We start from the raw sequence: 137,599 nt of genomic DNA on the forward strand, positions 1-137,599 counted from the left end.
TTACCTTGGCTGAATCCAAAGAAATTAAATGTTTAACGTAAATGCTGTAGAGAAGAAAAATAACTCATATATATGAGTGGAAGTATCCCTAAGAAGGGAGTTTGGAGTACAGATAGGAAGCTTTATGCCACCAGTGAAATGGTTCCTGAGGCAAAGCTGTAAAGATACAAAGAAACTTTTCCCTCTATTATGAGGGAAAGCAAACTTAAACAGAAACTAGGATGACTTCAAATGAGTACAAACAGATTTGGGTAGTAGTCTCATCCACAGAGAACTAAAAATACTGTCAAATGTTATAGATTGAATTACTGGCCCCAATTTCTTACCCTTACCTGAATCTGCACTATCTCCACAGCTTCATGAAAGGCTAAGGGTATTTCTCTGACCCTTAGCTTAGCCTCATCCATGTGACTTTCAGTGGCCAATGAAATATAGGTAGAAATAGAATTGTGTTAATTCTGAACCTAGATCTTAAGAAGCTTCACATATTATCTCTCACTGTCTTGTACTTCTGTGACTGCCACAAGAACATACTCTGGATAGCCAGCTATGTTGTAAGGTAGAGCTAGCCCTGAAATAGAGCTGCCCTGTAAACTTTGAGTGAGAAGTTAACGCCTTCTGTTTTATGCCACTGAGATTTTGAGATTATTATAGAGCAATAGCTGACTGATACAAATGAAAAACAAGAAAAAAGGTCTAGGAAGAACTCAGGATGTTCTGAGGGAGATGGAGAAGCCTCAGCTCATTGCAATTTACAAAGTCTGCGTTCATAACTATTACACTATTTTGTCTCCAAATTTTCCATTGTGTGGATGTACCATACATTATTCCACCAACTACTCTTCATGCAGGTTATTTCTAATATTTTACTGTTAGGACCAGTACAGCAATGACAAGTCTTAGAATTATCTTTAAAACAGTCAACTTGTTATTTCCAAAGAGCACATTTCTAGAATCAGCATTGCTCGATCAAAGAAAATGTAGCTTTGCCCCCCACCCCTTGATAGATTCTGATCTGCTATTATTATCATCATCATTGCATATATTTGTAGAGTGCTTATATGCCAGGCAAATATGCCTGGTATGTGTTTTCTCATTTAATCCTCACAGTAAACCATGAGAAGACACTATTGTTATCTCCATTTTACAAATGAGGAAACTAGTCAAAGAGGAAATTGGTAACTTAACCAAGGTTATAAAAAGAAGAAGGATTCAAAACCAGACAGTTTGATTTCTTCTACATTCCCACCAGTAGATTATAACAGTACTTTCCTCATTTCTCACAATTCCTGCTTTATAATAAAAGAGCTGCTGCTTTGAAAAAGAGTGAATGTGTTTCACTAACCAGGAATAAATGGGGGAATGAGCATTTTTGTAGAAGAGGAAGGAAAGAGATCTATGACCTGGAAGAATGAAATACTTTTCTTTTTTTCTTTCTTTTTTTTTTTTCTTTTGTCTTTTTAGGGCCGCACTCACAGCATATGGAAGTTCCCTCAAATCAGAGCTGCAGCTACACCACAACCACAGCAATATAGGGTCCAAGCCTACATCACAGACCTATGTTCTCATGGATACTAGTCAGGTTTGTTGTCACTGAGCCACTATGGGAATACCTTTTTTTTTTCTAATAAGCATCTGTAGTTTTAAAAATTCAAAGATGTATGTTTGAATCTACGTAAAAAAGAACTAAGATAATGGAACACACTTGTTAACTAAGGCAGATAAAGTAGTCTTCAGTATTTAATGATTAATGAATATCATGATGCTCACAAGAGCCATTAGAATTTACATATGTGACATTTATATTACCATATATTGATATTTTATAATGCCATCATACTCACAGGCTTCATACTTTTTAAATCACTTCACAAACACACTTTTCTCAAAAGTAGATGGAGTCTTATTTTTTTAGTGTTCAAATTCTTTAATTGAAATACAGTTGACTTACAGTGTTAATTTCAGCTGTATAGCAAAGTGATTCAGTTATAATAATAGTAATATTATATATATAATTCTTTTTCATACTCTTTTCCATTATACTTTATTATTAAATATTGAATAGCACTCTTATTTGTCTCTTTAAATTTTTTTCTAGTAAATCAACTATAATAAAAAATTTTTTAAATAAATAAAATGAAAATAAAAATTTTTTCTCCTCTAACATACAAAATAATTTGTGAACAATTTTATATTATATATATATATATTTTTTTTTTTTCCTGCACTGTGGCATGTGGAAGCTCCCGGGCCAGGGATTGAATATTTTATATATTTTTTAAAAGGTAAGATAATTTTAATGTGATAAATGATGAAAAATTTATTTTATTTTTGCATTCTTTATGAGTAAAAAGCAGTCAGTAATCCTTTATTCCCTATTCAATTCCTTCTTTAAAGACCGTGTGTTTTAGGAACTATTGAAATCTATCAACTAAATTTTAGGTAAATAATTGCATATAATTGTCTTCAGCACAATTTTGCTTAATATGTTTTGTATGCTGTTGTAACATCTCTTGAATAGCTATAATGTACCACCTTTACATATTTTCTAACACTGGAAGTGTTTTTTCAGATGATTCATATAAACTTTACTTGATTTTTTTTGCAAAAAGTTCCCCATTGGTTTAATTTCAAGTTTCCATTATAAATTCAAGAGATTTTTCATTCTTATTCATTCTTTCTACTTATCTATCAAATCTTTCTCTGGTTCCTATATCCTAAAAGTGATTTCATCAACTTAAAAACTATCCTCATCTATGACTTTATACCATCTAACTTTTATGGTTAGTTTCTGATGATGTTATAATTTATCTTTTATAGGTCTTTTTAATTTGGGATGAACGTGTCCATTTCCTCTTCCTCTAAACCTCACGTTTTGTTTTTTTTTTTTTTGACATCATGCATGTATTCATCAAGCCCTTTCCTTAATTTTCTTTTTTTTTCCTTTTATTGTAATGATTTTAATTTTTTCCATTATAGCTGGTTTACAGTGTTCTGTCAATTTTCTACTGTATAGCAAGGTGACCCAGTTACACATAGAAGTATACATTCTCTTTTCTCACATTATTGTGCTCCATCTAAGTGACTAGATATAGTTCCCAGTGCTATACAGCAGGATCTCATTGCTTATCCATTTCTATGGCAATAGTTTGCCTCTATTAACCCCAAATTTCCAATCCATTTCACCCTTTCTTTAATTTTCTTGTGTGCCCTTGAGGTTCCTTCACAAGCTTTTTAGTTATAATCATAAATCTGTCTGCTTTTGTAGTAAGTTTCCATCATTCCCAAGTTAACAAAGTCAGTCTGGCGCAGTGGCTAACGAATTCGACTAGGAACCATGAGGTTGCGGATTCGATCCCTGGCCTCGCTCAGTGGGTTAAGGATCCGGCATTGCCCTGAGCTGTGGTGAAGGTTGCAGACGTGGCTCGGATCCCGCATTGCTGTGGTTCTGGCATAGGCTGGCGGCTACAGCGCCAATTAGACCCCTAGCCTGGGAACCTCCATATGCCGCAGGAGCGGCCCTAGGAAAGGCAAAAAGACAAAAAAAAAAAGAAAAAGAAAAAGAAAAATTGTTGCTTGTAGATTTTCTACTGTCAGAAACTCTTAAATTCCTGAGTAAATCTAATTTTATCACAATTTATTATATATTTTTAGATACGGGTAGATTCGGCTTTTTTTTTTTTTTTTTTTTTGATAGGCAAGAAAGACTTATTAAGAGGCTTGTGAGAGAGGCAAGTGGGCAGGCACGGAGGCTCTGCCTGGATTTGGCTTCCTAATGTGACAACATAGCCCAGAATTTCTAAGGCCTTTACTATTGGTGATACAATTCTGTCCCTCAATATTGTGAGAGATTAATGATGAATAATGATGGTAATATTTCCCTTGTAATAGCCTATGGCACAGTGGTAAGGAAACCTCGCTGAAAGTAAAACTGACAGTTTGAAGAGCATTTTACAATACAATACTATTTCAGCTAGGAGCTTATACCCTAAAGACTCTGCTAATGCTTCTGCCTACAGCTCCTCCAGCACACAGTCCAGACAATTAAGTTACCTGTATTTTGTGGTCAAGGTTGGTGGGAGTCAGGCCAGTTTTGCTCTCAGCTCACAGAACTACTAGCAATGGGTAGGTGTGGACTGATGGATTCAGCAAGATTTTGTCGTGGGAGAAAATTATTTGAATGAAAATCTTGTACTTTTGAAGATCAGAAGAAGCATATACAGCGATCTTAATCCTTAAATGTCTGTACAATGACTTTGTTTCTTAGGGTTTTAGACAGTCTACCTAGATAAGGCTGACCCTTAACTCATAGTCTAACTTGTTCCTTGTCACCACGACTTAGTTTCTCTTTCTCCAATAGCCCCTAGGCTGATGCAGGAAATGAAACCACAACTTACTGGGAAGGCAGAGTAACAAATTAAAGTAGATTAATCTATCTAAACAAGGCTAGAACACTCCAACATTTTACTTGGATGAGAACATCTTACTATTATCTCAATTCTGTGCATGAGAAATAAAGCTAAAAGAGGTCAAGTAACTTGCTGGTGGTCAAAAAGTTAATAAATGGAGCAGTGAGACATAAACTAGCTCCAAGTCTGGTTTTGTGCAGTAGTAACATAATAATTATAAAATTTAACATAAACATAATTATTACTGATTAACTGCAGGTATGCTTTCTCCTACACTGTAACTCAATATCTTTTCTCAATTAACCAACTATATCCTGTGGAAGGAAAAGGGGTTGAAAGTCTGTCAAAGCTAGGTCTTCTTTAGGGAAAAATTAGTCCTTTGCAGTAGAGATGTGGTGAGAGTCAAGAAATAGATCATTACATCAAGAAATACTACATTACCCTCTCTCAATTCCTCTGCTTTATTTCCTCTCTCAAGTATCTAGATAAAAGTATCTGAAGCACATTTCCTGAGTTGTTTTACAGATGGTAAAACCCCCGCCAAATGGAAGAAATTAACTACTTGATGACCATGAGCATGTAGCTCCCAGACCTACTGGAGCCTGAGGATTGATAATATTAAGCCCTGGGATGTTGCTCTGTTACCTCACCATCAACCAATCAGAGAACCGTGCCTGAGGTGATCACACAGCCTGAGACTCCACTCGTTCACTTTGCCTTTAAAAATGCCTTCCTGAAGCCCACTGAGGAGTTCAGATTTTTTGAGCATCATTTATCCACAGTTTCTTGTCTGATGGCTTACAATAAACCTGTACTTTCCTTTACCTCAAACCAGTGTCAGCAGATTGGCTTTACGGTGCATGGGTGAGCAGACCCAAGTTTGGTTCAGTAACAGTAAACATTGTATTCTTTTGACTTTTCAGAGAGTGAGCACAGCCTTCTTGTAGTCAAAAGGGACAAAGGGACAAAAGTCAAAATGTGATTTGTATGCCATCTTGTGGCTTAGCAACTTAGGTTTAAGCCAGAGCCATAGCATGACCTTATTTTTGAGCATTCAGTATATTTCAAAATTGACGACACATTTCTGGTAATAGCGGCTAGAGTATTTAAGTTAACCCTTCTGAAAACAAGTAACTGTTGAATAAAATATAGAAACTGTATTCCTAAACGAATTACGGTAATGATTAGACAGTAAAGAGTCATCAGGTCTAAAATAAAGAAAAAACTAGAACCCAGAGACATAGAACAAACAAACAAATATAGAAACCACTTTTTTTTTTTTCCTAAGGGCATTTTCTGATCCTACAAATTTGGTATGACAGCCTCCTATGGCTAATGAAGAAATGGAGAAGAAGTAAAAGACCAAGCTCTGCACAAGTTGGGGAAATCTACCGAAAAGCATTCCCACAAAAAGCTAGGACCCAGGAGTTCCCGTCATGGCGCAGTGGTTAAGGAATCCGACTAGGAACGATGAGGTTGCGGGTTTGATCCCTGGCTCCTCAGTGGGTTAAGGATCTGGCGTTGCCGTGAGCTATGGTGTAGGTCGCAGAGGCTCCTCAGTGGGTTAAGGATCTGGCGTTGCCGTGAGCTATGGTGTAGGTCGCAGACAAGGCTCGGATCCCACGTTGCTGTGGCTCTGGCGTAGGCCAGCGGCTACAGCTCTGATTAGACCCCCAGCCTGGGAATCTCCATATGCCGCAAGAGCGGCCCTAGAAAAGGCAAAAAGACAGGAAAAAAAAAAAAAAAATCTAGGACCCAAATGACCATACATTTAGGATGAAGGTGAACTAGAAACAAAACATCCCCTGTGTAATGCAGTTAATTTTAGAGCCTCTTTCACACCTTTTACTTGGTTCAAAGTTTTTCTAGGCTGGGAGTACTCCCAGGTATCTTTGTTGTAAATCTCAAACTATTCCAAACTGTTTTTTTTTTCCAAATACAACGTGTAGCACATATTCAAAGATAATGAATGCAAAGAAACTAGATCCATGCATGAGAATCAGCAGACACATCAGGCAACAGAAACTGACCTTCAAAATATTAGAAAGATTGGCGTTATCATAAAGACTGTTAAGTGATGATGTCTACATTGTTCATGAAACAAGTGAAAAATCTGAAAACACTAAACTCAAACAGACAATGCACCCCTGTGTTCACTGCAGCATTACTTAGCATTATTTACAATAGCCAAGACATGGTAATAACCTAAGTGTCTATCAACAAATGAATAGATAAAGAAAAATATAATTCAGCCATAAAAAAAAGAAGGAAATCTTGCCATTTGCAACAACATGGATGGACCTTGAGGACATTATTCTAGGTGAAATAAGTCAGACAGAGAAAGACAATACCCTGTGATCTCACTTGTATATGTAATCTTAAAAGAAAAAAAAAAAAAAGGAGCTTATAGAAGGATTTGGTTGCCAGAGGTGGAGAGTGGGGAGATGGGCAAAATAGGTAAAGGGAGCCAAAAGGCACAAACTTCCAATTATAAAACAAGTCATAGGGATACAGCATGGCATCTATAGTCAATTATACTGTATAACATATTTGAAAATTGCTAAGAAAGTAAATCTTAAAAGTTCCCATCACAAGAAAAAAAAATCTGTAACCATGTACCGTGATCAATTAACTAGACTTATTGTGGTGATTATTTTGCAATATAGCCAAATATTGAGTCATTATATTGAATACCTGAAACTAATATAATGTTAAATGTCAATTATACCTCAATAAACCAATTTTTTTTTCTTTTTTTTTTTAAGGCTGCACCCGTGACATAAGGAAGTTCTCAGGCTAGGGGTCGAATCAGAGCTGTAGCTGCCGGCCTATGCCATAGCCACAGCAACTTGGGATCTGAGCCACAATAATCCTAAACCACTGAGCAGGGCAAGGGATCCGAACCTGCATCCTCACAGATACTACTTGGGTTCGTTACCCCCGAGGCATGATAGGAACTCCCAAATTTTTGTTTTATTTGAAAATTTGGAAGAATTTTGTCCGTTGGGGAGTTTTCTTAGTTTCAACTAAACATTCAGAATCACAAGATGTTCACTGACCACACAAGGCTCCAGTCTATTCAGAAAGATAAAAGATAAGAACTACAGCCCCCTAGCAGGGCAGCCTCAGGCATTATTCTTCTGTGGGAGTAATCCTTGAAGCAGTCTACACTATCACCCAGGAGATATTATCTTGGTTCTCCGCCCCTCACTTTTTACTCCTAGACTGATGAGTGAGGTGCAAGAGAACAAGACACATGGAGCCACCCTGTCTTTGACACTCCACATCCCAGGAGCCAGTATCGCTTGCAAAAACTTCACAGCCTAAGCAGGTAGGGTAGGGGGTCCCTGGAGAAAGAAAAACCAGGCATGGCTCTCTGGACACAAGTGAAGTCATTTTTGGCCTAAGCCATTTTGTGATCTAAGCCTGTCCACAATGCTTGCCCTTGTTCTTCCCTAAGAAGAGCCTGTTCTTAATGGAACAAAAGAACAAACGGTTATCAAGCAAGAGAAGTAACAACAGCACAGGTAATAAATCAGTTGTAAAGATACTTGGTTCTGTTTCAATGGTAAAGACTAGCCTGGAGCACTTTCTTGAGATGTTTTGCAGAATTTCACTACCCCTCTCCCCCAACACCTCACCTCAGCTCTACTAGCAAATCAGCAGGAACCTAAGGGATGATGATATTGGTCTTTTTGACCCTTGACTTCAATTAGCTAAAGCCTGGATTCTGTTAACTGCCCAACCCCCTTCATGAATATGCATGTACCCTTTGCGTAAAATTTCCTCAATTTTGCTATCCTGTGAGATACTTTGGGAAAGATCCCCAGTGTTCTCTTTACTGCAAGTCATAAATCCTTCTTTCTCCCAATCTTTGGCTTAGTTGTGTCTTTTGGACTTGACGCCACAAGAGGCGAAACCGGTTTTGGGGTAACAACAGCATAGTGTCCAATGTGCATGCAAAATTTATGCAAGTTACAAGAGTCACTGCACTCCAGGAAGCTCAAAGTATAGATTCTCACCAGGTACTTGTTATTTTTTCATGTCCAGATGTAGTCTATTAATTTTTTTAAATCATATAATGTTTTTAGTAATATAGTTAATATTTCACCCTTATAAGATTCCAGGAAAACAGAGCTAGTGGTTTAATTAAAGGTCAAATTGTCATGCAAGAGGGGAAGTTTTGTTTGCTCATTTGTAAACACCTTCCCACTAAATGCAAACTGTACAAAGTGAGAGAACAGACTTAGAGGAGAGTCAAATAGAAATTCTAAAATGGTAAGCCCATCCAAATGAGAACAAGCAAAGGCTATTTATACAGAACTTGCTGCAGCAAAGGAGTTGGCCATCATCCTTTGGGTTTAGTAGAGACTCAAAGGCAGGCAGAAACCTGGTAACACATTATGGAAAAAAGGGAAGGCTGCAGGTATGCCTGGATTGGAGGCTATTGGCATGGGGAAGCTGTAGACAGGCTAACTAGAAGCAGGATGTTCTACATGATTGGTTAGAGGTACATATTTGGCCTTCTCTGGTTGGGCCAAAATTGGAAGCAGGAACAAAAATTAAAGAAGTTGTCAGTTATCAGTCAAGTGTTAGCCATTTTGGAACTATTACAAGTGTTTTTGTTTGGTTTCATGGACTGTTTGCTGAGACCATGGTTGACTTTCTACAACTCTAACTTACAGGTTGACTTCCTGGGATGGTTAGTGTAGACAACAGGTTAGTTTTCTAGGCTGGTTGCTGCAGATTGCGGATCAGAATTCTATTTTTATTTGTGATCTGGCCTTTGACTTTTTGCATATTCAGACTCTCTTCTGGAACCCACTAAAATGCTTTTATCCTCATTACTCCCCTGAAATTGCTCTTGTCAATGTCATCAATGACAAATTTTGCTAAGCCAAATGGTCGATTCTTACATTCATTCATATATCTATCAACATTTATCTAATCTATCAACAACAATTGATCCTTCCATCTTGCTGGAAATGTTTTCTTCACTCGAAAGGAAAAAAAAAAAAAAGGAAATTCTGAAATAAAAATAACTAAAAAACTCAGTGGAAAAATTTAACAGGAAAGCAATCACAGCTGAAAAGAGAATTAGTAAAGTAAAAAATTGGGAAGAAAAAAATTCAAAATGTAGAACAAAGACAAAACAAGTAAAATTAAACACAATTTTAAAAATAGCAAATAGGAGTTCCCGTCGTGGCTCAGTGGTTAATGAATCCGACTAGGAACCATGAGGTTGGGTTCGAGCCCTGGCCTTGCTCAGTGGATTAAGGATCTGGCGTTGCCCTGAGCTGTGGTGTAGGTCACAATCAAGGCTCGGATCCCGTGCTGCCGTGGCTCTGGCATAGGCCGGCGGCTACAGCTCCAATTCGACCCCTAGCCTGGGCACCTCCATATGCTGCAGCAACAGTCCAAGAAACGGCAAAAAGACAAAAATAAAATAAAATAAAATCTTTATTTAAAAAAATAGCAAATAGATTGAGAAGGTATACCTTATTTTTTATTTAGAATCTCACAAGAGAGAGAAAATAGGATAAAGACAACATTTAATGCTTCAGATTTTTCCAGACAACATAAAAGACAAACAGATTCTAGAGGGCTAACCAATTCCATAAAAGATAAATAAAGGGATATCAATATTAGAGAAATCACAGTAAAACTGCAGAAAATCAGAAAAAAGACAAACATTGTAAAAAAAATGCCCAGAGGAAAAAAGAGGTTACATTAAAATCAGTAGCAGTTAGACTATTGACTGACTTCTGAAAAGCAAAAATCAAAAGCAAATATCTCCAATGTTCTAAAACACAGTAACTGCCTCCAGACTCCTATACTTAATAAAAATTGTCTTTGATAATTAAAGAAAAATACTCTTTTGGAGAAAAAAAAAAAAGCTGAAAGAGTTCTTCATCAGGAACCAACACAAAAGCAAGAAGCATGACTTCAGAGTATGTCTCTTGTGGAATATAACCATCTTCAGGCAGAAGAAAAATGATTCTACATGGAAAGACAGACAGAAAAAAAAATAGAAAGGTAATAGTAAACACATGGATAAATATAACGTTAGCCACATAAAAATATACAACTAGTCTTCTGGGGTTTATAGTAAATGATAACAGCATATATGCAGAGTGAGACAAAATGGAATAAAAGTATTCCAAGACCTTTACACTGTTCAACATGAGGGTCAGGGTAATAGTTATTACTATGCTCAATAAATTAAGGATTAAGATTGCAATTTTAAAATTAATCACAAAGAGACTAGAAGCAAAGTGAATTCCAGTAAATTAGATGAGAATATAGGGCTCAGTTTTAGGTCTTAGAGGTTTTTCCTCTGTCTAAGCACAAACAACCCTTACCAAACTTCTCCACATGGATCTGATAGTGCAAAAGGAGAAGGCCAGAAAGAAGGAAGATGGAATGAAGATGTCAGGTTGGAAGCTCTCCTTGACACCAGTTGGGTTGGAATTTTTGATGAAAGGAGGCAGTAATAACCACACCTCTCTGTATGATGTTTCACTGTACTGTGTCCTCAGCAATTAGAAAAGGAAGCTCAATATCTGTCCTGGATTGTAAAGAATGGGGAGTGTTTGCTCCCCCTCTGGGTATTAAGAGTTAGGGAAGAGGAAAAGCAGAGAATTTCCCTTTGCTGCATAAATATTTCCCTTTGATTTTCTCATGTCTAAGTAATGATAAGAGAGAGAGATTAAGTAAGTCCAGCAAAAGGCCATTTTCTTCCCATTGTCACTCCTCCTGTGTTTCATGCTGGGACAGGAAATGGACAACACAACTGAGCAAGGAATGCCATTTTAATATAATAGTTTTCTAAAGTATGTAAGAACATGGCATAAATTAATTTCAGAGCTACACTATCTAAGGGTTACCAACACCTTCCCAATATACTTCCTTTCTTGAATTATAAATAGTTGCATTGCATTACTGCATCACCTTGCTGTACAGAAGAAAACTGACAGAACACTGTAAACCAACTATAATGGAAAAAATTAAAATCATTTAAAATTTAAAAAAATAAATAAATAGTTGCAGTATCCATCCATCTATCTATCTGTAAAATATATACAAAATGGCAGTATTACTACATATTTGAACATACTCATCAGGTAATGTTATATAGTGGGCAAAACATGACAGCATAAGCCAGCTACATCAATGTGAGTAATGTAAGATGTGGAATTTTATTATTAAATTTTATTATTATTATCATTATCATTAATAATTTTATTGTTTCCTTTAGAGCAATAAAAATGTAGAAAAATTAATGATCCAATAAAGAAATTTCCCTTCACTAAATGTCCTCATCAAAACATAAAGTGGCCGTTAAAATGGAAACTAAATAAAATTATGAAAACTCCTCTTTGGTTTAAAAAAATATGCATATGCTGTGGATTCAAACTAATATATATAAAATAACAAAGTCCTACTGTACAGCACAGGGAACTATATTCAATATCCTGTGATAAACCATAATGGAGAAGAGTATGAAATAGAATATGTGTACATACATATAACTGAATCACTGTAGTGTACCCCAAAAGCTAATACAACACTGTAAATCAACTATACTTCAATTTTTAAAAAAATCTGCTGTGGTCAAACCAACCAGACTTTGGTCTTGAGAAGCTGTTACTTTTATTTTTGGTGCTTATATATTTATTTCTACCAACACTTTCAATGACAGGTTTAAGGATCCTCCTGTGTACCACGTTTCTGAAGTTCCTAAATATCAAGTATACCCACGAAACTATCCAAGCAACAGCTCCATAACAAAATTTAGAACCAGTGACCTCTGAAAGCAAAAACGGCAGGATTACAATTTTAGTGCAATTTATCTTACCCGGAAGAAAAAGGTGAACACCAAAACAGAAGAGAACAGAGAAAGTCTTGAATTCAAGTTTACTGAAATACTAGGCACATTTTCTGGTTTGTCTCTTGTGGACTCAAAAGGCTATGGGGAAATTGACTACAAAGAGATCGGTTGATGGTAAATAAAGCTCAAAATTATACCTAAAAAAGCTGATAATTTCTAGTGTTGGTTTTAAATGTGGGGGAGAAAATTTAGTCTCATATAGTTTGGGGCATGTAATTGGTACTTATAAATTGGTGGGAAGTGCATATGGGAGTTTTAAATTCACACTATATTTCACCTAGTAGTTTCGCTTTCTGGAATGTATCCTTTATAAAGTTAACTCCATTTCTCCACCAGTTATGGGAAAAAATGAACGACAGCAGTTAAAGAATGCCACACCTAACACTGAAACAGGAAAAAGATACCGTTGCTTTCTTAGTCGGGGATCGAACCCAGGCCGCAGCAGTGAAAGCGCCGCCTCCTAACCACTAGGCCACCAGGGACCTGACACCCGAGTTTCTTTCTTCTTGCTTCTAATTAGAATGACATTTTCCCTTCACTCTCGGCAGCTTTAAACCTTCGGAAGGGTCACCCGTTGCTCCAGAAACCTCCTCCTAAGGAAATTCCCTCCCTGCTTTCTCCAAAAAAGGAGCCCGCAGGTGACCCTCCGAGCGCCCGCGAAGCATCCCCGGTCTGCAAGTCCCGAGCGAGTTGCCTCTTTCCGCACCGCCTGGTGAGGCGCCTTTGGAGAGAAGGTTGGGGAGCGGACGATGTGCCAGAAGGAGGTGGGAAGCGAGAGAGCCCCAATGTCATGAAGGCCTCGGGCGGATGCAGGACTAGAGACAGCACGGGTGGAAAATGCATTAAGTTTAACCTGGGGGGCTGGGGGGGTTCTGAACTAGAGTCTGGGGCCTCCTCCTACAAACTTCTGCACCTGCAGTTTTCTTACCTTAGATGACGGCATCCTTAGTAAAGCCAAAAAAGCTGGTCTTTTCTCTCACAATCCACAGCCTTACCCGTCAAGAAACCGTTTTTCCTCTCCAGTTAACTCCACTTTTGATCCACACAATCTTTTCCTTGGTCTCTGATTTTGGCTCACGACTCTCCGGATAAAGGGGTGGAGATTGATTTAACTCTCAATCTCTGTCCGCTAGGACTTCATAGAGTTTGAGACCTTTAACCTTGGCAGCGTGGGTTCGGGCCGCCCTTGAGACTTTTCTTGGCTCTGCGGGTCAAAATCGGCCTGTTCTGGGCTTGTCCTCGAAGGCCTCAGGCAGGGCTGGGCCCCTGTCGCCGGGTCAAAAGCCCCGTACCACCCACAGCACCCGCAGAGAGGCTTCTGGCGGCGTTGAGTCAATTTGCTGGAGCCCGCCAGGCGCAAGTGCGCGGTGTGCGCAGACGCACGCGGCCCGTGCGTGGTCGCCCAGCACCCGCTGTCTTCCCAGCTCCTCTCGCTCTCCCCCGCGGGCGGTAACGTCCAGGTAGAGACTGGTAGGAAAAGGGTGGTCTCTCCTCTAAGTCCTGTGCAGTCAGGAGCCAAAAAAAAAAAAAAAAAAAGAGAGAGAGAGAGAGAGAGAGACACAGGGAGAGGTGGAAATAGATTAAGGGAAAAAAAGAAATTCTACACGATTTCCTCTAAATCTAAAAGCACCATGAAATCGGCGTCCGCAGGAACCCCGTCCACCCGGCGCTGGCAAAGGTGAGTTGAGTTCCCATCAACAGTTGAAACCGAAGCAGACAACCTTAGCCGGGAGACCCTTCTCCCTCCTCAACAGGGTAGTACTTGAATGTCTCTTGGCTTTTTATGCATTCCAAGGTAACAACAGATAGGTCTATTTTTAATGTCCTTATTCGGGAGTAAGAGTACTTTGAAACGTTTTAGCAAAGGAAACGGTTTATGATCGGTTTTGAACGACGACTTTCAGGTGTGGGGGAAATACGAAAACCAATACACTAGGGAAAGCAATTACTGTTAATGACACACAACCAGGAATAACACTTCAGCCAGGCAGGTTTGTCCCTTAGCCAGGCCCATTTTAAGTACACTGTTGGTGAAACCTAAGATAAATTTAGGACGTTTACTATGAATATTTTAATTTTAATAGTTTTAAGTGGAAATATACATTCCAAAAGTTATGTAAAAAACATGAGGCCCACTTTATGCCAATTCTACAATAATAAAAAAACAGATGATAAATAAATAAGGCCAGGGAGTTCCCACTGCGGCTCAGTGGTAATGAACCCGTGTTGGACCTGGATTTGATCCCTGGCCTTGCTCAGTGGGTTAAGGATCCAGCGTTGTGGTAAACTGGGGTGTAGGCCACAGACATGGCTGGGATCTGGCATGGCTGTGGCTGTGGAATAGGCCTGCAGCTGCAGCTCTGATTCCAAGGCTAGGGGAACTTCCACATACCCCCCCCCCGGGGGGGTGCAGCCCTAAAAACAAAACAAAAAAATGACAAGCCTAAGTCAATATTATATTTTTCCAACTTTTTTTTTTTTCATTCTACAAAAATCTGATAATCATTGCAAGATCCTAAAAGCAACTTTCTAATTTCGGCTTACTCTTCCCTGAGGCTTTCCTCAACATCACCCCCCATCATATTTTCTATACAATAAAAATAAATTCTTTAGCCTCTAATTTGCAACTCTAACTCAACAGTCAGCCTAGTAAGTTAGGGTAGGGGCCCTCCAGGAGACTGTCTCCCTACAAAGAACAGAAAATTGCAGATCAGACATTGTATTCATGGTCATGAGTCATGGTTGCTGTGGCTCTGGTGTAGGCCTGCAGCTGCGGTTCCAATTTGACCCCTAGCCTGGGAACCTCCATATGCTGCAGGTGTGGCCCTAAAAAACAAACAAAAAAAAAATCAAATGGAAATTTTAGAACTGAAATATATAAACATATAATTTTAAAAAGCAGTAATTGGCTTTAACAGCAGTATGAACATGGTTGAAAAAGAATTAGTCACTGAAAAGTAAATAAGTATAAAATATGCAGTTGAAATATAAAGAGCTAAAAAGAAGGACACTTCAGAGAGGCGAATAAAAGAAAGTATAGATCATGTTATAAAGGGCTATTATACATATATTTGAAGTCCCACATCATAGGAGATAGAAATTGGATTGAAAACAATTTTGTAAAATGTACTGGCCAATTGAAAAATAACTGATGAGCTAGCAATGTACAAGAAATTCTGTCAGCTCCAAACAGGATAAAAATAAGAGAACCACATCTAGACACATGGTTGTAAAACAGCTGAAAATCAAAGGCAAACAAACATAGGAACATTGAGAAGAAAAAAAAAATTCACATTATAGTCATGATTAAAGGACTAAGACACTATAATTTTCAATCTACAGTTTAGTCCCTGACAAAATCCCTTCCAAAGGGAAGATATTAAAACTGGCTGGTAAGACAGGTGATTGTTATTGATAGAGACATGCAGAGAGAAACAGGTAGCCTTGTGTTGGGTACAGCAGGCCATCACAAGGCAGGGCTTCCTCAGGTTCTGTAGCTCCCTCCACATTCTAATTCTGCAATTTCAACTTGAGACCAGACACCCTGAGTCCTTCCATGTCACTGTAGTTGATGTCCCAGTGACTTGGGATTTGAACTCTACCATCTCAGATTTTGTTTTTGCCTATGTGACTATCAAAACTTAGAGATGATAAAAAGCCTTTCTGATTTCTAAAGGGACACTACCAAGGAACTTTATCTCAACTGTAAGAATTAAAAATACTCATCCTTTAGCCCAGTTTAAATAAATCCTATTTGTTTTCATTTGTTTACTTCGTTGTTTGCTTGGTTTTTTTCTTCTAAAACTTCCCTGGACCCTCTTTTTCCTCCTCCTAGTAGCATCTCCCCCTACTTGCTGCATCTTTCCTCCAACCCACTGGTGATCCAAGGTCCTGATAGCTGAGGAAGAACTCTTGTAGTCTTTATTGTTTACTTCTCCGTAAATTCTGCTCCTGTGATTTTTATGCTCCTAGGGGATCCTTAGTAATCCAACTTCTTTAAACCGTTCTTTTGTTTTGATTCCTCTAGGTAGCTTTGGAGGAAAGTCTAGCCATTGTGGAGACCCAGGTGCATTTCTTTTCTATCTTTCCTTTTAAAGGATGTAGGAAGAGGGTTCTTCGTGAGAAAATGCTCCAGTTGAAGACTGGGATGCATCAGCCCTTAGAGAGGAAGGGATCTGCTGAGAGGGGAGTGAATGAGCAGAAGACACAGCCTGAGGAAGCAGGATTTTCCTCTGTGTTCCACAGTGGGTAAGAGACTTTTTGTTCAGAGACTTCTACTGTTAGAATTGTCTTCGCTATCATAGCAGCTTTCAGGGGCTGCATCTGTACCTTAACTGTACGACTTTCTCTTAAGACATTCCTGGAAATCTTTTAGAGAAAAGTCTATAGTATTTTTCTTATTAAAGTAATTATTATTACTTTATATTATTCAGAGTTATTTGGGTTTATTCTAACAATGTATATATTCACCAAATATATGCTCTTCATGGGTGCTTGAGATTTCATGGAAATCTTCCAGTCATTTGAGTAGTGTCTCTTTCCTGCACTGATGGGAGCACATAAGAACTGCCTATTACCTCAGGCGTGAAAACTGACCCATCTCAGTGCCTGAGGAGATAGACTTGTAAGAGGCTTCTCCATCCCCACCAAATTCTCTACTGAAGTTCATGCCCATGGCTTCTACAGTGGTAATTTTGATAAGCTCAAGTTTAAAAAATTATTTTTAATTAAGGTAATATTGGTTAATAACATTATATAAGCTTCATGTGTTCACTATTATATTTCTGCTTCTGTATACACTACAGAATGATAAGCTCAATTTTTAAAATAAGCTTATAAATTTGCCAAAAAATGGCCTATTGGCTAGATTTGTCAGTCTGTCTCTAATGGCTATTTTCCTATAACTTTGCAAAGGCATTCAAATAATATGAGGTTAATCCATTACACAATTACCTGTAAGCACCAGTTACAGACTTGTCACTAACTTGCTTAGTGGTTGGAGCACAACTGTAGAGGTGATTAAAATTCTGCTTCATGCTCCATTAGGTCACTGTCAGTATGTACCATCTAAATTTCACTGACCCAGAGAATAATGTGAGAGCTAAAATAACTTGAGAGTTATCTTAACATTGAGAACACTCAGGCCCAAAGATATAGTCGCTTGATCAAAGTTGCACAGCAGCTTTTGGCAGAAATAATATTAAAGTCCTGGGCTCTCAATCCACAAAGCCTACACCCACTTTGTCAAATATATTTTTTAAACATATATTCTCATTATTTTTTAAAAAGATAGACTTTATTTTTAGAGCAATATTACGTTCAGAGCAAAACTGAGAGCAAAGTACAGAGTTTCCATATACCCTCTGCCCCCACACATGCATAGCCTCCTCCCCAATCAGCAACATCCTGCACCAGGGTGGTATATTTGTTATAATCTATGAACATCATTATCACTCAAAATCCATAGTTTACATTAGGATTCATTCTTGGTGTTGTATATTCTATGACTTTTGACAAAAGTTTAATGACATGCATCCCCCATTGTAGTATCATATAGAATGACTGTTCACAACCCTATCAATAAGTGGTGCTGGACAACTGGACATCCACATTCAAAAAAAATGAATCTAGATACAGGCCTTATACCCTTCACAAAATTAACTCAAAATAGATAGCAAACCTAAATGTTAAAACACAAAATTATGAAACTCCTAGAATATAACGCAGCAGAAAATCTAGATTATTCTGAATTTGATGATGTCTCTCTAGATACAACAGAAAAGGCATAATCTGCAAAAGGAATAATTGATAATCTGAACTTGATTAAAAAAAAATTTTTTTTTTTTTTTGGTCTGTTCTAGGGCCCCTCTTGCGGCATATGGAGGTTACCAGGCTAGGGGTCTAATCAGAACTGTAGCCACCACCTACACCAGGGCCACAGCAACTCGGGATCCGAGCCGAGTCTGCAACCTACACCACAGCTCACGGCAATGCCAGATCCTTAACCCACCGAGCAAGGCCGGGGTGGAACCCGCAACCTCATGGTTCCTAGCCAGATTTCGTTAACCACTGCGCCACGACGGGAACTCCTGAACTTGATTAAAATTGAAAACTTTTGCTTTGCAAAGACACAGTCAAAAGAGTAAGAAGACAAAATACTCTCTAAACCTAAAAAATACTCTGTGCTCCACTTATTCATCCTCTCTCTTTTAATCCTTGACAGCCGCTGATCTTTTTACTGTTGCCATAATTTTGCCTTTTTCCAGAATGTCATATAGTTGCAGTCATACACATACTACATAGCTTTTTCAAATTGGCTTCTTTCACTTAGTAATAAGCATTCAAGATTCCTCTATGTCTTTCAGTAGCTTGATCGCTCATTTTTTAAAGAACTGAATAATATTCCATTTTCTGGATGTACCGCAGTTTATTTATCCATTCACCTGCTGCATCTTGGGTGCTTCCAAGTTTTGGCAATTATGAATTAAGCTGCTGTACACATTGTTTGCAGATTTTTATGTGAATACAAGTTTTCAACTCATTTGGATAAATAGTGAGGAGTGGGATTGCTAATTCATATGGTAAGAATATGCTTAGTTTTGTAAGAAACTGCCAATCTGCCTTCAAAAGTGGCTATAGCTTTTTTCACTCCCACCAGCAATGAATGAGAGTATCTGTTGCTCCACATTGTTACCAGCATTTAGCATCGTCAATGTTCTGGATTTTTACCATTCTAACTGATGCATAGTGGTTTCTCATTGTTGGTTTTTTAAAAAAAATTTATTGAAGTATAGTTGATTTACAATGTTGTGTTAATTTCGGCTATATGGCAAAAGTGATTCAGTTAACGTATACACATATTTATTCCCATATAGGTTATCACAGTGGGTAGAGTTCCCTGTGCTATACTGTAGGTCCCTGTTGACCATCTCTTCCATGCACCATAGTGTGCATATGTCATCCCAAGCTCCCAATCCATCCCTCTCCCCTTTGGTAACCATAGGTATTTTTCTGAAAACTGAGTCTGTTTCTGTTTCGTAAATAAATTCATTTGTATCATTTTTTAGGATTCCACGTATAAGTAATATCATGTGATATTTGTCATTCCCTGTCTTACTTCACTTAGTATGATATTTAATTGGCAATTTCATGATGACCTGGATATTAAGCATCTTTTCATATGTTATATGCCCTCTGTATATCTTCTTTGGTGTCTGTTCAGGTCTTTCTGCCTATTGTTTAATTAGATTGTTCATTTTCTTATTGTTGAATTTTGAGAAGTCTTTGTGTATTTTGGGTGGATAAGATGGAAAAGAGTCCTCTATTAATGTATATTTTGCAAATATTTTCTCCATGTGTGTGATTTTTTTTTTTTTGTCTTTTTGCCATTTCTTGGGCCGCTCCTACAGCATATGGAGTTTCCCAGGCTAGGGGTCTATTTGAGCTGTAGCCACTGGCCGACGCCAGAGCCACAGCAACTTGGGATCCAAGCCACGTCTGCAACCTACACCACAGCTCACAGCAATGCCGGATCCTTAAATGCCGCATCCTTAACCCACTGAGCAAGGCCAGGGACCAAACCCGCAACCTCATGGTTCCTAGTCGGATTCATTAACCACTGCGCCATGACGGGGACTCCTCCATGTGTGTGGTTTGACTTCTTATTCTCGACTATATCTTTTGCAAAGAAAGTTTTTAATTTTAATCAAGTTCAGATTACCAATTATTCCTTTTATGGACCATGCCTTTTGTGTTATATCTAGAGAGTCATCAACAAACTCAAAATGAGAATCATGTTCTGTGGTCTTGGGTGTAAGCTGCCTACCTTATGCTGTCATCTGCTTAGAGGGAAGATTTTTTTTTTCCTGGAAGTCTTTCGTTTTTAAGTCAGCCATAGTCTGACTCAAAGTCCGAGAGTCCCAAGAGTCCAGTGCTGTGGGTGAGGGTGGGGTCTCTCTGAATTGAGAGGCATGGACCCAAGTGTCACAATACCATAATTTAACTGTGAGAGAAATTTAAAAAAGCTGTTAGGGCCCTTTCCACTGAGGATCAGGTGCTGTTTTTGTTGATGTATTTTCCAGAATACCAATTTCTAGGTTCTAGTGTATGGGATACTAAGTCCTCATTTTTTTAATTCAATAAATGTTGTTATATTTATAGTTATATAACCATCATCACAATCTCATTTTACAACATTTCCACCCCAAATCTCCAGCCCATCCCTACCCTTCAGAACCTGTCTCCTTTGGCAACCATAAGTTTTTCAGACTGTGAGTCAGTTTCTGTTATGCAAATAAGTTCACTGTATCTTTTTTTTAGATTCCACATATAATCAGTTCTGCAAGTTGGCTGATTAAATTGAAGAAGGGACTCTTCTTTCTAATAATTCATGTTGAGTGGCTAGAGCATATCCATATTTCCCTCCAGAATTTTTGGCATAGGAACCACCAACCTAGAATACTAAATCTGGATTGGCTAATAGGGGTTGTTGTAAATCTAATCTAGAAGTTAAACTTGGGGAACTCAATCCAGCACAGTTATAAGCCTCTCTCCATCAGGTAAGAGTAGGATGGTATCAAGGTTTAAAGAATTGCAGTGAAGAATGCTCGGATTAGGAGATAGTGGAATCTCATAAGTGATTTTAACATTTGTTGGCTAACAAATGGTGTGTATGCTCAGTGTTTAGCAAATTTTCTACAATGTGAGGAACTTGTAAATTTAATTTGCTTACCTGAACAAGTTTCAAGGAGGTGCTATACTTTTAGAGGCTGTAGCTATTGCCTTTAAACAATTAGGCTATGCCCTAGCTACTGGACCCATTTGCAAACTGTTAATAGATTCTAGGTCTATTTTTTTTCTCCATGTTTTTGCATAAGTACTCCCAAAGCTTATTACATTTCTAAACAATAATAAAAGGTTTAGTATGATTGGGGAGTCCCAGAGCAGGAGAATTTTGTAAAGCCTATTAGTTTCATTAAAGCTGTCCTCATTTTTTGTTTCCCAAGGAAGAGTTTCTTGAGTGTTATTTTTGTTTGTTTTTTGTTTTGTCTTTTCTAGGGCCACACCTGCGGCATATGGAGGTTCCCAGGCTAGGTATCTAATCAGAGCTATAGCCACCTGCCTACGCCAAAGCCACAGCAACGTGGGATCCGAGCCATGTCTGCAACCTACACCACAGCTTATGGCAACGATGGATCCTTAACCCACTGAGCAAGGCCAGGGATCGAACCTGCAACCTCATGCTTCCTAGTTGGATTTGTTAACCGCTGAGCCACGATGGCAACTCCTTGAGTGTTATTTTTAATCAGCTCATACATAGAGTGGAGAATCTAACAAGGAAAAGTCAGGGACCCTGCCTTGGCAATATCCTGCATGTTTGAGGAAGCTTCTAAATTGTTTCCTAATCATAGGCTAGGATTACTTTGTGGTGGTACTTATTCTTTCTGAAGACAGAAAGATTCCTTTTACAGATAAATCATGACCTAGTTAATGTGCCTTTCCTTGTGAAAACTGAAGTTTATCTCGAGAGGCTTTATGGCCTTTGTAAGCCAGTTGTTGTAACAGATATTTTGAATTAGCTTCATGAGTTCCCTCTAGATGGAGAACAAAGGAGTAAGTCATCTGTATATTGAATCAAAGTAGAATTTCTGAGATTTTGCAGTGTGCTTAAATCCTAATGCTTCTGAGGCAGCAGTAATAATAATGTTTTTCTGTACTTACATTACTTTTGAGAAAGGTATGAGATATACATAGTATCTCATAAATGTTGACCGAATGTATCATTGTCTATAGATACCATGTTAGGCATCTGGAATCCATAAGATCTTGTCTCTTCCATGGAGAAACCCAAACTGGTGGGGAAGAAAATTATACTAATAGACTCAATGAAACAGCCTAATTGTTCAAACCTCTGGCTGTTTTGGAAGCCCAAATTAAAAAAAAAAAAAAAAAGTGTAGGGAAAGGCCATCTCTTCCTAAGATGTCTTGCATTGAGTTGAATTACTGAGGACATTTCCATTTCTCAGACCTCCCCAGAGGTGAGGGCAGGGTCCTTCTTAGGGGAAGGGTTTTCTGCATCAGTGGAGAATCCATAGGCTCCCTGAGAGGACACTTAGGACAAGAACACAGTGAGAGATGAGTGGAGGTTTGCAAGTACTTCTCTTTTCCAATACTGAGGAACTGTTTCCTGGGAGCCTCCTCTGTGTTGGCTATGTGCATAAGATGAATAAAACACTCCCAGCACTGAAAGAACTCTTAGTATTGTAACCAGTAGCTACCTAACGACATGAGAAATGTTGGACAGAAATGTGAATAAAGTGCAGGGTGGTTGAAAAAGTTCAAAGGGAATTTTACGCTACATGGGATATGACTTGCCCTGATCCCCATTCTGGCCCCTTCCACCACCTGGATTACCTGTTCCAGACTAGCAATTCTGGGCCTCAGACACATTTCAGCTTCTCAGAAAACAAATAGCACCTGTGCTCCCTGCTGGCACAATGTGGACAATATTGCCAAGGTCTCCAAGAGAAACTGATGAAATCAGAAGTCATTGGTTCTGCTCTGGCACACCTGCAGAAGCAGGGAATGTCAAGCTGGTCTTATAAATTCATCATTACCGAAGTAATGAATGATAATCTGGTTTCTTTTTTTATAAATCAAATGCTTTATAGGCTTTGCTCTACTCATCCCAACATTTAAAATAAGTTTCAATCCTGACCCTATTTCTATAAAAGGCAAAGGAGCTTTACTGCTTTCACTTTGCAGACATAAAAACTGAGGCACAAAGTAGTAAATCGACTTCCCAAGTTTTCAGTGGGAAGGTAGAGTGCACTGGGGCTAGAATCCAGGCATGCTGAGTCCTGCTCTTACATCTAACTGCTTCGCCTCCCTCAGCAACAAGATAAACTAAAACCTTCTCTTCTACTTTTCTCTACAACAAATAGTAGTTATGTTGGGCAGGATATCATGGGGTTCTAAATTAGTTCAGATCATTTTATAGAGATCCTTCTTTTTTCAGATCATTGTTTTGAACCCTTGTGGGCAAAACACTATAGTAGTAACCATGGAGAATATAGAAGTCATAATATACATGGTTAAAGGCTTAAAGATGTCTTGCCAGTTGAGCCTTGGCTATCTACAGAAAAGCCTCGGATAGGTCCCTCCTAGCAAAAAGAGAATCCCACTGCCTAGAACAAGTTTTCTTTTCTCTCACATGATGATTTTCCTTTCAACTTTTCAGTTAACACTGACTTTGTTTACTATGTTAAAATGGATTGTAAGCTGAAGAGAAGGACATGGAACAGATGTTAAAGTAGAACTTGAGAAGAAATCCTGGTTCCATTTTCAGAAGTATGGTGCAGATCTTAGGAGGCATCTTTTTACATAGAGGAATTTTGTTTTCTTCCCTTTATTCCCTTTACCATATTCAAGTCACTAAACATGTGCTAGAATTCACTGTGGGAGCTTTTAGTGAAATTCACATCTTCTACTAAAGCACCGTAACCTATCAGTCACCCCTATCCACCCTTACGATTTCTTTCCCACTTTAGGAAATATTCCTTGATCCAGGATCAGCTTCAAGAGTTGACCCATCTGCAGCAAAAGATAAGGATTGGGAGAGCTGTCTCTTTCGTTCTCATCCAGCATGTCATGAACACAGTGAAGACCTTCCAGGAACTCCTCAGCAGGAATAAGTTTGATGACTACATGCAGGAGCATTTCTGTGAGCAGCTGGCCAAGGCCAGCCAGCTAGCAGAGAGCCTCGTCAGCAAATTCAGCATGGGTGAGCTGGCCCTGGGGCTCGAGAGGGCCTTCAGTCCCTCCCCAGGACCTAGTTTCACACAGGCCCACACCCATCCACAAGTGACTTTTCAATCTGGTGTCCTGTTTTGTAACCACCTTCTTGGGGCCATGACAAAGTTATGGAGATTGTCATGGCCAGCCTTGGGGACTGGTTGGTGAGGAGCAACAAGGAGAGGCGCACAGGGTTGAGGATGCCATGATGATCACCAGCTCCTCCATCCCTCATGGAATATGGCTGCTACAGCAGGAGGCATCACTAGGGGTTGACAGCATTTCTCTGAAACTAACTGGCAGAAAGAGAGCTAGAACAGGGGCAGCTGGTTGTTGTGAAAAAGAGCCCTAAACTGGGCATCTGAAGACCCTTCCTCTAGCCTGGATATGTTCGTTACTAGCTCTGACATGTTAATATTTCTTTGGATATCCATTTCCTCACCTAAAAAATTAGGTCAAATGATACCAGCCCCTAAGTGGTGCATGACTGTTCTTAGGATCAAGTAAACAATCTTAATCGGTGCACTTCCAGAAAATGATAAGAGAATCATGCTGATTTGGGAATGGTTTAGGCACTGTATTTACTAGTACCTTTTGTGGGAGTATTTGTTATTTCAGGAACTGTTACATAGAATATTCCCTAAAGACCTAAGGACACATGGTAAGACCTGCCATAGTGAGCTCCTCATGGGAGATGCAGAGGTGAGACAGAGATGTCTGTCACCTCTACAAAAATAGGGGGTGGGTTCTGCATGAAAGCTGTGATGGGACACACAGACTTGGGACTAGGGGCCAGCCTTGTGGCAGAACTTGGAGGCTCTGGCTGGAGTGGTCAGAGGTCAGCTGGACAAGTAGCCCATGCTCTATGGGAAAAGAGACATTTTCAGCTTTTTACTCTGAGTCAGGGCAGAGCAAGTAGAGATGATGATCTTCATGGTGAGTTCAGGAAAGTCAGCCAGACAAGCTCTCTAAAGACTCAACCCAGGAGTTCCTGTTGTGGCTCAGTGGTTAGCGAATCCAATTAGGAACCATGAGGTTGCAGCTTCAATCCCCGGTCTTGCTCAGTGGGTTAAGGATCCAGCCTTGCCATGAGCTGTGGTGTAGGTTGCAGACGTGGCTCGGATCCCGCGTTGCTGTGGCCCTGGCATAGGCCGGCGGCTAACAGCTCCGATTGGACCCCTAGCCTGGGAACCTCCATATGCTGTGGGAGTGGCCCAAGAAATGGCAAAAAGACAAAAAAAAAAAAAAAAGACTCAACCCAGCCAGCGTCTCCTGAGAAAATTCAGAGTATCCAGTGTCAAGCAGTTGTGTGTCTCTGATCCCAGAAGGAGAACCCAGTGTTTGTTTGTATTTCAGGAAATGAGAGCTTCCTAACTTACAACTGGTCCTTTTTCAAATTTGTTTTCAGATGATTGTATAAGTAAGAAGTATCAAAGAGAACAGATGCTGCGGAACCTCAGGTAACTCCAGATTTTCAGGGGCTATTTAAGATATAATCTGGTGAAGGATCCAGAAGCAAAGGCCAGAAGATCAAAGGAACAGGAGCTCTCATAACCCATAAGAAAACAAAGAGCTGATTTATACCATCAAACCATTATATATCCTTAGTGACAAAGTGGCCTCATTTCCTATTTTTTAATTTAGTATTCTTTTGGTTCCCAATCTCATATGAATTCACTAATTTAGAATACAGAGCTGCTCTAACCTAACTTTCCAGTCTTAGGAGTCTCCTTTACTCCTGTGGCTCACCTCTGATTTCCCATAGATCTTTAAAGACTGGAATGAGATTATATCTAATATCTTCAAGGGTGACCCAGCAGGTGCTAAGAGATGTTAAATGGCTACAAATTTTCTTTGGAAAGAAAATTTATACTATATGACTATACTTAGGGAAGGACATGTAGAAACTGCAAGACTCCAGAAGGCAACATTGCTTCAGAAAGTGGTTTCAGATGGGCCACGGTAAATAGTATTTAGTAGATTATGTTTTGAACTCTTATGGGTCCCTAGGTGTCTTGTGAAGGAACCATAAGTGTTATTTAAAGAGCTTGATGGGTCTTCTCTCTTTCTCAAGGTGTTGGTGGCCAAGGTACTGGATACTGTTGTTCTCCCCTTTCCCCCTACCCTCTACCACCAAAAGGAAAGGAATTGTTTGGCTTCTTCTCTAAAGAAACACTTTCCTTAACTTCTGGGGCCTCTCCTGTGAGCTCCAGATCAATACAGCTGTGGTGTTTGATCTTCATTTTTCCTTCTGCCTATCTTACCCACCAGTGTCTTAAGAAAGATGCGCAAAATGGATAAAGTGACAGATGTCGTAGAGACCTGCCCCCGGATCTGCTCCAGCAGCCATGCCCAGTCTGCTGCCCATTGCTTCCTCAACAGCACCTCCTTACTACTTGATGAGCAGGAAATGCGCCCTGCAATGGACGTGGCCAGTGAGTACCCAGAGAGCCTCCGGTTTCTGGGTGCTCACTCATTTGTCTAGACCCGGCTAATCCCCTGTGAGGTACCTAGTTGAGCACAAGCCTGGAATTCAGGGCTAAGCACAGGCTCCAAGGTTATCAGGTAGCTTTTCTCCATTCCTAATCCCACACATCATCAGCCACCAGACCCCCTCCTACACATACATGGTGTTGGACTTGAGGGGAGGGGTCATGAGGTGAGGAAAGTGAGTAGACAAATGCTCTCTCATCACTGCAACACACACAGTCATGTCGTCTTTCAGACCACAGATGTGAACGTTATTAACATTGGGCCTCTGATCTTGGAATCCTTTGGGTAAACAGCCACAGTTCCTATTTTCTATTCACCACTAAAGATTCTTTGTCATTTGTGTATTTACAGATCCCACCCATCATTCTAATAATTCATCTGTAATATCCTCTAAACCTTCAGTATCTGGGACTGGCTGAATCCATCAGCAGCAGGCCCGTCTCCAGAATTCCCCAAGGAGGGCCCTTGGGTAGCCTTGGTGAGGGTGGAAAAGGAGGATTTCTCCTGCTAAGCTTTCTCTTTATTTTCCCTCCTGAGAAAAGTTATTTGAATTTTTAGGCAACTGTATGAATCAAATTCTTGTGTGAACAACCAAGGGACCAGGAAACCATCCTTAGTCCCTGGATATATGGTTTTTTTTTTTTTTTCCTGGCCACCCCTGTGGCATATGGAAGTTTCCTGGGCAGGTATGGGATCCTTTAACCCACTGTGCCAGGCCAGGGAGTAAACCCATGCCTTTGCAGTGACCTGAGTTGCTGCAGTTGGATTCTTAACCCACTGTGCCAGGCCAGGGAGTAAACCCATGCCTTTGCAGTGACCTGAGTTGCTGCAGTTGGATTCTTAACCCACTGTGCCAAAGCGGGAATGCCATAGGTTTTTGCTTGCTTTCTTTCTTTCTTTCTTTTTTTTTTTTTTGGTGATTTTTAAAATTTATATATGCGTTTTTTGAATCGACTCTTTCAGGCATGAGTAAGCCATAGTGGGTTTTGACTTGGTACTATTCCTGTTTCTCATTTTACCCTGAGAAGCAAAGCAACATGTTTCCCTCACAAGTATAGCAGCCAAGGAAAGACAGGAAATTCACATTTATTGAGCACCTATTATGCTTATATTATTGACCACTACACTTATGTTGCCTCCTTTAATGAGGACAGCAATCCTCTCAAGGACACTCAGGTGCAGTGAAGTCAGGGAACTTACTGAAGACGACTGACCTTGAAATAATATTCACCTCTAGTTGTCTCTAAAGCTTAGACTGCTCACTGCACTGCAGCCTGAGCAGTCAGGGACCAAGCAGGGAGGGCATCACCCCTTCACACTCCTCTCTCTTTAGGCTTCTGGAGCGTTTTCCCCATTCCAGTTTTTCTGCCCCTATTCCCAGCACAAATGTCTAGCCTTTGCAAATGAGGCAAGACCCCATGCACACTGCACTTCCACCCATGAATTTATAAACAGATGGGCTGCCCTTGATGTGTATGTGACATCTTCCAAGAGGACGGATGAGGATTTTGTGTGCATCCTTGAACTCAGTTCCCCAGAGGCACTTGCTTCCACCTCAACACTGCCCTGAGAGACAGCAGGAGAAGGGCAAACACACCTTCCCCTCACCTGCAATTCCTGCCACCACTTGTAAGAATAGCCACACTTGAGATGTAGCCTCTGGAGAGGCATTCCCAGAAAGCATCAGCCTTGTCTTCTGCTACCTCTATCTTTTCTGAGGGAGACCGAAGCCCTTCTTTTTCCCATCTGAAATCACTGTTCTCTCAGAGGGGCAATGACTTATCACTACTCCTCCTATTCTTTGGGGGCCAAAATTTCTAGGGTCATTAAGAAATGGTGTGTGATAGATGTAGCAGCTTTACTGCGAAGCTAACTTCCCCTCCTAGGAGGCTGTTCTCTGCTCCTGTCCATGTGTGGCATGGGGCATGTTCCCTGTGTTGTGTGGCCAGGGGAGAATGGGACAAGAAAGTGCTGATCGCTGTTGCTGACAGATCTGAAAGCCCCTATACCTTTGGCTAGGATTAAGCTGATTTTCTGGAGGAAGGGATAAAGAAGCTTTGAAGGGAGTTGGGAATCACATTTCGACTGAGTTCCTACTTTTAAGTGAGGCTTTGAACTAAAGGCTTAACATAGTTTACTCTTTTTCACAATGATGTTAATCACATCTGGCTTTCTGTAAATTGTGGAAGGAGAGACCTACTGGATACTGATTTAAGTAAGCAATTCCCTAGAGGAACTTGGCTTAGTTGAGGGAAATGGGACCTTACTCCTGCCTGCTCAGGAAGAGACCTGAGTACTGTGTGGCCCCTTGAAAGGGGGCAGACAGGATTTCCCATTGTGGCACAGTGGTTAATGAATCCGACTAGGAACCATGAGGTTGCAGGTTCAAACCCTGGCCTTGCTCAGTGGGTTAAGGATCCGGCATTGCCGTGAGCTGTGGTGTAGGTTGCAGATGTGGCACGGATCCCATGTTGCTGTGGCTCTGGCGTAGGCCGGCAGCTACAGTTCCAATTGGACCCCTAGCCTGGGAACCTCCATATGCCACGGGAGCGGCCCAAGAAATGAAAAAAAAAAAAAAAAGAAAAGAAAGAAAAGAAAAAAGAAAGGGGGCAGACTCTTAAACTCTTCTATGAATTATGGCCCTGCCACCCAGCTGGATTTTTCTTTAAAGGGAACCAGCACAGGACATGACCATATTTTCATAGCATCATTGAGCTGTAAGATACTGTATATTTTTTGATTCTACATTCTCCTGTGCAGAAATATCCCAGTCATTCTTTGGACAGGAGCCAGACAATCTGAGCTGTATTTAAGAATTATTTTTACAGACTCATGAGCCATTCTGGGTGGAATAGAAATCACCATTCACCTTCCTCAGACACTTGCTCAGCATCAAAAGACGTCCAGAGTCTGCTTAGGCAGGAAGAGTAGGTGCCACCAGCAGTTAGCCACCCTGACTGGGTTTTCTGCCTGTTGGGCGAGAAGTGGAGGCCACTTTCTCTTCCTCCTCCTTGACTAACAACCCCAATACAGAACAATCTCGGGAGGGATTAGCTGCTGTGTTGCTGGCAAGGGCATAGACTGTTGGGATCATTCCAGCATTGGGGATTATAGAGGAAGCTACGAGAGGGGCCCCTGTACCCCTGCTGTGTGTGCACTGTGACCCTCAGACACTACATCTAATGACTGCTTCTCGATATCATAGGCCAGGAAGTCCAGTTACCTTGGATGGAAATTTATAGTCCTTGGGAAATGAGTTTTTAGCTGATATTCAGCAATAGGCCGGGGGTTGCTGATATCCACCTTAGTCTGCCTTCCATGAATTATTACTATATTAGTTTTCTAAGGCTGCTTAAATAAAGTATCACAAGCTGGATGTTTTAAAACAACAGAAATTTGTTCTTTCACAGTTCTAGAGGCTAGGAGTCTGAAATCAGGATGTCAGCAGGGCCTTCCCATGTGGCTCACAAGATGTCAGCAGGCCATGCCCCCTTTTCTTTGCCTCTTACTGACCTCTTTTTTTTTTTTAAGTATATTCTTTTTTCTTTTTTTTTTTTTCCTAGGGCCGCACCCGCAGCATATGGAGTTTCCCAGGCTAGGGGTCTAACTGGAGCTGTAGCTCCTGGCCTGCGCCAGAGCCACAGCAACGCCAGATCTGAGCCATGTCTGCAACCTACACAACAGCTCACGGCAATTCCAGATCCTTAACTCACTGAGTGAGGCCAGGGATCGAACCCACAACCTCATGGTTCCTAGTTGGATTCGTTTCCACTGCACCACTATGGGAACTCTGCTTCCTGACTTCTGGTGGTTGCGGGGAGCACTCGTCTTGTAGATGCCTCACTCCAGCTTCTGCCTCTGTTGTCACATGGTCTTCTCCCCTGTGTGTCTCTTTATCTCTGTCTTCTCTCCTTTTCTTATAAGAACATCATTCAAGTTGGATTTAGGGTCCACCCAAATCCAGTATCATCTCATCTTAACTAATTAAATCTACAAAGACCCTATTTTCAAATAAGATCATAATCTGAGGTTCCAGGGAGACATGAGTTTTTGGAGGACACTATTCAAACAAGTATAATTATTTTTAAAGCACTTCATTTCTGACTTCCCCATTTGTTTCTCACTCATATTCCTTTCTGGACAGATGTCCTTGTAGCCACTCCTGCTGATTCAGCTTCATTGCCCAGTAACCATTCAGAAGCCATGTCTGCCCAGCCCTTCTATCCTTGGAGTGGCACTGCACAGCTGAACTGGACACCAGACCCTGAGCATCGTGGCAGCAGTAGCCCATGGGACAAGATGAGCCTTCAGAGAAGGAATGCATCTGAGAACCTATCCTCTTCCTCTTTGTACCTGCCCAACTCCAAGCCCTCTGGTAAAATACAAAGGAGCAGTTGGTGAAATAGGGCCTATTGATACATTCCTTTCCTGGCTAGAAGTTCGTTTGTTTCTCTCTTAGACCCTGGCTCACAGAAGTGGGTGAGAATATAAAGGAGCAGTATCCTGTGAGTCCACCAGAGAATGAGGGTCCAGCTCAGAGCTGGTCCTTTCTATGTTCCTCTCTTATTTCCCTTACCTAGGGACTCACCCTGGGCAGGAGAATAAAGGAAGTCAGGGCATTCTGAGTCACTCTCTAGGGAGGATGAGTTGCCTCATATTTGTGTTTCCTTTTCTCTATGCTACAACCTTCCTAGGCCTAGATTTAGACTGTTCTAGAATTCCAAGCTCAGGCTTCCATGGGGAAGGTCTTCCTTAGGTCAAGAGCTGTTTGCAGGATTGGAGACTATTTCTGCCCATGTGTGTGTACACATGCATGCATGCGTGCGCACACACACGAACACACACACTCACTTTGAATACAACTAAGCTAATCCTGCCTCTCAGACTTTGCCATTGAGTTTGGAGCCAGGCATCCTGACACCCAGTGGCTAGGGATACAGCCATGTAGAGAGAGGAGTGGCTTGAAGCATCTCAGTTTCTGGGATGCAGACAATGTAAAAATACAACAGTTGAAATTCTCAGAGAGAAACCTGACCCTAAGCAAGATATTCTGAAGGATGATGCCCATTTTTGGTCTCTTTCCCCTTCCCTTTAGGTATCTTTTTCCTTCCTTGAAGGTGTTCCCTTCTCTCTTGTTCCTTCTTCAGGTCATTACACCTCCCCAGGCTCTTTCTTGTCAGTTCACCAAAGAAAAACATTCAGTATCACTCATTATTCATAGCCTGATCTAATTTCATATGCATTTACCTTATTCTTTCTGTTAGTGGGTTAAAGGTTTTTCCATCATGGATCATTGAGTCAGAGAGGTCTGAGGTAGAGAGGAGGGCCCTCTGGATTGCTGCCAAAGGAGGTAGACACGCTTTCTCCTTGTTAGGCCAGTCCTACCTAGAGGACTTTAGCAGTTTCTCACCCTTGTTCTCAGGCCAGTGTCCATCCCCCCCAGGTATACTCAGCCACTGTCTGGGAGGAGGCTTTGTGAAGTTTCCTTACAGAGAGCTGTCTTGTGTTTGAAAGCCCAAGAGCTCTTTAAACAAAATTACGTGGTACTTCCTAGGTACTTAGATGAGAGGAGGAATTTGGCAGAAATATAGATTTGGGCAGGGGTCTTGCAGAAAGTCCCTGGGCAGGGCCCCCACCTGCCCGTGAGTGATCAGCTTTCCCCATTTCCTACCTCTCCCATGTCTTTGTGATATGCAACAGGGGCTGACCTGCTGGAAAAGAATCTTGTTGAAATCCAGAACCTGCGCCAACGCCTGGAGGCATCTGTATTTATCAGTGACCGCCTGCGGGAAAGGCTGGAATATGTGCTCAGCAGTGCTAACCAAGGAAGAAGTAAGAAAGGCACCAAAACCTCCTGGTTCTGTCTCCATCTAGGGAGTCTCAAAAGGGATTAGAGTTACGAAGCACATGGGTGTGCACCACACCATGCCTCCTCGCACTCAGCCCAGAGAGGGAACCAGAACGGTTCCCCACTTTATAAATAAGGACCAGGGCTAGTTCTCATTCTCAGGGCTGTCTGATGTGATGCCCATTCTTGTAACTCCCTATACTAGCCAGTGCAGCCCCTGGCCTTATGGCCTGGCAAGTGGCAGAGCCAAGGCTCCCATGGTGCCCACTTCAGCAGAGGGAAGACCACATCCCACCTTCACGTTACTACTACAAGTGCTGGACACCACCTGCCACTTCCCTATATGAATGGCCCATATTCCCACCCCGCTCACCCAGATGCTCTCCCTTAGAGACCAGTACTTCCATAGTTCTTCTCCCTTGTCAAGATTAGTAAAGTGGTAACCAGGGCACCTACAACATCACAGCAGCAGCCAATTAGGGAGAAAGACCCTGTCCCACAACTGTTGTCATTGCACTTGAGTGTGTCACCCACATGGTGTGAATCAGCCACATCACAGTGTTGTCCCAGTGCATGACGTTCCTGGGTTTTCTGTTTTGCTGGGGCTGAAACTTTGGTGGGTGCAGGAAAGTATAGCTTTGAAAGCATCTATTACCCAAATATGTGACTTATCTAGATCATTTTTATTCCCTAAGACAGTATCCACCTTTGGTTTCCATGGATAGAACTCAGAATCCATAGCTCAGCTCTACAACAAGAAAAGGGCCTTCAGGGAAGCAAGCTGGGGTTTTCAGGGTTCCAGAGGGCAAAACCCAAGCTTGGTCACTTTCATACTCTTCTTTTACACAGCAGTACCCAGCTGCAGAATCAAAAAAAGAGGGTGGAAAGTACAAAAATTGCCCAGATCCACATGGCCCAATCCGAATAAGCTTGCTTCTTATGAGGTCCCACCTATAAGACCCTAGACTCCAAGCTTTAGGAGTGAATAACACTGGAAAATTCAGATTTAATGTGTATACATCCCTTTGCAGATAACCAGAGGGTCACTAGCTGTGAACTGAATACCAGTTTGGTGTCTTTCTCTCTGCCTTTCCCACTTCCAACTGAGTGTGAATAAAGAGAGGAAAGAATTTCTGTTTGGAGCAATCAGTGAAAAGAGTTTCCTGTCCTTCCAGACTTCGTTGCAATTCTATCTCTCCCTCCCTAGGCACTTCACAGTCAGCTCCAGATGTCTCCCTTGCAACCTGTCATTTATACACTCAGAGTCACTCTTCGGGCTCTGGTTGGGACATCTTGTGACATGACACCAGGAGGGTCTAGAGGAATGTTCTCCATATTTTCCAGCCCTGTCCAACAGCATTCATGGGTATAAACTTGGAGGCATCAGACATTACCCTTAAATGAATGGATAAAATTAATAAAGAATTATTAAAAATTGTTTACATATATTTTTTGAATGTCTATAAAAAGTAAAATCTTTGCAGGAAAGAATAAAACCCAGAATGGCCTGAAATTCATAGAAAAGGGGAAAAGTGGAGGGGACAAGGAAAAATGAGTAAAGGGAGTCAAATGAATGGCAAGGGATGGAAAGTAAACCTTTGATGGTGAGCACTCTGTACTGTATACAGAAGTCATAATATTGCACACATTAAAATGTAATATTATAACCAAAATAAATAAATAAAATATCCTAGCAGGGCACAAAGAGCCAGGCAAGAGCCAAGGGGCCAGCTGCACTTCCATGAAGGACCTCTCCTGAGGTAGGGAGTTACAGTTGATTCAAGAGCTCGCTAGCCACCAAGGTACCTAGCGGTGCAGGCACGACAACCTTGTCCTGTTCCCACAAGCACAGGGTGTTACCTGGCCGGCACTATCAGGGAGAGTTGAATAGATTTCCTTCTGAAGCTTCTTAGAGCCTGAAGAGAACCAGATGAGAGGGAGCTCCTGGCCTTAGAGGACAGGTCTCGCAGAAGCTGGTTCTGAGAGTCACGCCAAAGGAAAAGAGCAGCAGCAGCTCAACCAGTGATTTTAGTTGATGTCTGCAAATTATTCTCAAATAGTGTAGCAAATCGTGTATATAGAGAGAGAATGAGAAGGCAAATGTAAAATGTTAACTGGTGCATTTAGGTGAAGAATATACCTTGTTACTATTCTTGCCAATGTCTGTTTCAGTTTTTCCCAAGTTCTCTTTGGCTGGGCAGGAAAAGTGAGACATTAGGTTTCAGAGATGAAGGAGTGGAGGAGAGGGACTGCTCAGGCTGGCATCACATCTCACATCTCTCAACCTTGGAGATGCCTCAGATGCTGGGGCAGAACCTCATCTGCTTAAGGATTCCATGCAAAGACTTCTGCATCTGGACCTTGGGGCACATCATCCTGAGATGAGTATCTGGACCTTGGGGCACAGCATGCTGCTCAAATGGTGCAAAAGCTGAAGATTCCCTGACCGGGAATCGAACCCGGGCCGCGGCGGTGAAAGCGCCGAATCCTAGCCACTAGACCACCAGGGAATTGTAATTGTAGTGTTCTGAAGCAGCAGAAGGAAGAGTGCAATGAGTATATGGCCTCTCTTGCCTTGAGGGCTGCGCAGCCCTTTAAGGGATCGTACCGAAAAAAATTATCCCTCCCTGATTTCTCCAAAGCGCCAGCGCTCTAAGGGACAGCGGACGCGCGGTGAGGCCAGTCAGATTGCCTGGTCCTGGCTGCACCTCACAGCTGCCCTTGCCCATGCGCCTTTGCAGGGCAGCCGCTTGTGGAGAGGGGGTCATCAGGCTGGGGCAGTAGAGGTGGGAGGGGAGATGCCTTGGGTGAGGCCTTGGGATCCTCAGCGTCGCAAGCACGGCGGCGGGTGCCAGAACGGGGACCGCTGGGCGGAAAAAGCTTTCAGACAAGACTACGCTCCAGCCAGATCTTCCCCTTAAGACCTGCTCTTCCTGCTCTTTCCCGCCTTCCCTACGCTCAGACCCAGCGTCGTCTCCCGACACGGCGTTTTCCTCAGACCCCACATCCAGTTAGGACTTCGTGTTTGCTTCTCGGTTAAAGGCGGGCTTTTGCCTACACAACGCCTCCTTTTCGCGACTCTGCATTTGGGCAAATGACTCTCCCGATCAAGGAGGGGGACTCAGTGTAACGCTCGGCTTCTGCACCCCGAACCTCGGCGGCAGGCGGGGGGCGGGGAGGGGGTGGCTGTGGCCGTTGCTCTTTTCCCAGGGCTCCGTCCTGCCTCCGCCTCTTAGAGGGGCGGCGTCCACACCACTGAGCGGCGGGGTCTCTTGGAGCACAGATGCACCCAGGCTTCCGGGAACTCACGAGTCAGCTGAGGCGACCCCTTTACTCTTGCGCTTAGCTTTAGATCTGGAGACCCTGTGTTAGATGCGGGACCCGGAAGCTAGACTTGGGGGGAACCCATGGTCTTCGCTTCGAGGGAGGCTAGGTACTCCAAGCCAGGGTACTCTTCTTGTCGGAGGGATCGTCTGTCCTCCCAGGTGCTTTTCCTTTCAAAAATGTTTGTCGTCAGTTGCGAAGGACGAAAGCTTTGTTCATGAATGTTCCAATCAGCCCCTCACCCGCCTTTGCGCGGGGTTTCCGTAGTGTAGTGGTTATCACATTCGCCTAACACGCGAAAGGTCCCTGGTTCGAAACCGGGCGGAAACACAGCATTCAGGACTTCTTTCTTCCCCCCCCCCCCCTTTTCTTTTCTTGGTTTGTGGGTTTTTGTTTTTGTTTTTGTTTTTCCTGAAATTTACAATCACCTCCAAAAACCAAAAAGTGGCCAGCGGGATGCAACATGTGTAGCTGCGTTTTTATTCCCCCCCCTCCAAAAAAAACACAGGGGAGTTCCCTTACTACCTGAAAGCCTACTCCTCACTAGGAACCAGGCCTCCTTTCTCCTCTCCCAGTCACATTGGAGACCAGGCCACACAGACAGTCCAAGGTGGCAAACTACAACCCCCACTTCGGTTACTTTTACACCCAGAAAACCCTTCACCTTCTCTTCAGGAACTTAAGTCTCCTCCACACGCTGACACGCATTATGTCTCTGACCCTGTGCTGGATGCGGGATCCGGAAGCTAAGCTGTCTAGACTGTAGGGGGCCCTACGGTCCTCGCTTTGGGGGAGGCAAGGAACCCTAAAGCCAAGGCCTCTCCGGAGCTGCCGACTCTTCGTCTGAGAAATCGTAGGTACTCTCCGGATCCTTTTCCTCTTAAAATATTTGGGTACTGGTTGAGATAGGACACAGAGTTTTCTCTCAGCTGTGCCGTTAGAGAGAAGTAGTTGTGATGTTTCCGTGGTGTAGTGGTTATCACGTTCGCCTAACACGCGAAAGGTCCTCGGCTCGAAACCGAGCGGAAACAATAAGCACCCACGGATAAGGTGCTGGGTTTTGGTTTTTCCTTTTGTGCCCTCAAGGATTGACAACCGGCCCTCCTTTCTCTGCCCTGAGCTGCATTAGAGATCAGGCCACGGACAGTTCAAGGGGACAAAAGACAGGGCTGGCTTCAGATATCTTTACATCCGGGAAATCCTTTCACCTTCTCTGGGCGCCTGAATATCCTCCACACGCTGACACGTCTGATGTCTCTGAAAACCAAGCAATTCATCCCTGTAAACCTCACTTGACTTGCCCTCTCCCCAGACACTTGCAGAACGATTTGATTTGCGTGACACAACAAAAGAGAAAGAATTCAGCAGAATTCAACTCTTCACCGGGTGCTGGAGCCAAAGACGAGTAGGTGAAGAATTTCAGGCTTCAAGAGTCGAGCTGGTCGCGACGAAAAGGAGCTGTTCCCTTGCTATTATTACCAGGAGACTCCCTGGAGTTGGGTTAGAGATCAGGAAGTAGATAGACTCAGCTCTTCTCTCACTGAGAACCAAGTCTGCTCCTGATTAATAAAGAAATCGAGGTTCAGAAAGAGGGCGTGACCTTGGCCCTGCTGCCCACAGCTCTAAAGCTGGAGTAGGATGAAACCCAGGCCAGTTACCTAGTGGTCTGGCCTCAGACACCACATCTTCACCCAGGCCAGGCCGGGGGAGGTGAAAGATGATGAGCAGCGGGGCAAGGGCTTGGAGATTTGCACAGCCTCACTCAGCCATGGGCCGCTGGGAATCTATCCTTTTCTGCTCTGCCTTTAGAAATCTAACCCTTACTGTCAAAGTTTTCACCTAGAGAGGACAAATTTGGTGAGAGTGGGGGCACTGCTGTGCTGTGCATAGATCTAGTGGCTAGGTTTCTGCCCTTTTACTTTGGTGACCTGGGTTGGATTCCCAGTCAGGGAAAGCTCTAATCGCATCACTGGAAATCCTCACTGGAGGCAGATGGTAGAAAGGTCCACAGAAGATGTTCTGTGCACAGTTCCTATTGTCAGGTGCCCTTCAGGTAAGGGAGGGGAGATGTGATGAATCTCTGGGGCTTCTACCTTCCACTTTTTCTTCCTTTATCTCAGAAACTTAGTCTCTTGTGAGACTCCAAACTGTCTCACATTTGTAGTATTTATCCACAAGAACCTGGGACTGGACTTCTAAAAACTCATTAAAAGAACAAAAACAGGAGTTCCCACTATGGCTCAGTGGTAACAAACCCAGCTAGTACCCATGAGGGTGCAGGTTCCATCCCTTAGTTCCCCCCACCCCCCCACCCCCAGCTCAGTGGGTTAAGGATTCCACCCTGTACTTACGTCGAAGCAGTTCGGATCCTGCTATGACCTGCAGTGTAGGCCAGCAGCTGGAGCTCCTTTTCTAGGACCCCCCACACCCACATCCACACCCACCTGGGAACAACAACAACAAAACAGGAGTTCTGGTTGTGGCTCAAAACCCGGCAACATCCCCCCTCAAGGATGTCCTCAGACTTTACCTGACTGCGTGGTTTTTCCCACCTTGTTTTCACACTTATCCTCATACATATGAACTGGGACAACACTTGGAGGAACTTGCAGACATCTCAACCCAAGATCACTGCTTGGGCCGCTGTTACTCCTTTCCTTTGGCTTCTCCCCCAAACCAGCTCCTGTGGCCTTGTCCTCCAAAGCCAAGGGAAAGCTTTGTCCTCACTAGGAGGCCCTTCTTGCCCCCTTCAGGAACCTGGAATCCATTCTCTTCAGTAACAAAGCTTCAGGCAGTGTTGTATTCAGCTCTCCCCAAGTGTATGCCAGGCGAGCTCTGTGCTCCTAGGAACACAGCTAGGCTGTAATCCCCCCAGCACCAGCTGTCCCACCATTTCCCTTGGTGGGAGGTGGGATCTGGGGTCAGCCTGAACACTGGATCCACCTACTTTGGGGAGAGAGGCTTCGGGAATGTACAGCTGCCCCATTGGTTTTTGCTTGTCTTTCCAAGCCCTTGAGGGTTTCGACCTGACAGAAATGGGAATGATCTTTCCTGTGGTGGGAGGATGAGGAGAGCAGATGGGAAATGCTTTAAACTGAGGAAGAAAGTACTCAAGAGCTTTCCGGAATTGTCTGCGTCAGCACTGTCATGAATGTGGCTGCCCTGTGATAACTGTATTTAGTCTTGACATGTCCTGGCCTTGATCTGGGTCCAGTCTAAGTCCAAGAAGACAAAGGCATCCTGGTTTGCAGTACATAGTCCATTACTCTTCTCTTGAAAGTGGGGTAGTTACTGAACTTCTAGTTCCAGAATCCCAGCAGAGAGCTTGAAATTTTTTCTTGGTGGCATGTAATTCCAGGGGAAAGAAAAAAAAAAAACAGTTAAGATCCAGATAAAATTAGTGGTCTTTGGTGGTAGATAAGAGAAAAAATACTTTTAAAGATTTTAAAGAATTCTAATAATGGGCATATAATGGCATGAGCAATATTTGTGTCATGTCATGCTTCAAAAGATGTCTCCATGTATACATCACATTACTTTAATATTTTCAGTCTAAAAGCTATTTTACGTTATCCTCTGACTAAGGCCATATCCTTGAAAGTGGATAAATGAGCATCTGTGGAGAGCAAGGTGGCTGGAGTCCATAGAACAAAGATCCAGTGTTGGGAGAAATGGAAGAGAGAGTCCAGGCATATGGAAAATGTCTCCTTCAAACAGTCAGCAGAGTTCTGATCAGGACATACTTGCAGAGAAACTGCATGAGTATAAGAAAAGAAAATTTGCAAAAGATCATGGAACTATGCCTGGTGCTTGCACAGGGCAGAAAATCTTACTCCCATCAGCCATACTGGACTGCTTATCACACATTGACCATTGGCAAGGGCCCTCAGGAAGTTTGTCTGAATAGTTGAAACACTCAGTCCTAGACTGACCTACCAAAAAAATCATAAAGGCAAGATCCAAAGACATTAAACTGATTACAAGTCACTTAACTGTTCCCCAGAATAAATTGCAAGACGATTCATAAGAATGCCAAAATAGCCAGTTTCCCAAACAGGAAAATTTGACAATGTCTGCCATCCAATCAAAGAATGGCAAGTATACAAAGAACCAGGAAAAATGTCACATAAGGAGGAGAATAATCCATCAATCAAAACTGAACCAGAGCTTATATAATTTAAAATTATGAGAGAGGACATTAAAAGTTATTATGTGTTACATATGTCCAAACAGTTAAGTAGAGACATAGAACATACACAAAAGGCCAGAATCAAATGTCAGAGATGAGGTAGTTCCCACTGTGGCCCATTGGAAACAAATCCATGAGGATGCCTATTTGATCCCTGACCTCAGTCAGTAGGTTGGAGATCTGGCATGCCATGAGCTCTGGTGTAAGTCACAGATGTGGCTTGGATCGCATATTGCTATGGCTGTGGCATAGGCCAGCAGCTGCAGCTCCAATTAGACCCTAAGCCTGGAAACTTCCATATGCCAGCCACAGGTGCAGCCTTAAAAAGCAAAAAAAAAAAAAAAAGCAAAAAAAAAGTCAGAGATGAAAAATATAACATCTGAGATAAGATTATGGAACATAAACCCACAATCAATTTTAAAAATACCCAAAATGAAACTCATAGTCAAAGAAAAACTTTAATGAGTATGATGAGTATGCATAAGTGAAGGGTAGGGCAACCTTAAAAGGCCTAATATAGTTAGAGACCCTAAAAACACTGGGGGGGGGAATTCTAGTGAAGAAAATATTTTTGAAGAAATAATGACAGGAAACATTCCAATCATAATTAAAATTATAAACCCACCAATGCAAGGAATCAAATGAACCCTAGCACAAGGGATATGAAGAAAAACACACCTACCACATTATAATTAAACTGCTGAAATCCATTGAAAAAGAAAGAATCTCAAAAGAAGCCAGAGGATTGGGAATGTATCCGGACAAAACTTTCCTTGAAAAAGACACATGAACCCGCATGTTCATTTCAGCACTATTCACAATAGTCAAGACTTGGAAACAACCTAAATGTCCATGATGGATGATTAGATTAAAAAGATGTGGTATATATAAACAATGGAATACTACTCAGCCATAAAAAAGAACAAAATAATGCCATTTGCAGAACATGGATGGAACTAGAGACTCTCATATTAAGTGAAGTAAGTCAGAAAGAGAACGACACCTACTGTATGATATCACTTATATCTGGAATCTGATATATAGCACAAATGAACCTTTCCACAGAAAAGAAACTCATGGACTTGGAGAACAGACTTGTTATTGCCAAGGGAGAGGGGGAGGGAGTGAGATGGACTAGTAATTTGGGTTACTAGATGCAAACTATTGCCTTTGGAATGGATAAGCAATGAAATCCTGCTGTATAGCACTGGGAACTATATCTAGTCACTTGTGATGGAGCATGATGGAGGAAAATATGAGAAAAAAGTATGTATACATGTATGTGTGACCAGGTAACCTTGCCGTACAGTAGAAAACTGACAGAACACTATGAACCAGCTATAATGGAAAAAATAAAAATAATAGTTAAAAAAAAAAGAAGCCAGAGGAAAAGACATGCTGCATACAGAAAACAAAAATTAAGATTATATCAGACTTCTCATCAGAAGCCAAGCATATAAGAAGATAGTGAAGCAACATCTTTAAAGGACTGAGGGGTGCAGGGGTGGGGGTGGGGTGAGGTGGTACTTAGAATGCTATGCCTCCTCCTCCTAAAAAAAAAGTCTTTGAAAAATAAAGGCAAAAAATAACATTTACACATATACAAAATGCTGAAAGACTTCCTCACCTGCAGACCCACGTTATGAGAAATGTTAAAGGAGTCTCTAGGAAGAAGGAAATTCACACCAGGTGGAAATCTGGAGGTACACAAATTGATGAAAGAAAACAAAAATGGCATCTGCAGGGAAAACACACACCCTTTTTTATTTTTTTGCTCCACAGCGTCAATGGAAATTTCCCAGGCCAGGAACTGAACCCAAACTACAGCAGTGATAATGCCAGGTCCTTCACCCACTGAGCCACCAAAAAACTCTGAAAATACCCAATATTTATTATAACTATTACCATTATTGCTTAAATGTCTTTTAAAAGCATGGGGCAGGTTGAAGAAAAGCAACAACGATGGATTGTGGGGTTTATAACATATGCGAAATAAAATGCGTGACAACAACAGCACAAAGGAGAAGGGGAGAAATGTGAAGAGCTATGACTGCACTTGAAGGCAGACAGTGGTAAGTTACTGACGTGAGCTCTGAAGGGCAAAGTGATTGCTGAAATAACAATAGAAAGAGGTATAGATAACAAGCTAACAAGCGTGAGAGAATAGGTACACATACAAAACCGGGTAAACACTGTGGTGGAGCAGTTGCTCTTCCAGAACTCCATCCCACAGGCTTGTGCCCAAGGATGATGCCTGCAGTGTTATTTGTCGTAGTAAATGCATGGAACCAAATCAGTTTCAAAAGTATATGGAAAAGGTTCAATAAATACTAGTACAAGGGAAGACACTTCACTGCAAAACAGAGCGCAGAGGATAAGGACGAGAGGACCCTGGTTCCAAGCTACCTGTTTGTTTTTCTCCAGAGGTCTGTGTGGTGTTCTTGGAGTAGGTCCGCTTGCTGTGCACTAAGATTCCAAGAAGAGGACGTAGCGGAAAGTGCAGAGCAGAAACGGAAAGTGCGGGGTAGAAACGACCGCAAGCCTCTTACTTGCTAAAACGGAGGCACGTCCCTGGGTGGGCTCGAACCACCAACCTTTCGGTTAACAGCCGAACGCGCTAACCGATTGCGCCACAGAGACGGCCGAGGTTGGGGTTCTCTCCGCCCTCTCAGATTTCATTCCCACAGAGAGCAACTACACCTCCGGGCTAGGCAGAGCCACCCACCTGCAGCAGGATGCAGCTCTACCGGCTCCAAAGCATTGGAAAACCGGAGCAACCCGTGGGGAACCGCGCGTGAAGCAGTGCGTCGAGCCCTAGGGAAGGCAGAAGGGCACCCGAGCCTCCCCGCCGCGCCTCGCCCCACAGCCTCCGCAAACGCCAGCGAGCTGGAGACGCCTCGGGCCGCGACCCTCCCGGCCTGAGCCGAGCGGAACCCACGAGAAGCTGAACGCCTGGTCTGGCTGGGGTTGGGCTCTGTGATGGCTCCCTCTTTGCCCCGCATTCCGCCGACCGTAAGCGAGGCGGGCGCTGCCCTCCCTCTGCTCCGCCGCGGGAGCGGGAAGGAAGGGTTTGGGATGATTGACCAAAAGAGGAAACAAAAAGGGGCGGGAATGAAGCAGAGGAGGCAAGGACAGAGCAAAGAAAATTTCCTGGAGCCTGTGCAGAGGCAAAGGCTGGATGCAGGGGAGACGAGAAATGCATCAGAATGGGGAGGGAAGACGTGAAGGAAAATCAGAAGTGCGTGCAGTTGTTAAGCGACAAAGCAGCTCAGGCATTAGACTGGATTTATGGCAAAGGCAGTACAACAACAACAACAAAGGCTGGGCGCTGTCCGTCTGGTGGCGCGCCGTGATCGTATAGTGGTTAGTACTCTGCGTTGTGGCCGCAGCAACCTCGGTTCGAATCCGAGTCACGGCACCTTTCCCCTTTTCTTACCGCGCCGACCGAGGAAAGTCTGGAGAACGGAGGTCAAACAAATAGTGCCTTAGGCTGTACCGCTTTGGACTTGCCCTACCAGTCTCCGCTTAAGAGAAAATATCTAAAGATACTATACTATAAAGATAGAAACGTTCAAGGTCTAAATGAGCATTGCGTATAGTGGCTTTCACGAAGGAAATGGTCCAGTCACATGAGGACTGTCTAATTGGGTTTGGGGTTGGTGGTGGAAATATTTAAAATACCACTCATGCTTTTCTACACAATGCAAAACAAACTTTAAAGAGTTACAACATATCGCAAACCCGGCATGGTCCAAGCTGTATTTTCTAATATCCAACTGCAAATTTTTATCCAAAAAGAAAATTATTAAGATGTATTCACAGAACGAAATGCACAAATCATTAATGAGCAGCTATGTGAATACTGAAATGTGTGATCATGACCCAGATCACGGAATAGAATTTTTTTTTTTTTTAATCATCCAAGCAGACCCCAGGATACACTTTCCAGGTAATGCCTATCCATCGCCTGCTGCTTATAAACCATCCTGACGTGTACCCCCTCAGATTAGGTTTGCCCTTTCTTCAAGTTCTTGCATGTCACTGAATATGCAATTTTCTGTCTCTCTATCATCAAACAACAGTATGTTTTGATATATATGTATGCATTTGTGTTTCTCACACCTTAATCTTGGTGTTAACGATAAGCATCACACAAACGTAAAACTATGTCACATATGAGGAACACTGGGGTCGTTTCAAACTACAGCGTAGGGAAAGGTTCATATGAATACCTTTCTACTATGATTGGCGGATGTGAGAATAAATGTTCATTAAAGGTAAGGGAGCTGTGGGCACCCACACCCACACCCACACCCACACATACACACAATAGGCAGGGAAAGCAAGTCCAGTGGCCTTCTATCCTAGAGGTTTTAGTATGGGGGAGTGGAAGGGAGCCCTGAGGCAAGTCCTAGAAAAGTGGAACTTTTACTGTCACCGAAGAGCACTACAACGGTGATTAGAAACTAGAATATGGCTGCCAGTCACAGGTGTGTCTAAAACACTCGCGGCTCCATGATTTCCTGTGCCAGCGGCAACAGTTGCAGAAAATTGCCTCTTCTCACTTCTGCGACTTCTCTTGAGTCCATGTAATAGCGGGACATAATGTCTGTGTAGATGCCAAGCTGCAAGGGAATCTCAGACTAATCATTTTGCTGCCTATCTTGCTAAACTTATTTTCTTTCTTTCTTTTTTAGGGGGGTGGAGGTGGGCACTCAATTTATTTCCACATTTGTCAGGTGAGTGTATGTGAGTGTGCCTGCGTGTGTGTGTGTGTGTGTGTGTGTGTGTGACAGCGAGAGAAAGAGACTTTCCTTATTTGCTTCTCTCTCTCTCTTTCACTGTTTAACGACCCTAGACTCTGAGCTATGCTAGGCACTGTGCTATCTCTTGAGAACGTGTTATTTACACACGCAGCCTTGGTTTCCCAGGAAACACGAATCGTTTTCACCTGAAAATATGCCTTTGGAAGACAGTGTCAAATAAAACGTACTTTTGTTAGAACACAATTAAAAAAAAATAAAAGTGGACCCATCACACCTTCAATTCAGACAGGACAGTCTTTCCAGAGGAAGACACCTCTGAACTGAGACTCGAAGGATGAGAATGAATCCGAAAAACGAAGAGGGAGTTTCGGGAGGCCGCCCGCCTCACCCCAGCCCTGTAGAGAGAAGCAAGTACCTGAAAGTGAGGGAGTTCCTGACACATGAGGTACTTCGCTGTTGCTGATCTTGAGAACTGGCCAGAGATATTCTGCTGATGAGGAAGGGGGAAGGGGGAAACAGATTACATGTCATAGGTGTAAGAGGACACTTTAGGGAAGGACTTTGGGGACCCTAGGTGGTTTTAGGCAACAGGAGCCTCCAGGTCCAGGCATGTCCTGCAGAGGGGTCACCCAGGATGCAGATGGGTGTGGACTAGACTGGCCGTGGGGAGACTGGCTTTCTATCTGGTTGCATTATTGGCGGAAAGTGTTGACGGATGGAACCGGACAAAACTGCCATTCGAAAAGATAATGCACCCCGATGTTCATAGCAGCACTATTCGCAATAGCCAAGACGTGGAAACAAACGAAACGTCCATCGACAGATGAATGGATTAAGATGTGGTACGTACATGCGATGGAATGCTACTCAGCCATAAAAAGAACGAAATAAGGTCCTTCGCAGCAGCACGGATGGACCTAGAGATTATTATACCAAGTGCAGTAAGTCAGAAAGAGAAAGACGAATACCATGCGGTATCACTTCTATGCGGAATCTAAAATATGGCGCCGATGGACCTCTCTACAAGACAGAACCAGACTCACAGACATAGGGAAGAGTCCTGTGGTTGCCGAGGGGGAGGGGTGGAGGATGGGCTGGACTGGGGGGTTGGGCTTAGCACATGCAAACTATTCCATTTAGAATGGATAGACAACTAGGTCCTACTGTATAGCACAGGGAACCATAGCCAATCTCTTGAGCTAGACCATGATGGGAGATAATATCAAGAAAGTATACTCAGGAGTTCCCGTTGTGGCACAGTGGTTAACGAATCCGACTAGGAACCATGAGGTTGCGGGCTCGATCCCTGGCCCCGCTCGGCGGGTTAAGGATCACGGCATTGCCGTGAGCTGTGGTGTAGGTCGCAGGTGTGGCTCGGATCCGGAGGAGCTGTGGCGTAGGCCGGGCGGCTATAGCTCCAATCGGACCCCTAGCCTGGGAACCTCCATATACCGTGGGAGTGGCCCTAGAAAAGGCAGAAAGACCAAAAAGAAAAAAAAAGAAAAAACACCCAACTATAATAGAAAAGATAAGAAAGATTTTTTAAAAATTCATATCATATATGTACAATGGAATCACCTTTGCTGTATAGCAGAACTTAGCACAACATTATAAATAAACTATAGCTTAATCACAATTAAAACAAAGAGTTGATGAATGGAAGCATGCAGGCGCATATTTAATCTTTTAGTGGCAGGAAGCCAGGGTGCATCGGATAAACTTAAGCACTATCTGTGGGTTATACTGGACATAATACATTTCCAGGCAGGGAGGATGAAAGAGTATATCCAAAGAGGGTAGCAAGGTCTGGTTTGGGCCACAGGGTGGTTGGCGGTGAGGGTAAACACCCTAGGTAAGGGTAGAAACAGTTTTGGGTGTTGTCTTGGATTGATGGAACAGACTGATGGAAACGCTTGAGAGACAGGGCACACTACTCTTTGGGAGACCCTGCGCCTGGATCTGGTCATCCATCACGTGTTGAGGAGGAGGGTGGTGTGTGCTGCTGACAGGGACTCTCTGGTGACTCTTAGCATTTATGACTCTGAGGCGCATATGAGGCCTTGACTTGCGCATTAGGAGTTGTGAGTTGAAAGTGCAGATCTGTAGTTTAGAAAGAGGTGTGGGAATCAATGTAGATCTGGTCGCTGGACATGGTAACTGAAAGCATGCTGGCCAGAGCTACTGCGTGTCTTGGGCTTTGGGCAGAGGCCAGACAGACCCAAAGGTCTTCCAGGTCAAGGTGATGGCCGTGCTCCTTGTTGAGACCGAGTTTGTGAGCTCAGAAACAGCTTCTACCTAGCTCGGCTTCTCAGCAAGGGAAGCATGACTGCACTTCTGCAGCTCTTATCTTTCAAAAAGTCATATGGATTCCTAAGTCCCAAGGTGTGGGGGAGCCCCTCAGGTTCCCTCTTCAGTGCAGTTTCCTCAGAGAAGATTTGGAAGAGAAGTCTATGTTTCCATTTCATCGGAGGTCCAGTATGTTAACATTTCACCCATGAATACTTTTCAGAAAATTAGCCTGCTCCTTATATAACCAATACACCAAAGCCCGCACCTCCTATGCATCTCAGAGTCACAAATGCTAAAACTCAGCACCGTACAAAGTCCAATTCTGGAAATTAGATTCTCCCATATCATCAAACATTGATTGCAAACTTAATATTATTTAATCTTTTAGTAATTATTACATGTCACATATCCATCCAAATGCTTTGAACACCTTAAAAAGCAGACACAGAGCGGTCTGTTGTCATAGTGGTCACAAGACCAACTCATTCTTCTTGTACGAAAAGCAGTTAGAAAGAGCTAACTCCCTTGACCAAGGTGTGTTTCTTTACCATCTCTATTTTGATTCTGGCCCTCTTCTTCTAATTCTAGTGTGATTCTGCTTCTACTGCTTATTTCTCCCTCGGATCAGAATTTTAGACCCAGCAATTCCACTCCTGGGTACATATCCAAAACAACCAACCAACCAACCAACCAAAAAGCCACTAATTCAAAAAATACGTGCAATCCAGTGTTCATCGCAACATTATTTACAGTTGCCAAGGTGTGGAAGCCACCTAAGCAGTCATCACACACACACACACACACACACACACACACACACTCAGGCAGAGGAATACTACTCAGCCATGGAAAAAGAACAAGATGTTGCCATTTGCATCTAGCTCATGGATCCACTCCGAGGGCAATTGTGCGGAGTGAAGTTAGTCAGCAGCGAAAGACAAATACTGTAGGATATCACTTACATGTGGAACCTAAAAAATACCACAAACGAGTGAATATAACCAAAAAAGAAGCAGACTGCACAGATATGGAGAACAAACTAGTGGTTACCAGTGAGGGGGAGGGGCAACATAGAGCTGGGGGAGTAGCAGGTACAAACGATTGGGTGCAAGAGGCTTCAGGGTGTTTTGCACAACGCAGGGAATGGAGCCAAGATTTTGTAATAAGTGTAAGGAGAAAATAACCTTTACAAGTGTATATTTTAAAATCTTAAAGTTAAAAGCTTTAAAGAAAAAAAAAAAAAAAGAATTTTGCTTACCTAACCGGGTGAGTGGGATTATTTTCTCGGGCTCCCTAAGGTAAGAGGTTGAGGTGACAGTTGAAGGTTTAGGTCTAGGGTCGGAGACAAGCGATCTGGATAAATGTCTGATGTTTTTTCTGCGGGGGTGGGGGGGAGGTTGTTTTACGGTTGGAAAGAGCCTGATTTTATCAGAGTTGTGGTGTGAGCAGACAAAACTGGTACTTTGATATTTTCAGTTGAATGTCCCCGCTTCGTGCTGTTGCCAGATTGCCAGTCTCCTTGGCAAGCCTTTCCTTGGAGTGCCTGGCCGTGTGTCAGACTCTGTCTTCAAAAGACAGCACTGTAAGCCTATTTTGGAACTTGTAGTTTCGCGGCCGCGGTGCTCTAGGTCAGGGTTCCGGAGATTCTTCCCTGAGATGCGTCAGAGAGCGCAGGCAGGCGGAGCATTGGTGGTTCAATGGTAGAATTCTCGCCTCCCACGCGGGAGACCCGGGTTCGATTCCCGGCCAATGCATGGCCGACGCCGGCGTCTTTTTTCCCCTCCTCGACTTACCACGCCTCCTTGTTTTGTCTGGTGCACAGTCAACTCCGAATAGTCTGTGGTTCTGGCCACCAGGAGTAGGAAAATGAGAACTAAAATCCTCAGGGCACCTCAGAGCAGAAGACACAAGGGATCAACCCGAACTGGGGCTTTGCAAGAGCCCTGCGGCGGTGGCCTGTTTGGCGGGGGCAGGGGCGAGGGCGAGGGCGCGGTATATGGAGTAGCATTTGCATGCAGCGCGGCAACCCGTCTCGCCCGCCAGTTCGTACCTTTTAACCTGCGAGGGTTTCTGGTGGGCCTGGCTCTGAGGCCGCGGTCTCTTTGAGTAACACTGTTTGTTCGGGTTTCTGGAGCCATCAGGTCAGATTCGCGCTCTGCCTCTCGGGCTAACGGTTGGGCCACGTCTCACCCGGGAGCGAACGTCAGGAGAGGAAGGTCCCCGGAAAGAGAGCGGCTGCGGGACCCACAGACACCCGAGTGTGGAAGGAGGTGGGCCCAAGGAAGAGGAAGGTGTGCGGGGAAGAACCCGCGTGGACAGGAAGGGAGCTTGGAAGAGGGGGCCTGGCGCAGAGGTGGCGAGAGCCGTCTGGAGTCTGCACGGGACACAGGGTCGAAGTGGTAACGTTGCCAGCCCCCAGGGCCTCTGCGTGTTTCATGGACCCATCGGTGTTCCGGGGAGGATCCCGCGGCCTGGTAATGCGTGTCCACAGGTGTTATCCTGAAAATTATGTTTTTTCAAGTGGAAAACGAGCTACGGAAGCTGGGAGCCCTTTATCCGTTTTTGTTTTACACCGCTTGAAGGCTCCGAGCGCGACTAACTTTCACCCCCAAATCTGTGGCGGATTCCCCTGTTTAACGGCAGTACAAAAATCAAGGATCCATGACATTTTGGAAGTTCCCCCTCGCCTTCTGTTTTATTTATTTTCAAGAGTTTCCATATTCTGAGATCATCTTTCTACATTTGGAATCTAAAACGATGGCAATTCCTCAATTCCTCCTGTGCTTTAACGGGTAGTAACTTTTTGCCTCATCCCCTGCTCCCATTTTCTTTTTCTTCTTCCTCTTTCTTCCTCCTCTCCTCCTCCTCCTCCTGCGCCTTCTCTTCAACCTCCTCCTCCCCTCTCTCGCCTCCTCCTCTTCTTCACCACATCATCTTCTTCACCAATCTGTAGCGCTATCTCACCGGGGGTTCCCTTTTAATATTCTTTATTGAGAAAGAATTTGAGCACCAATCCATGTGTGTTAGCTACTTGGATTTTTCTCTTACATGGTGTCTCGCCCGCCCCGCCTGCCCCGCCCCAACCCTTGGTGATTTTCCTATAGGTCTGTCGGTGTCTCCTTGTCTTGTCATAATAATGCATTAAATATCCTCAGTATCAGTTATTGTGCTGAGTGCAAGTACAGTCGCTCAGGTTGTGGCTTGTCTTTTTCACTCACTATTCTGTAGTTCGATGAACAGAGATGCATAACGCGGTCAAACGGCACAGTCTCTTCATTAAGAATTGGTCTTTTTATCTTACTTTTAAAATCCTTGGGATCATGGAAATGCCCTGCTACACGGTACCAGTTAAAATCATTTTAAGTTTCATTTCACGTTTAGGTACTTAATCCACACTGAAATGATTTTGGTGACAGCGGAGGTAGGGGTCAGATTTCCTTCCCCTGTCCTCTCCTCAGTGCATGTGATTGAACTGTACCACTGTTGAATATTTATAATGCTTTTAATACTTTCGTTTCTTGAAACCTCAACTTAGTCCAGTTTCTTTGATTTAAACATTTTTTTTGGTATACCAGATAAACTCAGTTCTCCTCATAATTCTCATAATTCATCTTTCATATATGGGACTAACTGTAGCGTTTATTTTTCATCTCCACTTCTTATACTTTTCCTTTCTTTCTCTTGCCTTTCCTCACTGGGTAAGTTCTCCATCACAGTGGTGAAAAGATGTGGTCAGAGCAAAACCTGTTTTCCTGATTCCTGATAGTTCCTCATTTTTAAGGGTCAAAGAGGGAAAAGCCAGTATTTTATCATCAACTCTAATGTTTGCCGAATGTCTTCTTTGGTGTGTGTTTATCTTATCTTTCTTTGGTTTGGAAAATACCCGTTAGCAGATTGGGGCCCTGCTCTTCCATCCTATTTTGCGAATAATTTTTTAAAACGGTAAATCAATGGAGAAGTTTTTTCAAACACTTCTTATGTGCTGAAGTGTTTATGATTTTCCATCTTTACATTGTTACTGTGGTGAATTAGATTAATATATTTTCTAATGGCAATCGACTAACCTCCAGTAGAAGATGAAATTTGTCATGATTATAATTGCTTCATTCAGTATTTAAAAAAAAAAATCACCGCTGTATTCAGTAATAAGACAGGTCTACGGTTTCCATCCTTTTTACACTGTCTTTTTAGAGATTTGGTTTCAATCTCAACTCATAAAAATAAGGTGGAGACCATGTACCATCTTTTACTTCTTTTGGAATTTGTTAGCTTAGGAGTCACGTCCTCTAATGAATTTTTTCGGTCCTGGAGCTTTCTTTGTGGAAAGATTTTTAAGTTTTGATTTTAAAAAATGTAACGCTTGTAGGACTAATTCATTCTCCCCCAAAACCGTTATTGGAAAATACTCCGTTCCTCTAAATGTTTAAATGTGTTAACATGTATGCGTTTATGATATTCGGTTATTGCTCCCTTAGGTCTACGAGTTCAGTAGTGATGACTCTCTTCTTCTCTTTTTAACAGTTTTAGGAGTCTTTTCAAAGAGCCAATCGTTTACTTTTTCTCTTCGGTATATTTATTTCTTTAAAAAATTGTTTTTAAATTTACAGTACGTTCGATTTATGATGTCGTGCCGATTTCTGCTGAACAGTGTATATTTATTTCTAATTTCCAAATCCCTGCTTTTCTGTATAGTTTCTGCTCCTATCTGCTTTTGCTGCTGTTGTTATTCCTTCTGTAACTGTATGAGATGAAGATTTAGCTCTTCAGCAGTCGGCCCTAACTTTCATGATCTACACTTAAAGCTGTGTGCTGTCCTCTGAAGACTGGTTTGGCTGCACCTTCTGCACATACATGGCATTTCCAGTTTTGTTTGATTCAGACTATTTTCCAATTTTCCTTTTCACGTCTGCTTTGACACAATGATTGGGAGAGGTGTTTCTAAAATTTCAAACACATGAGATGTTGTCCTTCTATTTTTATGCTAGTTGATTCTCTTTAAATGTTATGTGTGGCTACCTCTGTGACCCTAGGATGAATATAACTTCCTCTGAATACATTCTCCCCTGCTGGGCTCTTTGGATTTATTACCAGTTGGGGAACACCCACCAAGTTGAGGTCTTGCATTTTTCCCAGACTACCCAAGCCAGGCGTGCTTAAGCTTAAATCCACCAGAGGTCAAGTCTGTGGCCACGATTTCTCACGAACGTTTTACGCTTTCTTTTCCCTTATACTGCTTGTGGCCCCAAGGCTGCCTTGTTCAAAATCCCAGGCATTTGAAGGGGTGGGACTAGATCAGATCACCCTTACCCCGAGAGCCTACAGCTCTGCGGTCCCAACTTGAAGTAGTGAGGACCTCCTATAAGACTTCACAAGGTAGCCTAGGACTGAAACTTGACTTCCGTATTTCTTGTACTCAAGGCCCCTGGCGACAGAATAGGAAATAAGGGTGTTCCACGAGGGAACAGGATACAACCCCAGAAGAAGAACCGGAGAGTGACGAGGAGACAGGCAGTCTACTCCTGTAAAGGTTAGATTTCGGAGATGCGGAGAGCAGGGAAAAGGTGACTCCAGTGGCCCAGGGCTGAAAGCAGGTGTACAAGCCTCCCTCCCAGTCCGTGCTCCACGGCTCATCACTCTTCACCTCTCCAGGCCTGGCGGGGGCGCTTTGGGCTCTGAGGTCAGGCCAACAAGGTAACCGGCTGGGCTCCAGCCTAGCATAGCTTTAGCGCTGTGTGAGGCAAAGCCAAGGCCCTGCTCTCTTTCTGAACCTCGGTTTCCTTGTGAGTCAGGGGCGGACTTGGCTCTCAGCAGGCCGACGAGCACATTCATCTGTCCTGATCTCTGACCTAACTCCAGGGGCTCTCCTGATGATGGCACCGGCAAGGACTCGTTTTCCTCCATGACTGGCTCTATTCGTGGAGCCTGAAAGTTTTCCCCTTCGTGCCTTTGGCTTGAGCCCCCGTTGCAAAAAGTAACGCGTTCTCTTTTGTGCGGTCACATAAATCAAATCATTCCCCCAGTGTGCCAGGGTGAGGGAAAGCCAAGGGCGCCTCCCAGGGATGAGTTTTTCTGGTTTTCAGAGACGTGATGTGTGTCAGCGTGTGGAGGAGATTTAGGCGCCGGAAGAGGTGAGAGGATTTCTGGATGTAAAGGTGAACCGAAGTGGAGTTTGTCGTTGGCCACCTTGGACTGTCTGTGTGGCCTGGTCTCCATTGTGACTCAGAGAGGAGAGGGGAGGCCTGGTTCCCAGTGAGCAGCAGGCTTTCGGGTAGTAAGGGAACTCCCCTGTGTTTGGGGGAGATAAAAATGCGGCTACACACGTTGCATCCCGCTGGCCACTTTTTAGTTTTGGGAGGTGACTGCAAGTTTCAGGAAAAGAGAGCACAGGTGCCTGTTTCCGCCCGGTTTCGAACCGGGGACCTTTCGCGTGTTAGGCGAACGTGATAACCACTACACTACGGAAACCCTGCCCGTACGAGGGGCTGGTGAAACAGCCAGGAAAACGGCTGGTCCTGCCACGGCTGGCCACAAACATTTTCGACAGAAAAAAAAAAAAAAAAAAAAAGACCTGGGAGCACGCGCGATTCCTCAGACAAGAAGGGTACCCTGGCTTAGGGTGCCTAGCTTCTCTCCAAGCGAAGACGCCCCCCCCCCCCCCGCCCCACCACCACACACGCTCTAGCTTCGGGATGCCGGATCCCGCATCCAACGCGCAGGGTCTCCAGATCCACAGCTAAGCGCCTGAGTCGCCCCCGCTGACTCCCCGGTTCCCGGAAGCCGCGAGAGGCGGGGATTGGGTGCCTCTGAGCCCCGGAGACCCCGCCGCCCAGCAGTGTGTTCGCCGCCCCTCCGTGGCCCTTTTCACGCTGCCAGCGGTCAGTCGGAAATGCGGGGGGCTTCGAATCCACTCGGGAACCCCAGGACCCGCCCTCCCTCTGCCCCCACGCGCCTGACCCGCGCGCTCGTACCTCACCAGCCCTTCCCCCCGCAGCGCTTCTCGGGCGTCGTCCTCGCCTAGTGTGAGTCCACTACGTTAGTCACACTTTCATGTGTAGCAGGAACCGTAGCAAAGGCTGACGTCTCGGGTCAGTTGGCTGTTCGAAAACAGCGAACGGCAACGCAGGCCGAGACGCGCTTCCCGGCCCGGGATTGGATCCGTTCGAAGCCCAGCCCAGCATAAAGCGGTGGAGGACCCAGGCCGGCCGTCCACGCAGACCTCACGATTGCTCATTCCTCCCTCATCGTACTGGAGAGTCTTTCGGAAGGACAGTTTCGTTCTACCATTTACAAGGTGAAACGTCTTTTATTTGCCTGTGTACTTTTCCAGTCCACCAGGTGACGGGGTGCGAATTTTACCCGAGGACGGATAAAGAGGTTCCACGGGAAGCCGGCGTCTGGAGGGGTTTTCGCGTTCACCCCACAGCGCACGGCCAGCAGGCAGAAGGAGTTTCTTTTTGCTGAGACCCTTTAACATAATGACTGTCTGTCTCTCGGGTTTCCTTTAGAAGTAAAGCGTAAAAAGTTTAGGGGAAGCTTGGGCCATTTTCTCCAGCAGTCGCTTGTCTGCTTTTCCCGGTGCGGCGGTCAGCCCGTTTCCTTCACGCCTCAGGTTCAGGTGCTCGACCCGGGGGCCGGCGCCGGCAGCGTGAGCACTGGCTCCAAATGCCGAACGCTGAGGCTCTGGCCTGATCTGCGTCGCCTCAAACGGCAGTCGAAGGTGCGAGCGGACTGCACCGTCGTCGCCGGCGCTGGCGCGCTCAGTCCCCAAACAGGCGGACTTAAAAACAGCTTTCGATCTGGACATTTCAGGTTCCATCTTTCACCTCCCACGCCCAGCCAGAGGGAAGGATTCACTGTCTTTCCCTCGCGCCCGGGCCCGTGGCCGCCCCAGGTGGACAGGACGCGGGGGCAGTGGTCCTTTTCCCGACAGGGACCGAAGGCCGGCGGGCGCCCTAGGAACCACCAATACGCGCCCGCGCCGCTGGGTCCCGCAAACCCGCTAAGGCGGCCCGTGGAGCGTCCCTGCAGCAGCTGCAGGAGGCGCAGGGCTCCAGACCCGGTGAGAGGAGCGCGCTGAGGGGACCCGGCCCTGCCGCTGCCCTCGAGGACCGGCCCGGAAGCCGGACAGAGCCCAGGGAAAAGCGCAACGGCCGCGGGACACACCCCTCCCCCATCCGAGGTTCGGGGTGCGGGAGCCGAGCGTTGCACTGAGTCCCCCTCCTTGATCGGGAGAGTCATTTGGCCAAATGCAGAGTCGCGAAAGGGAGGCGTTGTGTAGGCAAAAGCCCGCCTTTAACCCAGAAGCAAACGCGAAGTCCTAACTGGATGTGGGGTCTGAGGAAAACGCCGTGTCGGGAGACGACCCTGGGGCTGAGCGTAAGGCAGGCGGGAGCTGGCGTCCTCTAAGGCGGGAAAAGGCAGGCGCAGCAGGTCGTAGCGGCGAGACCCGGAACCCAGGTCTGGGCGCGGAGGCTTATTTGAAAGCGTCTTCCACCCAGCCATCCCCGTTCCGGCACCCGCCGCCGTCCTTTGTGAGGCTGGGGGTCCCGGGGGTCTCACCCTGGGCGCCTCCCCACCCGCCTCTACTGTCCCGGCCCCGACGACCTTCTCTCCTCAGGCGGCCGCCGGGCAAAGAAAAGCTCGTCTGCTAGGGCAGTTGTGAGGTGCGGCCGGGGCGAGGCAACCTGGCTGGCCTCGCAGACGTGTCCAGTGTCACGCAGAGCTCTCAGCCTTTCGCGTGGGGCTCTGCTTGTGGAGAAGTCAGTGAGGGATCGTTTTTCGGGTACAGCGCCTTGGCAGGGTGTGCGGCCTTCGGAAGTTCACTTATAAACGACCCGCTCGCGGTTCCCTGGTGGTCTAGTGGCTAGGATTCGGCGCTTTCACCGCCGCGGCCCGGGTTCGATTCCCGGTCAGGGAAGGTTGCGTTTTTCTTTCCTTCCTTCTCCCTTTTATAACAGAGTCTCGGCACCCAGCCATCTTCACTTCAACGCCTAACGTGCCCTGTGCCCCAGGGTCCAGATGCAGCCACCTGGGCAGCCATCTGTCTCCACTCCTCCCTTCACCTCAGAAACCTAACGTCTCGCTGTCAGGGTCCATCTAAAGAGAACTTGGGATCCGAATACCAATTATTCCTTTAAGAAAATTTGGAAACATACAAAAATTTGCAAGAATAGTGACATCGTATATTCATCACCTAAATGCACCAGTTAACATCACCCCCTCCCCCCTTGGCTCTCTAATTCTCTCTCCATATACATGATTTAATACACCATTTGAGAGCAGCTTGCAGACATCGACTCATGATCGCTGGTTGGGACTTTCTTTGTCGTGTCCCTTCAAGCCAGCTTTGGTGGGACCTGTCCCCCAAGGCCAGCGGAAGGTTTCGTCCTGGTTAGGAGGTCCCTCTTACCTGGTTCTCTTCAAGCTACAAGAAGCTTCAGGTGGAGATGTACTCGGTTCTCCCTGATAGTGCAGGCCAGGCACCCCTGTGCTTGTAAGAAAACAACCAGTTTGCCATCCACCCAGGACACGCTGCCCTCCGGACTCCACTTGGTTGCCTCCAACAGGCCCATTCCCTTTCAGGCCTAGCCAACTCTATGGCCTTTCTTATGGTGTCCCCTTCTCCCTCCTCCTTCTCCACCCTAGCTGTGTTCCTGGGGACAGTAAGCCACCCCTCTCAACCAGCAGCAATGGCCCAACACCTCTCTAGTGCTTGGGGAGGGAGTTGGATCAAAGTTTTCCTCCAAGAGGAGTGAGAACTTGCGATGGCAGAAGGCAACCCCTTGCTTTGTTGGGTCTCTTGGCAGACATGAGGGAATCGACACTTCTTGACAGGTTGTGACACATGGCCCATGGACCTGGCCAGCTTGGTCCACGGCTCCCTTACCTTTAATGGACAGTTATTCTCATATTCGCAAATTACAGTAGAAAGGTATTATGAGCCTTTCCCTATGCTGTAGTTTGAAATGACCCCAGTGTCCCTCACATGTGACATAGTTTTACATTAGTGTAATGCTTATCATTAACACTAAAATTAAGGCATGAGAAACACAAATGCATGCATATACATCAAAATATATTGTTGCTTGATATTAGCTAGATAGGAAATTGCATATTCACTCACATGACCTTGAAGAAAGGGCAAGCCTAATCCAAGGGGGTAGACTTCGGAATTGGATGGGCATTACCTGGAAAGTGTATCCAGGGCCCCGCTTGGATGTTTAAAAAAAAAAAAAAAATTCTATTCTGTGATCTTGGTGATGATCACACATTTCAATATTCAAATAGATGTCCATTGGTAATTTGTGCTTTTTTTGTTTTCTGTGAACATACCTTAATAATTGTCTTCTGGAATAAAACTTGGCAGTTGGATGTCCGAAAATCCGTTGTTGACCATGACCGGTTTGGAGTATATTGTAAACTCTTTAAAATCTGTTTTATTTTGTGTAAAAAAGCATGAGTGATATTTGAAACATTTCCACCCAAACCCAAAACCCTATAAAACAATTCCCATATGATTGGACCATTTTCCTTTGTGGAAGCTACACACAGGGCTCATTTAGAGCTTGAACCTGATCTTTAGATATTTTCTCTTAAGTGGAGACTGATGGGGCACATCCAGAGCGCTACAGCCTAGTGCACTGTTGATGTGAACTCCGTTCTCCTGACCTGACTCTCTTTGGTGTCCAGTGCTGCTCTGGTAGATAGGACGCAAAAGGAAAAGAGCGCCCTGACTTGGATTCCAACCGAGGTTGCTGCGGCCACAACGCAGAGTACTAACTCACTATACGATCACGGGCGCGCCACCGTGCTAACTAGAGACTGATTTTGTGCTACTACTTTTGACATAAATCCATTCCAATTACTGAGCTGCTTTGTTGGACAACTGCATGTACTTCTGATTTTCCTTCACATCTTCCTTCCGTTATTCGCTCCCCATTCTGATGCATTTCTCATCTCCCCTGCATCCAGGCCTTGTCTCTGCACCGGTCTCCTCCTGGGAAGTAATGTTGCTTTGTTCCTGCCTCCCCTGCCTCTTTCCCTCCACGGCCAAGCTGAGGGAGGCCTGTGCCAGACGGTTGGGGGAAGGCGCGGCAAGGACCTGGAAGAACCATTCCTGAGCCCACCGGGCATTCAGCTTCCCTGGGGTCCCATTTGGTCAAGCCCGGGACGCCGCGGCCGCGGGCGTCTCCCGGGCGCTGGCATCTGCGGCGGGTGTGGAGCAAGACGCGGTGGGGACGGTCAGCTGCCTTTCTGCCTTCGGAATCGCCCGACACACGGCTTTCCCACGTTTTCCTCCAGTTTTCCTATGCTTTGCGCCGGCACCGCAAGCTGGCAAAAGACTCGTGGCTCTGACGGGAAGGAAGCGGGGGGCGGCCTCCCGCCTGTCTCTGTGGCGCAATGGGTTAGCGCGTTCGGCTGTTAACCGAAAGGTTGGTGGTTCGAGCCCACCCAGGGACGCTTCCTTGGGCCTTTGGAGGTGTAACTAAGTGGCATGGGCTGCTTTCTCCCTGGCACAACACTTGTGCGTGAATTTGGGGTGTTATCTCCTCCCTTTTGCCCGACACCATCGCTTATCCTCACAGAAGGCCTCTGGAGGAAACCAGGTCTCTTGAAATACAGCATTCCTGGCAACAGCGGAGTCGTCCTCTCATCCTTACCCCCTGGGTTCCTTTTAACAATGAATTGCCCTCCATTATTTGTACTGGCATTTGTTAAACCCTTTACATGTACCTTTAAAATGAATTTATTTCTATGCTTTTATTCTTGCAAATCGTACTTTTATTATTACCAAAGAAATGCAGTCATCATCTTGTCCACATGCCTACTTGTAGAGTTCTGGAAGCGCAAATGTTTTACAAGAGTTTACATGGTTTTGTATATGGTTCTGTTACCTCACCTTCATTGTCCTTAGAATTTCTTCAGGTAAGTGAGGTAACCTACTTCAGGTAACCTCTTCAAACAAGGAAAGAACTGCTTCTCTGGTAACCTGAGCCTCAGTGTAATTTAGGATTTTGTGAGCCTCAGCTTCATCAAAATCTGTCCATTACACCCTATCCCAATAGGATACCAGTCCTTCTTAATAAATTTCCTGATTTGAACATAAGAGATCCTATGAGGTTGGGAATTTAATTTAGGTCTAGTTTGCAGAACCCAGGCCACAGTTATACTACTGGACAAAGTTTTAAGGGTTTGTTGTTGTTGTTGTTGTTGTGTTTCCATAATGGTTATAAGAGCTTTCAAGTCCCTAATCTAAATCTTGAGCTAGGAATTTAGAACCTTGATTTCATCATTTGTTTCCCCAATTCTTCCAGGTTACATGCACATAACCAACTCATTATATCTTCACTAAAATGGCAGCAACTATCACCTTCTGTAGGAACCTAAATACAGGTGTCTGGAGATGATTTGGGGAAATGTTTTACTACTGCATGCCATGAACTGACAGCATTCTCTGACATCAGGGTCATTAATTATTTCAAATATATCAGTTCCACAACTCATTCCAGATAATCTGGAAACATTTCATTTATTATTATTCAGTTCTGAGGGTATCACTATACCAACGCTAAACACGGTAGAACAATGGAATCTCAGCATGACTTACCTGGTAACTTTGGTAATTTCAAACAAAAGAATCTCTGCTACTATGACAACACCCTCTTGTGTTTAACAAATGCCAGTACAAATAATGGAGGGCAATTCATTGTTAAAAGGAACCCAGGGGGTAAGGATGAGAGGACGACTCCGCTGTTGCCAGGAATGCTGTATTTCAAGAGACCTGGTTTCCTCCAGAGGCCTTCTGTGAGGATAAGCGATGGTGTCGGGCAAAAGGGAGGAGATAACACCCCAAATTCACGCACAAGTGTTGTGCCAGGGAGAAAGCAGCCCATGCCACTTAGTTACACCTCCAAGGGCCCAAGGAAGCGTCCCTGGGTGGGCTCGAACCACCAACCTTTCGGTTAACAGCCGAACGCGCTAACCCATTGCGCCACAGAGACAGGCGGGAGGCCGCCCCCCGCTTCCTTCCCGTCAGAGCCACGAGTCTTTTGCCAGCTTGCGGTGCCGGCGCAAAGCATAGGAAAACTGGAGGAAAACGTGGGAAAGCCGTGTGTCGGGCGATTCCGAAGGCAGAAAGGCAGCTGACCGTCCCCACCGCGTCTTGCTCCACACCCGCCGCAGATGCCAGCGCCCGGGAGACGCCCGCGGCCGCGGCGTCCCGGGCTTGACCAAATGGGACCCCAGGGAAGCTGAATGCCCGGTGGGCTCAGGAATGGTTCTTCCAGGTCCTTGCCGCGCCTTCCCCCAACCGTCTGGCACAGGCCTCCCTCAGCTTGGCCGTGGAGGGAAAGAGGCAGGGGAGGCAGGAACAAAGCAACATTACTTCCCAGGAGGAGACCGGTGCAGAGACAAGGCCTGGATGCAGGGGAGATGAGAAATGCATCAGAATGGGGAGCGAATAACGGAAGGAAGATGTGAAGGAAAATCAGAAGTACATGCAGTTGTCCAACAAAGCAGCTCAGTAATTGGAATGGATTTATGTCAAAAGTAGTAGCACAAAATCAGTCTCTAGTTAGCACGGTGGCGCGCCCGTGATCGTATAGTGAGTTAGTACTCTGCGTTGTGGCCGCAGCAACCTCGGTTGGAATCCAAGTCAGGGCGCTCTTTTCCTTTTGCGTCCTATCTACCAGAGCAGCACTGGACACCAAAGAGAGTCAGGTCAGGAGAACGGAGTTCACATCAACAGTGCACTAGGCTGTAGCGCTCTGGATGTGCCCCATCAGTCTCCACTTAAGAGAAAATATCTAAAGATCAGGTTCAAGCTCTAAATGAGCCCTGTGTGTAGCTTCCACAAAGGAAAATGGTCCAATCATATGGGAATTGTTTTATAGGGTTTTGGGTTTGGGTGGAAATGTTTCAAATATCACTCATGCTTTTTTACACAAAATAAAACAGATTTTAAAGAGTTTACAATATACTCCAAACCGGTCATGGTCAACAACGGATTTTCGGACATCCAACTGCCAAGTTTTATTCCAGAAGACAATTATTAAGGTATGTTCACAGAAAACAAAAAAAGCACAAATTACCAATGGACATCTATTTGAATATTGAAATGTGTGATCATCACCAAGATCACAGAATAGAATTTTTTTTTTTTTTTTAAACATCCAAGCGGGGCCCTGGATACACTTTCCAGGTAATGCCCATCCAATTCCGAAGTCTACCCCCTTGGATTAGGCTTGCCCTTTCTTCAAGGTCATGTGAGTGAATATGCAATTTCCTATCTAGCTAATATCAAGCAACAATATATTTTGATGTATATGCATGCATTTGTGTTTCTCATGCCTTAATTTTAGTGTTAATGATAAGCATTACACTAATGTAAAACTATGTCACATGTGAGGGACACTGGGGTCATTTCAAACTACAGCATAGGGAAAGGCTCATAATACCTTTCTACTGTAATTTGCGAATATGAGAATAACTGTCCATTAAAGGTAAGGGAGCCGTGGACCAAGCTGGCCAGGTCCATGGGCCATGTGTCACAACCTGTCAAGAAGTGTCGATTCCCTCATGTCTGCCAAGAGACCCAACAAAGCAAGGGGTTGCCTTCTGCCATCGCAAGTTCTCACTCCTCTTGGAGGAAAACTTTGATCCAACTCCCTCCCCAAGCACTAGAGAGGTGTTGGGCCATTGCTGCTGGTTGAGAGGGGTGGCTTACTGTCCCCAGGAACACAGCTAGGGTGGAGAAGGAGGAGGGAGAAGGGGACACCATAAGAAAGGCCATAGAGTTGGCTAGGCCTGAAAGGGAATGGGCCTGTTGGAGGCAACCAAGTGGAGTCCGGAGGGCAGCGTGTCCTGGGTGGATGGCAAACTGGTTGTTTTCTTACAAGCACAGGGGTGCCTGGCCTGCACTATCAGGGAGAACCGAGTACATCTCCACCTGAAGCTTCTTGTAGCTTGAAGAGAACCAGGTAAGAGGGACCTCCTAACCAGGACGAAACCTTCCGCTGGCCTTGGGGGACAGGTCCCACCAAAGCTGGCTTGAAGGGACACGACAAAGAAAGTCCCAACCAGCGATCATGAGTCGATGTCTGCAAGCTGCTCTCAAATGGTGTATTAAATCATGTATATGGAGAGAGAATTAGAGAGCCAAGGGGGGAGGGGGTGATGTTAACTGGTGCATTTAGGTGATGAATATACGATGTCACTATTCTTGCAAATTTTTGTATGTTTCCAAATTTTCTTAAAGGAATAATTGGTATTCGGATCCCAAGTTCTCTTTAGATGGACCCTGACAGCGAGACGTTAGGTTTCTGAGGTGAAGGGAGGAGTGGAGACAGATGGCTGCCCAGGTGGCTGCATCTGGACCCTGGGGCACAGGGCACGTTAGGCGTTGAAGTGAAGATGGCTGGGTGCCGAGACTCTGTTATAAAAGGGAGAAGGAAGGAAAGAAAAACGCAACCTTCCCTGACCGGGAATCGAACCCGGGCCGCGGCGGTGAAAGCGCCGAATCCTAGCCACTAGACCACCAGGGAACCGCGAGCGGGTCGTTTATAAGTGAACTTCCGAAGGCCGCACACCCTGCCAAGGCGCTGTACCCGAAAAACGATCCCTCACTGACTTCTCCACAAGCAGAGCCCCACGCGAAAGGCTGAGAGCTCTGCGTGACACTGGACACGCCTGCGAGGCCAGCCAGGTTGCCTCGCCCCGGCCGCACCTCACAACTGCCCTAGCAGACGAGCTTTTCTTTGCCCGGCGGCCGCCTGAGGAGAGAAGGTCGTCGGGGCCGGGACAGTAGAGGCGGGTGGGGAGGCGCCCAGGGTGAGACCCCCGGGACCCCCAGCCTCACAAAGGACGGCGGCGGGTGCCGGAACGGGGATGGCTGGGTGGAAGACGCTTTCAAATAAGCCTCCGCGCCCAGACCTGGGTTCCGGGTCTCGCCGCTACGACCTGCTGCGCCTGCCTTTTCCCGCCTTAGAGGACGCCAGCTCCCGCCTGCCTTACGCTCAGCCCCAGGGTCGTCTCCCGACACGGCGTTTTCCTCAGACCCCACATCCAGTTAGGACTTCGCGTTTGCTTCTGGGTTAAAGGCGGGCTTTTGCCTACACAACGCCTCCCTTTCGCGACTCTGCATTTGGCCAAATGACTCTCCCGATCAAGGAGGGGGACTCAGTGCAACGCTCGGCTCCCGCACCCCGAACCTCGGATGGGGGAGGGGTGTGTCCCGCGGCCGTTGCGCTTTTCCCTGGGCTCCGTCCGGCTTCCGGGCCGGTCCTCGAGGGCAGCGGCAGGGCCGGGTCCCCTCAGCGCGCTCCTCTCACCGGGTCTGGAGCCCTGCGCCTCCTGCAGCTGCTGCAGGGACGCTCCACGGGCCGCCTTAGCGGGTTTGCGGGACCCAGCGGCGCGGGCGCGTATTGGTGGTTCCTAGGGCGCCCGCCGGCCTTCGGTCCCTGTCGGGAAAAGGACCACTGCCCCCGCGTCCTGTCCACCTGGGGCGGCCACGGGCCCGGGCGCGAGGGAAAGACAGTGAATCCTTCCCTCTGGCTGGGCGTGGGAGGTGAAAGATGGAACCTGAAATGTCCAGATCGAAAGCTGTTTTTAAGTCCGCCTGTTGGGGGACTGAGCGCGCCAGCGCCGGCGACGACGGTGCAGTCCGCTCGCACCTTCGACTGCCGTTTGAGGCGACGCAGATCAGGCCAGAGCCTCAGCGTTCGGCATTTGGAGCCAGTGCTCACGCTTGCCGGCGCCGGCCCCCGGGTCGAGCACCTGAACCTGAGGCGTGAAGGAAACGGGCTGACCGCCGCACCGGGAAAAGCAGACAAGCGACTGCTGGAGAAAATGGCCCAAGCTTCCCCTAAACTTTTTACGCTTTACTTCTAAAGGAAACCCGAGAGACAGACAGTCATTATGTTAAAGGGTCTCAGCAAAAAGAAACTCCTTCTGCCTGCTGGCCGTGCGCTTGTGGGGTGAACGCGAAAACCCCTCCAGACGCCGGCTTCCCGTGGAACCTCTTATCCGTCCTCGGGTAAAATTCGCACCCCGTCACCTGGTGGACTGGAAAAGTACACAGGCAAATAAAAGACGTTTCACCTTGTAAATGGTAGAACGAAACTGTCCTTCCGAAAGACTCTCCAGTACGATGAGGGAGGAATGAGCAATCGTGAGGTCTGCGTGGACGGCCGGCCTGGGTCCTCCACCGCTTTATGCTGGGCTGGGCTTCGAACGGATCCAATCCCGGGCCGGGAAGCGCGTCTCGGCCTGCGTTGCCGTTCGCTGTTTTCGAACAGCCAACTGACCCGAGACGTCAGCCTTTGCTACGGTTCCTGCTACACATGAAAGTGTGACTAACGTAGTGGACTCACACTAGGCGAGGACGACGCCCGAGAAGCGCTGCGGGGGGAAGGGCTGGTGAGGTACGAGCGCGCGGGTCAGGCGCGTGGGGGCAGAGGGAGGGCGGGTCCTGGGGTTCCCGAGTGGATTCGAAGCCCCCCGCATTTCCGACTGACCGCTGGCAGCGTGAAAAGGGCCACGGAGGGGGCGGCGAACACACTGCTGGGCGGCGGGGTCTCCGGGGCTCAGAGGCACCCAATCCCCGCCTCTCGCGGCTTCCGGGAACCGGGGAGTCAGCGGGGGCGACTCAGGCGCTTAGCTGTGGATCTGGAGACCCTGCGCGTTGGATGCGGGATCCGGCATCCCGAAGCTAGAGCGTGTGTGGTGGTGGGGCGGGGGGGGGGGGCGTCTTCGCTTGGAGAGAAGCTAGGCACCCTAAGCCAGGGTACCCTTCTTGTCTGAGGAATCGCGCGTGCTCCCAGGTCTTTTTTTTTTTTTTTTTTTTCTGTCGAAAATGTTTGTGGCCAGCCGTGGCAGGACCAGCCGTTTTCCTGGCTGTTTCACCAGCCCCTCGTACGGGCAGGGTTTCCGTAGTGTAGTGGTTATCACGTTCGCCTAACACGCGAAGGTCCCCGGTCGAAACCGGGCGGAAACAGGCACCTGTGCTCTCTTTTCCTGAAACTTGCAGTCACCTCCCAAAACTAAAAAGTGGCCAGCGGGATGCAACGTGTGTAGCCGCAATTTTTATCTCCCCCAAACACAGGGGAGTTCCCTTACTACCCGAAAGCCTGCTGCTCACTGGGAACCAGGCCTCCCCTCTCCTCTCTGAGTCACAATGGAGACCAGGCCACACAGACAGTCCAAGGTGGCCAACGACAAACTCCACTTCGGTTCACCTTTACATCCAGAAATCCTCTCACCTCTTCCGGCGCCTAAATCTCCTCCACACGCTGACACACATCACGTCTCTGAAAACCAGAAAAAACTCATCCCTGGGAGGCGCCCTTGGCTTTCCCTCACCCTGGCACACTGGGGGAATGATTTGATTTATGTGACCGCACAAAAGAGAACGCGTTACTTTTTGCAACGGGGGCTCAAGCCAAAGGCACGAAGGGGAAAACTTTCAGGCTCCACGAATAGAGCCAGTCATGGAGGAAAACGAGTCCTTGCCGGTGCCATCATCAGGAGAGCCCCTGGAGTTAGGTCAGAGATCAGGACAGATGAATGTGCTCGTCGGCCTGCTGAGAGCCAAGTCCGCCCCTGACTCACAAGGAAACCGAGGTTCAGAAAGAGAGCAGGGCCTTGGCTTTGCCTCACACAGCGCTAAAGCTATGCTAGGCTGGAGCCCAGCCGGTTACCTTGTTGGCCTGACCTCAGAGCCCAAAGCGCCCCCCGCCAGGCCTGGAGAGGTGAAGAGTGATGAGCCGTGGAGCACGGACTGGGAGGGAGGCTTGTACACCTGCTTTCAGCCCTGGGCCACTGGAGTCACCTTTTCCCTGCTCTCCGCATCTCCGAAATCTAACCTTTACAGGAGTAGACTGCCTGTCTCCTCGTCACTCTCCGGTTCTTCTTCTGGGGTTGTATCCTGTTCCCTCGTGGAACACCCTTATTTCCTATTCTGTCGCCAGGGGCCTTGAGTACAAGAAATACGGAAGTCAAGTTTCAGTCCTAGGCTACCTTGTGAAGTCTTATAGGAGGTCCTCACTACTTCAAGTTGGGACCGCAGAGCTGTAGGCTCTCGGGGTAAGGGTGATCTGATCTAGTCCCACCCCTTCAAATGCCTGGGATTTTGAACAAGGCAGCCTTGGGGCCACAAGCAGTATAAGGGAAAAGAAAGCGTAAAACGTTCGTGAGAAATCGTGGCCACAGACTTGACCTCTGGTGGATTTAAGCTTAAGCACGCCTGGCTTGGGTAGTCTGGGAAAAATGCAAGACCTCAACTTGGTGGGTGTTCCCCAACTGGTAATAAATCCAAAGAGCCCAGCAGGGGAGAATGTATTCAGAGGAAGTTATATTCATCCTAGGGTCACAGAGGTAGCCACACATAACATTTAAAGAGAATCAACTAGCATAAAAATAGAAGGACAACATCTCATGTGTTTGAAATTTTAGAAACACCTCTCCCAATCATTGTGTCAAAGCAGACGTGAAAAGGAAAATTGGAAAATAGTCTGAATCAAACAAAACTGGAAATGCCATGTATGTGCAGAAGGTGCAGCCAAACCAGTCTTCAGAGGACAGCACACAGCTTTAAGTGTAGATCATGAAAGTTAGGGCCGACTGCTGAAGAGCTAAATCTTCATCTCATACAGTTACAGAAGGAATAACAACAGCAGCAAAGCAGATAGGAGCAGAAACTATACAGAAAAGCAGGGATTGGAAATTAGAAATAAATATACACTGTTCAGCAGAAATCGGCACGACATCATAAATCGAACGTACTGTAAATTTAAAAACAATTTTTTAAAGAAATAAATATACCGAAGAGAAAAAGTAAACGATTGGCTCTTTGAAAAGACTCCTAAAACTGTTAAAAAGAGAAGAAGAGAGTCATCACTACTGAACTCGTAGACCTAAGGGAGCAATAACCGAATATCATAAACGCATACATGTTAACACATTTAAACATTTAGAGGAACGGAGTATTTTCCAATAACGGTTTTGGGGAGAATGAATTAGTCCTACAAGCGTTACATTTTTTTAAAATCAAAACTTAAAAATCTTTCCACAAAGAAAGCTCCAGGACCGAAAAAAATTCATTAGAGGACGTGACTCCTAAGCTAACAAATTCCAAAAGAAGTAAAAGATGGTACATGGTCTCCACCTTATTTTTATGAGTTGAGATTGAAACCAAATCTCTAAAAAGACAGTGTAAAAAGGATGGAAACCGTAGACCTGTCTTATTACGAATACAGCGGTGATTTTTTTTTTAAATACTGAATGAAGCAATTATAATCATGACAAATTTCATCTTCTACTGGAGGTTAGTCGATTGCCATTAGAAAATATATTAATCTAATTCACCACAGTAACAATGTAAAGATGGAAAATCATAAACACTTCAGCACATAAGAAGTGTTTGAAAAAACTTCTCCATTGATTTACCGTTTTAAAAAATTATTCGCAAAATAGGATGGAAGAGCAGGGCCCCAATCTGCTAACGGGTATTTTCCAAACCAAAGAAAGATAAGATAAACACACACCAAAAGAAGACATTCGGCAAACATTAGAGTTGATGATAAAATACTGGCTTTTCCCTCTTTGACCCTTAAAAATGAGGAACTATCAGGAATCAGGAAAACAGGTTTTGCTCTGACCACATCTTTTCACCACTGTGATGGAGAACTTACCCAGTGAGGAAAGGCAAGAGAAAGAAAGGAAAAGTATAAGAAGTGGAGATGAAAAATAAACGCTACAGTTAGTCCCATATATGAAAGATGAATTATGAGAATTATGAGGAGAACTGAGTTTATCTGGTATACCAAAAAAAAGTTTAAATCAAAGAAACTGGACTAAGTTGAGGTTTCAAGAAACGAAAGTATTAAAAGCATTATAAATATTCAACAGTGGTACAGTTCAATCACATGCACTGAGGAGAGGACAGGGGAAGGAAATCTGACCCCTACCTCCGCTGTCACCAAAATCATTTCAGTGTGGATTAAGTACCTAAACGTGAAATGAAACTTAAAATGATTTTAACTGGTACCGTGTAGCAGGGCATTTCCATGATCCCAAGGATTTTAAAAGTAAGATAAAAAGACCAATTCTTAATGAAGAGACTGTGCCGTTTGACCGCGTTATGCATCTCTGTTCATCGAACTACAGAATAGTGAGTGAAAAAGACAAGCCACAACCTGAGCGACTGTACTTGCACTCAGCACAATAACTGATACTGAGGATATTTAATGCATTATTATGACAAGACAAGGAGACACCGACAGACCTATAGGAAAATCACCAAGGGTTGGGGCGGGGCAGGCGGGGCGGGCGAGACACCATGTAAGAGAAAAATCCAAGTAGCTAACACACATGGATTGGTGCTCAAATTCTTTCTCAATAAAGAATATTAAAAGGGAACCCCCGGTGAGATAGCGCTACAGATTGGTGAAGAAGATGATGTGGTGAAGAAGAGGAGGAGGCGAGAGAGGGGAGGAGGAGGTTGAAGAGAAGGCGCAGGAGGAGGAGGAGGAGAGGAGGAAGAAAGAGGAAGAAGAAAAAGAAAATGGGAGCAGGGGATGAGGCAAAAAGTTACTACCCGTTAAAGCACAGGAGGAATTGAGGAATTGCCATCGTTTTAGATTCCAAATGTAGAAAGATGATCTCAGAATATGGAAACTCTTGAAAATAAATAAAACAGAAGGCGAGGGGAACTTCCAAAATGTCATGGATCCTTGATTTTTGTACTGCCGTTAAACAGGGGAATCCGCCACAGATTTGGGGGTGAAAGTTAGTCGCGCTCGGAGCCTTCAAGCGGTGTAAAACAAAAACGGATAAAGGGCTCCCAGCTTCCGTAGCTCGTTTTCCACTTGAAAAAACATAATTTTCAGGATAACACCTGTGGACACGCATTACCAGGCCGCGGGATCCTCCCCGGAACACCGATGGGTCCATGAAACACGCAGAGGCCCTGGGGGCTGGCAACGTTACCACTTCGACCCTGTGTCCCGTGCAGACTCCAGACGGCTCTCGCCACCTCTGCGCCAGGCCCCCTCTTCCAAGCTCCCTTCCTGTCCACGCGGGTTCTTCCCCGCACACCTTCCTCTTCCTTGGGCCCACCTCCTTCCACACTCGGGTGTCTGTGGGTCCCGCAGCCGCTCTCTTTCCGGGGACCTTCCTCTCCTGACGTTCGCTCCCGGGTGAGACGTGGCCCAACCGTTAGCCCGAGAGGCAGAGCGCGAATCTGACCTGATGGCTCCAGAAACCCGAACAAACAGTGTTACTCAAAGAGACCGCGGCCTCAGAGCCAGGCCCACCAGAAACCCTCGCAGGTTAAAAGGTACGAACTGGCGGGCGAGACGGGTTGCCGCGCTGCATGCAAATGCTACTCCATATACCGCGCCCTCGCCCTCGCCCCTGCCCCCGCCAAACAGGCCACCGCCGCAGGGCTCTTGCAAAGCCCCAGTTCGGGTTGATCCCTTGTGTCTTCTGCTCTGAGGTGCCCTGAGGATTTTAGTTCTCATTTTCCTACTCCTGGTGGCCAGAACCACAGACTATTCGGAGTTGACTGTGCACCAGACAAAACAAGGAGGCGTGGTAAGTCGAGGAGGGGAAAAAAGACGCCGGCGTCGGCCATGCATTGGCCGGGAATCGAACCCGGGTCTCCCGCGTGGGAGGCGAGAATTCTACCATTGAACCACCAATGCTCCGCCTGCCTGCGCTCTCTGACGCATCTCAGGGAAGAATCTCCGGAACCCTGACCTAGAGCACCGCGGCCGCGAAACTACAAGTTCCAAAATAGGCTTACAGTGCTGTCTTTTGAAGACAGAGTCTGACACACGGCCAGGCACTCCAAGGAAAGGCTTGCCAAGGAGACTGGCAATCTGGCAACAGCACGAAGCGGGGACATTCAACTGAAAATATCAAAGTACCAGTTTTGTCTGCTCACACCACAACTCTGATAAAATCAGGCTCTTTCCAACCGTAAAACAACCTCCCCCCCACCCCCGCAGAAAAAACATCAGACATTTATCCAGATCGCTTGTCTCCGACCCTAGACCTAAACCTTCAACTGTCACCTCAACCTCTTACCTTAGGGAGCCCGAGAAAATAATCCCACTCACCCGGTTAGGTAAGCAAAATTCTTTTTTTTTTTTTTTCTTTAAAGCTTTTAACTTTAAGATTTTAAAATATACACTTGTAAAGGTTATTTTCTCCTTACACTTATTACAAAATCTTGGCTCCATTCCCTGCGTTGTGCAAAACACCCTGAAGCCTCTTGCACCCAATCGTTTGTACCTGCTACTCCCCCAGCTCTATGTTGCCCCTCCCCCTCACTGGTAACCACTAGTTTGTTCTCCATATCTGTGCAGTCTGCTTCTTTTTTGGTTATATTCACTCGTTTGTGGTATTTTTTAGGTTCCACATGTAAGTGATATCCTACAGTATTTGTCTTTCGCTGCTGACTAACTTCACTCCGCACAATTGCCCTCGGAGTGGATCCATGAGCTAGATGCAAATGGCAACATCTTGTTCTTTTTCCATGGCTGAGTAGTATTCCTCTGCCTGAGTGTGTGTGTGTGTGTGTGTGTGTGTGTGTGTGTGATGACTGCTTAGGTGGCTTCCACACCTTGGCAACTGTAAATAATGTTGCGATGAACACTGGATTGCACGTATTTTTTGAATTAGTGGCTTTTTGTTTGGTTGGTTGGTTGGTTGGTTGGTTGTTTTGGATATGTACCCAGGAGTGGAATTGCTGGGTCTAAAATTCTGATCCGAGGGAGAAATAAGCAGTAGAAGCAGAATCACACTAGAATTAGAAGAAGAGGGCCAGAATCAAAATAGAGATGGTAAAGAAACACACCTTGGTCAAGGGAGTTAGCTCTTTCTAACTGCTTTTCGTACAAGAAGAATGAGTTGGTCTTGTGACCACTATGACAACAGACCGCTCTGTGTCTGCTTTTTAAGGTGTTCAAAGCATTTGGATGGATATGTGACATGTAATAATTACTAAAAGATTAAATAATATTAAGTTTGCAATCAATGTTTGATGATATGGGAGAATCTAATTTCCAGAATTGGACTTTGTACGGTGCTGAGTTTTAGCATTTGTGACTCTGAGATGCATAGGAGGTGCGGGCTTTGGTGTATTGGTTATATAAGGAGCAGGCTAATTTTCTGAAAAGTATTCATGGGTGAAATGTTAACATACTGGACCTCCGATGAAATGGAAACATAGACTTCTCTTCCAAATCTTCTCTGAGGAAACTGCACTGAAGAGGGAACCTGAGGGGCTCCCCCCACACCTTGGGACTTAGGAATCCATATGACTTTTTGAAAGATAAGAGCTGCAGAAGTGCAGTCATGCTTCCCTTGCTGAGAAGCCGAGCTAGGTAGAAGCTGTTTCTGAGCTCACAAACTCGGTCTCAACAAGGAGCACGGCCATCACCTTGACCTGGAAGACCTTTGGGTCTGTCTGGCCTCTGCCCAAAGCCCAAGACACGCAGTAGCTCTGGCCAGCATGCTTTCAGTTACCATGTCCAGCGACCAGATCTACATTGATTCCCACACCTCTTTCTAAACTACAGATCTGCACTTTCAACTCACAACTCCTAATGCGCAAGTCAAGGCCTCATATGCGCCTCAGAGTCATAAATGCTAAGAGTCACCAGAGAGTCCCTGTCAGCAGCACACACCACCCTCCTCCTCAACACGTGATGGATGACCAGATCCAGGCGCAGGGTCTCCCAAAGAGTAGTGTGCCCTGTCTCTCAAGCGTTTCCATCAGTCTGTTCCATCAATCCAAGACAACACCCAAAACTGTTTCTACCCTTACCTAGGGTGTTTACCCTCACCGCCAACCACCCTGTGGCCCAAACCAGACCTTGCTACCCTCTTTGGATATACTCTTTCATCCTCCCTGCCTGGAAATGTATTATGTCCAGTATAACCCACAGATAGTGCTTAAGTTTATCCGATGCACCCTGGCTTCCTGCCACTAAAAGATTAAATATGCGCCTGCATGCTTCCATTCATCAACTCTTTGTTTAATTGTGATTAAGCTATAGTTTATTTATAATGTTGTGCTAAGTTCTGCTATACAGCAAAGGTGATTCCATTGTACATATATGATATGAATTTTTAAAAAATCTTTCTTATCTTTTCTATTATAGTTGGGTGTTTTTTCTTTTTTTTTCTTTTTGGTCTTTCTGCCTTTTCTAGGGCCACTCCCACGGTATATGGAGGTTCCCAGGCTAGGGGTCCGATTGGAGCTATAGCCGCCCGGCCTACGCCACAGCTCCTCCGGATCCGAGCCACACCTGCGACCTACACCACAGCTCACGGCAATGCCGTGATCCTTAACCCGCCGAGCGGGGCCAGGGATCGAGCCCGCAACCTCATGGTTCCTAGTCGGATTCGTTAACCACTGTGCCACAACGGGAACTCCTGAGTATACTTTCTTGATATTATCTCCCATCATGGTCTAGCTCAAGAGATTGGCTATGGTTCCCTGTGCTATACAGTAGGACCTAGTTGTCTATCCATTCTAAATGGAATAGTTTGCATGTGCTAAGCCCAACCCCCCAGTCCAGCCCATCCTCCACCCCTCCCCCTCGGCAACCACAGGACTCTTCCCTATGTCTGTGAGTCTGGTTCTGTCTTGTAGAGAGGTCCATCGGCGCCATATTTTAGATTCCGCATAGAAGTGATACCGCATGGTATTCGTCTTTCTCTTTCTGACTTACTGCACTTGGTATAATAATCTCTAGGTCCATCCGTGCTGCTGCGAAGGACCTTATTTCGTTCTTTTTATGGCTGAGTAGCATTCCATCGCATGTACGTACCACATCTTAATCCATTCATCTGTCGATGGACGTTTCGTTTGTTTCCACGTCTTGGCTATTGCGAATAGTGCTGCTATGAACATCGGGGTGCATTATCTTTTCGAATGGCAGTTTTGTCCGGTTCCATCCGTCAACACTTTCCGCCAATAATGCAACCAGATAGAAAGCCAGTCTCCCCACGGCCAGTCTAGTCCACACCCATCTGCATCCTGGGTGACCCCTCTGCAGGACATGCCTGGACCTGGAGGCTCCTGTTGCCTAAAACCACCTAGGGTCCCCAAAGTCCTTCCCTAAAGTGTCCTCTTACACCTATGACATGTAATCTGTTTCCCCCTTCCCCCTTCCTCATCAGCAGAATATCTCTGGCCAGTTCTCAAGATCAGCAACAGCGAAGTACCTCATGTGTCAGGAACTCCCTCACTTTCAGGTACTTGCTTCTCTCTACAGGGCTGGGGTGAGGCGGGCGGCCTCCCGAAACTCCCTCTTCGTTTTTCGGATTCATTCTCATCCTTCGAGTCTCAGTTCAGAGGTGTCTTCCTCTGGAAAGACTGTCCTGTCTGAATTGAAGGTGTGATGGGTCCACTTTTATTTTTTTTTAATTGTGTTCTAACAAAAGTACGTTTTATTTGACACTGTCTTCCAAAGGCATATTTTCAGGTGAAAACGATTCGTGTTTCCTGGGAAACCAAGGCTGCGTGTGTAAATAACACGTTCTCAAGAGATAGCACAGTGCCTAGCATAGCTCAGAGTCTAGGGTCGTTAAACAGTGAAAGAGAGAGAGAGAAGCAAATAAGGAAAGTCTCTTTCTCTCGCTGTCACACACACACACACACACACACGCAGGCACACTCACATACACTCACCTGACAAATGTGGAAATAAATTGAGTGCCCACCTCCACCCCCCTAAAAAAGAAAGAAAGAAAATAAGTTTAGCAAGATAGGCAGCAAAATGATTAGTCTGAGATTCCCTTGCAGCTTGGCATCTACACAGACATTATGTCCCGCTATTACATGGACTCAAGAGAAGTCGCAGAAGTGAGAAGAGGCAATTTTCTGCAACTGTTGCCGCTGGCACAGGAAATCATGGAGCCGCGAGTGTTTTAGACACACCTGTGACTGGCAGCCATATTCTAGTTTCTAATCACCGTTGTAGTGCTCTTCGGTGACAGTAAAAGTTCCACTTTTCTAGGACTTGCCTCAGGGCTCCCTTCCACTCCCCCATACTAAAACCTCTAGGATAGAAGGCCACTGGACTTGCTTTCCCTGCCTATTGTGTGTATGTGTGGGTGTGGGTGTGGGTGTGGGTGCCCACAGCTCCCTTACCTTTAATGAACATTTATTCTCACATCCGCCAATCATAGTAGAAAGGTATTCATATGAACCTTTCCCTACGCTGTAGTTTGAAACGACCCCAGTGTTCCTCATATGTGACATAGTTTTACGTTTGTGTGATGCTTATCGTTAACACCAAGATTAAGGTGTGAGAAACACAAATGCATACATATATATATCAAAACATACTGTTGTTTGATGGTAGAGAGATAGAAAATTGCATATTCAGTGACATGCAAGAACTTGAAGAAAGGGCAAACCTAATCTGAGGGGGTACACGTCAGGATGGTTTATAAGCAGCAGGCGATGGATAGACATTACCTGGAAAGTGTATCCTGGGGCCTGCTTGGATGATTAAAAAAAAAAAAAAATTCTATTCCGTGATCTGGGTCATGATCACACATTTCAGTATTCACATAGCTGCTCATTAATGATTTGTGCATTTCGTTCTGTGAATACATCTTAATAATTTTCTTTTTGGATAAAAATTTGCAGTTGGATATTAGAAAATACAGCTTGGACCATGCCGGGTTTGCGATATGTTGTAACTCTTTAAAGTTTGTTTTGCATTGTGTAGAAAAGCATGAGTGGTATTTTAAATATTTCCACCACCAACCCCAAACCCAATTAGACAGTCCTCATGTGACTGGACCATTTCCTTCGTGAAAGCGACTATACGCAATGCTCGTTTAGACCTTGAACGTTTCTATCTTTATAGTATAGTATCTTTAGACATTTTCTCTTAAGCGGAGACTGGTAGGGCAAGTCCAAAGCGGTACAGCCTAAGGCACTATTTGTTTGACCTCCGTTCTCCAGACTTTCCTCGGTCGGCGCGGTAAGAAAAGGGGAAAGGTGCCGTGACTCGGATTCGAACCGAGGTTGCTGCGGCCACAACGCAGAGTACTAACCACTATACGATCACGGCGCGCCACCAGACGGACAGCGCCCAGCCTTTGTTGTTGTTGTTGTACTGCCTTTGCCATAAATCCAGTCTAATGCCTGAGCTGCTTTGTCGCTTAACAACTGCACGCACTTCTGATTTTCCTTCACGTCTTCCCTCCCCATTCTGATGCATTTCTCGTCTCCCCTGCATCCAGCCTTTGCCTCTGCACAGGCTCCAGGAAATTTTCTTTGCTCTGTCCTTGCCTCCTCTGCTTCATTCCCGCCCCTTTTTGTTTCCTCTTTTGGTCAATCATCCCAAACCCTTCCTTCCCGCTCCCGCGGCGGAGCAGAGGGAGGGCAGCGCCCGCCTCGCTTACGGTCGGCGGAATGCGGGGCAAAGAGGGAGCCATCACAGAGCCCAACCCCAGCCAGACCAGGCGTTCAGCTTCTCGTGGGTTCCGCTCGGCTCAGGCCGGGAGGGTCGCGGCCCGAGGCGTCTCCAGCTCGCTGGCGTTTGCGGAGGCTGTGGGGCGAGGCGCGGCGCGGCGGGGAGGCTCGGGTGCCCTTCTGCCTTCCCTAGGGCTCGACGCACTGCTTCACGCGCGGTTCCCCACGGGTTGCTCCGGTTTTCCAATGCTTTGGAGCCGGTAGAGCTGCATCCTGCTGCAGGTGGGTGGCTCTGCCTAGCCCGGAGGTGTAGTTGCTCTCTGTGGGAATGAAATCTGAGAGGGCGGAGAGAACCCCAACCTCGGCCGTCTCTGTGGCGCAATCGGTTAGCGCGTTCGGCTGTTAACCGAAAGGTTGGTGGTTCGAGCCCACCCAGGGACGTGCCTCCGTTTTAGCAAGTAAGAGGCTTGCGGTCGTTTCTACCCCGCACTTTCCGTTTCTGCTCTGCACTTTCCGCTACGTCCTCTTCTTGGAATCTTAGTGCACAGCAAGCGGACCTACTCCAAGAACACCACACAGACCTCTGGAGAAAAACAAACAGGTAGCTTGGAACCAGGGTCCTCTCGTCCTTATCCTCTGCGCTCTGTTTTGCAGTGAAGTGTCTTCCCTTGTACTAGTATTTATTGAACCTTTTCCATATACTTTTGAAACTGATTTGGTTCCATGCATTTACTACGACAAATAACACTGCAGGCATCATCCTTGGGCACAAGCCTGTGGGATGGAGTTCTGGAAGAGCAACTGCTCCACCACAGTGTTTACCCGGTTTTGTATGTGTACCTATTCTCTCACGCTTGTTAGCTTGTTATCTATACCTCTTTCTATTGTTATTTCAGCAATCACTTTGCCCTTCAGAGCTCACGTCAGTAACTTACCACTGTCTGCCTTCAAGTGCAGTCATAGCTCTTCACATTTCTCCCCTTCTCCTTTGTGCTGTTGTTGTCACGCATTTTATTTCGCATATGTTATAAATCCCACAATCCATCGTTGCTGCTTTTCTTCAACCTGCCCCATGCTTTTAAAGAGATTTAAGTTGAATCCATGGGTTTAATTGAGCTCTTTGGCTTTTACACACTAAATATGGTTCTTGAAAATCTCCCTCTCCCTTCCTTTCTCTCTGTGTTTTGTCTATCTGTCCCTCAAACTCTAGGCTGCCCTCAGTCTTTCTCACTTTTCTCTCTTCCTTTTCTGTTTTTTCCAGACCTTTCATTAGTGTGTCTTTAATCACTGAGCACATATTAGGGGTTTACTAGCTGCTAGGACCTATTCTGGAAGATGCTGCATTGTGAGCAAACTCAAAGTCCCTGCCCTGCTGAGCCCACACCTGGAGGCATCAAAAATAAAAACAAAGGCCACTGTAAGAGGGTAACTTCTTGGCACTGTGTCTTTTCCAGCTGTGTCCTCCCACACCCCTTTCCAGGACATTAGCAGTGAGAAAAACATGGAAAACCTAAAGAAGAATGGGAAAAGGATGATTCATTCTCTAGAAGGCAGGTAACAAAGAACACCCCACCCCACCCCTCCACACACAAAATTTAAAAAAATAAATAACGCTTCAGGAAAATAGCAAGTCTCCACTGACAGGTCCTTAATTCCTACGACAGAAATTGCATGCATTTTACACTTCTTAAAAGTGACAAAGATGGCCATCTCACCAGCATAGTGACACTTTACCTGTTACCATATGGCCACTCTATAATCTATAAAAATATGAGGAAAATTACCCAAAAATGGTAGGTGGAATATTTGACACAGTGACTTCTAGAATTATTTGACTTAATCCCCATTTAAAATATATTATGTGGTATATTTAATTTACTGCAACACACATTTTTTTTTGTCTTTTTGTTGTTGTTGTTATTGTTGTTGTTGTTGTTGCTATTTCTTGGGCCGCTCCCGTGGCATATGCAACACACATTTTTAAATTTTATAAACTTAAACATTTATGGAATTAAAGTTTGCTTATTGGACCATTAATAAAATATAGGAAAATTCAGTGTCATTAGGATTTTGAAGAGAAAATAAATCTGAGACTTTAAAAAACATAGAACTAGAGTTGTTTGCAACTAATATTCTCTATATTTTTAGAAAGTACAAAGGATAACATAAAATAGCTTTTAGACCAAAAATGTTAAACTAATGTGATGTATACAAGGAGACATCTTTTGAAGTATGACATGACACACTGTCCAAGCCATTATATGTCAATTATTAGAATTCTTTAAAATCTTTAAAAGTATTTTTTCTTTTACCAGCCACCAAAGACCACTAATTTATCTAGAGCTAAACTATTTTCCCACTCCATCCCCCATGCTGGGAGTTACATGTCACCAAGAAAGAAAATTCAAGCCATCCACTGGGATCCTGGAACTAGAAGCTCAGTAACTACCACACTTGCAAGAAAAGCATGATGAAATACATACTGCAAACCAGGACGCCTCTGTCTGCTTGGACTCATTCTGGACCCAGGAATATGTCAAGGCCAGGACAAGCAAGACTAAGCATGGTTATCGCAGGGCAGCCACATACCAGACAGTGCCAACACAGACAATTCTGGAAAGCTCTTGAAAATTTTCTTCCTCCCTTTGAAGCATTTCCCACCTGCTCTCCTCATCCTCCCACCACAGGAAAGATCCTTCCCATTTCTGCCAGGTCCGAACCTTGGATGCTCCCTGCAGGACACAGAGAGACAAGTAAGAGCCAAGGGGGCACCTGCACTTTCCTGAGACCTCTCTCAGGTGGTAGGCAGTTCAGGACTCAGGCTGACCCCAGACCCCATAGCCCAGCCATGTTCCTACAAACACAGGGTGCACCTGGCCTGCACTTTGGGGAAAGCCAAACACAACATGGCCTGAAGCTTCACTACAGCCTGAAGAGAATGGATTCCAGGTTTCTGAAGGGGCAAGAAAGACCTCCTCTCCAGGACAAAACCTTGTCCTGGCGTTGGAGGCTGGGTCCTGCAGAAGCTGGTTTTGATAGAGACACCAAAGGGAAGGAGCAACGGCGGCCCAAGCAGTGATCTTTTGACGTGAGATGTCTGCAAGTTCCTCCAAGTGGTGTCCCAGTTCATACCCAGGGAGAGAAAGTGAGCAAACAAAGGTGGGAAAGTGTTAAGTGTGCAGTTAGGTAAAGAATATATGATGTTAACATTTCAAATGTTTTGTATGTTTCAAAATATTTGTTGTTGTTGTTGTTTTAATTGAGTTTTTGGAGCTCAGGTTCTCTTTGGATGAAAAACTCTGAAAGCAAGATATTAAATTTCTGAGACAAAGGGAGAATGGAGGTGAGTAGCTGCCTAGCCCTGACTGTTCATCACACTTCACCTCCTCCAGCCTGGGAGACGCCATGGATCCCAAAGCAGGACCTCAGCAGCATTTAGGGACTCAGTGCAGAGGCACTTCTGCATCTGGACCTTGTGGCAAAACACATCTCTGGGATTGAAGAGGAAGACCTGTGAGTGGAGATACTAAGAAAAGGACTTCCCTGACAGGGAATCAAACCCAGCTGGTGCAAATCCTAGCCACTAGACCCCCAGGGAGGTGTGCTAAAGATCTAGTTTGGTCTCTCTAGGTGATCATGGTGAAAGTAAGGTTAGATTTCAGAGATGTGAGAGCAGAAAAAGAGGTGGTTCCCAGGCTCAGGGCTAAGTGTAAGGTTCCCAGGCCTCACTTGGGTGCTGATCACCCTTCACCACTCCCTGCCTAAGTGAAGCTTTGGGCTCTAAGGCCAGGCCACAGGGTAACTGCCTGGGTTCCATACACTGTGTGAGGCAGAGCCAAGGTCATGCTCTCTTTCTGAACCTCTGTTGTCCTTGTGAGTCAGGTGTTGACTGGCTCTCAGCAGGTGATGAGTGGGGATTCCTCTACTTCCTGATCTCTGAGCCCGCCCAGGGGTGCTCCTGATAATGGCACAGATACGGGTTCCTTTTCCTTCACAACCAGCTAAATGCGTGGAGCCTGAATTCTTCATCTCCCCATCTTTGGCTCCAGCCTCAGGTGCAGAGTTGGGTTTAGTCTCTTTTGTTCTGCCGTGAAAATCAATGTGTTTCCATGGTGTGCTGAGGTGTGGGAAAGACAGGTGTGCTTCAAAGGGATGTACTTCTTGATTTTCAGAGACACTATTATTACATGTCAGTGCGTAGAAGAGATGCAGCTGCCTGAAGAAAAGGTGAGGGTATTTCTGGCTGTAAAGGTAATCTGAAACACCTTCTATGCCACCTGTACTTTCAAGGCACAGGTAACCTTCAAGTACTCCTGTGCTGCCTTGGAATAGTAACTGTTTGTGGCCTGGTCTCTAATGTGACTCAAAGGAGGGCTGGTTAAGGTGGTAACGGAACTCCTCGCGTGCATCTGCTTCCTTTTTTGTTTTTGTTTTTAAAATGTGAATGTAACTCAGGAAAAATCAACCTGTTTCCTCCAGGTTTCAAATCTGGGACCTTTGGCTTGTAAGGCTAAGGTGATAACAGCTACGCTACGGAAACGAGGCAAACGCTCGAGCTCAACGATATAGCCATGAAAACCTTAGGTCCTGCCACCATTCTTCTGGCCACCAATCGTTTAAGCTGAAACCTAGGAGCACCAGCAGTCTCTCAAGCCAGGAGACTACAGCTTCAGAGAGGCTCTCACCTAGGTTTCCTCGCCTCCTCTTAAGCGAGAGCCATGCCCCCTCCCTGCCCCAGGTTGACTTCGGGATCCCGCATCCAACACAGGAGCTCCAGATCCACAGCTAAGCGCCAGAGTGCAAGGGTTTCCCCGCCCCACGCTGACTTCCCAGCTCCCAGAAACCGCAGGAACCGGGGAAGGGGTGGAGGCGTTAGGTGTCTCCAAGCCTCAGGCCGCTTTACCGCGGATCAGTGCGAACGCCGCCCCTAGTGGGCTGCAGACCCGCTCTTCAGTGGCCTTTTTCACGGAGCCGGGGATCAGCGCTCTGGTCTGAAGTGGAGCTTCGAATCCAGGGAACCTTAGGAGCATCACTCCCCGCCCTCTTCTCCGCTCAGATGCTTCGGGTCTTCCCGCTCTTCTGCTCTTTCCTCTCAAGCTCTTTTGCCTCAGCTCTTCTTGGAAATCAAAGGTGATCTCTCCTTGTCTTCCGAGTGAAAGGAAATTCCTCTAGTTTCTACCTCTATCGCTTAATCTTTTTTTTTTTTTTCAATTCGAGTCCAATATTTTAATAATACATTTTGTTTTAGCCAGTACCGTACTAAAGGCTATGCTTTAGGGCATTTGGCAGCTTTAAAACGTCGAATGAACATATAACATATCAAAACTTGTGGGAAACCGCTTAATCAGTGGCGAAAGGGAAATTTAAAGCCCTAAGGGTTATATTACAAAAGAGATGGCTCAAATCAATAACCTAAGCTCCCGCACAAAGAAACAAGGAAAAAAAATCCCAAGCAAACAGAAGGAAGAAAATAATACAAAGTAGAAATCGATGACATTTAAAACATAAAAGCAATGGCTAAAAATTGGCTCTCAGTGGGTCTCTTCCTCACAGAAGGGTGTGACATCCTCAATATCACCCACTCCTATAAGAAAATGTAAGTCACTACTGTGGTATACAAACCCATCTAAAGGACACTCTCCTGCCACCCAGGATTTGTGCTCCTTACATGAATCAGCCTTCTAACCTGGAAATCTGGTGAGATGGAGACTACTTTAAATGTTTCAAAGCTTCTAAATAAGATACCTTGCTTTTGGAGTTCCCTGGTGGTCTAGGGGTTAAGGATTGGCATTGTCACTGTTGTGGCTCAGGTCGATCCCTGGCCCAGGAACTTCCGCAAGCCTCAGGTGCAGCCACAACCAAAACCAAATAAAAAGATATCCTGCTTTTTGGGGAGTTCCCGTTGTGGCTCAGTGGTTAATGAATCTGACTAGGAACCATGAGGTTGCTGGTTCAATCCCTGCCTTTGCTCAGTGGGTTAAGGATCCAGCATTGCCATGTGGTGTGGGTCATAGATGCGGCTCCAATCCCGTGGTGCTGTGGCTCTGGCATAGGCTGGCAGCTACAGCTCCAATTAGACCCCTAGCCTGGGAACCTTCATATGCCCTGGGAGCGTACCCAGAAGAGGCAGAAAGACAAAAAAAAAATGTCTTGCTTTTATATTTGATAGCAAAAGACAAAAACAAAAAATACAAGGAATTTATTTTCTGAAGAAAACTTCCAAATGAGTATAGAGTTACTTGAAAGCTACCAGTTCCATCTAGGTATATTATCTCTCTCCATGAGCCCTAGACTGAGACGCTTAGGATGGAACTTTTTTTTTTCTTTTTTGGTCATGGAGTTCCTTGGCAAGGGATCAGATCTGAGCCTCAGTTGCATCCTGTGCTGCAGCTGTGGCAACACGGAATCCTTTAATCCACTGTGGCCAGGGATCAAACTTTCGACTTGACACTGCAGAGACACTGCAGTTCCTGTTGCGCCACAGTGGGAACTCTTGGATAGAACTTTTGCTAGACCTGTACAGAAAGTATAAGAATAAACAGCAAACTTTCGGAGTCATTCTCTGGCAGAGATGCTCTTGTTTCCCTGGGTCCCTCATTAAGTAGACTCCATGTATAAGACCACTGCTTTGTTTACAAATGCCCAATTGTTGGGTAGAACTTTTTGCCTAAGTATCTTGATTTCCAGAAGGTGAGACACAATGGATTTTTTCTATGTAATATCAGGTGCTCAGTAATATTTCATTTTGTAATGAAGTGATGCATTCAAACTTGGTTTCTGTCACTCTGGGGTATAAATGTAGTGGACACATGAATGTATGTTTGAGTTCCCTGCTTTAAGATGAAGAAAGGAAGCTTTATAAGTTTGATTTGTACAAAAAAAATGATAGCCAACAGAATGTCTGTAAAATAAACTCTATTCCAGGGAATTTTTAAAGCCTCGTTGTTTAAGGAAAAGGGACATGTATTGAAGAGCTGATGATTGGTCTGCAGCAATATTATTTGGACTTATTCTTGACCCAAGTCCTTGCCATTTTCTTCCAGCTGCTGCTGGCTTCAGTTATCCACAGGATGGGAGTAAGGAGGAAAAAGGTTATGGCATCTCAAGTTTATCCGTGAATCCAGATATTGGTTACCTAGGCAATTATCACAGTTGCAGGCTAAGGGCTATGATTTCTGCAATCAAACTATCCATTTGGAGTAAAAATCTGGAGTAGCTGTGAAGTCCTGCTCTTCCTTTCAGAGGTGGGCTTTTTCTTGTTATGTTGTTTTTCTTTCTTTCTTTCTTTCTTTTTCATCAATTGGGGGCTTTGTTGAAAGGAGACAAGAACTTTTCAAAGTCCCAGCATTAGTTATTACCTGAAACAGAAAACAAAATCTAAACTGAGAATCTTCCATGAGGTTCTGCTAATACCTAACTGAAGTTGGAGTGAGAGCTAAGAGAGGAAAGAGGACATGTGCCACCTGAATGCAGTTCCATGGATAAACTATGGAGGTAAGTTATAGTCTAGAAAGAGAAAGCTGTCCTAGCAGATTATTGGTAAAGTCCTCTGAAATACAGCATCTGCCCTGTGATGTGGAACATAGGACCCCACCATTCAAAATACCGATAGCCCTGCTCAAAGCTGCTCCAGGTGGGCTAGCCAGAGCCCATCATCTCCTCCTCAGTATCAGGAGGATTACTCTCCAGTCTACTCTTTTCCAGAAAAATGAAGGCCTTTCACACTTCCCAGGAGAGATATGCCTGGCTTCAAGCATGTGCATTCAGAAACAGTCTGTCCTAGGAAAGAGAGGACGATTTTCATGGAAATCTGGCTCCTAAATCCATGTTGTATTTCTCTTGAATAGGAGGGTGGTCCAAGGGAACAGCCCAAGAATGTGAAAACCAGGAGGGTACCCAGACACTCTCAGTGATATTGTGATTTACAATAAGAAATGTATATTTGGTCTTCATGCCTGTTTCTGGCATAGAGCTCCTAAAACCCCTTGGAATGTCCTGAGTGATGGAGAGACAAAGGTTATTTTGTTATGTTAATAAGGCAACTTTTGGAAAGTGGTGAGGTTGAGGGGTGCTGGATGCCAGGAAATTCAACCTTGTGATTAGAGTGTTGGAAATTCCAGTCCCACATCCTCCTGAAAGGGGAGAGGGGCTGGAGATTGAGTTCAAGCACCAATGGATAATGATTTAATGAATCATAGCAATGTAATGAAGCCTCCATAAAAACCCAAAAGTGTTTTGAGTGCTTCTGGGTTGGTGAACATATAGAGGTGCTGGGAGAGTGGCTGCTCTGAGGGCATGGACACTCCACATCCTCTCCCCATGCCTTGCCCTCTGCCTCTCTTCCACCTGCTCTTCCTGAGTTACATCCTTTTATAATAAACTGGTAATCTAGTGAATAAAATGCTTCTCTGAGTTCTGTGGGCTACTCTAGCAAATTAATTAAACCTGAAAAGGGGGTCATGAGATCCTCTGATTTCTAGCCAGTCAGTCAGTAGTATAGGTACAACCTGGGCTTGTTTCAACTGTAAGCAGAAATGGACAGGGGTAGAGGCAGGAGGCAGTCCTGTTGGACCGAAAACTTAACCTTAACCTGTGGAATTCGAAACCTCCCTCACCATGTTGGAACTGGTACCAGAACCTATATACCATTCAAGTACAATTCCTTTGCCCATGAGGAAAAAATAGTGTCCAGAGGTTAAGGAGTAACTAAAGCCACGTGACCTGTAAATTGAAAAATCTGGAGCTGGAATCCAGGCTTCAAGAGTAGGGGGAGTTCCCGTCATGGCGCAAGTGGTTAACGAATCCGACTAGGAACCATGAGGTTGCGGGTTCCATCCCTGCCCTTGGTCAGTGGGTTAAGGATCTGGCATTGCCGTGAGCTGTGGTGTAGGTTGCAGACTCGGCTTGGATCCTGCGTTGCTGTGGCTCTGGCGTAGGCTGGCAGCTACAGCTCCGATTAGACCCCTAGCCTGGGAACCTCCATATGCCGCGGAAGTGGCCCAAGAAATGGCAAAAAAAAAAAGAGTAGAGTACAGGGAGTTCCTTTGTGGTGCAGGGTCAAGGATCCAGTGTTGTCACTGCAGTGGCTCAGGTCACAGCTATGGTGAAGGTTTAATCCATGGCCCAGGGATTTCCATATGCTGTGGGCACAGCCGAAAAAAAAAAAAAATGAAGAGGAAGAAGAAAGGGTGCAGTCTGTATCTAAATGGTGGATTTCTCAGAGCTACTCATTCCTGGAGCCTGGAGTCTGGGAACCTGTAGAGGAAGCACCTTTCTAGATTGAAGGAAAACTATCAGAATTCTGGATTGTGTAATAGTCTTGGCCTCCTCGTCATCCTTTGTTTTGATAGCCAGATGTGGCAAAAGAAAAGAGAGATCTGGGAGCACTCTCACCCCGTGTAGAACTATTTCTGGAAATATGATTTAGGTGAGCCAGGAGTCACAAGAATGGCTTTGGAAGTCAGACAGCTCTAAGATGGTGCCATTGCTCAGCCTTGGGGCAAATGTATCAGAGCCTCTTTAGTCACCTAGGAATAATAGTACCTGCTCCCTATCTTCCTAGCTGGGCCATTTATAAGTAAGGGAAGTGAGGCATATCAAAGTTCTTGAACTCCATGAAGCCCTGCACAGGAGACAGGTCCTTAGAAATACACATTTCCAGAAACAGGCAAACTTGGGCCTCCTCTGCCATTTCCTTGGTCAGAAATGCTAGATGATGTTCCAGCTCTTTCTCAAAGGCAGGCATTGGTGAAAAGGGTTTCCATCAAGTGCTGGTGCAGGTCCTGGATCTCATCTACTGCAGCTACTCCCCCAGGACATGGAATGAGGGAGAAGACAGAGAATCCTTGTCACTAATGAAGTGACTGGGGCCTCTCAGGAAGATTCTGCCTCACATCATTCTTCTGCCACTTCATCTTCTTGTCAGGGCACACCAGGTAAATTCCTTTAAGATCCCTTAGGCTTTCCAACAGAGCATGGCCCAGTGCTAACTTCACCCCATAAGGCCACCTCCTCCACGGGGATATGGGAAGTTTAGGGGAGGTTGACATGAGGTGGGAAAATACTGAAGCCCTCTGAGTAGGGCTTGTCTAGCACTGGGAAAGGAGTGGGCACCTCTTTGGGATGATTTTTGGGGACTAGGAAGGTATTCCCCTCTACTAAAAACCTCTCCCACCAGATTTATTGCCGAACATCTTTAAAAGATGACTAGACACCTCCCTCTGCACCTCAGGATGAAATAGGAAACAGGAATGACGATGCCTTTGTGAGGGAATGGACTGAGTAAGGAAAGTCATGTACTTATACCCACCACTGGCAAGAAGACAAAACTGAATGTGGCTACTCTCACTATAAAAAACTCAGTTAACAGTGAGCAAATTAAGATAGTCCCTTTCTCTTTTCTAGAAGAGATTAGAAAACATATGGTTCTCTAACAATCTAAACTATTGTCCCCAGAGGAAAGTCAGTCAAGTAGCAGATAGAAGATGAAAGTTGAGGTGTTTTGGTTTTGTTTTGCTTTGCTTTTTAGAGCCATTTTTTTGCCTTCTCTGGCTCAGTGGTTACAAAGCTTGGATCCCTGGCCTTGCTCAATGGGTTAAGGATCCAGCACTGGAGTGAGCTATGGTGTAGGTCACAGATGCTGCTGGGATCTGGCATTGTGTAGGTTGGCAGCTGCAACTCTGATTCAACCCCTAGCCTGGGAACTTCCACATGCCACAAGAAAAACAGCAACAAAAGCAACTTTGGTGTTGCCCAAAAATGGGAACCTTGGCCAGTTGCCCAAAGGTTGTCAAGATCAGAGCCCTGTCTTTAGGGACACCACCTGATATTCTAGTGCTAAGATGGAACCCTATGGGGAGGCAAGCTACCCGAGGGAGATGGAGACTGGTGCTTACACTCAGGGACAATGATAATTGGACCTTAAATATGGACAACATGGCCAATATTCTTGGACAGGTAGAAAAGCTTACGAGACACCTTTCAGGAGCTGTAATTAGAAAGAACATTTCAGGGATGCTCACATGCTTCATTTTAGAAAGAGAGGTTTGCTAGACCGATTCTGTATACGTTGAAGGGTAGCAGAGAGTTTGCCATGATTCCTTCACTCTGCGTCTGGTTTTCTTGGAGCTCCTCAGCTCATATATGCCAGAGGGGCCCAGAGAGACAGAGGTGAGGTGTAGGCCAGGAACAACTCACATGATCTGACCCACCAGGGACCTGCACTTAAAACTTAGTCCCAGAACTGTGTGTAGCCTAATCACTTTTTCTTTTCTTTTTTTATTTTTTAAAATATTTTTCTTTTTACAGCCACACATGCAGCATATAGAAGTTCATGGGCTAGGGGTCGAATTGGAGCTGCAGCTACTGGCCTACGCCACAACCATAGCAATGCCTTATCTGAGCTGCACCTGTGACCTACACTGCAGCTTGCGGCAACATAGGATCCTTAACTCACTGAGCGAGGCCAGGGATCAGAACTGAATCCTCACAGATACTACGTCAGGTTCTTAACCCACTGAGCCACAACAGGAACTCCCTAATCACTTTTTCAAGGTTAATTTTAAGGCCTACTGCAGAGATGGTCTCAATCAGCCTAAACAGAGTTAGTGAGCATGTAGAAGCTACTGGAGTTTTAGTATTCAGTCTTCTGATTGTTGGAGTTTTGTTCTCTTTGTATTGGGCTTACTCACTGGCCACATCCGAAGCAGAGCTGGCTTCCTGCACATCACACACAAAAGCATTGCTGCTGGAGGTCTGGTGGGAGTCATGGCAACTGGAACGAGTCAGATACCTTTCATCTAGTGAGTCCTCCGGGACTTCATTCACTTCTTCCTCCTGGAGCCAACTGCTGATGCTGTGAGGCAGGGAGAGGGGGATGGGTGGGCAGGCAAGACAGGAGATCAAACTAAGGCGACCGGGAACCATAGCCTCACAGCTGGTCCTGATCTGAAGCTCACGGAAGAGGCACCAGAAACCAAAGGGGCCCAGAGAAAGCATAACGATGCACTTCTGACTAGTCATGTAGTGTGCCTAGAGTTGATGTCGGAGAGAGAGCAGCAGGTGTTCAGTGTACTGACCTCATAATGTGTGGGTGAGAAACTGGCCTTAGCTACTCTCTAAAATATGCTCTGATACACAGGACACACAGAGACCTATAATATTGGCTCTCAAATGCTGTGGACAAATTTTATGCACTAGTACATGAAGGGGTCCATTGATTACTGGCCCCTGATGCAATGTAACCTCTTAGGGCTCTTGCAGCTTAGACCTCTCTCTGACTCTAAACATTTTTTTTTTTTTTGTCTTTTTGCCATTTCTTTGGCCGCTCCCTCGGCATATGGGAGGTTCCCAGGCTAGGGGTCCAATTGGAGCTGTAGCCACCGGCCTACGCCAGAGCCACAGCAACTCGGGATCCGAGCCGTGTCTGCAACCTACACCACAGCTCACGGCAATGCCAGATCCTTAACCCACTGACCAAGGGCAGGGATGGAACCTGCAACCTCATGGTTCCTAGTCGGATTCGTTAACCACTGCACCATGACGGGAACTCCGACTCTAAACATTTGATATGCATTGGCTTTATTTTTCAGGATATTTCTGGCTATGAAATATTTGCCCACATACCTCAGGACAACTGTGCAGAAACAAGGTAGTCATCTCACTTTAGTTTCTACCCATACAGCTTTTTAGAAAACAGGGATCTCTGGCTGGTTACCTTTGGTCAGACTGACTCTAGTTAACTAAACTAGAGGAATTACCAGAAAATGGTAACCAACACAAGAACTACAAAGAGAACAGATTACATTGTTTAAAAGGACACATTATTATATGGTGAACAAGTGAAATAGGTATACTCAGTGGTTTCTGGTTTTTCCTGGATCTGGGACCTTTGGCCTCTTGGTTTTTTGCTTCTGGAATCCTCTCTAGATTTCACCATTCCATCATCAGCCCTTTGCTCATTCAGAGTTACCTGGGTGCCAGTGGCTCCTGTCCATGGTCAACCTTCCTATCATCATGATTTTCTGTGAACCAAAAATAGAAAGAGCTAGCAGTGAACCAAGCGGGTCCCATTTCATACATTACAAATATGTCTCTGGAGTTCCCATAGTGGCTCAGTGGTTTAAGAACCCAACATAGTCTCCTAGAGGTTGCAGGTTCGAGCCCTGGCCTCCCTCAGTGGGTTAAGGATCCAGCTTTGCCGCAAGGTGCAGTGAAGGTGGCAGATGCACCTTGGACATGATGTTGCTATGACTATGGCATAGGCTGGCAGCTGCAGCTCCGATTTGACCCCTGGTCTGGGAACTTCCATGTGCCACAGGTGCAGCCTTAAAAAGAAAAAGAAAAAAAAATCTCTGTATGACCAGAGACATAATACTCCACATATATTCAGAACGCTCTGGGAGAATTATTCCAGGAGGGCTCAGGTTGTGTCTTTAGAGAAGTAGCCTGGCAAGCTTTGCTGAGCAACAAGCACTGAACTGTCGCTGGTGTGGTGAATCATTACCATGACATCTGCTACAGATTCAAGGCAAATGGTTTAAAATGCCCTGTTCCGGAGATATTGATGAGAATGCAATCATAGTAGGAGACCTTAATACCCCCCTCACATCAACGGACAGATCCTCTAGACAGAAAACCAATAAAGCAACAGAGATCCTAAAGGAAACAATAGAAAAGTTAGACTTAATTGATATCTTCAGGACACTACATCCAAAAAAGTCAGAATACACATTCTTCTCAAATGCTCATGGAACATTCTCAAGAATCGACCACATATTGGGACACAAAGCTAATCTCAATAAATTTAGGAGCATAGAAATTATCTCAAGTATCTTCTCTGACCACAATGCCATGAAATTAGAAATCAACCATGGGAAAAGGAAAGAGAAAAAACCTACTGCATGGAGACTAAACAACATGCTACTAAAAAACCAATGGGTCAATGAGGAACTCAAGAAGGAAATTAAAAACTACCTTGAAACAAATGATAATGAAGACACAACCGCTCAAAACCTATGGGATGCTGCGAAAGCAGTGCTCAGAAGGAAATTTATAGCAATACAGGCCTTTCTCAAAAAAGAAGAAAGATCCCAAATTGTCAACTTAACCCTCCACCTAAATGAATTAGAAAAAGAAGAACAAAAAAGTCCTAAAGTCAGCAGAAGGAAGGAAATTATAAAGATCAAAGAAGAAATCAATAAAATAGAGACTCAAAAAACAATAGAGAAAATTAATAAAACCAAGAGCTGGTTCTTTGAAAAGGTGAACAAAATTGACAAACCCCTGGCCAGACTCACTAAAAGAGGAGAGAAAGAACCCAAATAACCAAAATTATAAATGAAAAAGGAGAAATCACAACGGATACAGCAGAAATACAAGAAACCATAAGAGAATACTATGAACAACTATATGCCAACAAGTTTGACAATCTGGAAGAAATGGACAATTTTCTAGAATCTTACAGCCTGCCAAAACTGAATCAAGTAGAAACAGACCAACTGAACAGACTGATCACTAGAAATGAAATTGAAGAGGTCATAAAATCACTCCCTACAAATAAAAGTCCAGGACCAGATGGCTTCACAGGTGAATTTTATCAAACATATAAAGAGGAACTGGTGCCCATCCTCCTTAAACTCTTTCAAAAGGTTGAAGAAGAAGGAATACTCCCAAAGACATTCTATGATGCCACCATCACCCTCATTCCAAAACCAGACAGAGATACCACCAAAAAAGAAAACTATCGCCCAATATCATTGATGAATATAGATGCAAAAATTCTCAACAAAATCTTAGCCAACCGAATCCAACAACATATCAAAAAAATTATACACCATGACCAGGTAGGGTTCATCCCAGGTTCACAAGGATGGTTCAACATACACAAATCAATCAGCATCATACACCACATTAACAAAAAAAAAGTCAAAAATCATATGATCATCTCAATAGACGCAGAAAAAGCATTTGACAAAGTCCAACATCCATTCATGATCAAGACCCTCGCCAAAGTGGGTATAGAGGGACCATTCCTGAATATAATCAAAGCCATTTGTGAGAAACCCACAGCAAATATAATACTCAATGGGGAAAAACTGAAAGCCTTCTCACTCCAATCTGGAACAAGACAGGGATGCCCACTCTCACCACTGCTCTTCAACATAGTTTTGGAAGTCCTAGCCACAGCAATTAGACAAACAAAAGAAATAAAAGGCATCCATATAGGAAGACAAGAGATAAAACTGTCACTGTATGCAGATGACATGATACTATACATAGAAAACCCTAAGGACTCAACCCCAAAACTACTTGAACTGATTCATAAATTCAGCAAAGTAGCAGGATATAAGATTAACATTCAGAAGTCAGTTGCATTTCTGTATACCAGCAATGAAATATTAGAAAAGGAATACAAAAATACGATACCTTTCAAAATTGCACCTCACAAAATCAAATACCTCGGAATACACCTGACCAAGGAGGTAAAGGACCTATATGCCGAGAACTATAAAACTTTAATCAAAGAAATCAAAGAAGATGTAAAGAAATGGAAAGATATTCCATATTCCTGGATTGGGAAAATCAATATTGTAAAAATGGCCATACTACCCAAAGCAATCTACAGATTCAATGCAATCCCTATCAAATTACCCATGACATTTTTCACAGAACTAGAACAAACAATCCAAACATTTATATGGAACCACAAAAGACCCAGAATCGCCAAAGCAATCCTGAGAAACAAAAACCAAGCAGGAGGCATAACTCTCCCAGACTTCAAGAAATACTACAAAGCCACAGTCATCAAAACAGTGTGGTACTGGTATCAAAACAGACAAGACAGACCAATGGAACAGAATAGAGAACCGGGAAATAAACCGTGACACCTATGGTCAATTAATCTTTGACAAGGGAGGCAAGAACATCAAATGGGAAAAAGAAAGTCTATTCAGCAAGCATTGCTGGGAAACCTGGACAGCTGCATGCAAAGCAATGAAACTAGAACACACCCTCACACCATGCACAAAAATAAACTCAAAATGGCTGAAAGACTTAAATATACGACAGGACACCATCAAACTCCTAGAAGAAAACATAGGCAAAACACTCTCTGACATCAACATCATGAATATTTTCTCAGGTCAGTCTCCCAAAGCAATAGAAATTAGAGCAAAAATAAACCCATGGGACCTCATCAAACTGAAAAGCTTTTGCACAGCAAAGGAAACCAAAAAGAAAACAAAAAGACAAACTTACAGAATGGGAGAAAATAGTTTCAAATGATGCAACCGACAAGGGCTTAATCTCTAGAATATATAAACAACTTATACAACCCAGCAGCAAAAAAGCCAATCAATCAATGGAAAAATGGGCAAAAGACCTGAATAAACATTTCTCCAAAGAAGATATACAGATGGCCAACAAACACATGAAAAAATGCTCAACATCGCTGGTTATAAGAGAAATGCAAATCAAAACTACTATGAGGTACCACCTCTCACCAGTCAGAATGGCCATCATTAATAAATCCACAAATAACAAGTGCTGGAGGGGCTGTGGAGAAAGGGGAACCCTCCTGCACTGGTGGTGGGAATGTAAACTGGTACAACCACTATGGATAACAGTCTGGAGATACCTTAGAAATCTATACATAGAACTTCCATATGATCCCGCAATCCCACTCTTGGGCATCCATCCGGACAAAACTCTACTCAAAAGAGACACGTGCACCCGCATGTTCATTGCAGCACTATTCACAATAGCCAGGACGTGGAAACAACCCAAATGTCTATCGACAGATGATTGGATTCGGAAGATGTGGTATATATACACAATGGACTACTACTCAGCCATAAAAAAGAATGACATAATGCCATTTGCAGCAACATGGATGGAGCTAGAGAACCTCATACTGCGTGAAATGAGCCAGAAAGACAAAGACAAATACCATATGATATCACTTATAACTGGAATCTAATATCCAGCACAAATGAACATCTCCTCAGAAAAGAAAATCATGGACTTGGAGAAGAGACTTGTGGCTGCCTGATGGGAGGGGGAGGGAGTGGGAGGGATCGGGAGTTTGGGCTTATCAGACACAACTTAGAATAGATTTACAAGGAGATCCTGCTGAATAGCATTGAGAACTTTGTCTAGATACTCATGTTGCAACAGAAGAAAGGGTGGGGGAAAATGTAATTGTAATGTATACATGTAAGGATAACCTGACCCCCTTGCTGCACAGTGGGAAAAAATAATAATAAATTTAAAAATAAATAAATAAATAAATAAAAATAAAAAATAAAAATAAAATGCCCTGTTCCGGACTTCCCGTCGTGGCGCAGTGGTTAACGAATCCGACTAGGAACCATGAGGTTGTGGGTTCAAGCCCTGGCCTTGCTCAGTGGGTTAACGATCCGGCGTTGCCGTGAGCTGTGGTGTAGGTTGCAGACGCGGCTCGGATCCCGCGTTGCTGTGGCTCTGGCTTAGGCCGGGGGCTACAGCTCCAATTCGACCCCTAGCCTGGGAACCTCCATATGCCGCGGGAGCAGCCCAAGAAATAGCAAAAAAAACAAAAAAAAAAATAATAATAATAAAATGCCCTGTTCCCAGCCTACAGGACACTTGCCCAGATGCCTCTGTACTTCAGCTGTAACCTTTATTTTTACCACAAGGTGAAATTATCCATTACCCATTACCGTTCTCACTCAGAACCTGCAGCAGCCTCTTAGGAGAAAATATTCAGGAGAAACCACCTCTTTCTAACCAAATGATTGGACTAAGGGACCTCTGCATGCTGGTGAGTCTGAAAAGAATCTTCCCTTCTTTTCCATTTATTTTTTTCCTTCTCCTGACTCCACCCAAAGACTGACCAGACTACTTGCAGAACTGTATTGTCAAGGCAGCTGAATAGAGATCTGAACTACAAACAAGCATCTACTTTTGTGGTCAAAAAGGGACCTATTGTCTGAAAAGTGTGAAGAGTGTCCCCTCCTTTTTTTCTTTTCTCAATTTTCTTGCCTCCGCACTGCTAAAATGCCCCAGTTGTGTGGAACTACAGCACAGCAGTAGAGGAGACATGACTGAGAGAACCCAATCTTTCCAAAGAGAGGGACTTGGAAAAGGAAGCCTTGGGAACTGGAAAGAAATACCAGAGAGGGAAGAGGCTGGAGAGTGTCTATGAACTGTCAAAAGTCCCCTCATTCCCAAACTGAACATGTATGGAACACACCCAAGGAATCATGGCAGAGGAGTAAAGAACTAAATTACCTTATAAACCACTAGCTAATCCAGACAAAATCCAAGTGACATATTTGCTGGACTGACCCAAACAACACAGCAAAGGCACTGAGCACTAGTAAACAGGCATTGTAACTACTGCCCATAGAAAGTGGGACAGAACTTGCAATCTGAACTCAGCAGGGGTTGATTGCCTGCTAAGAAAGAATTTCCAGGAGTTTCCTGGTGACATAGTGATTAAGGATCCTGCATTGTCACTGCTGTGGCTCGGGTACCCACTGTGGTGCAGGTTTAATCCCTGTCCCCAGAACTTCCATATGCTGTGGGTGCAGCCAGAATAAATAAATAAATAAAAATAAATAAAATGGACAAAACAGTTTAACACTCACTTTACCAAAGATATATGGATGGTCAACAGGCATATGAAAAGATCCTTAAAAGTGTTAGTCATTAGGCAAATGCCAATTAAAACCACAATGATATGCCACCACACACCTATTAAAATTGCCAAAAAGACAAAATGCAAAATATGAGCAACTTTAAAATATCAAGAGCTGGTACTGGAGTACAGAACTCTGACTCAATGCTGGGAGGAATGTGAAATGGCATAGGCACAATGGAAAACAGTTTCACAGTTTCTTATAAGTTAAACATATACTTACTCTATGATACAGCAATTCCACACTTAGATATTTACCCAAGTGAAGTGAAAATGTATTTTCACAGAAAAATATGTAATATGAATTTTAACAGCTATTAGTCATAATTGCTCCACACTGAAATATTCTAAATGTCCTTCAGTGGGTGAATGGATAAACCAAAAAATGTGGTGTACTCCTATAATAGAATAGTACTCGGCAATATAAAAGAAGCGAACTACTCACATTCTGAAGATGAATAATCTAAAGGGACAGAAAATTGTTCCAGTGGTTGCTAGGTTTGGGGAAAATGGCTGACTACAAAGGAGGCATAGGGAATTTTTAGGGGAGATGGAGCTGTTCCACATCTTGATTGTGGTGGTTGGTGCTTATACCACAGTATGCATCTTTTTAAAACTCACAGAACTGATACTACAATGGGTCATTTTATTGTATATCAATTATCCTTAAAAACGAACCAAAGAAAATGGGGAGTTCCCTGGTGGCTTAGCCAGTTAAGGATCTGGCATTGTCACTGCTGTGGCTCAGGTCACGGCTATGGTGTGAGTTTGATCACTCACCCTGGAACTTCTACCTCGGATGCAGCCAAAAAAACCGAAAAAGCAACAACAACAACAAAAAAACAGAAAGAAAACAAACAAAAAAAACAAAACCACAAAATCCAAAAATGATTAGATGGCTTCTGCCTTCTGCCCCAAAAGCCTGTGATGAGGCAGTTATAATAATGTGGCCTCCAGCCCTGTGTATTCTCCATTGTACTCACTCCCCACCAGTCTTGATATCATCATGGTCCCCAGAATGATGTGAAAGGTAGGTGTAATATAAGCACATGACAGTCTGCTTTCTTTAAAACTGTAACCCTAGTGCCTGATATTAAGCTATTGGTTCCTGAGGCATCCATTTCAAATACAACGATCTCAAAGAATCACATGGGCAGCTACAGGAGTAGATCAAGAGGCAAGGTGCCCTATTGTTGCAAGACATGTTTCCTTGAAAACTCCATCTTGTCCTTCTTTACTTTATCCCATCTTCTTGTCTTATTTTATCCCATCTTCCTTCTTGGAGAAACAGTCACAGTGCTGGTAAATGACTTAAGCTTAAGAGCAAAGACCTAAAGGCATAAGTGACTTAACTGTTATGTGCCTAGAGGTCAGAGTAAGAGCTTAACCCTTTACCACCTAAGTGGCTTTCTAAATAGTAAAAGAACTTATATAATAGCAAACAAACCCTGTATCATCCACCCATAGCCACTCCTCACTTAATCTCACAATAAAAGCAGTGTGGTTTCTTGAGGCAGGCGCTCTTGATCCCGGAGACCTTGAGTCCCCCACGCTCTTGGTCCCTGAGACCTTGAGTTCCCTGGCTCCCACCTTTACTTAAGATAAATGTCTCTGTGTCTTGTTTTATGTTAACTATTTTTCCTTAAGGTCCACAGCACCCGTTCTCCAGCTCCATCCTGCTGAGCTGGCCCCGGCACCCTATCTCTGAAGGTTTTTTTAGTGATCCCTGATAGATTTAGATAACCGAAGTCTGACCGCTTGTTTTTCCTTCCTGCCCTTTAATTCCCACTCTTATTTTAAGTTTACCGATAAAGAGTGAACCCACAAAATCTTAGGCACCCCACCCTCAACCCAAACTAAGCAGAACCTCAGGCCTGTGCTCTCTCTTTCTCTACATGTGAGCTTGCTGTGTGGCTCCAGGTTATTACTCATGCCTCCAGGAGGTATGAGTAATATACTTTGTGTTTTTCAAAGTTCCCTGATGATTGTTGCTGAGGCACATCTTGCAATCATAATAAGAACCACAAGGGTTTGTCCAGCCACAACATTGGCTCCAAAAAGGGAAATGTCTGTGGGGGTTCATCTCAGGCACAGGTGAGGATGCTCAGGTATTTCTAGCTGATAACATCACTATCCTTTGGCTTAGACTGACACAAAACAGCAGGATATCTGGCTAAAAAGTCACTCTTAGAATCATGGAGACATGGAGTCTTATGTGAGGCTAGGACCTTGGGAGAAGCGAAGGGTCTTCAAAGCCTTTAAGCCAACTTACCAATGGTGAGTTTGCTGGCAAGTCTTTCTGCCAGGTGACTTCCTTGAGCCAGTAGCTCACAGAATTTCTGTCCCTGGTGGTAGGTAAGGTCACTGCTCCTGAGGAGAATCTCAAAAGACTTGGCTGTATTCTTTATATGCTGTGTGAAAAGATAACACACACTTTCCCCTTCCTGTATCTTTTGTCGTAAGTGGGTCAGTTCTCGGGCCTGAGCTTGAATTAGGGGATCATATTCCCTAAGGTGGAAAAGAAAAGTAAAATGTAAAGGTGAATGTCATGAATTATATGTTATGAGAATTTCAGCGGCGATCTCTCTTAGATTACTCATGAGAAAGACCCCATGCTGAAATCTTGCACAGGTTGTGTGCCTTGCCCGTGGCAGAAGGAATGAAGAAATGGCATTGGGTTTGTTTCTTGTTTTTTATTTAACTTTGCTTTTTAAAAAGTCCCTTCAGTTCCTCACTTCAGCCTACGTCTTTTTTTTTTTTTTTTTTTGGTCCGCACCTGTGGCATATGGAGATTCCCAGGCTAGGGGGTCTAATCAGAGCTGTAGCCACGGGCCTTCGCCAGGGCCACAGCAACACGGGATCTGAGCCACACCTGCAACCTACACCACAGGTCACAGCAACACCAGATCCTTAATCCGCTGAGTGAGGCCAGGGATCGAACCCACAACCTCATGGTTCCTAGTCGGATTCATTAACCACTGAGCCACGATGCAAACTCCCAGCCTATATCTCTTTCAATATCATATACATCATCAAGCATTACGTAGAAAATGGGGGGGGGGGCAAATACAGAAGTGTTGGACAGGTAAGTCCGATATTAATTGAAAGGATCAAAAGAAAATTCAGTGAAAGGGTCAAGTTGAAGAGCAATCTTTTGAATGACAGGAAGATAAGCCATAATGAGTAAAGAGGTACTTAAGTAAAGTTCTGAGTAACAAATGCATCACACTATGTGGGATTTCACAGTTTTTAAATTATTGTACACTATTTCTCATAGAGTCAATCTAGAATGTGAGCTCTGTGAGTCTAGAAGCAGTGCTGAATTACCCAGCTGACAGTACTCAATGGAGTGTACACACACAAGTAAGCCATCAGTTAATACTTAGAACCACATAATTCTAATGCCAGACTAGACATTTACAGTCATCTACCCCACCTCTTGCCTGAATCTCCTCCTTACTAAGTCATCTCCTACAGATCATCTTTCAAACTCTATTCCTTAGAGCTCCTATAACATGTCAGAGGAGGTGAAGGCACAGACTAGGAAGAAACAGTGGCTTCAGACTTTCTTTAATCTCTGCTTTAGTATCTCTGCTTTAGTAGGTTTTCCACATTTGAGCTTCTCAGATTTCACTTCAACCAAGGGTTAGAAGATGTCTTGAATGTCACAATCTACCTTGGATTTGAAACCCTCTAAGGATGAGCAATGCTGATCTTCAGCAAGTTAATAATTCATTTTGTAGGCAAAAGCAGCTCAATTATCTATCTACCTGATAGCCCTACCAGCTAATACTCTTAATCAGCTAATAGTCTGATACTTAGAGAAAAAAAAAATCAAACTTGGGGAGGAAGACCATTTTTATTATGAAAGGCACTTTGGGGAGTTCCCATTGTGGCTCAGCAGTAATGAACCCAAATAGTATCCATAAGGATGTGGGTTCCATCCCTGGCCTCACTTATTGGGTTAAGGATCTGGCATTGCCATGAGCTATGGTGTAGATCGCAGACTGGGCTCAGATCCTGCATTGCTGTAGCTGTGGTATAGGCCAGCAGCTGCAGCTCCCATTCAACCCCTAGCCTGTGAACTTCTATATGCCTCAGGTGCAGCCCTAAAAAGAAAAAAAAAAAAAAAAAGTCACTTTGGAGTAAGTTGGAAATTCAGAATGTCTCTTTGCCAGCCAAGGCCAGGCCCCAGGCCTGCCAAGAGCAGAGGTCCTCCCAGTTCCCTAGGATGCCACCACCCCAGGGGTCTAGTCTTACAGAGGCCCAGGCCTAAGGCAGCAGAAACTTGGGGCAGCCATATCAAGAAGCCACTCTCAGGAGTTCCCACTGTGACACAGTGGGTTAATGATACAGCTTGTCTCTGGGCAGGCACTGGTTCAATCCCAGGCTCAGCGCAGTGGGTTAAGGATCCAATGCTGCAGCTGTGGCATAGGTTGCAGCTGTGGCTCAGATTCAGTCCCTGGCCAGGAAACTTCCATATGGCACTAGGGCACCCCCCCCCCGAAAAAAAAGGGGGAGCTTCCTTCATGGCTCAGTGGTTAACAAACTTGACTAATATCCATGAGGACGCAGGTTCGATCCCTGACCTTGCTTAGTGGGTTAAGTATCCTGCGTTGTTGTGAGATGTGGTATAGGTTGCAGATGTGGCTCTGGTCTGGCGTTGCTGTGGCTGTGGCATAGGCCAGCAGCTGCAGCTCCAATTCAACCCCTAGCCTGGGATACTCCATATGCCACAGGTATGACCCTAAAAAAGAAAAGAAAAAAAAAGCCAAGCCTTCTTAGAGGCCAAGACTCCCTTGCCAGTGTGAATTTCCCAAGTCGGGACTGTGTAGCTAAAAAGGTTGCACTTTTTCTAAAAAAACAGCCTATTTTCCATAAGTGATCTATAGTTGTATGTGCAGCATCCTGTCCTCACATGTGTGCCATACAATAAAAATTAGATCTAACATTTTTTAAAAGGCAATAATTACCAAACCTATAAAAACTAAGAACAAGTATAATAATTACAGCAAATATTTGTTCATGCATGTATGAGATGCTTCTAACTACTTGTAATCACATTTAATCTTCATAACCCTCTAAGGTAGACTGTTGGTATTTTCATCTTACAAATGAGGTGGCTCAGGTAACTGAGGAAAGTTAAGTAAATTTGCCCAAGGTCACAAAGCTAGAAGCCATGTTGCTAGTCTTTTAACCCAGGCGTCCGTCTCCCTTTTATTCATGCATTATTTAAGGGTGAATCTAGAGGGCTAACTAGGCCCCCATCCAGTTCCCACAGGCCCACAAGCTGTCTTTTGTCTAATTCTGTGCCTACCGGCTACATTTCTGCTCGTCTCCTGGTACAAATTATCTCTTTATTCTTCCAGCTTAGGCTTCCCCACTTCACACACTTTCCCACACAGGTACCTCCTTACCCAAGCCTTGCAGCCAGTCTCATCTTCTCTGCCAGCTCTCCATCCTGAAACAGCACTTCCTCCTCCAGCACAGATTCAATGAGGTCTTTGTACTCTCCACATTCTGAGAAAACAGAGATGCTGCCTCAGGGGGAAGCTGGACATGCTGCTTGGTCACTGCCTTCAAGGGAGGAGGCAGAGTCCATCCCAAGGGTGGATGTAAGCCCGTTACCGGGCTCTATGCAGGGATTTCCACATCTGATTTCTCAGGCTCCCAACTGCATGGCCTTTTGGGTCCTCCCCATTTTAGAGCTGAGGAAAGAGAGGCTCCAAGGCAAATAAAACAACTTGTTTAAGATGACTTAACTGCAACAAAGGAAAGTCAGAATTTATTTACCCTGAGTTCTGACTCCAAATCTTGAGCCACTTTACCAATGCTTGCAGCCTCTTAAGTAATACATTACCCTGGGTCATGGGGTAGGAATTTCCTGTGTGTTTCTGAAGGCTCCAAGGACAGTGGGGCTGATGGTTCTTCTCCCCCATATGGAAAGTTTCAGTAATCCCCTAATAGCTCAAAGATTTAAAAGCTTATCTGGCTACAATCATGTAAAAATGGGTATGAAATGAAAAAAGTCTGAAAGACATGCTCAAATGCTAACAGGTGTTGTGTTAGGTTGGAGGGAGGATTTACACATAGTGTTTGCCAAGGCACTATTCTAGTGGTTTGTCCAGAATCATTATCATGTAATCACCACCACTACCTGAGGAGGCAGATACCATTCCTATTGCCATTACAGATGAGGAAACTGAGGCACATAAAAGATATACAACTTGGGTGCGAACTCAGGAAGTCTGGCACCAGGGTACAGGCTCTTAATCACTACACAGTAATACCTTTACAAGAAGATGTTGGGTGATATCTTTCTTCTTCTCCAGCTTCAAAAAAGCTGTATTATGATCACAATGAATGATGTAAAAAAACAAAAGCAAAAAACCTTATATTCCCATACCCCAAATTTCACCTTTTCACATCTTTAATAAATAGGCTTTCATTTTTACTTTTTGGTCTATGTCAGTAAGTTGGATAGCAAATTTTATCTCCTATTGATTTATTGAAAAATAATTGCAGATATTTGAAAGCAAATAACTTGCGTCCCTAAGAATCCTTCCCTTACACTCCTGACCCTCTCGTACCCTTGCTCCCATGTTCCTCAGTCACTACAACTCCACTCCTCCTGAAGAACATAAATAAGCCTGGGCCTTGTTAACATTCCACAGTGCCGGTGTCAAGCAATCAACCCAACCCAGCACCTAAGTCTCCAGGCTGCAGCCCCCTTCCTTAGAAGAACAAAGTTAGCTGATAAGGAGGACTGCAGATGCTACAAGGTTACCCATCTAATTACCTCTTTGGCGCCGGCATAAGCTGCCTGCTTGAAGTCAGGAAATACGGCCCTTACCATAAATCATTATTATTAACCTAAACACTATTACTAGTTAAGGTTTAAAGTAATTTAACCGCCGCTTTGCTTTCGTACCCCTACTTATGCATGCGCACCCCCCCCAACATGGATGTAAGTTTGCCTTTATAAATGCGGTTCGTTTCTTTGTTCGGGGCTTCACACTCAAGCCGCTTATAGGCAGTGTATGGCCCTGGCCAGTATTAAAGACTCCTAATTTGTTTCTTCTCAGTTGGAGTGTTCTCTGTTCTTTCAAGACACAACACTCCCTCAACTGGGAACAGGTTTGGGATGGTTGAGTGGATTTCCAAATGTGAAAGCTGACCATGAAGAGTGAAGGGCCCGAGCCTACACTGACATGGCCTGCTATGGGGACTGAAGGTCCCCTCCACATGGCCTCATTCTCATTTTGGCCATTTGTCTCCAAGCCCACTTGCTTGTTGTCTGCAAAGTTCATATTCAGGGAGAGAGAGCAAAGGTGTTACAGAGGCTCTGATTTTCCTGGGAATACCCTCAGTCTCACCAGAGTGTGAGGAATGACTTCTTGGAACTTACATGGAAAAGAGTCTTTCTCCAGACATCAGGACTTCCCTCTGTGTCTGCTATTGATGTTCTCATCTCCAGATATGTGTGGTTCAGTTGAGTACAAACAGCATTAAGCTCCTTTAAGGTAGGCAGTGTATCCTATCACCACTTCTTCCCCTAGTGCCGCTAGCACAGTGCTTTTCAAATGGGTGCTCCGTAAAAGTCTGAAATGACTTCTGAGATGTTTAAGCCAACAATGATATTGTATATTTGTAGAATCTGACATGTGTTCCTGAGAGAGCAAAGAAAGTTTAGTGCCCAAACCAAGATCTTTGCCTCTATTCCTCCTATACTCTCACTGCAAACAATACTCCTTAAGTGCTTCTGTGATTCCATCCTCTGCAAATTGAGGGTAAAATACCCACTTCTATCTTTCTAGGAGTATAGTAAGGATGAGATTTATCTTGATGAAGGAGAGAGAAGAATAAAGTCTGGAGGGTGTTTAGTTTCTCAGATGGAAGATTGGCAATCATGTATCACTTTGGTGACCTCCACCCTGTAGGACTTACTGTATTTCTGCAGCTGGTTGGCCAGGGAGTAAGCAGTAGCTTGAGAGGCGAGGAATTTCTCTGTGAGGTCTCTGAAGTCCTGTTTGCTTTTTTCCAGCTGGGAGCGCAAGTACCTGTTGGTTTCCAAGATATTCATGTCTGTTCTCAGACCAGAGGGAGTAGTGAGAGATACAGCCATGCTGAAGCTTGTGGTGGAAATAGAGCCAGAACCTGGGGAGAAGAAACCCAAACAAATAATGAATTAAAAACAAGTGAATGGCTTATGGCAATGATTGCACTGCCCGGTGAATTACTAAAAAAATTATTGAAGCAGACAATTATATTGGGTGAGTTGTATACTATTTAATCATACCTCAACAGGATTTCATTCAGTGAAAAAGTATATTTAAACAAGTGTAAAGAATGCAGATATAATTTGTTACTTACTTTTGGGCCAGACTTTGTCAGCATTCCACAACACTGAGAATCCTTAACCACAAAAATAAGGCACCAGATGCCAAAGCTCAGAGGTCAGGCTCTGACAAGAGTGCCAGAGGGAAGACCCAGCGTGCCAGGTAACCATGTGGAGTTGCAATAACAGAACCAGAACGTGGGAGTGTCATGGAATCTTGGGGGCACCTGCCTTCCAGCTGCCTAGGCCATGCTGATACCCAAGGCTGCCTAGTCTGCTCTGAAGGTAACCACTGATGGGGACACCCCCTCAGCAGCCACTCTCAGTATCTGTGTACCTTGTACAGATACCACAGACACAACTCTTTCTAAAACTTAAGCCTGTTCTGTAGTGTTTTTTTCTTGCAAGGGTAGAAAACATCAAGGATTTTCCCAGATTCTTACATTGTCACAAGGACTGTCGTGAAGTCACTTTTCCACAAGAAAAAAAATTAAAACTTTTAGATAGACTTGGTTCTCTAGGGTTTTTTGTTTGTTTGTTTTGTCTTTTTACTATTTCTTTGGGCCGCTCCCGCGACATATGGAGGTTCCCAGGCTAGGGGTCGAATCGGAGCTGTAGCCCCCTGCCTACGCCAGAGCCACAGCAACCGGGATCCGAGCCGCATCTGCAACCTACACCACAGCTCACCGCAACGCCGGATCGTTAACCCACTGAGCAAGACCAGGGATGGAACCCACAACCTCATGGTTCCTAGTCAGATTCGCCAACCACTGCGCCACGAATGGGAACTCCCTAGTTCTGTTTTGTTTCCACACCATTTTAATACTGTAGGACGAAAATCCTGAGTATAATATTGTAGTTATAAATAATTACTTTAGAAGGATTATTGGCCAGATTGTGTCTTAATTACCTTCTTTCTGAAGACCAATGTTGTGGCGGCTTCTTTTCCCTCCCTGGGGAAACATGTAGGCTTGTCATTAAACTTGAAGAACTTCTATCAGAGAATGTCAAAGGTTAGCAGATGCAACCTTCACTTCCTTGTAGGGATAGAGGGCAAGTGCCAATTTTCGGTTGGCACCGACATGAGGTGGATCAATAGGAGAAAAGTGTACCAATATTCTTCCACGTACATGGGAGCTTTCTAGGAAAAAGACCCAAAGAGTGGCTGGAGACAAGTCTTGTGTGGGGAAGGCGGCAGTGCACTCAGGCTTGCTGGAGAAGCATTGCTTTATAAAAAAATTTAAAAAATAGGAGTTCCCCTTGTGGTGCATGACTAGAATCCATGAGGATGCAGGTTCGATCCCTGGCCTCACTCAGTTGGTAAAAGATTCCACGTTGCTGTGAACTGTGGTATAGTCACAGACATGGCTCAGATCCAGTGTGGCTGTGGTATAGGACAGCAGCTATGGCTCCAATTTGACCCCTAGCCTGGGAACCTCCCATATGCCTTGGGTGCTGCCCTAAAAAGACAAAAAAAAAAAGAATAAAATAAAAGAGTAGAGGAGGAATCGGCACTATTTAATAAACGAACAATGAATTTTGGATTAAATTCAAAAGCATTTCTACTGACACCTCTTGTCAGATGGTAGGACTAAGAGATATCTGCAAGGACTCCATTAAAGCATTAGCAGAAAAGCTATCTGCTAAATTTAAGGAAGAAGAAGGAATGGTTGACATCAAAATCTAATGGGACAAACTAAATCACAAAGTTCCTTCCTTCCTTCCTTTCCGCCCCCACCTACGGCCACAGTAACATGGGATCCAAAAAACGTCTGCAAACTACACCGCAGCTCACAGCAACACCGGATCCTTAACCCACAGAGTGAGGCCAGGGATGAACCTGAATCCTCATGGACACTAATCGGGTTCTTAACCCGCTGAGCCACAAGGGAACTCCACAGGGTTTTTTTTTTAAACATCTTCATGAAACTCCTGATACAGGGAAAACAATGTTCTGTATATATATATATATACTATACATACACATAAAAAGGTAAACAAAATATAAAATCTTTATGCTATAAGTGTAAAATTTTAAAATTAACACATTAAAAAACTTCCGAAAATGTGAATTCATGACTTATGAACACATCCAAGGAAAAGCGCTAAAAAATAATTTTCAGAAAAAGGTAAAATCACCATACATTGTTACAACAAATGAACACATGTTTAAGAATGTATTTTACTGAGAAGATAGTAGATGTTAAAATCTGCATAAAGACAGAGTTATTCGCTCCCCATTCTGATGCATTTCTCATCTCCCCTGCATCCAGGCCTTGTCTCTGCACCGGTCTCCTCCTGGGAAGTAATGTTGCTCTGTTCCTGCCTCCCCTGCCTCTTTCCCTCCACGGCCAAGCTGAGGGAGGCCTGTGCCAGACGGTTGGGGGAAGGCGCGGCAAGGACCTGGAAGAACCATTCCTGAGCCCACCGGGCATTCAGCTTCCCTGGGGTCCCATTTGGTCAAGCCCGGGACGCTGCGGCCGCGGGCGTCTCCCGGGCGCTGGCATCTGCGGCGGGTGTGGAGCAAGACGCGGTGGGGACGGTCAGCTGCCTTTCTGCCTTCGGAATCGCCCGACACACGGCTTTCCCACGTTTTCCTCCAGTTTTCCTATGCTTTGCGCCGGCCCCGCAAGCTGGCAAAAGACTCGTGGCTCTGACGGGAAGGAAGCGGGGGGCGGCCTCCCGCCTGTCTCTGTGGCGCAATGGGTTAGCGCGTTCGGCTGTTAACCGAAAGGTTGGTGGTTCGAGCCCACCCAGGGACGCTTCCTTGGGCCTTTGGAGGTGTAACTAAGTGGCATGGGCTGCTTTCTCCCTGGCACAACACTTGTGCGTGAATTTGGGGTGTTATCTCCTCCCTTTTGCCCGACACCATCGCTTATCCTCACAGAAGGCCTCTGGAGGAAACCAGGTCTCTTGAAATACAGCATTCCTGGCAACAGCGGAGTCGTCCTCTCATCCTTACCCCCTGGGTTCCTTTTAACAATGAATTGCCCTCCATTATTTGTACTGGCATTTGTTAAACCCTTTACATGTACCTTTAAAATGAATTTATTTCTATGCTTTTATTATTGCAAATCGTACTTTTATTATTACCAAAGAAATGCAGTCATCATCTTGTCCACATGCCTACTTGTAGAGTTCTGGAAGCGCAAATGTTTTACAAGAGTTTACATGGTTTTGTATATGGTTCCATTCCCTCACCTTCACTGGCTTATTAGAAGTAACTTCTGTTATTGCCACGACTGCTGGAGGCTTTAGACCATAGATCTGTAACTCAACACATCTGTACCTCATCCCTTTGTGCACATGGAGATTTCTCTCTGGTGGGAGTTTCTTTCTTCCTGGAGGACTCTTTTAACTTTTCTTGTGGTGTGGGTCAGCTGGTGAATACGTCTTTCAGCATTTGGATGCCTGTAAATGTGGTTTTTCACCTTTATTTTTGAAAGAATTTTTAGGGGTAGGAGCCATAAAATTCCCTACTGGTACTGGTTTCTAGCAACTTCCCGCAGACGTTGGGTCTTTCTCTAAGTGGTATCTTTTTGTCAGTTCCTGCTAGTAGTTGCTTTCATTGCCTTTGTACTAGGTTTTCCATTTATCTGCAGCAGAGACCACATTCTTTTGGGAGAAAACCTTTTTTTGAGAAGATTCATTCTTTGCTGGGATATGCATCTTATTACTGCCTTCCTGGCGTAGAAGCGATAATGCCTGCACTCACCTGTTGGTACATTTTGTTTCATCCATGTTGAAGCTGCTGTGTTTACTCTGTGTAATCCAGCATATGTAGGCCACTCAGGTAAGACCTGAGTCTGAACCAGAATATGCAGTGGTCTTTCCAGGAGGGAACACAAGAAATTGGGAGGCACCAGTGTCCAGTTTCTCATCTGCCTGTGCTGTGAGAGTTTGCAACTAGCCATTCCTTCTACTGGTTTCCTGCCATCTAATCTTTTCTCAGACTTCATTTCTTGAGTGTCAGCTGCCTTGCAAACATTGCCAGAAAATTCCCCAGATGCCACCCACTCCTTCTGCCCACTCCCAGCAGCCGCTTCGTATTTCTGGCTCCAGTCTCCTCTCCCACTCCCCCTATCTTTTCTCTCAGGCCTTCCCTTATTACTTGCCTTCATATAAAACTAGCTTGCTTTCAGCCTCCAATTTGCACTTGACATGCCTCAGTAGGCTGATAAATTAGGAAGTTTCTTTAACATCCCTTCTCTTTTAAATGGCAGTCGGAATATACAAAAAATTTTTTTTCAGTCAAAAGTAATTTTAGTTTATTTTCCCTCTCTGAGCATATTGGATTACAGTTTAGAAGGAAATCAGTGTTTGCAGTCGTGGGCTTTGCAGCTGGGCAACCCGTTTCCCCAGGATACGTTCTTCTCTTCTTGCTTCGCTCTCCCTTCTGATCCACAAAGTCAGGGCCACTCAGAAAAGGCAGGGCTGTGGACAGAAGGACTATCGCTCCCTCATGGCTACCTCGGGGACTGTACTCACAGATCTGCTCGGCTCTGCAGGCCTCTGAGATCCAAGGGGGGTGCTGGCAGTGGGAATGGGGTGAGGAGGGGCCATACTTAAGGCTAGGACCAAAGAAAACCAACTGAAAAGCACAGGATGCCAATCGAATGTTTGGGTCATTGAAAGAATAGTAGTGCATCCTACTCGCCCTAGCAGCGGGAGGTTTCTTTGCTCAAATACAGAATATCTGAACCAAGACTGAGGTTACCTTTCAGTGCCTCACTGTGAGAAAACGGGTTTTTAGAGTCTTTAACCAATCTCCTTAGTCTCGAAATTGCCCACACTAGTATTCTCTGGATCCCTGATCCAGGAGTTTCTGACCAAAAGAAGCTAAGCAACACTGTGGCCAGGGCCTGCTTGGATACTGGTTTCTGGGCCCACCAGACGTACCAAGCTTATTACCGAGACTTGGGTTGGGTCTGTGGCTAGGAGGCCAACCTTTGGGGGGAGCCTCCGTTCCAGTCCTGATGCCACGTGGACTTGCCTTCTGTTTGACCTTGGACCAACTCCTTCAATTTGCTGGGCCAATTTTGCAAGTGTCATGTGAAAATGATGATAAGTACCTCATGAAGGTGTTGTGTAGAATGAGATAACCTAACAATACACCTGGCATAGTATGCGGCTTATAATAAACATGTCCAGCTAGGAAACAAAGATAAGCTTGTACTTCGGGCTTTTGTAAGATTAAAAAAAAAAAAAAAAAAGTATTTGTGAATGTAACATCCACGCACAAAATAAATCAGTATTAAAGAATAAAAAAATTTAAGTGGAATTTACAGAACATAGACCCACCAAAGGGACTTCTTCACAGCAGCTTTGTTCATAAGAGTCCCCCAAGTGAAAACAATTCAAATGTCCAACAAGAGGTGAACAGATATAATTGTGACGTATTCAGCCCAAGGAATACGATGAAGTGAAACAAGTTCTTGATACCTGGCAACAATACGGATTAATCTCAAAAACATCCTGCTGAATGATGACAGCTACACACCGTGTGGTTCCAAGTATGTGAATTTCTAGAACAGGCAAAACTAATCCAAAGGGACAGAAACTAGATCACTGATGACCTGGCTCTGGCCGTGGTGGGGGATGGACAGGCAAAGGGGCACAAGAGGACATTTTTGGAGGAATGGACATGTTCTTTGTTTTCTTAAACAGCGTAATGGTGACATGTGTGTGTATTCATTTGTCGGAAGTCATCACACTTGAAATAGATGCATTTGATTATTTCCAAATTTTATCTTAAGAAATTTGATTTTTAAAGTAATGACCAGGAGTTCCTGCTGTGGCTCAGCAGTAACGAACCCAGCTAGTATCATGAGGATGAGGGTTCGATCCCTGGCCTCAATCAGTGGGTTAAGGATCCGGCATAGCCATGAACTGCACTGTAGGTGGAAGGCACTGCTCAGACCAGGCTACCAGGCATTGCTGTGGCTGTGGCATAGGCCGGCAGCTGCAGCTCAGATTCGACCCCTAGCCTGGGGACCTCCATGTGCCGCCGGTACAGCCCTAAAAAGAAAAAAAGAAGAAAAGAATCCTTCCAAAGTTTAAGGCCTTAATTAAATTATCATCATCAACATCATTATTATTATGAGCCTTACAGGAGTCTTCTAGAAAAGCATCGCTCTTATAATAAACAATCTGATTGAAGATGCAACAATTCCTTCATTTTTTTTTTGTATTTTCCCTTCCATTAGATTCATGTACCATTAAACTGAATATTTTAAAAGAAAAATGGCATCTGTATGAGCTGAATTTTAGAAAAGGATACTTATGTATATTCTTCTTTCTGTAGATATAACAAATGATTCTATTAATCTTTACCTAATGTTCACAAAAACTTTTGAATTTCAGATGTTTCAAATTTTTACGTATTTGGATTTTCTGCATCATTTGAATTTTGTATAATAAGCATCTATACTTTTTGCAAAAGTAGAATAACTTAAAACACATTTGAAGAAAAATATGTAAAGATGTTAACCGTAGTTAAAAAGGTGGTGGTGATATGAATGGCTGCCTTTTTTCTTCTTTATATATTTTTCAGATATTTAAATGTCAACAGTGAATGACCCGGAAGTGAAAGAACAGAAGAGTTCGAAAGAGTTTGAAGAGGTATTGGGTAGGTGAGAGGAAAAGATAAAGGGGAGGAAAACCTGGTTCTGGGTAGGAATTGTGTTTAAGTTGGAGAATTAAGGGGGAGCAGCTGTTGGGATAAGAAGGATGTTTGGGAGACAGGAGGGTTATGAGAATATTTAGGACAGTTTTATGCCTGGTATATGACTCCTCCTTGGTGGTTTTTGCCCCAAAGAAATACAGATGTAAATTTCTCCCCTCCCCACCCCTGCTTTTTGGGGCCTCACCTGCTGCATATGGAAGTTCCCAGGCTAGGAGTCAAGTTGGAGCTGCTGCCCTACAACACAGCCACAACAACGCCAGATCTGAGCTGCATCCGTGGCCCACACACCACAGCTCACTGCAATGCTGGATTCTTAACCCACACCAGCAAGGGAAGGGATGGAACCCACAGCCTCATGGATACTAGCCGGGTTCTTAACCCGATGAACAACAACAGGAACTCCCAGACTTCAATTTACTGTCAAGCACTTTTACCATGTGCGTTTCTCTTTGATTAGGAGCATATCTTGCGGAGCCAGGCTGGGATTTGGTTCAAATTCCTGCTTTCAAATCCCACTCACTGACTGAGTGACTGCACAGGTTATTCAACCTCTCAGTTTTCTCATATGTAAGATGAGGACAGCTATATGACATAGGCCTGTGGACAGGGTTACATGAGTCAACTCATGTAAAACTTGTCGACTCTGTGCCTGGGCACATGGCGCTTTGTATATGATCACTGAGCATAAGCTCATGTGTGAGGCCACAACCCTGGGTAAGGACTGCTTACAATGAAAACTGACTTTAAGTTCCTGATACGTTTCAGGGGCTGTGGACTCTCCTAGGGAGAGTAAAGTGATCCTCTCCGATAAGCAGTAATCCCCTGGGCTGGAAGATCTGTGAGTTGATGACCTCATCCGATCAGCTCATCAGAAGGGAAATAATGGTCCAATTCTTTCCTTCAAGAATGTCCCAATACAGAACTTATGGTTTAACAGTGGAAAACATTTCTTCACATGACACAAGACCCAGGATTTTAAGAGTGATAGATGTGAAACATTTAAATTCAAAATGAACTTTTAAGTATATATATATATATATAATATATATATATTTATAATATATTTTATAGGAGTTCCCCTCATGGGTCAGCGGTGATAGACCCAACTAGGATCCGTGAAGACATGAACCATCCCTGGCCTTGCTCAGTGGGTTAAGGATCTGGCATTGCCATGAACTGTGGTGTGGGTGGCAGACCTGAGTTGGATCTGGCCTTGCTGTGGGCTGTGGCCTAGGCCGGCAGCTGTAGCTGTGATTCGACCCCTAGCCTGGGAACCTCCATATGCCCCGTGTGGCCCTAAAAAGACAAATTAGATAGATAGGTAGATAGATGCTAGATAGATAGATATAGAGATACCTACCTGTATCTATATCTACACCTATCTATCTATAGCTAGTTAAGATATAGCTCTTAAGATATAGATATAATCAAAGTTACACGTGACCCGATACGGAAAAGAGGAGTCCCCTGATCCCATCCCACATTCCTTTTTTCCAGGGATAACCACCTTCGACTCATGTAACCAACGGTTTGGCTATGTATCTCCTTCTCTCTAAATAAATACTGTCACTCTTTCATCTCCCAGTTTCCCACTCCAGGACCTGTAGACCCGCCTGCGAAGGGACCAGAGGAGTTTGTGTGTGTTTCCCCGACCGCCAGTCATCTCCAAGGCAGAAGCCAAGACTTCCACTCACTTGCAAATCCGCTGGACAACCCACCTCAACGCTCTCAAGCGAACCAGCAGCAAAGGAAACTTGGCAGCAGCAGATGCCAGGCCAGCGGCTTTGTGAGCTGAGGAGGAACTGGGTTCTGCGGCAGATCAGGAAAGGGTGGGAGCGCTCCCGAATGATTAGCTGCGGCCGCCCAAACCCAGCGACTGCCCCCGCTGTGTGCTCGCCCCCTTGCCGGCCCTTTCCCCCTTCTTTGTCAGTCTCCGTTCTTTCCCTTCTCGGATCCTGTCGCCGGCCTCACACCTTTCTTTTCGCGCCTTCCAACGTGAGACCCTACGTAGACAGCTGTGTCACTGAGTCCGTTGTAACCGCCGAAAGTTCCAAAAGATAGAAAGATCGGAAGGGGGCTCCTCAGCACCAGGAAGGGACCATTTTAATTAGCTATGCAAGTCCATCACCATCCTCATCCGTATTTTTCTACCGAGCAGAAGGGGACGAACGTGTTTCCATCTGGTCACGTCCTGGGGCGTCTCCTCTGCGGAGCAGGACGAAGCGGAGACCCAGGGTCCGGACTCGAGCGGCTCCGGCGCGTCTCACCTTTGGCCCCGGAGGAGCCTGGCCGGCGGCAGAGGCTGGGCACCTAGGGGCGGGGAGGGGGGGGTGGATCTCCTCAGACGCTGGAATCTGCTGCCCGGCCCTCCTCTTCTGGCTGAGCTTGGGGCGGGGCCGGGGTGGGGTGGGGGAGAGAGGACGAGATTTCCTGGAGTCGAGGTTGCAGTCTTAGCCTAACGGCGGCTTTCGGGTCCAGTGGAGACTGAGGAGCGAGAAATTCTGAATAAAATCAATCCATTGATCCGGAAAAGGGTCAATTAAAATTAGGGAACAAAACGGGGCACCGGAAGAAAACACGTACTTCCAATTCAGGCCTCGAGCACCACCCAACAGTGAAGAGGCCCTCACCCAGGCTGATCGGCGACGTCACAGCCGCTCCCACCACCTTTTTACTCACAGGCACAGCCGTGCAGGCGCAAGAGGCGCGGTGTGAAGCCCCCTCGCGGTGCAGGATTCAGTGGGCACTGCCTGGGCCTTTTACCCCCCCGGGACCCAGGGTGACCCGACGAGGTGGGGCGCAGGCTCGGTGGCTTGCGCCCCTTGGCGGCGAGACCCGAGCCGCCAATGCCGGCGAGGGGAAGAGCCGCCCGGGCCCCCGGGCTCCATATGGCCCTCTGCCCGCCAAGTACGCGTGGACCGCGCTGCTGAGAGAGAAGCCAGGGTTCCAGCACCACGATTCCTTCAAGAGTCGGGGGAAGAGCGCGGGGAACGCGGCTGCGAGGCGCCCAGCACGACGGGAGCCGGAGGGACCGGCCCGGGGGAAACGCGTGCCCCGCAGAGCTTCCCTGAGGGCGGGGGAGGCTGTTCAGTCGCAAGAGGAGGAAGGAGTGGGGTGCGGGAGCTGGAAGGCAAGTCCCATTTAGGGGGTTAAAAAGTCCCCCTCCGAATTAAACAGAAAGGTCCCACCGAGATTTGAACTCGGATCGCTGGATTCAGAGTCCAGAGTGCTCACCATTACACCATGGAACCTCCTCGAGAGCAGGCGTCCTACGTGCGGCTAGAGACGGGTGAACACCTCTTTACTTACCATCCATCCTCCTCCCTGGTGATCCCGAGACATGTCTTCTCCCCATCCGTCAAGGCTTGACTACGGTTGACCTGCGTGGCAGCTCATCCCTCGTGCTTCTCTCTGCTCCTCTGCTTCCGCCGCCTTTTCTCCTTGCACTTGCATCTCAGAAAATGAGGTAGAGGTGGAAAATGAGCTTTGGGCTTCCGGCCAGGAAGAGCCCCTTCGGTCTCCATCGTAAACCACACGTTCTGTCTCTGTTTGCCAGTTTCCTGTGCTCGAAGTATACAATTTCTGCAAATAATCGTGGTTAGCGTCCTTTTCTTCGCCTTCCCACGTTCCCCATTGCCCCGGACAGGGCGGATGATTGTCAGGGCAGGATCGTTGGGGGCTCCTGGGTCCCTTGGCCACATAGCACAGGTGACACTCAAAGCCACCACCACCTCCTACTGCAATACAGAAAGTGTGTCAGCCGTGGAGTGGAATGGGAGGCAGGGGCGCTCTCCTTTTCTCCTTCACACACCTCTGATTGATTCGGGGCCGGGGAGGAGTGGTTTTTCTTAATAAATGTGTATGGTAAGATGTACGACACGAAGTGATCAACCATGGTCCAACATTTCCATAGAACACTCAGACAAGCCAGACCGTAGTCAAATCTGTCGAGAGAAGCAGAAGGACCAGAGAGACCCGGAGGCCCAAGCTCTGACAAGGAGCAGGGAGAGAAGCAGTGAGGTGGGACCCTCGGTGGTCTGAAAGAAAGTCCTTGAGGGAAGAAAGGGGCGTTGGGTCTGGGAGCCCGAGGTGAGAGGTGGGGAGGGAGTGGTGGTGGCGTGGAGGGTATGCTCCTGAGCAGAGACGAGTGGGGGCTTTCTTCTCAGGTGTGAATACATCCGGATTTTGCATCCGTGGGAATGGGAAGAAGCGCAAGAAGGAGGCGGGAAGGCAAGAGAAGGCGCGAGGGAGGGGGCGGAAGCTCAAGTTCCTTTCATCCCTCTCCGCTCCTCCCTCCATCGCGCCCCCTCCCCTCGCCTCCTGCTTTGGCTCCTACTCCAGCTCTTTCCCTCCTTCCCCGCGCTGTGACGGGGCAGAAACAACGCTCCTCTCTCGGGATCCCTGCACGGGCCTCCCAGGAGGTCTCGCTGTGCTCCTCCCAAGCCCGCTTTCCCCGAGGGGTTTTTCGCTTCCCGCCCTTTCCGCTCCCAGAATCGACCCCCCAGAACACAGCCTGCCTCCCGGGGCGCGCAGACGGTGCTCTGCAGGTCTTTCAGTTGCCCGCCCCCACGGGATGCTGAGCAGTCAGTGCACTAGAATGAAAGCTGTTCAGAAAGAATTTCTCACTTGGATAGCGCTTCCTTATTTCCATTCTCAAAGGTCTTCATGGGACTAAGGGCTAAAGACGACCATGTATGAATCCGACAAGGCCGAAGAGAGTCCTGGTGCGTGCCCGGCCCTGTTCGGGTGTGGGGAACCCAAGGGCAACCGTACCCTCGACCTCTGCCCTCGTGGAGGTCGCGTGATGACACGGGAAACGAAGCGCCAGGCCGTAGGCCTCTCGAAAAGAGGGCAAACTGTCAGCACGGGGCGGGGCGGGGGAGGGTGACAGACGAGGAAATGGGAAGAGCCTCCGTGGGAGCCCAGCGGGTGTTCAGCTCCCGCTGGATCCCAGCGGATTCGTGCCTGGAAGGTCCGGGCCCCGGGTGTCTCCGAGGGCGCCAGGAATCTGCTTCTGGGGCGGGTGAGGGGCGAAGTGGAGTGAGACCATTCTGACGCCCTTTTCGTTTCGGGGGCACCGGGCTCCTGTGGCTGCGAAGCCGGGCAGTGGGGAGGGCAGGGGTGCGGGGAGGCGACACGAGGGTCCTCTGGTGGAGGGAGGCCGAGAGACATAAACAAGGGCGTCTCGGAGCCCCGCAGTCTCCTTGACTAAAAGATCGCTGGGGCTCCCAGGGTTATTTCCCACTTTCTCATTAAAAAAAGAAAGAAAGGAAGGAAGGGAGAAAAAGAAAGAAAAGAAAAGAAAGAAGAGAAGAGAGAGAGAGAAAAAAAAGAAAGAAAGAAGAAGAAAGAAAGAAAAAGAAAGAAGAAAGAAGAAGAGAAGAAAGAAGAAAAAAGAGAGAGAGAGAGAAAGAGAGAGAAGAAAGAAAGAAAAAAAGAAAAGTTGGTGGCTGGCATACAGGTGCCAGGATTAACGGTTTTCCTGGATACGGCGTTACATATCCGCGCACGCCGTGTTTCCGTAGTGTAGTGGTTATCACGTTCGCCTCACACGCGAAAGGTCCCCGGTTCGAAACCGGGCGGAAACAGCCCCCTCTTTTCACGAACTTGACATTCCTCTTGAAAAAACCAAATAGGGGAGAAAGGCGCGGGGGGTCAGGCGGCTGGCACAATGGCATCTGCCAAGGGCAACAGGTTAAGACTTTCCTTGCCGCTTGAACTAGCCGTCCTTTCTCTGCTCTCAGGCACGTTGGAGCTCAGGCCGCAACCAGTTAATCCCAGGGGGCACACAAAGGGCAAGGCTGACTTCGGGGTGTTTTACTTTAGACATCCCCTCGCCTGCTAATAACCAAGCATCTAAATCTCCTCCACACGCTGGCACATAGTATGTCTCTGAAAAACCAAGAAGGTCATCCCTGTGAAGCGCGCTTGGCTTTTTTGGTGGTGATCTATCTGCCGTGGAGGACTAGGTCCAACTTCATCCAACTCTTGAACCTTGGGCAGCCATGACGATTGTTAGCTCCTGGCAGACAATCCTTGTCTGCACATGCTTCTAGCACGAGCTTTGACTCTACTCTCTTGGACTCCCCTGAGACGTTACAAGAAAAGTCCAGCTATGTACCAGTGACCTGTGTGTTTGTCTGTGGGGTCGTTTTAAGAAATCAAAGGGAGGAAACATAATTTCTCCGGAAGCTGTAGAAGATTCCTCTTTCAGCTGTGATGGAGTGTTTGCAGCAGACCGGCAGTGACCCTGGAAGCAACTAAATAAAGTCTGGATCAAAGGAAGTATGGTTGAAATCTTCGTGGAAATACCAATACAGCGAGACCCACAGGGTCAGCTCCAGCGAGAGAGGAGCTCGTTGGAATGACACGAACATCTAGTTTACATCAGAGTCTTAGCCCAGATTTTGCACACTACACAAAGGTTGAAAAAATATATGTCGAAATACATGTAAAACCCAGATTTAGAACAACAATGCTCTGGCTGTGGCATATGCCACAGATGGGGCCCTCAAAGAAAAAAAAAATACTAATCTATTATATTTTGATGTTAAAAAGGTAAATGTAAAAAGATATACAGTAAGACATGCTAACCGATATAAAGGTATCAGCCCTGGTAACTGTCAGCCGGGTGAATGGCTAGACCATTTCCATCAACCCAGGAAGTTTTCCATCAAAACATCTCAGGCCAACCATTCTTCTATGCTGATGCTTCAGGAAAATGAGGTCACACAGGACTATCCAATAGGTATATTAAAATAGATAAAAATTCAAAAACATTTGATGGGCATATTCGGCTGAACCTACTATTTGGGGTTCGGGGGGGGGGAAGAGGTTGCTGCCCGCATTACTGCCTTATCTATAGATGGTTGTTTTTACCGCGGAGTACTTATTAATCAAGTATAGGGTTCGTATGTCACTACCAGCATAGGGTTTGTAATCTTGTGTATCACTTCTCTTGTTGATGGACGTGTGGGTTTCATCCAGTTTTTGGCCAGTGTGAATGCTGTTGCCACGAACAGGTTTTGGGGAAGTCTTTATAGACTTGGGAAGTTAATAGAAGTGACATAACCAGGTAACAAGTAGGTTTATTTTAAAATTTGGGAGGAACTGCCAATCATCAGGGAAGTGGGTTGTGCTAAATTACGGTACCATCGGTATCCCACAGGGATATACACACTCAGATGGGGTGTATATCTATTTTTATCCTTATTTTTACTTTTTTAAGCCTGCACGTGGGGCAATGGAGTTCCCCGGCTAGGGGAAGAATCAGAGCTGCCGCTGCAGGCCTGCACCGAAGCCACAGCAACGCCAGGGCCGAGCTGCACTCCCGACCTACACCGCAGCTGGAGGCAACAGGGGATCCCTAACCCACCGAGCGAGGCCAGGGATTGAACCCGTGTCCTCATAGACGCCGGCTGTGTTCTTAACCCCTGAGCCACAATGGGAACTCCTACTTTATTTATTTATTTATTTTTATTTTCCCACTGTACAGCAAGGGGGTCAGGTTATCCTTACATGTATACATTACAATTACATTTTCCCCCCACCCTTTCTTCTGTTGCAACATGAGTATCTAGACAAAGTTCTCAATGCTATTCAGCAGGATCTCCTTGTAAATCTATTCTAAGTTGTGTCTGATAAGCCCAAGCTCCCGATCCCTCCCACTCCCTCCCCCTCCCATCAGGCAGCCACAAGTCTCTTCTCCAAGTCCATGATTTTCTTTTCTGAGGAGATGTTCATTTGTGCTGGATATTAGATTCCAGTTATAAGTGATATCATATGGTATTTGTCTTTGTCTTTCTGGCTCATTTCACGCAGTATGAGGTTCTCTAGCTCCATCCATGTTGCTGCAAATGGCATTATGTCATTCTTTTTTTATGGCTGAGTAGTATTCCATTGTGTATGTATACCACCTCTTCCGAATCCAATCCTCTGTCGATGGACATTTGGGTTGTTTCCATGTCTTGGCTATTGTGAATAGTGCTGCAATGAACATGCGGGTGCACGTGTCTCTTTTGAGTAGAGTTTTGTCCGGATGGATGCCCAAGAGTGGGATTGTGGGGTCATATGGAAGTTCTATGTATAGATTTCTAAGGTATCTCCAGACTGTTCTCCATAGTGGTTGTACCAGTTTACATTCCCACCAACAGTGTAGGAGGGGGAACTCCTACTTTATTAGTAGTATTACTACTCTTCTTCCTCCTCCTCCTCCTCCTCCTCCTCCTCCTCCTCCTCCTCTGTTTCTGGTGTTTCGTCTTAATTTTGTCCCGAATGGGGCCGAGTGGACGTGGCCACAGGCTTCTGTCAATGTCTTTAAATCAGCCCGGGCAGGACCTGCCCAAAAGAAAGCCAAGAGACTCCCTTTCGGCGAGAGGACCCCAAAGAAGTGCTGTGGCGGGCGAGCGAGAGCGCTTGCAAGGAAGGAGCGCGTTGGTCGGGTGTATCGGAGAAGAGGGGAGGGCTGAGAGCGCGGGTCTGATCCGCCTTGGGTGGATTCCAAGCATCGATCGTTTCGGAGACCCCCGCAGCACTGACCGACGGCTCCATGCAAAGGGCCACCGACGTCGGCAAAGCCGGGAGGGACGGCGTCCACACTGATGGGCACCAGAGTCGCCTGAGGCTCAGCGCACCTAACCCCTGCCCGCCCCGCCCCGCTCCGCCTCGCCCCTGTGGCTCTGAAACTGGGGAGTCGGGGGATGGGGGTGCGGGCACGGGGAGCGGCGACCCCCGAGGGTCCTCTGTTGGAGGGAGGCGACGAGACCTGAGCAAGGGCTCCTCGGGAGCTGCAGTCTCCTTGCCTAAGAGATCACTGGGGCTCCAGGGTTGTTCTCCGCTTGAAATGTGGCCACTAAAACAGAAATGAGTCGTAAGTTGGTGGTCAGCATACAGGTGCCGGGACTACGGGTTTTCCTGGCGATGGCGTCAAGGCCCGCGCACGCCCTGTTTCCGTAGTGTAGTGGTTATCACGTTCGCCTCACACGCGAAAGGTCCCCGGTTCGAGACCGGGCGGGAACAGGAGACGTTTTTTTTTATGGAAATTTACATGCCTCTTGACAAAACCAAAAGGGGCGAAAGGCAGCTGGCACAACTGCATCTTCCGTCCGCAACAAAGCAGGACTTGTGTGACCGCCTGAAAGCCCACTCAGCCCCAGGAAGCACCCCTTCTTTCGCCGCTCCGAGTCGCACTGGAGCTCAGGTCGTAACCGGTTACTCTCAGGGGGCAAACAGAGGGCAAGGCTGACTTCGGGTTACCTTTGTTTTTGGGAAGCCCCTCGCCTCCTAACCAGAGACCTAAATCTCCTCCACACGCTGGCACATACTATGTCTCTGAACACCATGAAGGTCATATCCTTGCGAAGCACACGTGGCTTTCCCTCCCCCCAACACACCTGCCCATCTGCCGAACACGTCGATTTCCAGGACAGAACGAAAGAGACCGAACCCAGCTCTCCACCGGGGACTCGACCCAAACAACTCCACGGCTTGAGCTGGTCGCGGAGGAAAAGGACCCCGTACCTGTGCCTGTTATCAGGAGAGCCCTTGGAGTGGGTCTGGAAGATCTGGCAGGAGAGCAATCGGCTCCCGTCCCCCGCTGAGAGCCAAGTCGGCCCCAGAGTCCGGAGGAGCCCGAGGGTCGGAAAGGGCTCCGCTGTTCTTGGCTCCGCTGCCCAGAAGAGCTCAGGCTAGACCAGGGTGGAGCCCAGCCGGCTGACCTCGTGGCCTGGCCTCGGAGCCCGACGCGAAGCCCAGGCCAGGAGAAGGGAAGGGCGATGCGCAGCCAGGCGAGGGCCGAGCGCCTCGCCGCCTGCATTCCGCTCTGGGACGCTGGGAAACCCCATTTCTGTTCTCGGCAGCTGCAGCACTGAATCGCTACTCTCATGCCTTTCAGTGGCATCGGCGAAGACGAGCGCCGCGTAGTTCCCTGGTGGTCTAGTGGCTAGGATTCGGCGCTTTCACCGCCGCGGCCCGGGTTCGATTCCCGGTCAGGGAAACTTTGGGACCTCGTGCTCCTTTCCGCCCAAGTGGGCGTGCCCTTTTGCTGCAAGGTCCAGCGGCAAGCCGAGCTTCGGCACTCGGTAGTCTGCACACACAGAAAGCTTTTCTTGCTGAGGAAGCCCCTCTCGCCCCTCTTATTACATTGTGTGCACCCAACCAAAGCCGACATGCAATTTACAAAGAAAAGGGAAGCCGAGTGTGTGTTTGGGACCACTGGCATGCCCCCATGCGCCAGTCCATAAGCTGCTTTGGCAGGAAGCAATCCGGAGTCCTGCAGGCAGGTCTTCCCTGGACTTCATTCAAGAGGTCACCACCGAAAACAATCCCAATTATTGGAAGACGTTCTAAACATCTTGGACGTTTACCTGTTGGACATATGCCATAGGGTGCCTCTGGGAAACGTCCACATCGTCCTTCTATGGTAGCTCCCACTTTGTTGAGTCAGTAGGACACCACCCCCCTTGTTAGAGCTCAGATAGACGCCTAGAAACTTTGTTGTGGGAGCAAGACCATGAAGAAAAAGGTGCCTTCCTTGAGGTGGAAAAGGGAATTCCCATGGAAACATACAAATTGGCACACCCATCGAAGGAAAACTAAAAACAGGAAGCGACGCCTCTAGCTTCTGGCAAAGGTGGAGGCACAGAAATGCCTAAATCTCACCCTTCCCCTTCTCCCTGCCCCCAAAGAACCAACAGACAAACAGGCCCTAGACATGAAAACGGGGTTTCAAGACACTGGAAATCAGGCAGCAAAGGACAGCAGTCTCTAGACGTGAGCTACGAGCCAGGGGAGCCTTGTCATCGGGCCTAGCTTAGTGCTGTCCGAAAGTTTCCCGGCTGGTGTGAGGAGGGCACCTGAGGCCCCCTCCTTGCATTGTGCAGATGAAGCTGAGAGGTGGTGGAGAGCAAGGCAGCTAGGGGTCACTCGACCAAGACCCAGTGAAATGTTATGTGAGAGGCAGAGAGACAGAGAGAGAGAGAGCTCAGGCTATCCAGGGATAGGAAAGGCTCTCCCTCAAGTACTTAGCAGAGTGATGATCGGGGGTTTGTCTGATGTCAAGGAAAGAACTTTTTGAGAAGATCATGGAACAGTGCCTGGTGCTCACACGGAACAGGCAACTGCACTTGCTCCCCTCGGCCAGACTGGACCACACCTAACTCCTCGGCCTTTGGGAAGAACGCTCAGGAAGCTCTTGTCTCGGGGGTGGGACTGATCAGCCCTAGACCGACCTACCTGAAATATCGTAAAGCAAGATCCAAAGAGATCAAACTGCTCACAAGGCGCTTAGCTGTACCCCAGAACAGGACTCAAGAAAACTGGTAGGAAGGCCAAAATAGCCAGTGCCCGAGAAGGGAAACTTTGACACTCCTAAGGAGGCGTGTATTCCACCGATCAAAACCGAGGCAGAACTGACTTCAGTTATTAGAGATGGAAACTATAACCTCCACACAATACATTCACCGGATTTAACGACCAGCAGACTAGAATTCGCCGGGGGCGGGGTGGGGGTGGGGATTAGGGACCGTGAAGCCTTGGACAACTGGCAACACGCAAAATGAAACGACAGACAAACAAATGTTTACCATGAGCACAGTGTCACTGAATGCGAGGGCGAGGTTAAAAGACCTGATACGCAGGTGCTTGATGTCCCTGAAAATACCCAAGGAGAAGCAACAAGTTTTGGAGAAACAATGTCAGAAAATTCCTGTCATAATACAGATAATGAAGACAAAGACTGTAAACCCGTCGATCCAAGGAGACAGATGAACAAAATGAAACTGCTCAGATCCACTGAAAACGAATACAGATCTCCAAAGGGGTCAGAGGAAAAAACCGGGTACAGACGGAGAGAAAATTACCCGTGTGAGATTTCTCTTCAGAAGTAGTGGAGGCGAGAAGACACGGGGAAGACAGGGGAGCGACCTCCTGAGAGGACGCAAGGGTGGAAAAGCCAAGGTGGAAATCTATGACTCCTCCCCAGCCGCCCAAGTCTTTCCAAAATGAGGGGGAATAATGACATCCACAGACATACAAATGCTAAGGAAGGCCGCAGCGGCAGGGCAGACCCGTGCTACGAGAAGTGTGAAAGGAGTCCTCCAGGAGGAACACCGCTGGCGCCAGACGGAAGTCTGGATGCACACAAAGGAGTGAAGGCAAACAGAGATGGCATCTGCATGGGGAAAATCGGAGATTTGCCTTAAGATTCAAATCTCTTTAGCGACGAGATGGGACAGATGTTTCGAAAGTAGTGAGGATGGACCGTGGGGCTTGTAAGATGACAGGCGACGTGAAAAATGCACACTAACAGCAGCAATAAAGGCAGGGGAGAAGGGTGGAGACAGTTGTTAGTGGCGCTCTTTCAAGACACCCTGGGCTCCAGCGCGCTGTTCCTCAAAGAGCTTGGCTGAGGCTGCAGACACAGGGGACAGGAGGTCAGGAGGGAAGGAGCCTTTTCCGGCCTTTAGGGGAGCGTGTGTGTGTGTGTGCCAGGGGAAAGACGCGCGCGGCGTTCCCCTTTTAAAAGGGTAGGCCGAAGCGTCCCTGGGTGGGCTCGAACCACCAACCTTTCGGTTAACAGCCGAACGCGCTAACCGATTGCGCCACAGAGACTCGCCTGAGACACTTCCCGTCAGCCCCTCAGAGAGCAAGGCCTCGTTCGTCGCCAGGCGGAGCCGCTCCCCCTTCGCAGGACAGCGGCCGAGGCTCCAAAGCCTCGGAAAACCGGACAGGTGGAGCGCACGCCGTGCGTTGGTCCCGTGGCGAAGCCGTTTGTTGCGTGATTCCGAAGGCAGAAGGGAAGCCGACCGGCCCCGCCGCGCCCTGTGCCACACCCGCCGCTAACGCCAGCGCCCCGGAGACGTCTGCTCGGATCCCCGCGACGCCCCGGGCCCGAGTTGAGCCAGGACTCAAGGGACCCGAACGCCGGGTTTGGCCCGGTGCTGGCCCCTCGTTTGCCCCGCCTTCACCCGACAGTCTGCGCCGCGCCGCGGGCGCGGCCCTCCCTCGGCTCGGCCGCGGGGCGGGAGCCGGACCCAGGGGGTGGACAGGGTTGGGCAAAGCGAGGAAGAGCGAAGAGGCGAGAAGGAAGCTGGCGAGGCGGAACGAGGACGAGGAGACGTTCCAGGAGGCCTGTGGAGAGGCACGCGCCCGATTTGGGAGGATGAGAATTGGCTTTTTTTTTTTTTTTTTTTTTTCAGTCATGTATTAAAAAAGACTGAGGCTGAGAGGAAGAGAGGGGAAACTGGTAGGCGGACACGACGAAGTAAAGAATAGAAATCCCTGCATTCTCCACAGCCGGTGAAGCACAGCACGGATGCGCTTGACGCCAAGCACAAAGATCAAGGCCCCGTGCCGACGCGAGGCCCTGTGGCGCGCCGTGATCGTATAGTGGTTAGTACTCTGCGTTGTGGCCGCAGCAACCTCGGTTCGACTCCGAGTCACGGCACTCTGGCCGGGCGTGTTCCCTGCGCCTTCCCTCCGCTTTCGAAAGCGGAAGAAGGGGCCCTTGCCTCCCATTTTTCTTACACCTGCCTGGGCTGCGCCCCTTACCTGGGGTCCCCAGGGTAGTGCCTGCTCCCTCCTGCCACCAAGTGCGCTTGGCCCAGGAGAAGAGAGGCCGACGCAATGGTGCACCAAGCTCACGAGGAAAATGTGAACGTCCTGCCACCAAGTGCGGTTGGCCCAGGAGAAGAGAGGCCGACGCAATGGTGCACCAAGCTCACGAGGAAAATGTGAACGCCCTGCACGTCTCACTCACCAGTACCTAAGGAGGTGCCTATTCTAAGTGAGCCTGGGGTGTAGCTCTAACTAAGGAAATGATCTTGGTCATATGCGTTTTGGTTTGGGCTTTTGCTGAAAGTCATTCCAACGTCACTGAGGCTTCTTCCCCACCCCCGCCTCCCACCTGCCCACGCAAAGAGAGACCAGCTTTTAAAGAGTTTACAATGCACTCCAAACCGATGACGGCCTCCGACGGGTTCTCCCACATCTGACCGTCAATTTTTACCCAAAAAGGACTTGGAAAGAGGTAGTCACAGAACAAAATGCACCAGTCATCAACGGGCAGCTCTTTTGCGTATTCACACGTGTAATCATCACCAGGATCACGACGTGGACAACGGTTATCAACCATGTATGCGTGGTACACTTTGATACAGGGATGAAAGAAACCCCTTGATACACTTTCCCCTTGCCCAGGAATGCCTATCCACCCCCTGCTACTTTAAACTATTCTGATGTCTACCCCACAGATGAGGCTTGTCCTCTCTTCCAAGTCTCATGACTGAAGAGACACTCTTACTCCTATCTCGCTATTTCCAACCAGCCGAGGTAACCACGAGGAGGGAAATCGCAGAGGTCAGCACGGCCCCCAGAGCACCTTCAAGAGCACGATCTCTCTCCTGCGGAGGAACTACCAGCACATACCCCGCAGGCCACCGTCTTTCACTCAGGGTTACCATCCTCCCCTCCACCCATACCACACCACTCTCGGCAAAGGAATTCGACCCGAGGCCTCCCGACGCCCTGCCCCGCCTCGCCCCTCTTCCGCCCGCTCAGGCGAACACGCTCCGCCGGCCCAGCCCGCCAGACTGACCGCCTTTCAGCAGCGACTCCAGAACCACAGACTCACAGCCACTGAGCTGTCTCATCTGCTGCTTCCTCTGCAGGCTTGGTCCACACCTCTGCGCTGGCTCCCTCTCCTCCTGCCTTACGGTGAGCAGAACCATTTACCCTAACGGGTCTTCTGAGCGAGTGTCCAAGGCAAAAGGGAAGACGCGGCCAAGGGCTGGTAGAGACCACGCGCAATCAAAACAACAGCGGTTGCAGAAGTAAGCTCATTTGCATGGATCACCATCCATCGTTCTGGTACTGATTTTCACACACCACCCCCCCCACACACACACCCCTTCTGATTATGGTGCCCAGAGACGTTTTCCACTAGGGTAGTAAGATGAATTGGAAAGTCAAGTTACTCAGGGAAATGGATGCGAATGAAAGAGAATATTCCATAAGCATCTTCATAGTCTGCCCTGGCTCTACTGACCAATGCGTGGATATGGCAAAGGCCTGGGGGGCTGGGCAGGTGGGCTGATGCTGTGCCTGTCATTGAATCTGCCCCTGCCGCTGCTCTGAGTGACACCCCGAGCCTGGGTCTCTGTCTCTGGGAGAGAGGCCTCCGGTCCCAGCTGCACCGCTGGGGCCAACCCTATGACCCTGTTTCCTCCTCCTGGGAAGCCCACCGGGGTCTCCCTGGATCACAAAGCTAGCTATCTGAGTGAAATGAACGAAAGTTATAAGGAAATATTCTTGATGTTTGTACTCGTCAGGGAAGGAGGCATTAATGCTGTAAGCAGATGTCCCCACACATCCTCCAGTACAAAGCAATGCGCACGCCAAGGACTGACACAAATGTGGAGCACTGGCATCAGTAGCAGTTGGTCTGAAATCATTCTAGAGTCCTGTTGGCAATTTCTAATAAAGCAAATCTTGTAACTACTCCATGGCCCAGCAGTTGCAGTACTTCGATGACAGCACAAGTACGCACGAAGCCTGGTACAAGATGTTGGCCAAGACACCACAAATATTCACAAGACACCAATCAACACCACAATCAGTCCAATTACACCGTAGTTAGGAGGTGACATGCACAGCACTATGAAGATGCTTAATGAACAAATGCGGCCCGAAACAAAAGTCAACTACCAAAAAAAAAAAAAAAAGGACACTCATTCCTTTGACTATTAAGAGCAGGTGACAAGGAACTACTGCAGCAGATGTCAGAATAGCAATTAACTACTCAGGAGAGTGTAGGCATTACCTGGGAGGGGGGGGGCCCAAGTGACATTTCTGGGATGATGGAAATTTTCTATGACTTGACCTGCGGTGGTGAGCACATTCACCAAAATTCGACAAACTGTGCACTTTTAAAGATTTGTGCTTTTTACACGATGTGTGAAGTATGGTCTAGTGATTTGCTGTTCCTGTAAAAATTAGTGTATGGTGAACGGAGACAAGCTGGTGTAGACCGTGACAACGAGGTGGCGTTTTATTGCAAGCCTGTTAAAACCTCTGTCTCCTTTGGCATAAAAAGCCCCACTGATATTTGAAATGTCTTTACCAGAGCAACGGCAATGACCATGCTGTTTCTTTGGGGAAGCTTGATAGAGAAGGCTCCTGGAGAGGCCGCATTGCAACTCTGGGGATTTGTTCTGCTCAACAGTGAGGCAAGGAACCGCCCTAAGTTTCCTTTCCACCGGCCGCCCCGCAGGTTTGCGCCCTGTGGACTGTGTACTCCTCTTCTGGCCGCGTGGCGCTGTGAGGCCAGCGCTAAACTCAGCTCTCGGACCACTGCTCAGGGGCATAGCTGGCACTGGCACGGAAAGCAAACGGGCACAGGGAACTGTATCCCGTCTCTTGGGATAGGCCATGCAGGAAACTTACCAAAGTAAGGGAGAGTAAGGGTGTCTGTGTGTGAGACTGGGTCACTTTGCTGCAGAGCAGAAACCGGCACAACATTGTAAATCAACTGCACTCTGCTTAAATCAAGCGAGCAAGCAAACCGGAAGCCAGGTCACAGACACTACCTTGCTAGAGCTTAGATTTGAGCCCAGATTGCTGCAGCCACAACGCAGCACTAACCACGGTAGAGTCACGATGTGCCACAGGCCTGCAGGTGACTGTCTAAAACAAAAAAAAAACATGCACGCAATTTTTGCTGCTTAACTCTTGGGCAGCTGCAGAGGTCCGTGCTTTTCCCTCTCTGATGCTCTTCTTCCGACTCTCCTTTCCCATTCTGCTCCTTCATGAAACAATCCTGTCAATCTCAGAATCTGGTCCAAGCGTCCTCCCAGGCTTCCCGGGAGGTCTCTTGTCTCTTCCGTGCCTCCGCGTTAACGCGCTGCTTCTCGCGTTTCCTCTTTGGACCCGAGCTCTTTCGCCCTGCAGCCACACCGACCACACCTGCTAAGCCCCTGCCCAGCGGCGCAGAAGGTCGGTGAAGGCCGGGCAAACGGGGAGCCGGCACCGAGTCAGACCTGGCTTTCAGCTTCCCTTGGGCTCCGCCCCGCCTCTGGCGTCTGCGGCGCGGCGCGTGTGGAGCAAGGCGCGGCGGGGACCCTCCGCTGCCCTTCTGCCTTCGGAGTCGCCCAGCGCACGGCTTCCTCACGGGACCAACATGCTGCGTGGACTCCACCTGTCCGGTTTTCCCAGGCTTTGGAGCCGGCGCGGCTGTCCTGCGAAAGGCGAGTGGCTGCGCCCGGCCTGGGTGCGTTTGCTCTCTGTGGGGAACCCGGAGGCGGGGTGGTGTCGGAAGGAAGGGCGGCGTGCCCGTGTCTCTGTGGCGCAATCGGTTAGCGCGTTCGGCTGTTAACCGAAAGGTTGGTGGTTCGAGCCCACCCAGGGACGGAGCCCGGCCTTTTAGAAAGTAAGTGGTTCGCGGAGGAGCTTTCCCCTCCGCACGTCCTACCCGCGCTCCTGTCTTCCTGGCCGCTGCCTCTCTCACACCTGCGCACACCCTCACTGCTTCCTGGAGGAAAGCAGGTCCTTGGGAAACCTACAGCTCCCGGGAGGAAGAGTAGCTTCCTTCGACATCTTTACGCGGTCAGCTCCTTTTACTTGGTACTAGTCTTTAATCCTTTACATATACTTTTGAAATTAACTTCGTCATATGCTTTCCTTATTACACATAGCGCTGCAGTCGTCACTCTCGCACACCAGGCTGTCGGGTAGCATCTTTGAAGAGCACTTGGAAGAAGAGCTATCGTGGCTTATGTAAGGTTTTGCATGTGAGTCCATGTTCTCACCTTTGGTGACTTATTTGGTGACTTAGGACTCTCTGGCTATTTCAGCGACCGCTTTAGGCTTTAGAGCACACATGTGTAACTTACCACAGTCTGCCTTCAAGTGAAGTCATACCTGTTCACGTTTCTCCCCTGCCTGCCTTTAGGCTTTTGTTGCCATGCAGTTTACTTAGCATGTAAACCCCACAGTCCGCCCTTAAGACCCTTCTTTAAACTGTCCCATGTTTTTAAAGAGATGTAGTTGATAAGGACAAAAAAGCTCATCACTTTTCCCATGCAGAGACCATGTCTCTTTGCCTCCATCCCTCTGTGAACCTCCAGAATTTCAGCTGCTGTGAGTTTCCTTCTTCTTGGAGGACTCCTTTAACATTTCTGGCAGTGTGGGTCTGCCGGCGAGGAAGTCTTTCAGCGTTTGTACGTCTGTAAATATCATCTTTCGCCGTCATTTTTCAAAGAGGTTATTTTGTGTGTGTGTGTGTGTGTGTGTGTGTGTGAGAGAGAGAGAGAGAGAGAGAGAGGAGGCATAGAATTCCATCTGGACTTTTTTTTTGCCCCTCCGTCTTCTAAAAGTGTTGCTTCACTGTCTTCTCACTGTCACTGCTTTTGATGAAAAATCTGATATATTCTTATTCTTGTTTTCTTAAGTTCTGTCTCTTCCCTCAGGCTGCTTTGGAGGTTTTGTTTCTGGGTTTTGTTTTGTTTTGTTTTTTTGTTTTTTTCCCCCACTGGATCTGGGCAGTTTAATTATAATGTGACTAGGTGTGATTTTCTTCATGTTTCTTGGGCTCAGAGCTCATTTGTTTCCTTGACTTGGTGGGTTTATGATTTTCCTGATGATTGGACTGTTTCCTGTTGCCTTTCTTCAAAATTTTCTTTCTTCAAAACATTTCCCCTGGAATTTTCAGAGACTCCCAACACTCTTCTCTTGGGCCTTTTAAAGTTGCCCGCCTGCCATTTACTGATCCTATATTGCTTTTTAAAAAATGAAATGGCGTTACAGTGGTTGACTCGACCGTAACTGATATTTTCAGGGGCTCAAGGCTTCGTGTTCCCCAATCTTTTTTTCCCCCTGCAATATCCAATATGTTTTTAATTCACAGACCTTATAGTTTTCATCCAATGTTTGATTTTGGCCATTTCCTGTATGTTTCCCATTTCTGACGAGTTCTTTGGACCTATGTAACATAGTCATGATACCTGCCTAAGGTCCTCGCTGCTGATTTTTCCATCCTTTCCGTCCTGCTTCAGTTTTGTTTGATTGATTATACTCCTCCTTATGCCTCATGTTTTCCTGCCTCTTTGCCGGCCTGGCATTTTTTCCTTTGGATGCTGGGCATTGTCAAAATTTCCCTTCTGCGTTCCCCTGTGGCACACAGGAGTAGGGATCCGGTGCTGTCACTGCAGCAGCTCAAATCCCTGCTGTGGCTTGGGTTCCACCCTGGCCAGGGAGCATCCCTTGTAAATGTCCAAAAGAGAGAGAGAGAGAGAGAGAGAGAGAGAGAGAGAGGAGAGAGAGAGAGAGAGGAGAAGAAAGAAAAGAAAGAAAGAAAGAGAAGAAAAAAAGAAAGAAGAAAAGGGGAAGGAAGGAAGGAAGAAGGAGAGAGAGAAAGAAAGAGAAAAAAGAAAAGAAAATCTTCCCTTCTGGTACCAGCTATTTCGGTATTGCTATAAATTTTCTTGAGTTTTGTTTTGGGGTGCAGCTAAGCGAGTTGTAAACCGTTTGATCCCTTTGCACCTTGCTTTATGAAATTTTTTTTTAAAGGTAGTTCCGTCTAGGTGGCTTATTCCCACTGCTGAGACAAGTGCTTCCTGAATGTTCTCCCCAACGGCGCATTACTTGTGAATAGTCCAGTCTGGTCCCAGGGGGAGTGAATACAATTGCCTGTCCTGTCTGAGCACCACGCATTGTTCCATGATCTTTTCAAGCGTTCCTTTCCTTGGTCTCAGGCATTTTTCTCCATAAGCATGGTCCCATCGGAACTCTGCTGAGTACTCCAAGGAGAGCCTTTCATGCCTCTGGGTTCTCTCTTCAGCTTGCTACTCACTCTCTCTCTCCTCACTGGATCGTTGCTCTATGTTGCTCTCCACCAACACTCAGCTTCATCTCCACAATACAAGGAGCTGACCGCGGATCCCCCTCCTCAGGCCCAGCCTGGAACCGCTCTGAGAGGACTCACCTGCTTTGTTTCTCTTGTCTAGAGGCTTGCTGTCCTTTGTTGCCTGATTACCTGCATCTAGAAAGCCGGCATGATTTGCCCCTCCCCTCCCCGCATTGTGGGAGCTGGCAAGAGAGGGAGGGTGTGATTTCCGGCAGGAGGGCAAGAGGGTAGACCTGATTTTTGCCACTCCGCCTTTGTCAGAAGCTGAAGGCATCTCCTTATGTGTTCCTAGTGTGATTTCGGTTGGAGGTGTGCCACTTTGTCATTCCATTTTTCAAACTCGATGAAGGAGTGTTTTCTTCATGTCCTGGCCATCACCGCAAACTTTGTATGCTTCAGAATGATACTTTAACGAGGGGCGTGGCACCCTCCTGATTCAGTCAAGCCAGAGGTACAACAAAAGTCGACTGTGGACCTTACCGGGAGACACTCTCTGGCACACGTTCAGCAGCTGGACTTCCAGGATGCTTAGACAGTCTTCTAATAATTGTAATTGGTTTTGGTGGTGACCCACTCACGAGGGTCCAGACAGTACTGACCAGAATGACTCCCAGTAGCTTCCCCCCACTGGTCTCAGATATTTACTCCTCTTCCCCTTTCCTCATGAATACACGTTTGCCATCTTGGATGCGGCGCCTCATGACCGGTCACCCTCCTCTTCAAGGCCGTGTTAGCATGCTAACAACTGCCTGCATGTGATTCCTTGATGGTGTCTGGGTGTCTCTGCAAAAATTAACCCATCCGAGACCAATTGTCACAACCTACAGAATCCTGTACCTGATAATACATCTCTAGCTCCTCCATAGCACTTTCGGTCCCATCATGCGTACATCTGTCAATGATTAGAAGTCCCTAGAACCTCGAAACTATTGGAGATTCACCCTTACCATCCACTGGAATTTTCTTCTTGCACCCACCAGGTACACCCGAATTTACCTCTCTGTAGGTAGACTAGATAGGACTCAACCAACTCTCTCTTCTCCTTGCCCCCCCCCGCCCCCAGCCGGGGGAGGAGCGCTCCCCTCTGGAACACCTATCACACATCACTGGGGGACGACGAGGGCGTCGCACCTTCCGCCTCCTGCGGGCCTGGGTGAAGATGCTGCGAAAAGAAGCTTCCCGGACCGGGGGAATCGAACCCGGGCCGCGGCTGTGAAAGCGCCGAATCCTAGCCACTAGACCACCAGGGAACAGGGCGGCTGCGGGGGGGGCCTAGTGTCTCCCGGTAAACGCGCCGTGACGTCAAAGGTCAAATTCCTGAGGTGCGAAGGGCAAGAAAGGAGATGATTCCCAGCGGGCCGGGACTGAGGGCAGTTGTGCGAGGCACCCGGCTCTTGCGCTCTCTTTCTGAGCCTCCGTTTCCTCAGGAGTCTGGGGCAGACTCGGCTCTCAGCAGGTGATGCTCTGACCCGACTCCAGGGGCTCTCCTGGTAAAGGCACGGGTACGGGCTCCTTTTCCTCCGCGACCAGCTCGAACCGTGGAGCCTGAAAATCGTCATCGACGTGTCTTTGGGTCGGACCCCCCACGCCGTCCCTTCGCCGGTCCCCCGGTGGCGGTTTGGGTTCGGTCTCTTTTGTTCTGTCACGCAAATGACCGCGTTCCGCATGCGCGCTGGGGGCTGGCAAAGCCCAGTGTGCTTCACAGGGGTGACCTCCTTGGTTTTCAGAGACGTAGTAGGAGTCAGCATGTAGAGATTTAGGTGCCAGGTGGGAAGGCGAGGGGATCTGTAAAGATGTCCCGCGTTCTCCTTGGACTAACTGTCTGTGGCCTGGTCTCCACTGTGACCCAGAGCAGAGTAAGGAGCGCTCCTTCCCAGGTAGTAGTAACAGAATTCCTCCCAAGTGTCTTGGGGAAAGGAAAGTGCAGTCACGCAGGTTGCCACACTCCTCAGCCCCTTTCACTTTTTTGAATGGGATGTAAATTTCGGGGGAAAGGAGGAAAAGGAAATAGATAATAAGTAAATAAAGAGGGCGTACGTGGGCTGTTTCCGCCCGGCTTCGGACCGGGGACCTTTCGCGTGTGAGGCGAACGTGATAACCACTACACTACGGAAACCGAAACCGCGCCCTTCTCCCTCGCTGTATCTGTGAAAACCGTAGGTCTTGCCACCGCGGTCCCGACCACCGACTTTTTCAATACACTGAGGACTAATGCTGGGAGCTCCAGCGATCTCTCGGGGAGGCTCCCGAGAGGCCCTGGTTCTTTAGGTCTCCTCGCCTCCCGTGAAGCGAGGATCCTTCCTTCCGTCATACACCCAACGCAGGGTCTCCAGATCCGCAGCTACGGGCCTGAGTGCAGGGGTCGCCGCGGCTGACTCCCCAGCTTCGGGAAGCCGCAGGAGGCGGCCAGGTGGTGGTGGGCGGGAGGTGCTGCGTTTGATCCAGGGCGACCCCGCTCCTGAACAGCGTAGACGCCGCCCCGCCGGGACAGCGGACCCGCGCCTCGGTGGCCCTTTGGGAGAAGCCCGCTGTCAGTGCTCTCCACACTCGGGAATAAGCGGCGCTTGGAATCCAGGAAACCGTAGGATGATCTCTCCCCGCCCCCTCCACTGCTCCGCGCCCCCTGATCCCAGTGTTCCTCTCTTGAAAGCCCTTTCAGCGCGCGTGCTTCTCAGGTGTCCACCCCTGCCAAGTCGTGGGGGTGGGGTCTCCGGGTCCTGCCGCGTGGCTCATTCTATTGGACTTGTAACGTCCGATTCTTTCGCCACACTCTCGCGTTGTAGCAGGTACCAAAGCAAAGGTGATGTTTTAGGACTTTTGGCTCCTTGACAATATCGAACATCAAGGCAGACCCCTCCAAGGTTTTTGGTCTGTGTTGAATTCGTAGGAAGATCAGGCCATGAGGCTCTTATATGACCGCTAAGGTTTCAGGGCCTAGCTACCTGAAGATCCTGAAGATGCAGAACCCAGGAACGATCACAGGATTTCTCCCTCCTTGGTTCTGAGATTCTCCTCCTCCTCCTCCTCCTTTTAAATAAGGGCAGCTTAATTTCACCTATTAGAACAAACACCCTATTCCTCTGCATTTTCGTTACATAGTTTGGGGAGTTTTTAGGCCTTCTTTTTGGTTTTCTTTTTCTTAGAAACCTTGGACGTTGGACAAGAAGGAGGGGATGCAAATCTTCGTGGCTGTCTTCTCGGTTACCACGGAGCATCATGGCCAAGGGGAGGGGCTCCGGAGGCAACCTGCCCGGGGCTGAGTGCTGGCTCTCACCATCCCTGGGGTGGGACTCTGAGAAAGGTGAGGCTGGGTTTTCAGTGCCTCACTCAGTGTTCTTCTCTGCAACAAGGGGTGGTGATGTCCTTCACTATCTTACCAGGGCGGTTACGTGGACTTAGTAAGTTACCACACCGTAAAGCACTCAGGAACAATGCTGGTCACGCAGTAGAGCTCCGGGAAAGCGGTAATTATTGTCGTGATTAAGTGTTTTGTTTCCACATCTCACTGTACCCCTGCTGACATTCAATGTTCCCCAGAATAAAGTAGGAGTGTTCAGTGGTTTAGTTGATTTCTCTCCCCCCTCCCCCCTATTAGTGACCAGCATTTGGAAAACTGGTGCATTTTGACGGTGATCGCACTGCAGCAGGGGCACTGGGTCCATCTTCATCAGATCCTTGGACCTTGGACAGGCATGAGGATTCTCTAGCTCCTGGTAGACAATCCTTCACACTTGCTTCTCGCAAGAGCTATGCATATACAGCAGACTTATCTTAGGTGTTACAAGAAAAGTCCAAATACGCACCAGAGGATCCAGCCCTTTTGGCTGCTTTTTTTTTCCTTTTTAACTTTGTTTGTTTCGTTTGTAAGGTCAAAGGAGGGCAATATTCTCTATCTCGAAGTTAGAGAAGATTGCCTCTTTCGGTTATGAGGGAGTGCTTGCGGCCAACCAGCATCCGCCTTGAAAACAACTACATAAAATCTGGCTTAAAGGAATGCCGTTGGAGGTCTTTGGAGAAATACCGATGCAGCAAGGACCCACAGGGTCAGCTCTAGAGGGAGGAGAAGCTCGTTGGAATGAGCCGGATTCTCTACCTTTCCCCCTTAGGGCAATGTGCCAGTTCTCGGCAAGGCACAGACAACTGAAAAGTTGGGGCTGGGGGCAGAAGAGGCAGCTGCTGAGGGTCAGGGAACACAGCAACCCTTGAGATATTCTGGTAAATCTGGAGAGAAGAGAAGGAGGATGAGAAAGAAGAGAAAGAGGAGAAGGAGAAGAAAAGGAAGGAGGAGGGGGAGGAGGAAATGGAGACACAGAAAGGCGGAGCTGTCCAAGGATCCAGACCTGAGGCGCCAAGATCCTGGAGGGGGCTGATGCGGGAGCCGGATGCTTGCTTCGGGATTTCCCCTGAAGACCTTTGCAAATTAAGCCGTGTGCACGTGTAAGAGGCTGTGAAGGCAAGCAGCTTGTGGCTGTGAGAGAGTGGAATTTTCAGCAGTATCACGGTATCTCCTTAGTAAGGAGATCAAAACTCAAGTTCAGAATTCACCAAGAGGAGGGACCCAAGGAAACAGCTCAAGGTCTCAGGTCGGAGCCCTCACTGCCTTCAGCATGGCAATGTGAGCAAACGAGCTCTGGACTGAGACTTCCCCTGAGGGCAAACAAAGCGCAAGTCAGCTTAGTCAAGGACTGGCTCGAGGTCGTCTGCCCCCTCTGCTGCCTGCTGCGGGAGAGGGGGAACGATCTTCAGAGAAAAACAGCGTCAGGAAACTGCCCATCATTTTTCACACACAGCAGGTTCATCATACAGCCACGATAGTCTAGGATTACAAAGGAACAGGAGCCAAGGGGGTGGGATGCGGGAGGAAAACGTAGAAACGGACTCGCAGGTGACTGAGATATTGAGATCATCAGAGAGGAACTTCAAATGATAGGTTCGAGCTCTTCAGAATATGGATGCCATGAGAAATCAGGAGGAAATCAAAAAAAAAAAAAAAAGAAGGAAATCAGAAATCTTGCTCACCAAGGAAAGAGAATCCATTTTAAAGAACAAGTGGAAATTCGGGGAGCTGGCGAGTCAGAGGGGGCGACTCCTGCCGTCGGGCGCTTAGTTTGGAACTGGAAACGGCGGACGGCGGGGTCCCGACGCCTCGCTTGGAAGGAGGCGGGAAGCACTAAGCGAGGAGCCGCAGTCTCCTTGCTCCAGGGGATTGCTGCTGGTGCTTCCGGGTTCATTCTTCAACTGGAAAGATCGGCGGCCAGGATGGTGGTGGCAGGAGCGACCGACGCTTTTCACGGATGTGCGGGGCGCTCCCTGCGCCCGCCGGGTTTCCGTAGTGTAGTGGTTATCACGTTCGCCTCACACGCGAAAGGTCCCCGGTTCGAAACCGGGCGGAAACAGAGGCCTGCTCACCTTCCTTTTTCCCGTCGTTTCCGCCCTCCCACCCCCACCATCCAGTCCCAGTGACAAACCTAAAAGAGGGCCAGGGGGCTGAGTCGTGGCAGCGTTCGCAGCTGCATTTTCCGTCCCCACCTTACTGGAGAGGAGTTCCCTTACTACCTGAAGGCCAACTCAGCACTCGCAACCAGCCCTCCTTTCTCTGCTCTGAGTCACTTTGGACACGAGGCCACATGCAGTCCAACCAGGGCACCGGAGGAGGCCGGTTTCACGTTGTCTTTACATCTGGAAATGCTCTGGCCTTCTCGTCTGGCGCCTATTATCTCCTCTACACGTGGACACGTGCTACTGTCTCCGAAAACCAAGAAGTTCATCTCTGGGAAGCACACGTGGCTTTCCCTCCCCACAGCACACTTTCGGACGGAGCACGTTCATGTGCGTGACAGAACAAAAGAGAGCGAGCCCAACTCCCTAAAGACACGTAGAAGAATGATTTCTGGCTCCACGCCTGAGCTGGTCGCGGAGGAAAAGGACCCCGTACCTGTGCCTGTTATCAGGAGAGCCCTTGGAGTGGGTCTGGAAGATCTGGCAGGAGAGCAATCGGCTCCCGTCCCCCGCTGAGAGCCAAGTCGGCCCCAGAGTCCGGAGGAGCCCGAGGGTCGGAAAGGGCTCCGCTGCCCAGAAGAGCTCAGGCTAGACCAGGGTGGAGCCCAGCCGGCTGACCTCGTGGCCTGGCCTCGGAGCCCGACGCGAAGCCCAGGCCAGGAGAAGGGGAGGGGGATGAGCAACAGGACAAGGGGCTAGGAACCCTGGACAGACGCATGCAGCCTCCGGGTGCTGGGCATCGCCTCCTTTTGTGTTCTGCCCTCCCCAGAAATTCACCCTTTGCTGGGGCAAGGTTCAACTGGAGAGGTCAAATTTGGGGGGGCGGGAAGGGCGGGAAATGGGGGGGGGGTCGCAGGTGCTTGCGGCTCCCTGGTGGTCTGGTGGCTAGGATTTCGGCGCCTTCACTGCCGCGGCCCGGGTGCGATTCCCGGTCAGGAAAGCGGGTTTTTTTTTTTTTTTTTTTTTTTGCCACCTCAGTTCTCTTCCGCAAATCTTCCTGAACACGGGGAGTTTGGCTTGCCAGGAGGCCCACATGCACAGAACCCTAGGTGACCAGCTCAGTTCGTGTGGGTCCCTATCGCTGGATGGCCTCGGGATTGGGGACTGTCACCCCTGCGTTGGTGACATGACCCCTGCTGCGGAAACGGGGAAACGGAAGGGGGACGAGAGGCGATGCGCCCCCAGGCCACTGTTTTCTTCCTTCATCTCAGAAACCTAACGGCTCAGACTTTTTTTTCATCCAAAGGCAGCCTGGAACTTGAGCTCCAAAAACCCATTCAGGAAACAAAAACAGAAAACATTTGAAATGTACAGAACGTTTGAGATGCTAGCATCGTCCATTCCCTACCCAACCGCACACTTAACACTTTCCCACCTTTGTTTGCTCACTTTCTCTCCCTGGGTATGAACTGGGACACCACTTGGAGGAACTTGCAGACACCTCACGTCAAGGTCACTGCTTGGGCCGCCGTTGCTGCCTCCCTTTGGTGTCTCTATCAGAACCAGCTTCTGTGGGACCCGGCCTCCAAGGCCAGGGGAAGGCTTTGTCCTCGCGAGAAGGCCCTTCTCGCCTCTTCGGAAACCTGGAATCCGTTCTCTTCAGGCTGAAGGTGTTTGTTCGGCTCTCCCCAGAGCAAGGCCAGGCGGCGCCCTGTGCTTGTAGGAACACGACTAGGCTGTCATCCACCCCCCCCCCCCAACACCCGCTGCCTCCCCCTCGCCCCCGCCGCCGCCTTCCGGTTGCCTTGGTGGGCAGCGGGGTCTGGGGTCAGCCTGAGGGCTGGAAGCGCCTACCTCGGGAGAGAGGCTTCAGGAAAAGGCAGGTGCCCCTTGGCTCTTGCTTGTCTCTCTGTGCCCTGCAGGGAGCACCGAGGGCTCCCACCTGACAGAAACGGGAAGGACCTTCCAGTCCGAGTCCAAGCAGACAGAGCATCCTGGTATGCAGTACCTTTTCTGTTATGCGTCTCTCCAAAGTGGGGTAGTCTTGTCGGCTTCTTGTTCCAGCGCCCCAGCGGATGGCATCCATTGTGGGGTTTGCTTGTTTGTTTGTTTGTTCCGTGAACTTTCTTTCTTGGTGACATGTAACACAGGAGAAGCAAACAAACAGTTTAGCTCTAGATAAATCAGTGGTCGTCAGTGATAACTCAAAGAAGAAACACTTTTAAAGACTTCAAAAAGTCTAATAATTGACACATGACGACATAATCGTGTCATGCTGTACTTCTGAAGAGGGCTCCTTGTATGCCTCACACAGGTTGGAGAATTTCTACTGGTAGTCCAGCATTCTAGCATGTGCACATCTTGGATTTATTTTCTCTTCAAAATGTTCATGACCCTGAACTGCCTAAATTTCCTCTTCTGGTTTTACTGGTCCCACAGCAGCCTTAGTGCTCATATGTAAGTTTAAACATTTTAAAATTATACGTTCTAGTAAAATAAATACACTACATCATATCTTTTAACCAAACATTAAGTCTCATAATTCTTAGAATACTTAATGACTTCGCTTACAACTTTGGAGTGAACATTTTTTAGGTACCATCCAATATATGATTCTAAGGTGCATTTCTCTATTATGATTCAGCTCAAGTTGCAATTTTAGGACCTATTGTTCTCTTTATGTTCATTGACTGATACTAAATTGGGTTAATTAATGTATAATCCTTGCCCGGAGAATTCCTAATTCAGATAGAAAGAGCAGAGCACCATCTTGCTACAAGGCTGCCAGATATTATTATGGCTTGCAGAGTAGCCACCGTTTAGCAGGTTAAGAGGAGGTGTGGGTTCCTCTATGGGATATTGGCAAATGTAGCCATCATGTCACTTGAAGAAGTATAAGATACATGGGAAGCCCCAGGAAGCAAGGAACTGTCACCGGAGACCTGCTGTATTTCTGAGACACCTGTTTATTTTAAAAAGATATTGACTGGGGGCAGTGTAGAGTAGGAGGGACAGACAGACAGACACAGGCACATTCTCTCAAATGAGAGAGAGAGGGAGAGAGAGGGAGGGAGGGAATGTCCTACCATATTCAGAACGTAAAAGCTAAAGAGCTCAT

The 137,599-nt window shown here is 46.4% G+C and overlaps 2 protein-coding genes and 25 non-coding genes across 27 annotated transcripts; 16 read left to right on the forward strand and 11 right to left on the reverse strand.

Annotated features, from left to right (window-relative positions):
• The first annotated feature begins 16,421 nt into the window (after positions 1 to 16,421).
• On the forward strand, positions 16,422 to 33,739 carry LOC125128927 (myomegalin-like). Its single transcript, XM_047783071.1, has 7 exons — positions 16,422 to 16,548; positions 23,850 to 24,082; positions 25,502 to 25,553; positions 26,365 to 26,528; positions 30,731 to 30,961; positions 32,287 to 32,418; positions 33,642 to 33,739. Exons 1-7 carry the CDS (start codon positions 16,427 to 16,429, stop codon positions 33,731 to 33,733), a joined length of 1,026 nt encoding a protein of 341 aa, XP_047639027.1. The 5' UTR covers positions 16,422 to 16,426; the 3' UTR covers positions 33,734 to 33,739.
• A 1,133-nt stretch (positions 33,740 to 34,872) lies between these two features.
• TRNAE-UUC (transfer RNA glutamic acid (anticodon UUC)) lies at positions 34,873 to 34,944 on the reverse strand. Its single transcript has one exon. It is a non-coding gene; the product is annotated as a tRNA-Glu (tRNA).
• Positions 34,945 to 36,015: 1,071 nt separating this feature from the next.
• Positions 36,016 to 36,088, forward strand: TRNAV-AAC (transfer RNA valine (anticodon AAC)). Its single transcript has one exon. It is a non-coding gene; the product is annotated as a tRNA-Val (tRNA).
• A 628-nt stretch (positions 36,089 to 36,716) lies between these two features.
• Positions 36,717 to 36,789, forward strand: TRNAV-AAC (transfer RNA valine (anticodon AAC)). The gene has a single exon. It is a non-coding gene; the product is annotated as a tRNA-Val (tRNA).
• A 5,724-nt stretch (positions 36,790 to 42,513) lies between these two features.
• On the reverse strand, positions 42,514 to 42,587 carry TRNAN-GUU (transfer RNA asparagine (anticodon GUU)). Its single transcript has one exon. It is a non-coding gene; the product is annotated as a tRNA-Asn (tRNA).
• Positions 42,588 to 43,293: 706 nt separating this feature from the next.
• TRNAH-GUG (transfer RNA histidin (anticodon GUG)) lies at positions 43,294 to 43,365 on the forward strand. Its single transcript has one exon. It is a non-coding gene; the product is annotated as a tRNA-His (tRNA).
• Positions 43,366 to 48,685: 5,320 nt separating this feature from the next.
• Positions 48,686 to 48,756, forward strand: TRNAG-CCC (transfer RNA glycine (anticodon CCC)). The gene has a single exon. It is a non-coding gene; the product is annotated as a tRNA-Gly (tRNA).
• A 4,638-nt stretch (positions 48,757 to 53,394) lies between these two features.
• Positions 53,395 to 53,467, reverse strand: TRNAV-AAC (transfer RNA valine (anticodon AAC)). Its single transcript has one exon. It is a non-coding gene; the product is annotated as a tRNA-Val (tRNA).
• A 2,380-nt stretch (positions 53,468 to 55,847) lies between these two features.
• On the forward strand, positions 55,848 to 55,919 carry TRNAE-UUC (transfer RNA glutamic acid (anticodon UUC)). Its single transcript has one exon. It is a non-coding gene; the product is annotated as a tRNA-Glu (tRNA).
• A 2,469-nt stretch (positions 55,920 to 58,388) lies between these two features.
• Positions 58,389 to 58,462, forward strand: TRNAN-GUU (transfer RNA asparagine (anticodon GUU)). Its single transcript has one exon. It is a non-coding gene; the product is annotated as a tRNA-Asn (tRNA).
• A 1,467-nt stretch (positions 58,463 to 59,929) lies between these two features.
• On the reverse strand, positions 59,930 to 60,003 carry TRNAN-GUU (transfer RNA asparagine (anticodon GUU)). Its single transcript has one exon. It is a non-coding gene; the product is annotated as a tRNA-Asn (tRNA).
• A 2,469-nt stretch (positions 60,004 to 62,472) lies between these two features.
• Positions 62,473 to 62,544, reverse strand: TRNAE-UUC (transfer RNA glutamic acid (anticodon UUC)). Its single transcript has one exon. It is a non-coding gene; the product is annotated as a tRNA-Glu (tRNA).
• Positions 62,545 to 64,923: 2,379 nt separating this feature from the next.
• Positions 64,924 to 64,994, forward strand: TRNAV-AAC (transfer RNA valine (anticodon AAC)). Its single transcript has one exon. It is a non-coding gene; the product is annotated as a tRNA-Val (tRNA).
• Positions 64,995 to 69,631: 4,637 nt separating this feature from the next.
• On the reverse strand, positions 69,632 to 69,702 carry TRNAG-CCC (transfer RNA glycine (anticodon CCC)). Its single transcript has one exon. It is a non-coding gene; the product is annotated as a tRNA-Gly (tRNA).
• Positions 69,703 to 75,027: 5,325 nt separating this feature from the next.
• TRNAH-GUG (transfer RNA histidin (anticodon GUG)) lies at positions 75,028 to 75,099 on the reverse strand. Its single transcript has one exon. It is a non-coding gene; the product is annotated as a tRNA-His (tRNA).
• A 711-nt stretch (positions 75,100 to 75,810) lies between these two features.
• TRNAN-GUU (transfer RNA asparagine (anticodon GUU)) lies at positions 75,811 to 75,884 on the forward strand. Its single transcript has one exon. It is a non-coding gene; the product is annotated as a tRNA-Asn (tRNA).
• An 11,241-nt stretch (positions 75,885 to 87,125) lies between these two features.
• LOC125128727 (neuroblastoma breakpoint family member 6-like protein) lies at positions 87,126 to 102,652 on the reverse strand. Its single transcript, XM_047782902.1, has 6 exons — positions 102,496 to 102,652; positions 102,070 to 102,212; positions 99,540 to 99,642; positions 96,395 to 96,630; positions 88,414 to 88,465; positions 87,126 to 87,297 (listed from the first exon to the last, which is right to left on the reverse strand). Exons 2-6 carry the CDS (start codon positions 102,203 to 102,205, stop codon positions 87,126 to 87,128), a joined length of 699 nt encoding a protein of 232 aa, XP_047638858.1. The 5' UTR covers positions 102,206 to 102,212; positions 102,496 to 102,652.
• Positions 102,653 to 105,148: 2,496 nt separating this feature from the next.
• TRNAN-GUU (transfer RNA asparagine (anticodon GUU)) lies at positions 105,149 to 105,222 on the forward strand. Its single transcript has one exon. It is a non-coding gene; the product is annotated as a tRNA-Asn (tRNA).
• A 7,102-nt stretch (positions 105,223 to 112,324) lies between these two features.
• On the reverse strand, positions 112,325 to 112,396 carry TRNAQ-CUG (transfer RNA glutamine (anticodon CUG)). The gene has a single exon. It is a non-coding gene; the product is annotated as a tRNA-Gln (tRNA).
• Positions 112,397 to 114,660: 2,264 nt separating this feature from the next.
• Positions 114,661 to 114,733, forward strand: TRNAV-CAC (transfer RNA valine (anticodon CAC)). The gene has a single exon. It is a non-coding gene; the product is annotated as a tRNA-Val (tRNA).
• A 3,357-nt stretch (positions 114,734 to 118,090) lies between these two features.
• TRNAV-CAC (transfer RNA valine (anticodon CAC)) lies at positions 118,091 to 118,163 on the forward strand. Its single transcript has one exon. It is a non-coding gene; the product is annotated as a tRNA-Val (tRNA).
• A 904-nt stretch (positions 118,164 to 119,067) lies between these two features.
• Positions 119,068 to 119,139, forward strand: TRNAE-UUC (transfer RNA glutamic acid (anticodon UUC)). The gene has a single exon. It is a non-coding gene; the product is annotated as a tRNA-Glu (tRNA).
• Positions 119,140 to 121,680: 2,541 nt separating this feature from the next.
• On the reverse strand, positions 121,681 to 121,754 carry TRNAN-GUU (transfer RNA asparagine (anticodon GUU)). Its single transcript has one exon. It is a non-coding gene; the product is annotated as a tRNA-Asn (tRNA).
• Positions 121,755 to 122,517: 763 nt separating this feature from the next.
• TRNAH-GUG (transfer RNA histidin (anticodon GUG)) lies at positions 122,518 to 122,589 on the forward strand. The gene has a single exon. It is a non-coding gene; the product is annotated as a tRNA-His (tRNA).
• Positions 122,590 to 126,474: 3,885 nt separating this feature from the next.
• On the forward strand, positions 126,475 to 126,548 carry TRNAN-GUU (transfer RNA asparagine (anticodon GUU)). Its single transcript has one exon. It is a non-coding gene; the product is annotated as a tRNA-Asn (tRNA).
• Positions 126,549 to 131,085: 4,537 nt separating this feature from the next.
• On the reverse strand, positions 131,086 to 131,158 carry TRNAV-CAC (transfer RNA valine (anticodon CAC)). The gene has a single exon. It is a non-coding gene; the product is annotated as a tRNA-Val (tRNA).
• Positions 131,159 to 134,365: 3,207 nt separating this feature from the next.
• TRNAV-CAC (transfer RNA valine (anticodon CAC)) lies at positions 134,366 to 134,438 on the forward strand. The gene has a single exon. It is a non-coding gene; the product is annotated as a tRNA-Val (tRNA).
• Positions 134,439 to 137,599: the final 3,161 nt, after the last annotated feature.

Source organism: Phacochoerus africanus, chromosome 6 (genome assembly GCF_016906955.1).
Source record: "Phacochoerus africanus isolate WHEZ1 chromosome 6, ROS_Pafr_v1, whole genome shotgun sequence".
NCBI lineage: Eukaryota > Metazoa > Chordata > Mammalia > Artiodactyla > Suidae > Phacochoerus > Phacochoerus africanus.

Bases quoted from the DNA above. Each gene is read 5' to 3' on its own strand.
- LOC125128927 (XM_047783071.1), top strand. From the start codon at position 16,427: ATGCTCCAGTTGAAGACTGGGATGCATCAGCCCTTAGAGAGGAAGGGA. The intron at 26,529-30,730 runs GTGAGTACCCAG...CTTTCTGGACAG, and splicing joins CCCTGCAATGGACGTGGCCA to ATGTCCTTGTAGCCACTCCT. The intron at 30,962-32,286 runs GTAAAATACAAA...GATATGCAACAG, and splicing joins GCCCAACTCCAAGCCCTCTG to GGGCTGACCTGCTGGAAAAG.
- LOC125128727 (XM_047782902.1), bottom strand. From the start codon at position 102,205: ATGAATATCTTGGAAACCAACAGGTACTTGCGCTCCCAGCTGGAAAAA. The intron at 96,631-99,539 runs GTAAGGAGGTAC...TTTCCACCTTAG, and splicing joins AGACTGGCTGCAAGGCTTGG to GGAATATGATCCCCTAATTC. The intron at 88,466-96,394 runs GTAAGTTGGCTT...TTTGGTTCACAG, and splicing joins TGCCAGCAAACTCACCATTG to AAAATCATGATGATAGGAAG.